The 124,810-nt window shown below is 46.0% G+C and overlaps 4 protein-coding genes and 1 long non-coding RNA gene across 7 annotated transcripts; all 5 read right to left on the bottom strand.

Moving 5' to 3' along the window:
• Positions 1-15,688: 15,688 nt before the first annotated feature.
• Positions 15,689-74,585, bottom strand: LOC126537923 (uncharacterized). 2 transcript variants are annotated; one of them, XR_008613866.2, is made up of 3 exons: positions 74,345-74,585; positions 53,972-54,127; positions 15,689-16,246 (listed from the first exon to the last, which is right to left on the bottom strand). It is a non-coding gene; the product is annotated as an uncharacterized lncRNA (long non-coding RNA). The 2 variants fall into 2 exon arrangements; XR_008613867.2 differs by having other exon boundaries at positions 53,972-54,061.
• Positions 36,854-37,847, bottom strand: LOC126537926 (gamma-interferon-inducible lysosomal thiol reductase-like). Its single transcript, XM_050185045.3, has one exon. The coding sequence runs from the start codon at positions 37,773-37,775 to the stop codon at positions 37,077-37,079; it is 699 nt and encodes a 232-aa protein (XP_050041002.2). The 5' UTR covers positions 37,776-37,847; the 3' UTR covers positions 36,854-37,076.
• On the bottom strand, positions 61,649-63,004 carry LOC126537925 (gamma-interferon-inducible lysosomal thiol reductase-like). The gene has a single exon (XM_050185044.3). It carries the CDS (start codon positions 62,882-62,884, stop codon positions 62,222-62,224), a length of 663 nt encoding a protein of 220 aa, XP_050041001.1. The 5' UTR covers positions 62,885-63,004; the 3' UTR covers positions 61,649-62,221.
• Positions 74,586-85,792: 11,207 nt separating the features above from the next.
• Positions 85,793-94,328, bottom strand: LOC126537761 (phospholipid-transporting ATPase ABCA3-like). 2 transcript variants are annotated; one of them, XM_050184849.3, is made up of 4 exons: positions 94,038-94,328; positions 92,006-92,179; positions 88,559-88,781; positions 85,793-86,074 (listed from the first exon to the last, which is right to left on the bottom strand). In XM_050184849.3, exons 1-4 carry the CDS (start codon positions 94,169-94,171, stop codon positions 85,832-85,834), a joined length of 774 nt encoding a protein of 257 aa, XP_050040806.3. In that variant the 5' UTR covers positions 94,172-94,328; the 3' UTR covers positions 85,793-85,831. The 2 variants fall into 2 exon arrangements, with proteins under 2 accessions (XP_050040806.3, XP_072144048.1); XM_072287947.1 differs by lacking the exon at positions 92,006-92,179.
• A 218-nt stretch (positions 94,329-94,546) lies between these two features.
• LOC140217251 (uncharacterized) lies at positions 94,547-100,978 on the bottom strand. The gene is made up of 4 exons (XM_072287652.1): positions 100,384-100,978; positions 97,025-97,378; positions 95,900-96,058; positions 94,547-94,555 (listed from the first exon to the last, which is right to left on the bottom strand). Exons 1-4 carry the CDS (start codon positions 100,618-100,620, stop codon positions 94,547-94,549), a joined length of 759 nt encoding a protein of 252 aa, XP_072143753.1. The 5' UTR covers positions 100,621-100,978.
• Between the last annotated feature and the right edge of the window lie 23,832 nt (positions 100,979-124,810).

Genomic DNA, 124,810 nt, shown 5'->3' with positions numbered 1-124,810 from the left:
AAGCAGCTGCGCCCGTAACAAACACCGACTTGGCCCAGCTTGCTTCGGACGTTAAAGCACTGACAAACTAGTGCGACGACGCTGAAAACCGCTTGCGACGCACAAACATATTGTTCCTCGGACTTCAGGACGAACTCGGCGAAAGCTGGGATCAGTCTGAGGCCCACATTACTTCCTTCTGTTCCGAACACCGAGGTATTTCAATTGGTAGCCAAGATATTGAACGTGCACACCGCCTAGGTCGTTTCCAGTTAGATAAAAACCACCCAATAATAGTTAAGCTTGCACACTTCAAAGATAAATCAAGAATTCTTGTTGCAGGACAGAAACTTAAAGGAACCCCATTCTCAGTTCGTGAGGATTACTCGGCTAAAGTTCGGCTAGCCCGGAAAAAGCTTTTTTCTTATGGCCAACAAACTAACGCTTCATTTAAGATCCGCTTTGATAAGTTGTTATCGGCAGAAAACTTTTCACTTACAACGCCGAAACAGATGCCGTTGTAGAACTTCATTCATAGCGGTTAACGCGGGTGCCGTGCGACACTTCCCTGCAGCAGGTCCAGCTGTCAGAATGCCTGCGCACAGCTAAAACTAACAAAATTTCTGTCCTACTGACAAATATAAGAAGCTACCTGCCAAAAAAAGAAACAGTTGAGGCCGTCATCGAAGACCATAGAACTGACATCGCTTTATTTACTGAATCTTGGCTAACACCTGATATTAACGATTCAGAATTGCTCCACAGCAACCGTTCCTTTCATATCTACAGGCGAGATCGAGTAGATCGCCGGGGAGGCGGCATTCTTGCTCTTGTGAATTCAACATATTCATCCACTTTACTATATATACCAATATACTAATTCTATGTTATCGAGCACCTGACACGGATCATTCTTTTATTACGGACCTTCACTCTGTAGTTCAAGACTTGCAATCCCGATTTCCTCATGCCAATCTAATACTTGGCGGTGATTTTAACTACCCGGACATCGACTGGGAGGCTCTTACTGCGTCATCTCGCCAATCTAAAGATTTCCTTGAAATGGTCCTCACTTCAAACCTTTCCCAAGCAGTAAACAAGCCAACACGAGGCTCGAATATTCTTGACCTCATTCTTGTTTCTAGTCCTGAGCTAATCCAATCCTTTTCATGTTGCAGTGGGCTGAGTGACCACAATCTCTTGTTCTTTAACCTGATGATTGAAGTCTTCCCCCGTCAACCGTCATCAAATACATCCGTGATTACAGTAAGGCTGACTTCGCGAGCATAAACTCCGACCTCGAACACTTTTTCACCACCTTTCAAGCATCCATGGCTACCAGATCCGTGAACGAAAATTGGTGCCTTCTTAAGCACAAAATCTTATCGCTCATAGACGCCTACGTCCCACTCATCTGCATTCGCGGAGATTCCACAAAGCCATGGTATTCTAACTCGCTGCGTAAGCTATCACGAAAAAAGAAGCGCCTCTTTCGTAATGCCAATAACTCCGGATCACCTGTAAAATGGGAAAAATACTTCGGCATCCTTCGCGAATACACTAGATTACTGCGGTCATCCAAAAGAAAATTCTACAGTCACGATCTTCTAGAAATATTGCGTGTTAACCCCAAGAAATTTTGGAATTTGCTACAGCCCAACAAAAACAGCTCCTATAACATATCTTTAAAAAGACAAGACGGCACAGACCTTCCGCTTTGCGAGCGATCGGACGCGATGAATTCCTACGTCACCTCAGATTTCACCCACGAGCCAGCGGATAAGAGCATCATTTTACCGAGCGTAAATTTTATTCCAATGCTACCCGTAACCATCACATCTGAGGGAATTTCAAAGCTCATTGATAACCTCAAGCCGTCCACTTCACCCGGACCTGATAACATTCCTGCTAAAATACTTAAAGGCACGAAACATTTCACAAGCCAAATCCTGCAACTCACCTTCACCCAGTCCCTCAATACCAGTCGAATTCCGGATGACTGGAAATCAAGCAAGGTTGTGCCAATGTTTAAGAGCGGCGACCATGCTGACCCCTCTAATTATCGTCCCATTTCACTAACATGCATCTCATGTAAGCTCTTCGAACATATACTCTACTCCCATATTGCTAATCACCTCGATCACAATTCTTTCTTCTTCCCCAAGCAGCATGGTTTCAGGGCAGGCTTCTCGTGCGAAACCCAACTTTTCGAATTTACAACCGATCTTCACCTTAATTTAGATTCTTCATTCCAAACAGACGTCATCTACTTAGATTTTTCAAAAGCATTTGACCGCGTTCCTCACCAACGTCTATTGTGTAAACTTGCATGCTTATCACTCGACCCTCTTATCTTATCCTGGATTCGCTGCTTTTTAACTAACCGATCACAGTTCACAGTCATCGCCAGCCATGCGTCTAAACCTACTGACGTTATCTCTGGAGTTCCCCAGGGGTCCGTCCTTGCTCCGCTTCTCTTCCTAATTTTCATCAACGACCTGCCATCTGGGATTTCGTCATCCGTCCGTGTTTTTGCGGACGACTGCGTCATTTATCGCCGCATCTCCGATAATACCGGCCAGGAATCATTACAAGACGACCTAAACAAAATCCAGAAATCGTGTTCTGACTGGCTTATGCAGCTCAATATTTCAAAATGTAAATGCATGCACATTTCACGTAAACTTTCCACTACCGTTTTCCCGTACTCGCTGAACTCCACGGCGCTATCAGTAACAAACTCATACAGGTACCTAGGAGTCGAAATAACTAACAAGCTAACTTGGGTGGACCATATCACGAAACTCTGTGCTAACACTTCCAGAACACTTGGTTTCAACCGAAGATCTCTGGCTATGTCCCCTCCATCCATCAGGCAACTAGCATACGAAACATACGTCCGCTCTAAAATGGAGTATGCCTCACCCATATGGAACCCTAACCAGGCTTACTTGATTCAGTCGCTCGAAGCCATTCAGAACCGGGCAGCCCGCTTCATAACTTCCCAGTACTCACCTTGGCACAGCGTTACTGACATGAAATTGACTCTCGGACTCGAACCGCTAGCACTCCGCCGAAAACTGGCAATGCTCTGTCTTTTTCGTAAATTATACTTTAACTTTCCTGCACTGCGCGAGAACTTATTACATGCTCCGATACGCTCATTTCACCGTTTGTTTAACTCCCTTAGTATACAGCGTTTGCATGGTTCTTCCAACGCCTTCAACAAATCCTTCCTCCCCATCGCCATAAAAGAATGGAACAATCTTCCTGAAACCGTGGTTTTAGAGTCAAATCCCTCCAAATTTAGAGTTACAATCAGACCATTTCAACCCAAAATAGCCACTTTTCCTCACGTTTCCTCTCCCAGCAATCCGTCTTGCTTGTGTCATCGCCTATTTTTCCTTTTCTTCTTTTTTGCCACTTATGTTTAGCATGTTTCACATTTACGTGTACACTTTTCTTTTAATTTATTGCTACTCAGTTTGAGATATTTTCATTGTTCTGTTTATACCTGATGTTTTCTACATTTTGTTATTTATTTTTCTGTTGCCTTTGTTTGCATTTTTTTTCTTTTGAGCTGATGTATGGTACTTTCACATCGCTGTTTCCCCCCCCCCTTATGTAATGTCCCCGAAGGGACCCTTAAGGGAATAACAAATGATGATGATGATGATGATGATGATGATGATGATGATGATGATGATAAAGGAATAAAGATAGGTAGGTCATGTGATGCGTAGAGCAGCCATTCAGGTTAAAGGTCAACCATTCGGGTTAAAGAATGAGTGCCAAGGGAAGGGAAGCGCAGTTAGGGCGGTAGAAATTCAGGTGGGGCGATGAAATTGGAAACAGCTAGCGCAAAGAGGGGGTAATTGGAAATTTGGAGAATTACACCTACCGGTGGGAACAGTGGCAAATGGAAATAAATGTGTCCAAAACTAAAGCTATAGCTTTCGCTAGAGCTGCTGATCTTCTCATTGCTCCATGACCGATAGTGTTATTGCTAATTCCCACCGAATAAAATACTTGGAAGTTAATTTATGTTCAGGCCTCTCACATAGAATCAACACATCGATGCGATTGTTAGCATAGCGTGCTACATCAGGCGCAACTTATAATCTGCAAATAAGTGTGATACGTTATTAGCTTGTGCTACCCTGGTCCTTTCGAAAATGAAGTGCGCATGTATTATTTGGAGCCCACATCACTCGTACCTCGTCAAGAATCTCGAGTCAGTCCGCAAGAAATCAGCCCGCTGAATTAAGAAAATTTGTTCTCGAACGTCTAACGTAACTAACGTTAAAATATCTTTACGTCTGTTCCCACTAGAAAATCTAAAACTGGTAGGACTTCATTCCCATTTTCACAAACTTTATCGTGGCAGGTCGACCGCCATCTTTCAGAGTTTGGCACAACGCAACCACGCATCGTCGCTTCCCCTGAATAGATCTTCACTTCTAAGTGGAGCCCTTCCTTGCGCGCCACTAACTTCTTGAGTCCTCCACCCCTCTTTCTCAAAGTTTATCACTGGAATATGTCACCAAATGAAATCATACCTGCTCTAAGTCACGTTGGATTCGTAACAAAACTAGAAAAAATTTTTAAACGCACACACCTAGGGTTCTTTTCTCATGCGTTCAAGATTTCAATGTATTCATGTGCTCCATTTCTCGCGTTTCTTTACCATATTTTGATGTTCTTTGTGCACATGACTTTGTTTTAGGTTAGCGCATTGCTTCATGTACCGCTTTAATGTTTTTCTAGCTCTGTTCTTCCTTTCTCTTAACATGCAGCAACTGTTTGAGTGTGCAGTTATTGAAACATGCGTTTTGTGTTTGAATTATGCATTGTAATGATCTATTCCACACCCCTTAAGGGGTGCGGGGAAGGTTGTTAAGGCCATATGCGTATTCAGGGTATCGCGTTATTTTGGTGTTGTAATACTTTCTTTTACTTTTTTACATTCCTTGTGCACATGGCTTCCTTTGGTTAGTACCGGATTCCGTTTACTGCTTTTGATATTTTTCTAGTTTGTGTTCGTGTTTTTTTCCAACATGATTACCTGTTTCAATATGTACCGTATTTATGCTTCATACATTGAACACGCCTGCGTAATGCCCATACGGTGTTTTAGGCTATTTTTAACCAATTTTATTTGAAAGTTATGACTTTTCTGTTTTTGGAATTGCAACGAACGATGTTTGGACTTTTTGCAGTATTATATTCTGATTATTTAGTAGGCAGCACATTTATAAGTTTAGGGCTCGCAAAATAATTAGGGAGTCATTTTTTTTTTTCTGAATGAGTCAGATCCACTTAACCAGAATTTGAGAAAAACGAAGAAAAGTTGTTATCGGACCGTCTGGTGAGTGGACCGTAAAAGTTAAAATGCGCGGCAGCAGCACGACCTCAAGAAAGAAGTGTGCGCGATGCTGCGTCCTGGAGTGGCCCGCTGCAGAAAGAGAGAAATGGCTCAGGATTCAATTTTGGACGGCTCGGCAGAAGGAGCTCGGACCGGCGAGGACCTGGTGGGACGTGTTCCAGTCAAGGTCGATACAGCTACCGGTCCGCCTCGGCACCTGTCTGTTCATGGAACACAGCAGGGCCAGCCCGCATACTAGCGGCTAACGGTCAACTCGGGCAGCCGTCCGGGAATCATCGGGACCAGGGAACGCCTCCGGTGGCTGATGGTCCGCCCTGTCGGCCGTGCCTGCGGTCCCGCCTTAGGCTCGCCGCCGCAAGCAGATGGCGCTGCAGTTCGCGAGGCCGCCCGCAGTGCTGACGACGAGCACATCATAAATGGATTTCTCCGCTCTTTGTGCTCATGCGTGAGGAGCAGTAATTGCGAGGGAGAAATGTGGGGACTTCCGGCCCTTGAGATTTCGCCTAGGTACTACGGGGAAGAAAGTTGTTAGCTCCGTTTGTCCCTATCGAGCTGGCAGACAGAATGCGTGGCCGGCAAGGCGAAGAAGCCGTGTCCGAGGCGAGTTTGTTGCTATTTTGTTGCGACGGTAGCATATTACATTTTTATAGTCCCAGGGGGTACGTTTGGAAGTGAGGTGTCTTCTCGGATCACTTTAGTGGCAAAGCATTACAGCGTGCCGATGCATTGTTCATTAGTGTCGTAGAGCAAGGTCAGCATACCGCGCACTTCAGGAGATTCGCGGGAGCGGAAATAGTTTATGAATTCGACTGTCGTGCCGATGCGAGGTTGTTGCTCCTTTTTTTTTTTTATGGCGGTAGCATAAGATGCCCTCTCGGTGAGCGCATATTCCCCCCCCCCTCATCTTTTAAGAGGTTCAATACATACAAGCATTTGTCTCGCAAACCAGATTTTTTTTCAAGGGAATTTTCCACGTCTCAGTAATTTCTCTCGTCGTATTCGAGTGCTGATTGCCGTGTTATAGTTTGTTAACGAAGCTTTCCCCTCAAGTCTAAATATTTTAAGGCAGTTTGTCGTGTGCGTATCATGGCCACGCACGCTTATATCGCCTTCCGTTTCTCTACCACGGTTGCGCTTTAAAACCACGACGCTGCAAGTTTGCTTCAGAGACTATCCTTTCCTTCCCACTTCTCCGCCCTTAAACTGGCTCTCTCAACTACTACACGCAGAGACAAAGCAACAGCGCGCGCATTAGATCCCATAGATGAGATGAATATTTACAATTATTATTAGGGTTATAATTATATTCGAGTGCTGATTGCCTTGCTATCGTTTGCTAACGAAACTTTCCCTCAAGTCTAAATATTTTAAGGCAGTTTGTCGTATGCGTATCATGGCCACGCACGCTTATATCGCCTTCCGTTTCTCTACCACGGTTGCGCTTTAAAACCACGACGCTGCAAGTTTGCTTCAGAGACTATCCTTTCCTTCCCACTTCTCCGCCCTTAAACTGGCTCTCTCAACTACTACACGCAGAGACAAAGCAACAGCGCGCGCATTAGATCCCATAGATGAGATGGATATTTACAATTATTATTAGGGTTATAATTATATTCGAGTGCTGACTGCCGTGCTATCGTTTGCTAACGAAGCTTTCCCTCAAGTCTAAATATTTTAAGGCAGTTTGTCGTGTGCGTATCATGGCCACGCACGCTTATATCGCCTTCCGTTTCTCTACCACGGGATGCGCTTTAAAACCACGGCGCTGTAATTTTGCTTCAGAGACTTTCCTTCCCTCCCTTCTTCTCCGCCCTTAAACTGGCTCTCTTAACTACTACACACAGAACAAAGCAACAGCGCGCGCATTAGATCCCATAGATGAGATGAATATTTACAATTAGTATTAGGGTTATAATTATATTCGAGTGCTGATTGCTGTGCTATCGTTTGTTACCGAAGCTTTCCCTCAAGTCTAAATATTTTAAGGCAGTTTGTCGTGTGCGTATCATGGCTACGCACGCTTATATCGCATTCCGTTTCTCTACCACGGGTGCGCTTTAAAACCACGGCGCTGCAGTTTTTGCTTTTCTTTTCTTTCTTCTTCTCCGCCCTTAAACTGGCTTTCTTAACTATACTACACGCAGAGACAAAGCAACAGCGCGCGCATGCGATCCCATAGATGAGATGAATATATATATATATATATATATATATATATAGAAAACTATCAGTCATAGCTCTCGTAGTATAGCCCTCTGGGCCGTTTCCTTTTTTTTTTTTTTTTCGAGAGTAGTCCTATTAGGGTTATTATAATTACACGAAGGTATTTCGCCCTCATCAGCAGCAGTCCTTGGTATAGTTATTCTGGCGGCTAGCTTCCCACGCTATGCGTGCCGCCATCGCACCTGGTTAAGCTTTTCCTAGACGCTAGAGTTATGCTTTGTCCGCGCAACCTTGAGCGATCGGAAAGCGCGTTTCCCCCTCTTGGCCGGCGGAGAAGGGAGGCTTCGTTCCGGCCGCGAAGCTCTCCACATCTCTGTAAGGTGCCTTGTGGATGTCTCGTGCTGAAGATGCCCTCTCGGTGAGCGCATATTCCCCCCCCCCCCCCTCATCTTTTAAGAGGTTCAATACATACAAGCATTTGTCTCGCAAACCAGATTTTTTTTCAAGGGAATTTTCCACGTCTCAGTAATTTCTCTCGTCGTATTCGAGTGCTCATTGCCGTGTTATAGTTTGTTAACGAAGCTTTCCCCTCAAGTCTAAATATTTTAAGGCAGTTTTCCTAGCCTCTAAAGCCGCTCGAGTTCGCTCTTCTCCTCGAGCGGCCATTTTTCCTAGAAAGTATGCCTTCCAACTGTTTTTTCCTAGAAAGTATGCCTTCCAAAACCGACTATCGCGGACAACATGAGTCTCTTTCCACATAAGTGTGAGGCTTGGAGCAGGAGCTGTGGCGCTTGAAAGTAGCCATGGGCCTGACGAACCAACCGACTGAGCTATTTTTCCGGGCAACATCGAAGGGTCACGAGTTCAAATCACCTGTTATGTTCCTTTTTTTTTTCGCCCCTTTTTCTTTTTTTTTCTTTCTTTTAATGTCTTTTCCTTTATTTTATCACTGTACGGGAACCCTCCTAAAAAAAAGAAAAAAAAACGATATATATCTTCAAATATGTATGGCACACTCACATGTGCAGGTCATAAATACCAGGTTCTGTAGCCGAGTGCCATCCATGCGGTATAACCGAGCTCAGATTGGTCCACCTTGACTGACCAAATAGGGCACCACTGTAGGTTAAATGAGGCGTACAACTCCTGCGGGACCCGCCGTGGTTGCTCAGTGGTTATGGTGTTAGACTGCTGAGCACGAGGTCGCGGGATCGGACCCCGACCACGGCGGCCGCATTTCGATGGGGGCGAAATGCGAAAACACCCGTGTACTTAGAATTAGGTGCACGTTAAAGAACCCCAGGTGGTCGAAATTTTCGGAGTCCTCCACTACGGCGTGCATAATCAGAAAGTGGTTTTGTCACGTACAACCCCATAAATTAATTTTTAATTTAACTCCTACGGGGACGGTAGAGTATCCGTCTCCAGTGCAAGAGGACCGTGATTCAAATCCCGGTGCCGCGCTATTCTCCACCGGAAAATACAAAAAAAAAACCGTGTGTTGAGAAAATTGCACAAACAGGCCTGGAGTGCGGCCTGATCCCGGTGACCAGAACCGGTAACGCACTCTCTCACCAGAGCAGGATTGGCCACCCTGGTGCAGTACTTGGCCACAACCTCCTATATGAATACAACAATCGAACCCCGGCCCTCAGTCCCCAGCAGCCGCGAAGCAACTGACCACGGCGGCGGTCAGATCTGTGACGCTGCAGAGGGTGCTAAGAATACCTGGCTCCGGACAGGCCGCCATTGGAATCTGAACCTGGCAACGTTTAACGTTAGAACGCTATCTAGTGAGGCGAGTCTAGCAGTGTTATTGGAGGAATTAGAGGGTAGTAAATGGGATATAATAGGGCTCAGTGAGGTTAGGAGGACAAAAGAAGCATATACAGTGCTAAAAAGCGGGCATGTACTGTGTTACCGGGGCTTAGCGGAGAGACGAGAACTAGGAGTCGGATTCCTGATTAATAAGGAAATAGCTGGTAACATACAGGAATTCTATAGCATTAACGAGAGGGTGGCATGTCTTGTTGTGAAACTTAATAAGAGGTACAAAATGAAGGTTGTACAGGTCTACGCTCCTACATCTAGTCATGATGACCAGGAAGTCGAAAGCTTTTATGAAGACGTAGAATCGGCGATGAGTAAAGTCAAAACAAAATACACTATACTGATGGGCGACTTCAATGCCAGGGTAGGCAAGAAGCAGGCTGGAGACAAGTCAGTGGGGGAATATGGCATAGGCTCTAGGAATAGCAGAGGAGAATTATTAGTGAAGTTTGCAGAACAGAATAATATGCGGATAATGAATACCTTTTTCCGCAAGCGGGTTAGCCGAAAGTGGACGTGGAGGAGCCCGAATGGTGAGACTAGAAATGAAATCGACTTCATACTCTGCGCGAACCCTGGCATCATTCAAGATGTAGACGTGCTCGGCAAGGTACGCTGCAGTGACCACAGGATGGTAAGAACTCGAATTAGCCTAGACTTGAGGAGGGAACGAAAGAAACTGGTACACAAGAAGCCAATCAATGAGTTAGCGGTAAGAGGGAAACTAGAGGAATTCCGGATCAAACTACAGAACAGGTATTCGGCTTTAACTCAGGAAGAGGACCTTAGTGTTGAAGCAATGAACGACAACCTCATGGGCATCATTAAGGAGTGCGCAATAGAAGTTGGTGGTAACGCCGTTAGACAGGAAACCAGTAAGCTATCGCAGGAGACGAAAGATCTGATCAAGAAACGCCAATGTATGAAAGCCTCTAATCCTACAGCTAGAATAGAACTGGCAGAACTTTCTAAGTTAATCAACAAGCGTAAGACAGCGGACATCAGGAACTATAATATGGATAGAATTGAACAGGCTCTCAGGAACGGAGGAAGCCTAAAAACAGTGAAGAAGAAACTTGGAATAGGCAAGAATCAGATGTGTGCGTTAAGAGACAAAGCCGGCAATATCGTTACTAATATGGAGGAGATAGTTCAAGTGGCTGAGGAGTTCTATAGAGATTTATACAGTACCAGTGGCACCCACGACGATAGTGGAAGAGAGAATAGCCTAGAGGAATTCGAAATCCCACAGGTAACGCCAGAAGAAGTAAAGAAAGCCTTAGGAGCTATGCAAAGGGGGAAGGCAGCTGGGGAGGATCAGGTAACAGCAGATTTGTTGAAGGATGGTGGTCAGATTGTTCTAGAGAAACTGGCCACCCTGTATACGCAATGCCTCATAACCTCGAGCGTACCGGAATCTTGGAAGAACGCTAACATAATCCTAATCCATAAGAAAGGGGACGCCAAAGACTTGAAAAATTATAGACCGATCAGCTTACTGTCCGTTGCCTACAAAGTATTTACTAAGGTAATCGCAAATAGAATCAGGAACACCTTAGACTTCTGTCAACCAAAGGACCAGGCAGGATTCCGTAAAGGCTACTCAACAATAGACCATATTCACACTATCAATCAAGTGATAGAGAAATGTGCAGAATATAACCAACCCTTATATATAGCTTTCATTGATTACGAGAAAGCGTTTGATTCAGTCGAAACCTCAGCAGTCATGGAGGCATTACGGAATCAGGGTGTAGAGGAGCCATATGTAAAAATACTGGAAGATATCTATAGCGGCTCCACAGCCACCGTAGTCCTGCACAAAGAAAGCAACAAAATCCCTATAAAGAAAAGCGTCAGACAGGGAGATACGATATATCCAATGCTATTCACAGCATGTTTACAGGAGGTATTCAGAGGCCTGGAGTGGGAAGAATTGGGGATAAAAGTTGATGGAGAATACCTTAGCAACTTGCGATTCGCTGATGATATTGCCTTGCTTAGTAACTCAGGAGACCAATTGCAATGCATGCTCACTGACCTGGAGAGGCAAAGCAGAAGGGTGGGTCTGAAAATTAATCTGCAGAAAACTAAAGTACTGTTTAACAGTCTCGGAAGAGAACAGCAGTTTACGATAGGTAGCGAAACACTGGAAGTGGTAAGGGAATACATCTACTTAGGGCAGGTAGTGACCACGGATCCGGATCATGAGACTGAAATAACCAGAAGAATAAGAATGGGTTGGGGTGCGTTTGGCAGGCATTCTCAAATCATGAACAGTAGGTTGCCACTATCCCTCAAAAGGAAAGTGTACAACAGCTGTGTGTTACCAGTACTCACATATGGGGCAGAAACCTGGAGGCTTACGAAAAGGGTTCTGCTGAAATTGAGGACGACGCAACGAGCTATGGAAAGAAGAATGATGGGTGTAACGCTAAGGGATAAGAAAAGAGCAGATTGGGTGAGGCAACAAACGCGGGTAAACGACATCTTAGTTGAAATCAAGAAAAAGAAATGGGCATGGGCCGGACATGTAATGAGGAGGGAAGATAACCGATGGTCACTAAGAGCTACGGACTGGATTCCAAGGGAAGGGAAGCGTAGCAGGGGGCGGCAGAAAGTTAGGTGGGCAGATGACATTAAGACGTTTGCAGGGACAACATGGCCACAATTAGTACATGACCGGGGTAGTTGGAGAAGTATGGGAGAGGCCTTTGCCCTGCAGTGGGCGTAACTAGGCTGATGATGATGATGATGATATTAAATTCTGATAGTCGCAGGGGGATACGTTTGGACGTGAGGCGTTTTCTCGGATGACTTTAATGGCAATTGAAGCATTACGTCGTGCCGATGCATTGTTCATTAGTTTCGTTGAGCATACGACACACTTCAGGGTAATCGCGGGAACGGAAACAGTTTATGAATTCGACTGCCGGGCCGATGCATTAGTTCTTAATGTAACTGAGCATAGAACACACTTAAGAGATTTGTGGGAATGGAACATTTTGTACTCTGTATGTGAAGGTACTAAAACTTGCGTCGCAATGCAATCTGAGCCGTAGATCGTTGTGAGAGCTGTACAGCCACACTGGCAAAACACTCCGCCCTGCTGATGAATACGGAACAATGAAATGCATGCTAAAGAACAATGGTCGTCATGCTTCATAGCAGTAGACCGTTGTGAAAGCTGTTCAGTAACACTGATATTGGCTACGTAGTGCAGATTCGTAGCGATTCTGAGGTGCTTGTGCGCAAGGGTAATTAATGAAGGAGCGCGTATTACTAATTCCGGCTGTTACGATGTCTAGCTCACATACGGGGCGCTCTATGGGGGCGAAACAAGGGCTCAGATCGCTACAACCGCGCGCGAAATAGCTCTGAAGGCCTGCCAGTACACTTGTTCGGCGTCCCCGTGCTTGTACAGGAGACGTGACGGAAGGTGCGCACACTATATCCTCCGACAGTGGCCGCTTTCCACTGGTGGTATACTTATCCGCAATACACTGCGCATGCTTGATTGCGCGACATTGGTGCCTTACGGCAAAGCTGACTTGTCCGTCTCTGCGGATAGAAAACGCATACATGTTCAAGCTATTTGAGCTGCATCATTTTGTCGATGTTTACCCTTCTTTACTAAATGAAGAGGATAACGTACGCCTGTGTGGGTGATTTAAAATTGATAAAAAGCCTGCTAACCTATGTGCAGTCAGTCAAAAACACTATTTATACTGGTGTCCACGCTCCTGTAAAAAAAAAAAATGCAATTCAGTGATGACCCTCTGGAGATGGATCCGCACCTATGTTAGCACAGTCGGCTTATCAGTCACAAAGTAGAAGCCGAAGAGAACTTTTCACTACATGGATGACTTGCTTAGTATGAAAACGTTGTTTTCACCTTTTGCTCTCCTGTTCGCCACATAAGCATTGCGCATTAAGACGAAGTCTCACTGTTTAGTGCAATGCGTTTGTCACTGGCTGACCACAAATTAATCGCTATCAATGTCGTATAATGAGCATTAAAAAGTTATCTTCAGCTCCTACTGTGTGACTGATGAGCCGGCTGTGCTTACATAGGTGCGGATCCACCTCCAAAGGGTCGATCATCACTGAATTGCATTTTTTTACACGAGCGTGGACACCTGCATAAATAGTGTTTTTTGAATGACTGCACATAGGTTACCAGGCCCGTATATGAGCTAGACATCGTAACAGCCGGGATTAGTTATACGTGCTCCTTCATTAATTAGCCTTGCGCACAAGCACCTCAGAATCGCTGCGAATCTGTGCCACGTAGCCAATATCAGTGTTACTGTACAGCTTTCACAAGGGTCTACTGCTATGAAATTGCATGACGACCATTTTTCTTTAGCGTACATTTGATCGGTATTCATCCGCAGGGTGAATAGTGTTTTGCCAGTGTGGCTGTACAGCTCTCACAACGATCTATAGCTCAGTTGCATGGCGACGCAAGTTTTAGTACTTTCACATACAGAGTACAAAATGTTTCATTCTTACGAATCTCCAAGTGTGTTGTATGCTCAGTTACATTAAGAACTAATGCATCGCTACGACATAATGCTTTGCCATTAAAGTAATCCGAGAAAACGCCTCACGTCCAAACGTATCCCCCCTGCGACTATCAGAATTTAATTAGCTACCGCCGCAAAAAAAAAAAAAAGCAACAAACTCGCATCGGCACGGCAGTCGAATTCTTAAACTGTTTCCGTTCCCGCGAATCTCCTGAAGTGTGCGGTATGCTGACCTTGCTCAACGACACTAATGAATAATGCATCGGCACGATGTAATATCTGGCGACTTCCGGAGAAACTCCCAATGTTCGGAGGCGCGCGCGCTGCGTATTTGCGGCCACTTCTGTGCCACAGCCTAAATGCTTTGCCACAAAAGCTATCCGAGAAGACAACTCACTTCCAAACGTATCCCCCTGCGACTATACAAATTTAATATGCTACCGTCGCAACAAAATAGCAAGAAACTCACCTTGGACACGGCTTCTTTGCCTTGCCGGCCACGCATTCTGTCGAGTGTGCTGGCAGCTCGGCTAGGGACGAACGGAGCTAACAACTTTCTTCCCCGTAGTACCTAGGCAAAGAGAAATTTTAAGCACGAGAAGTCCCCACATTTCTCTCTCGCAACCATTGCTTCTCGCGCATGCGCAGAAAGAGCGGAGAAATCCAATTTGATGTGCTCGTGTGCTGACGGCCCTGTACAGGGGCCGGAAGCAGTGGAGCTCGCCGCCAACAGCCAGGCACGATCCTCGAACCCCAGCGGTGAGCTTCTTCCGCACCCCCGGTGCCGGGGCGCGACAGCTTCGCCTGACGTTAGGGCCGCAGTCAGTCGGCATACCGTGGTGACCTCGCCATGGTATTGGGCGTGGATGAGTCGCCCGACGAGCGGAAACGGACGCTTCAAGCCGGCGAACTCTATGGCGTGACCACGGACGATTAGGTGTGCACCGCGAAGACGGTTCTAGGCTTGGTCAAGTGTGTACTTGCAAATGCCATGCGCGCCCTCATGTAATGCGGATAAAGGCAATGTCTGTTCGCCACGTGTTCTTCACTGTGTGTTGAGCCCCTGGACCCACGAACCTCGATCACAACCGAAATGCAATGCTATAAAACCAATTCTATGAAATGTTTTATATAAATGCTAGAGAAACTTTACGGCAAGCAATGAAAAATTATGCAGCACATTTGACCAATATCAGGATGTCAAGTCCGCATTTGACTTTCTTTTTTTTTTTTACAGCGAAGCTGCATATGGCTAGGATACCGGGATTTCTTCGCGCCCGTCAACAGAAAAATATCATCATCAATGGCTCATACTACCGTAAGCACTTACACCGTCGTAAGCAAGCAAAAGAAATGGCTCACAGCCCCGTAAGCAAAAGGCTACAAGCACTCAGCAAAGTAAAGCGAACCGTGCTTAGAGTCTTTGGAATCACGCATACAACATACAGAACAGCATACGTTTCAATAAAGAACAAGCGCAAAACAAGCACGGAAACCACATCATAGAGGATAAGGCGCTCCTGATAACAATGCAAAGCACGCAGCGCTCCCCGCATACGTTTCCCGGTAGAGATTACAGTGGCGCAAGCTGCCGCGGCGACGTCAGCTTGCGGCGTGGGTTGTGACGTCCCTAACCTTTCGCATATCAACATGCATGAATACTATGCATGAGGGATCGACAATGGGCTAGTTGCTGTTGCATATTTCAACGTCTGTCTTTAGAGGTTTCCTTTAGCTGCGCGAAAAAAACGAGGACACGCGAAAGAAAACACACAACACACCACGAACGCAGACTGCCAACTGTTTATTTTTGGTAAGCAAGCAACATACATATATTTCATTGAGGAAGCTGTGCACGTGTCCGCCTTGTCACTCTCACATTGGCCGGTAAACATAAAAACAAAAAAGTTATCTGTGGGTAACGGCGTTGACCAAGATTGCGACAAGCGATCACCAAAATAACCATAAGCCATTTTTACAGTATCATCTAAAAAGAGCGAGAGGAAGAAGGAGAGGAAGAGAACCCAGGAAGAAAAAACAGGAAGAGACCCCACGCACGTGAAGAAAACGGATACGGCACTTAACAAATAACCAGTGTAAAGGCGAATGATGAGGGCATAAAATTGTTTGAAGAAAGCAAAAGGCAAAAATAACAAAAACAGCATAACGACAAACGGGAAATATCATACCGATCAACAAATCTTACAATGACGTCATGAAAGCATGAAGGCTCAAAATAGGGCTTACTAAAATCCGCAGAAGTGAGGGTGATGGCTGCCGAATTTGCAAACGTGGCTATGGAAAGAGTGAAACCTTGCGAAAGAGACTGACGCTCGCCCGCACTCGCAGCACGAAACACCTAGAACAAAGAAAACCAAAATACAATAACCAAAAACCTTAGACCGTCAAAAGAATTTTTTTTAGAAGGCTTACTGCAGAAAATTGGCTTCTTCTGGTAACAACGAGACAGATGGCGTGCTGATACATTTGTCGCCGTTTTTTAATATGTTGAATGCTTCTGCAATCTCCTTTTCAGTCTGATCCCTCGAATCGAACAGGAACGTTGTGTTATTAAAAATTAGCCTACAAGGGTTGTTTCTTCCTCCCTCTTCTTTTCCTCTGCATCTGTCGCAGTGTAGGGCCAAAGTGCCTCCTGACTCGTTCCTTACAAGCCACTGCATGGTGTTCCCGTGCGCTTTAATTGAAACACCTGCCCGTTTGTCCAATATAAATGTTGTCATATGTCAAGGAAATCGAATACACTACCCCACGAACACAATCTGTGTACTGCGTTTCGTGCATGGTTGAACACTGAGGCCTATTTTTTCTCTTGCCTGTCACCATGGGGCACACTCTACTGAGCTTGCATGGGGCCGGAAAAACGACCTTGACCTCGTAGGGGCTTGCCCCTTTTTTGATGTGCGAAACTCCATGAATATAGGGCATGCCCTGCAGTTTTTCTTTCTTAGAACCGCCTTTCTGTTACTTTATACCTTTAAGTTTTTGCAAGAGACTTTCCCAGGCGCCTGTGATTAAACTCTGAAGGCTGTTTCACATGCTGCGACTGCAACGACGAAAATCGGTGCTGTCGCACGCGTCGCAATGCGATTTTTTGAGGGCTCATTTCACATGATTGCGATTTCAACAATGCGACTGGTGCGACGCCCAGGGTTGCTTACTGCCAGGCTTCGTGGCACACGCTGCATAATTCTTTTATTGTAGTGAATAAAACGTTTACACTATAATATTATTGACTTCTCTTTATTAGAAGCAAATAATATGTACGTTTACTAATTTAAAAACGTTCGTTAAGATTTGTCTTGGGGTGCGCGACGGCGGTTTCTGTAGTTCAGTGCGACATCGCGCACGTAAACAGCTGTTCGCAGGTGGTTCAGCGCTGTGTGTTGTCTTATCTACATTCTATGACCGTTTCGTTCTGCCTGCGCTACAACAATCTACAAGATGACCTATCGACAAGTTCATATAGCTACCCTCACCGTATATGCAGTATTCGGAATTCGGCTGCCACGAAGTTGTCGTGTGAGCCCAACAAGATCCTCGCGCTACCCGTGCTCGGCGTCAGCTTCTGGAGAAATGATGCGTGTATATTGCCCGTCATTGCGCATATGTGGTGCCTGCTCCTAGCCATATTCTTACGCCAAACGCAACAAGAAGCACCAACCCGAACGCCCGCGTGTGCCCCTGAAGGAAGCCTCAAACGATCTGTGTGATTGCGACGTGGAATGAAAATCGTGTTGTGAAATTCAACCTTAGCGCTAGCCTGGTTCGTCCATCGCCGTGCTTGCGCTGCGAATATATATGTGGGAGCCCTCTCTAAATATTTCTAAAGGCGCAAAATCTGACGCATCAAATGTTTCGAGCAGTTACCGTCACTTTTGTAGAAACCTGTACGTTGTAACATAGCATTCTAAAAGACACGCATCTCGTCCACTTTGTTGTCTCGTGTCTCGCGCAGGTAGTATACTCGGAACTTCTAACTAGAAGACCATATCAATACGCGCTATTCGTAATGCAGGATCGTAGGCCCACGGCAGGCGCACTTGCCGTAGAATTTTTCAGCTTTCTGCTCAGCCTCGCGCGCCTCTCACGGTTAGCCTGTTTTGTGGAAATAAATATTATTATTATATTATTAATGTTATTAGATATTATAGTTTCTTCACTGTAATATATAGCAATCATCCAGATTTCTTAAGCTAGTCATGCATTTAATCTGTATTAGATCAACATTGTTACGACATGCTTATGGGAGTCATTTCAAACTAGATTGCTCAGCCAGAGAAAGTACAAACGCAAGCCTCAATGTTAATTCCAATTTGGTATTCCTAAACAGATTATATTGGCAGAATTTTATGCCTGCTTGCATTTCCTGCAATTCAATGTTCAGAGCTGGAAAAACTGATTCCTTTTCTAGCTGTCGAAAGGCTGCTTCAATGTCGATAGCAAGCTATAATTATTCATTTCGAAAGTGTGAAGCAATGACTATATGTCAAAGCTTATCAATGCGTTTTTGTTCCACACACAAAATGAATGCATGACGTGCTTATGTACTTATTTATTTATATACTTCGCAGGCTGCAAGGTTGGAGTATTATGCAAGGGGGAATAAAAAAGTTGTTACAAAAGGAAGAAGGGCACAACATTAAGAAAAAAACCAGCAAAAAAAGCAGTACCAATACATTGCACCAACTAGCCAAACGTGTTTTACTGGCACAACATTATACAATACTTAACAAACAACAACAGAAAACGTTACTGCCCATGCACCCTGTAGAGACGGTGAACCAGCAAAGCTGAAATGTGCAGCCCCGGTGTTTATCACTGGGTTAATTCCAATGGTTTATTCAAGTCTTTCTACATTATTGGTTATGTCTGCGTTTCTTAATGAGGTTATGCACATGTTTGGCTTGGGTTTATCACATTCTTTATTTGGAATGCCACACATTGCACTTTGCAAGATCACCATCATAGAAAGTGCAATGGAGTGGTTCATTGTGTTAATCCAGCGGGTCCATCAAAGTCTTTCTGAATTATGTTACGCACTTGTGTTTTGTAATGCGTTAATCATAATGTTTATGACTCAGTTATGCACTGTAGTTACGAAGTGACACACTGGGGCTGCACATTTCATTTAATTAAATACAGGGACACATTTTCGAACCTATTGGGAAGTCGGAGAGACTTCTGCACGCGCGCTCTGCTGTTAGAGAGAAACGACGCCACTATCTGTCTAGCCAATGGCCCACCACACCTTTGCTGTGATAATAATGACATCATGATCTTGTCTTAACCCCATCCCCCTCTGTGTCCCTTCCCTGCAATAATACGCAGATATAATGTATGTTTGAAATGCATAAGCATTTCTATGTCTACCCAACAAGAAATGTCTCCGTCCATCATGCAAGACGAATGCAATGGCTCATACCCCTACACTAGGGTTTTTGGGATCGGACCATGAGTGTTTCGCCTAGGCACATACAGCTTCACTGTAAAAAGAATGAACGCCTTTCTGCTAGAGACCAAGACAATCATGAGGTGTATTAACAAATGAAAGTTTATTGAACATGCCGAGTAAATGCTGCTCGACAAGCAATAAATCGAATTTACACAAAAAGCAGAAGCAAGATCTGATGTGTGTCCATACAGATCCCAACAGGAAACGCATCCATCTCTGAAAGTGTAACAGCGGCCATGCTGACACAAGATTCTCCCAGTGTATTTGCATCTACAGCATCCATAATTTCTCTAGGCAGCCGATCTCCACAGAATGCTAGCTTCTTCCTCTACAATGCACTCTCCACATCTGAGCATGCATTGTAGAGGAAGAAGCTAGCATTCTGTGCAGATCGGCTGCCTAGAGAAATTACGGAAGCTGTAAATTTAAAAATGCTGGGTTAATCTTGTCAGCACGGCCTTCGTTAGAAATGGATGCATTTCCTGTCGGGAAACGCACATGAATTTTTGCTTCTCCTTTTTGTGTATGTTCAGTCTATTGCTTGTCAGCTAGCATTTACTCGGTGTGTACATTAAACTTTTGGTTGTTAGATCATCTCGGTTTTCTTGTTTGTCCTATGTGTTCTCTGGTGCCATTTGCAGCCAGGTTATTCTTTTTTTTTTAGACTGCAACAAGTCACTTTAATGGCCCTCATGATACCTTATGAAATCTTTTATTTGGCCAATGTAGCACGAATGTACAGTGTGAAGCAGTAAGAACAGGCTATGCTAACTTCTAATTAAAAGGTTTATTGTGAAAATGCAGTGATCTATAAAGGTTACCACAAAGTAGTACAGCAATAAAACCTGATAAAGACTAGTGCTTGATGAAACCAAACATAAAAGCAGGAAAGGGAGAAAATACATATAGATATACAAGTCCAGGGGAAAAAGACATTGTGATCACCAGGTGTGCATGTGGCTACCTTCCAGGAAACTCATTTTTTCCCCAATGGCATGGAACTGGAAGAATGTGCTTGCATAAGCAAGCTGTCAGTCTGTCTATTGGAATAACAACAGTGTTTCTTGAAAGTCAGGATTGGCAATTGTAATGATTTTTTCCTGCACTTGGAATTTTCTCTATTTTCTTTCTGTAGCATATTTATTTATGTTTGGCTGCATCAAGCACCAATTTTTATCTATCCTTCAAAGATGTCTTTCTTTTTCTGGGGAAAACTCGGGGAAGGCAGGAGATGGAAATTCAAGACGATGAGCAACACGAGAACAAGGTGAAAGTAGGAGCCAACGTTTCCACATGTGGACCTTGAAGAAGACAAGTCCACTTGTCGAAACGTTATATGGGGTTTAAGTTTATGTAGTGTCATACTACTGTTACACTGCTATTGCCAGATCAGTGTACTATATGTGCCTTATGTTTGCTTGCATCTTCATGATTAGCAACCTCCTCTGTGTGTTTGGCAGTTGCATACAGTCTCCTGGCCCAATTGTTTGCCCCCATATTCCACGGTACGGGCCTGTTATGTTTCAAGTTCAGGTACTCCCGAGGTTGTGTTTCTGAAGGGAGGGGTAGTCGTCTTTGCATCTCATATGCTAGCTGGCATAGTATCTTGGGACGAGGTTCTGAGCTCTTGAGACAAAGAATTTGTGCTGCAGGCTGCAACTCTACTCTGTCTAGGTGCTTGTTCGTTAGCTCTTTCTCATAGAGGTCTTCAAGCATGGTACAATTGGAAAGACCTGTTATTACTACCCGATGCCTGTATTCGATGAGTTGTCTTTTTTGTGTGCTGCTGGTAATGCATACCGTACCACACCTTGGACACAAGCACAGCATCTGCGATTTTCTATAGTATCCACTCGTCCACCCCCATTATTTCGAGATTATTCTCTTCACCAGGTGTGGAAGTTGCGTCCAGGCATTGCATAATTGTTTCACCCACGTGCTGGCTCTGCCGTCATGGGCTTACACTAGCTGAGGATTTGTGGATGTTGACTTGCGGGCATATTTGTCCAGCTATGTAGATCACAATGTGCAATCTAGGGTAGTTCTTGATTCTAGTCTTTCTTTTTTTTCCGACGTCGATATGAGCCGACTTATCAGAAAGCGAGAGGCCAGACTGGCCAAGAAAGTCTGCCGTGTTGTCGAGGGCTTGTTGCATCACTCTTGATTTCTGTACAAGATAGCTTTCCCATAGACTGTAATACACCATAGGCTGTAGTGTTTCTTGTAGTATGCCTGTGTTGTTGGTGTGTGTGGGCCTGATGTACCTCCAACTCTCACCTGGAATTTTCTGTCTTTCAGAAAGTTACTGTTTAAGTGCTCTACCAGAAATGTTTTTGCTCATCATTCCTCTTATTAGAGCAGCATGAGCTACTGCTGTTAAAAGCCTCTTCACTCTCTTCATTCTTTCATAAGCGGTAATACACAATGTCCTGCAATAAAGTTTCTGCTGCTTATGGCCCACTCATATCTGCCAGAAGGGACAACTCTTGAAAAAGGTTTTTTTTGTGCTATGTGTGCGACGTAGTATGAGCATTCACGCCTTGACATTTATACATATGTAGAACCAGCTTCCTGACAGAGTACTTGCTATACCTGATCATGCTTATTTGTGCAGTGCTGTTGAACAATACATATTGATGCAATGTATATTTACACACTCGAATTATCACGAAAGATGGTTGTTTTACAATTCTGCCCTTTGCTTTCTATTGGTGTTAGATTTTGCATAAGCATGCCCCCTATGCAATAGCATTTTGAAGTGTAAGGGTTCAATAAAAGGTGAACTAAACCTAAGTGCAAGAGCTTTTTTTCTCACCTACGACTCCCATCGAAATGCGACTTCCATGGCTGGCAAATCAACCCCTCGCCTTGTGTTAGCAGCAGATTGCTATAGCCACAGTGGCAGGTGAACAAATTGAAGAACAATATTTCTGTCTATAATTTTTTTTCTTCCCTATATGCAAGTAAAGTTTGGAATAAGTTTGTCATTGCAAAAGCAGCCCAGTTTGTAATCTTTTATTGAATAAACAACATATTGTGTATAGTTGAAATGCAGAAATTTGTTCTAAAATCCTCGGGTGATGTATGTTCTTGCAAGTAGCATGGTATTTCATTACTTATAAAGATAGTAATCGCAGCGGATATCGTTATATGGGTTTACACACTAATATATGTGATCACAAACTTATTAGAAACTTGCTAGAAACATGTAAGGCATGAATGTTTCTGCACACTTGATCAGCTGTGAACATGCAAGAACTGCTTGTACTGGCTGACTTCACTGCACAGTTTTGATTTACTTTTCTTCAGCGTGTCGTTTTATACTGGTTTATCCCCACAAGAACAGGCCGTTTGCCTGCTTTTCGCATTGTTGCACGAGCTCTACATAATTGTGCAGGTGGGTACGTCGTCACTTTGCCACTATAGCAAGCAATTTAATTAATCTACTAGCTGTACAGTTAATTACCTTGCAGAGCAAGTGTTCATACAGATGCAGTCAGGATACAAAGTCCGCAACATAGTCTATGTTTATTGGTTTCTGTGCAAGAAAAAAAAATTCTCCAGAGAAGAGGTGCAACTTAACGTGCATGTAATATTTTATTCAAACCACGGATTTAATGCTATCGTAGCAAATTCATTACGATAGCCTACACTTTTGCTCTGTCAAATTTAATAAGAGGCAAGATAAGCTTTCAAGATGTATCGGGAAATTCATGCTTGAAAACCGACAAGAAGATGCAAGGAAAGGTACCGCGTTCAGCGCAACGTTGAAACTTCGGGTACTTTGCTGTCTTGTCATTTGCCCTTGCCGAGGTTGAAATAATTCAAGCTGCTCCGTAAGCGCGATTTTACAAAAGAACATTGTGACGACCTCGTCGTCTGCTGGGGATCGAACACCTCCTAGCACTGACAACTCGCAAAGGCGTACGAAGCAAACGTGAAAATGCACTTCATTTGCTGTGTAGCGTGTCAACAAACGCATAGCAATCGGAGAATGCAATCTGCGGTACAAGTTTTTTTATTCTCCCTTCGCGTACGTACCGAATTCGACGATCCACGTCTCCGCGCATTGCATTTGTCGTACGAGACGCCATTTTCCAAAACAAACCGGCGAAATAGCTCCGTTGACAGCTCTCCGCGCAATTTCGACGGAAAATCGCAGCGATCGGTGCGATGGTGCGACTGTGCGACCAACCGGTTGGTCGCAGCCGAAAATCGGGGGGTCGGCACTGCGACTGCGATTTTCATCGCAAACGACGGAAATCGCACTTCCGGTGCGACGAAAATCGCATCATGTGAAACAGGCTTGAGGGTAGCCAGCAGAGAGGAAGCGCCTAACTTGCTGATTGAAACTGGTTTCTAACTTATGCTCGCATGATTTTTCCAGGGCGGACTTACAAGCTAGGGTTATGTTGGTTCTCTTAAATAGTTTGGAATGTGCACTTTCAAACGGCAGTAGGGCCTTCTTTGTGTGTCCTCGTTGTTTACTTCTTTTTTTTGGGGGGGGGGGGGGGGGGGGGGCAGGTAAAAGACACGTCTAAAGCTATGAATCATCTAGCCCGCCAGAAAGTGCTACTGAAGGACGTCTGTCGGCAGATACCGAGACATAAGCGTCTTTGATTGCCGAAGCACAAGCTATCCACAAAGAAGGCAGTGTATGCGTGTGCATGGCTTTAATAGCTTTAATCAAAAAAGAAATCACTCTCCTAGACCGCACCTGCGCAATAATCATCTTTAAATATTGATCAGTCATCCTTTTTAAATAAAAACCTTTTATCCTTGACGATATACTCGGCGCATGCGAGGAGGCTGTACCTGGTTTCTACATATTGCCTTGTTGGAATAAAAATAACGTTGTTAGTCGCGCTAGTTTTGTCACTCTTTCACTTGCCCTCGTCTTACGGGCATTTTACCCCTTCCAAATAACATACCCATCCTAGCAACTAATTTCAATGTTGTCGCAGCACCACTATGGGCGGCGGTGCCCTGTCGAAATTACGATTACTCCCATTCCTACCAGTACTCTAGAAGAGCACTACTACCATGACTCTAAAGCCATAAAGCATTGCATATCACCGTCAGCAGTTGTAGTGGTGGTTTGTAGCAGCTTCGCAGGGTCGCACTTTCGCAGGGTCAAGATGACGAGTTCATTTTTTTCCTTTTTTTTTTATTTGAAACACTCGATTCGATGTCGTTTTGGCCAGAAAGTATTATGCAAAACGACTTTCAGAACGGCCTAATGTTATTTTAGCAGAAATGTTATTAGAAACCTGGCAGTTAGGGGCAGTGTTACGCTTCATGAACACTGGGAATAATATTTGTAGAGAGAAAATTTGTTTATTTGAAAGCGTAGGGAATCTCAGTTTCAATGTGTCACAGGATCTTGAGCAGCATTGAAGGGTGTAACAAAATCAGGAACACAACTTGCAAACAGACTGTCATAGTGCCCCCACCACATGGTGTGGCAAGCGCTCTCCTTTAAGGCCAGTGGATTTGATTTATTTTGATCTGTACACCAGCAGGATCAGGCTCATTTTAAGCATGAAATGCTTTTAGCTCCCGTTGACAGTGACCTTCAAGTGACATTGAGCCAAAAGCCAGAGCCGTTATCCGGGCACTCAAAAGAGAACATGCGGGCAAATTGCGAGAAAGAAAACGAGATCATCCAGGCAACCATTCAAAACTTAAGAAAATGCGATCTCTGGCCCCCAACCCTTTGTACAGGATCGCATTACATATGCTAGATATATACTGCTTGATATATATCTATATTGCTTCCGAGATCTTCCTAATGTTTGTTAGGAATAGCTCGGGAGGAGCTTCTTTCAGCGTACTACTAGTACGCTGAACTTTGATTTGGCATGTTCAATTGCTACGTTGAAAAGGCAGAGACAGAGCAGAATACACTGCGTTTTCATCTTTTGGCGCTGAGACAGGGTTGCCTGTGCTCTTTTGAACGCCAGCGGTCCGTGAGTTCCACCGCGCGGGTTTTGCGGCGCCTCGAGAGCTGCTGCCCCGCTGCGTGGCGCCTCCTTCTGGTGTATCCACACGACGGACGGCTCCGCGCAAATCTGTGCCGCGGACGCTTATTCCGCCGCCCGTCCGGCTGCGAAGCGCATCCAGACGACGGACGGACTGAGTAGACGACCGCGCCGGAAAAATAAAGATGGCGGCTACGCCCGAAGCGACTCCCATCCGCCTCGAACCTGTCAAGTCGTCGTCGTCCACTGTGTGGCCCGTAACTTTCAAACTGAGGATTGTATTTGGTTTAAATTTGTGTCCAGAAGCTTCGACAGCAATGTATTCGTGATGAGTGGACACCGTTTCCGAAAGCGATACTCAGATTCTCGGCGTGTAGGCTTAGAGTGGCTGTATTGGCTGAACATGGCCTCGAAGATGTTGCGGCGGCCCGGGCGGATCTCAGTGGCCGTAAGTTAATATAATTGCTTGTTTTTACTCACTCTAGATGGCGCCATCGGTGTAACAAAGACTTTGTCATAGGTGTTTACACTCTGAATGAAAATGGAGATCGAAAGGAAACGACGGTTGGCCGCAGTGGCTGTTGTTTTGTCCGAATTGGACACGAATGGTGTCAGCAGCGATGAAGCTGTTTCAGAAAGATCCCAAAGACGCGCTTGTTGCCAGACTGTAGAGCATGCTAGGCTAAATGCATTCGACCCCCAAAATCCGGATGCGAAAAATAGCTCGGCATTTTCCGTCCGTGGGGGTCGCGGACGACGCGCGGACGGCACAAATCCGTGACGCGTAGTCACGTGATGCGCAGTCCGTCGCGAAAAAGACGGATTTCGTCCGTCGTGTGGATCCACCATTCAGGCGCCTTGCTTCTTCTAGCTGAGCAGTGCGCTCTGTCCCACTGGTGTCTTTCGCTGCCTGTCGTGCCGCCTTCAGCCGGCTTTCTCCTTCGAGTCGGGCAGCATCAATATGGACCAGTGCACTATATGATGTGGTGTGGTGTGATGTGGTGGGGTGTGTCGTCGCCAAGATGCAGTACACTAATTTAAAATAGCTGCTATTATCATCTCCAACCAATCTGCTTTACCGGTTGCCATTTCGTGCTTACATCTACTCTCGATTACGGGAGAGCCAGCAATTTTTTTATTCAAAATACGATTTTCGCACATGGTTCGTTTGCTCTATATGACCCGTTCCGTTGTGAAACGTTGCCAAGTTTTTCTTGTCATTATGGCTCTATCTCACATTGTTTCGGCTTGAGGATTTGCTCCATTTTGAAAAAAGAAAACTATTCAACTGATTTTAATAGAGTATCTTAGTATTTCGATTTAGCGGTGCTTAACAGTATAGTTTCTTTTACGTGAAAAGTGCTTTCGACCTAACAAAAACCTCCGCTTCTTTGTGTATAGGCTTGAAGAAAAAGCCTGTGCCAAAGTACATGCTCTCGGGAAAGTATCTTCGCTTTCTTTAAAATGCAGCTTTGGCTATATAAAAAAGGACCCTCCCCTCCTCACCCCCCTAGGCGTTAGCTCAGTGGCCATGGCGCCGCCCTGTCGAGCTAGGGGTCGTGTGTTCGATCTCTTCACCACCGGCCCCATTTCCATGGGTGTGGATTGCAAAAGCGTTCATTTACCGTGCAACGGTTGCACGTTCAAGAACCCCAGTGTTCATATTCATATTGTGGTGTTGTTACATAACACCCTATTTTTTTTTTCATAGGATCCATTAAGCTACCCATTTCTGAAGCTTCATTAAACATTAAAGCATTGTATTGGACGTGCTACCCCTTACCAGCAGGGGCGTAGCCAGGGGGGGGGGGCTTATGGGGCTTGAGTCCCCCCCGAAATTTTTTCGTGCTGTCATGCGCCGCCGACAAAAACAACTCTCGGCGCCGGAAATCATGCTCGATTTTGTCTAGAACGTCCTGAATTCACGCTCGAAAAAACATTTTAGCGCGAACATTGCGAAATCGGGCTGGATTTCGCGGAAACGCTGATGCATGGGGAGTCACATATCGTAACGCAAGGAGCCCCACCGAGCACAAAATTTCAAGGGCGTTTTGATGGCGAGCGGGCTCGTTTCGGCATCTCGTGGAGGCCGCGGAATCTACGGAGCGCTTGGAGTTCAATTCTGAAACTTTGTGGCTATAAAGTTCCAATAACATTTTGATGCGAAAGGTGCATTGACATTTCCAAAGTCGCGCTTTAGATGTTCGATTCCGGAACTTTGTGGGTTTAATGCTGTTGTAAACATTTGACGCCAAAGGTGCATCGACCTTTCTAAAGTCGTACATTGGGATACAAGTTGACAAAGCACGCAGCGAGGTCCGATGAGACAAAGCATTGTGGTGGTTCATTTGTGCCATCAGGTCACAGAAAAGAATATGAATCTTTTTCACCTGCGCCAAAGCATCCATGTCAAGACATTAAAGCCACCATTGTAACTAAGTTCTTATTGATTTTTCTATCTAAACTATTATTTTGCCTCTTTCTCATCTTTCTTTTTTTTGTTCTCGCAACCCGCGGGCTGCCGATCCAGCCAGAGCGCATGCGTTTTTCTCGTGCTGCATCGACAACCGCGCGGCGCACTTGGATGCGCGTTCGTTTTTCTCTTGACATAAAAATTGTGACAGCGCAAACACATGCAACCACAATGTAGCAAAGACGAGACACAAGCGCTTGTGTCACAGCGCTTGTGTCTCGTCTTTGCTACTTAGTGGTTGCATGTGTTTGCGCTGTTACAATTTTTATGCCAAGTATGCACCAACTCGCCCAGAAAGAAGTTTTAATGAAGTACGTTTTTCTCTGGCAGACTGCAATTTCACCTGGCAGAGTTTTGGACGCTTTCTGGCTAGCAGACGAGAAAAAGAAACAATGCATAATCGCTCGCCACCAGCACTGCGGGGACTCGACGGATTGCAACGCGTTCGCTTGTGTGCGCAAGGGAGAAAAGCGGGGATGAAGCGCGCCGCCTTCTGCCGCACGCGATACATTTTGGGAGTGGAGGGAGGGGGGGGGTGCTGTGATCTGTGAATCTGTGGTTGCGCAACCTGTTTATTTGCCTTGTTTGACGCATTATATTTAGTGACTTTTTCTTAGGTACGTAGATTTATTGGAGACTTATACGCATATTTAAACATCTTGTTGCGAGGTTTTCTGTATATGCGCAGTGAACTTAGTTTCCATTTCCAATTTTTGCCCTGTATCACGCTGTGTCTTCACATTTGTATATTCCATTGTATCTTCGAATTTCTAATGTACGAAGGCGAGTCAAATGAAAGTGAGACAAGCCGCCCCGCGCAATAATGGTTCGGTTCATTATTTTCGAGGCATGCGCGTAGCACATACGCATCTCATTTACAAGTGACATGCAGAGGTGAGGTTAAATGTTCTTTAATGTTCTCATACACTGGGTTGAACAAGGTTACGTGACATAATGGGAACTCCAAAAGTTGAACAGCTTGGTGTCGTGAGGTTTTTGACAAATGAAGATGTTTCCCAAAAAGAAATTATTCGCCATATGGCTGCCGTATGCGTTGAACATTGCGTTTCATTGGCCACTGTGAAGCATTGTAGCAAACTGTTCAAAGAAGGACATGAAAGTTACAAAGACTATCCATGGCCGGGCCAAAGCCACCGTGCAATCATCCCCAACACAACTGAAAAGGCCGTGGTTGCTCAGTGGCTATGGTGTTGGGCTGCTGAGCACGGAGGTCGCGGGATCGTATCCCGGTCACGGCGGCTGCATTTCCGTGGAGGCGAAATGCGAAAACACCCGTGTACTTACAGTTAAGTGCACGTCAAAGAACCCCAGATGAGGGTGACGACATTCTGTCTGCAATTGTGACCGGGGATGACTCATGGTGCCGCTACTACTAGCCTGAAACACTACGGCAAAGCTTACAGTGGAAGCATTTGAATTCACCCCTCCCAATGAAAACCAAGGCCGTCATTTCTGCCGGAAAAGTGTGGACTTCTTTTTAGATCGTTAGGGGCCATTATTGATCGAATTTTCTAAACCTCGAGAGACTCTAAATCATTTCAGATATTGTGAAAGGTCCGATCGGCTGCGTGTCGCAATCAAGAACAAACGACATGGAAAATTGAGCATTGGAAACATCTTGCTTCACAACATTGCCCGTTCCTACGTCGCTGATGTGGTTAATACGAAACTGGCAAAGTTCAAGTGGGAAACGTTGCAACATTCCTCATGCAGCCCAGACCTGTTGCCTTGCGTCTTCCACATTTGGTAAAATTTGAAAAAACTGCTCAAGGGAACCAGATTCGTGTCGGAAGATGAGGTGTAGTCATTTACAGATTTTTGAGGCAGCAATCCAAGGAGTTTTATGAGACGGGAATTACGCGACTCGATAAAGTACCCCGTTTATCATATATTCGCATTGGCTCACTTTCATTTGACTCGCCCTCGTATATTTTGCAGAACTCCTGCTTTTTTACATGTGCTCGCAATACACGAGCGGTGACAGCTGCTCCTGCGCAATACATTTTAACAAAGGGCAGCGTCATTGAGATTTTCCCCTGGCCGTTGCATATGTACGAAAATGTAAACAAGGTTGTTGAATGACAGATATATAGATATATATATATATATATATATATATATATATATATATATATACATATATATATATATATATATATATGTCCCTCGACTAATTCTATAAGGAGGAGGCCGAGCTGCAAAGTCAGCCCCCCACGAACGAAATGTCTGGCTACGCCACTGCTTACCAGGAAACAGTAGCCCAGTATCAGATAATGAAATTGATAATAAACCTAGTTTATGACATCAGCTAAAGCATGATACCTTAACAAATTGATTGCTCCAGTTTCTCTACTGTTGCTCGTGGCAACATGATAAAGTTAGGTCTTCATGAAAAAATAGAAGAGCAATTTTACGGTTCTGGTATAGTCAAGTGCGCGTTCTTGCAATGTTAGCTCGCAACAATAGTTTAGCAGAAGTTCTTAACTTCGGCCAAACACTATCTATCTTTTAATGTTCAATTCACGACTTGTTTACACTTAACCAGAATTATAAATCTTCAGCCACACGTTTAAGAAATAAAAAGAAACATGAGGAACGTTCTATTTTCTAAAGACGATTGACGGGTCATCGTATTACATTACCATGTTAAGTGCGTCTGCATCGATACAAAATCAATAGAAAATCAACAACAGTATAAGTCCTGAAATGAATCCTTGACGAACGTTATACAGGTTTAAGTCACTATGTACATGGAAAGTGTAAATCACTGTCACCTATCGACATTAACTTTCTCGTGAAGTAATAATTATTTAGCAGATTCCTTGAAGCTCTTCTTGTGCCCATATTTCTGAGAAGTACACCAGCTTTCACGGAATGAAATGCCTTCCAGAGGTCAAGAATATTAACTATAGTATGTACGTTTCCCTTTCTCTGTTTTATAATATTATGTCTAAAGCTTGTAAAATCGCTCATCCTGTTAATTTTTCTGCGTGACTGCTTATCGCTTTATTAGCTAGGAAATGCTCTACCAACGTTTTGTTTACTACATGTTGAATTAAAATATGTGGCAGGGCCCGCACTGCTCGATAAGCCTTGGAGTCATTTATTGACCCGCGCTTACTCACAACTGCAATTCTGGCAACATTGATCAGCTCAGAAAATTCACTGGCGCATAAAATCAGTTTCCAGATGGGGGCTTTTGGCTTACAGGTGACATGTGCGATATTTTCAATAGTATGTTTTTTAACCCGTCAAAGCCATATGAGAAATCTCTCTATAATAATGCAATTAATTCTTAACCCTTGGTGTGACGTATGGGCGAAACAAAACGTTTTCCCATGATGTCTCACTGCTGAGTAACAAGTACTTTTCCTCTCCTGAGCTTGTGTTTACGAAAATTTGTACAGTAATATTGTGGCTGATGGCTGAGTCCATTTGCTACTTTATTGGAAAAAAATGAGGTCCACTTCAGTGGTCTTGTGATGTCCGCACTCCTGTCTTCGTCTGTACTAGCCATTCTAAGCATTGTTCACCAACAAGAGAAAAAATATGTACTACTGAAGGATAAACGCACCTTAAAGCAAGCTATTTCTTTCAAACCATTCCATTTGCTCTGATGAATAGACAGGTGGTTCCCAGACGAATGGTCTGCCACTTGTTTGCACGGGTCTCAACGCTCTCACGCGTATCTGTAATGCTTAACAATCGAGCATGTGTCGTCTGATGACCTCCGCTATCTCCATGAGCGACTCGCTGCGGAAAGACATGTTTTCGAAAGTACATAAGCCTTACTATCGTATGCTTCAGCCTCGTGCGGATGTCTTGTGATATTGCTTTGTGATAGCACTTCAGACATGTGAGCGCGCTGAACTATCACACATATCAGTGCATACAAGCTATTGGGCATTTCAGCGTTGTGCTTTCCATTTTACGACAACTCGTCTAGACAACGTGAGAGCAGCGAAATCCCATTATCGGCGCGATAAGTCAGGGCATGCACGAACAAGCTACCGTCGAAGAATTGGCCTACCCTGTATCTCTCGTATGATCTCGCTAAGAAATGATACTCTATGCAGCATTGTAGAGCTAATTCAAAAACGTGAGCTTATACTGCGGTGTCGAATTCGAAAATTAGTAGTATTTCAGCGCAGAATGTACAAAAAAGCACACGGTGACACGAACGAAGCACGCACTAACTTCCGAATATCGTTTAATGCCAGATGTAGTGTATATATACCGCAAAACAGACAAATGGAATAGAAAGAACACAACTGATCACTTCATGGTAACATCACATGTGCGTTACTAAGCGCTTCTTACCAGCCGCCCTCAAGAAAACTTATTTCTTTGGCAGATAACAAAAGAGACAGTGAGTAGACGCACTCGTACTCATCACTGTTCATTACTTCTTTTTGTCCATTTTGCAGTATATATACAGAAAATCTGACATTAAACGTTAATTGGAGGTTAGCGCCTATTCCGTTTGTGTCTCTGTATGCTTTTTGTAAATTTTGCGCAAGAGCACTAATGAGTGTGGATAATCAACTAGCCCGAACGAACGCTTTACTCGAATACCACTTTTTAATATGCACTTGTTTTTAAAGCGAATTTCAGCACATTTTTTGTCAGACACATCAAGTGAGAAATTTTCCTGCTGAAGAGTATTGGTTAAATCATGTTCTTACTATTCCTTTTTGGCTAGTGGTTGACCCGGAAAAAGAAAGAACGTTTCACATCAAAATTAAAACAGACAAGGTACACTTGAAGATTCAGATTGAACACATTCATTTGTGCACTGGTTGCGTATGAAGTTTCATAACAACAGTACCTTCCACCGTTTCGAGCTTTATTACACTGCTTCGCTGTAAACGTGTTCTGCAACCACTAGTCAGCAAGAAGCGCCGAATAACATGTGCAACTCTTGCGATGAAGCATCTAAAGAAACTTGTTGGGAAAGGGAACTTTATAGATACATGGGCATTTCGTAACCAAACACATCGATTTTATTTCACCAATAAAAGTGCCGCGACCCAATCCAACAGTTCTTAAGAAATGTTGTCATTCTCAAGTTCAAATAACTCCTTAATCCCATAACATCAAACGAACAGCAATTATCAGCCTCACGCAAGTCGGTACCGCACCGCTCTGCACCTGCGACAACTTCAGAGTCTCCAAGTCTCGGTCAACACCGTTGCTTTGCACTTGCGGAATGCATTCAACGACAGTGTTCAAGCACCATTCTGTGTCAAATCTAAGCAGTCATGCGACGTCTCGTCAAAACTGGTTAAACGCTTTCAAAGTTATATGTATATTATGAGCGCGACCCGTGACTGACTCTTCATCTCTACACATCATCATCACTTGAACAAATTCCACATCTGTAATTATCATCATCAGCCGACAGCTTGTTCTTCGCCGTAGCTCGAGCTCGGCTGGATTAAACGGCTCCTTATAAGTGGTGGAGGTGCTTTTCGTTCCCCGTGAGCTCTCGCTCTTCTCACTGGAGCTCCGTTCGGGTCGCTGCATACCCCGTTGCCACGTTTGCGCAAGACAATCCGCGTTACTACCACTCCGGCACAGCCTTCGCCATCCGTCGCGGCGATCCACCACCGCCACCGTGACCCACCAGTCTTCGCTGGTCTGCGAGGAGATGACGTCGAGGAATGACTCCAAAACTACAACTTGGCAAGCGACTTCAATAAGTGGGATAACTCACAGAACTTGCACAATGTCTTCTTCTACCTCACCGATCTCGAGAAAACCTGGTATTGGAACCAATCAGCCTGATCTCCCCGACTGGGAACAGTTAAGCAGCAACTTCGTCAGATCTTCGGCGCTTCCGCTGTCTGCACTGAGGTCGTGAAGAAGCTCGGTGAGCGCGTCCACTTCCCCGGGAAATCGTACACATCCTACATTGAGGGTGTGCTAGCTTAGTGCAAGTGTGTCAACGCCACCCTGTCCTAGACCGACCGCATACGGCATATTATTAAAGGTATAAACACCGTCGCCTTTAGCGCACTCGCCACACAAAATTCTGCCACTATCCAAGGTGTAATAGCCACTTGCCAGCGTCTCGAGGAACGTCAATCTCTACGGTTATGCACGAATGACCCAGACCTTCGTTTGCCTTCAGCAGTAGAACTGCGCACGGTCATACGTGATATCGTTCGGGAGGAACTTCACGGGCGGTGCTCTTACTGCGCGCCGGAACCTCGCGTCGCCCCGTCTTCGACCGGCCTACACGAGATAATCAAGCAAGAGATCGCCTCTTCGTCGCGTCTAACGTGCCCCGACGGCCCCTGCGCTCGACAGGTGCCTACATATGCCGATGTCGCGGCGCTCCCTCTGATCGCTGCGGCCCCTCTACAGTACTGTACTGTCCTGTACAATACTGTCCCTATGGCTTCATTGTCGCCACCAGTGCGTGTATAGCCTTACCGCTCCGCTCCGCTTCCTGCTCGACCAATGTGCTACTACTGTGACTACTGCAGGCATATCTCCTCGTTCTCTGGACGGCGTCAACAGGATGAGCAACGTGCTTACACATCCGAAGAGCGAACAGGCGTTCGTCCAGCAACGGTCTACCAGAGACCCTCCTACCGCTCTTCATTTCACCGATCCGCCACTCCTCCGTACCCTACCAACACGCCTCTGAATTCTCGAGAATCTCGCCGCAGGTCGCCTTCTCCATGCTGTCGTTCCGTATCACCTCTCCGACCGGTTCTCATGTTTCATGTCATCGACAGCTCAACAACATTGCGAAGAGAGACGTTAATCGCTTGTCCCGTCTATACGACCCACTCGACCGTCTCTACGGCGCCCAGTGTTTCTCGTCTATTGACCTTCACTCATGTTATTGGTAGATTGCTGTTGATCCACTGGGCCGAGAAAAAGAACGCATTTGTAACTCCGGATAGCCTGTATCATATTAAAGTCATGCCTTTCACAATGCGCCGGCCACATTCGAGCGCATGATGAATTCGTTTCTTCGTGGCTTCAAATGGTCAACCTGCTCTTGCTAGCTTGATGATGTCATCGCTTTTTTTCACGAGCATTTAACAGCCACCTTGAGCGTTTTTCTGCCATTCTCATGTTATTCCGCAATGCCACCCTCCAGATGGACTCCTCAAAATGACGTTTCGGACGCCCTGAAATAATCGTAATCGGGCATCTCGTCAACGTGGCGGGTCTCGAGCCCAATCCTGAAAAAGTTCGCGCCGTGAAGAATTTTCCCGTACCTTGTTCGGATAAAGATGTGCGAAGCTTCATATGATTGTGCTTCTATTTTTGCCGTTTCATCCGCAATTTCGCCGACATTGTGCTGCCCCTTACGGCGCTCCTCAAAAAAAGACGTTGCTTTTACCAGGGGCTCGGCCAAAGCTTCCGGTTTTTCGGCGGTTGTTCTCCTAATAACGCGATAGCCTTAAGGGCCCCGCGTCGCAGAAAATCCGTTGTCAGCGTCCGCCGCCGGCGTCCCCATGCGCGAATATTCCTATCTATATTTACGTATATGTATACGCAACGCCTTGCCATATGACATGCGGTATATGCGGGTTATGTTACCACTCCATTCTGTCACTAAAGTTGCTGATACCTTCTGTTACATTCTTGACAAAGTTATTCCTCGGAATTTTGAGTATGACAGCCCACAAACAAATGTCGTCAAACAAAACTCCGACAGCGCATGCCTTTTATGTTAAATCTTCTCGGACGGAAATATTAAAAGCACGAAACAATAACCGAAACCTGCAAGTGATACAATTTGTTTGCGCTGCTGTCTGTGCACTACTTCCGGGATCGGCCCACGCGAGAGGCGGCGTTTCTGCCAGAAAGCTCGCCTTCGAGCATAGCGTTCGCCGCCAGTGTTTCGTAGAAGACATTGCGGTCACGTAAGCTGCAGTTGCCGGTAAGCGTGAGAAAAGTCAGGGACCTTTGAATGCTATCGCGTTCCACTCTTAAAGGCGCAACTTAAGCGTCCTCCAAGTTTGTTTAGCGAATTTTGATCCCACTGCGCCGATGTAAGTCCGCACAGCTGACAGCGGCCATGGAATCGGCGCCGTCCTCGCTCACAGTCAGTGCGGACACCACTGCGTTATTCAGTACGCTAGCCACCTGCTGTCATGTTGCATCATGGCGCAGCTCGACAGCTTCTGACCGACGTACAAGGCCGGTACCATCTGTGTCGCGTCATCGCAGACATCCTTCGTTCACGCTCTACCTGCCATGAGCTCACAACCACTTATCGCCCGCAAACAAATGAACTCACAGGGCCCGTGAGCCGAACTCTCACTGATATGATTTCAATGTACGTTTCAGCCGACCACAGCGATTGGGACGCTACTTTTGTGTTACGTTCGCCTACAACTCGTCCAGGCATGACAACACTGGCTACCAGCCATTTTATCGTCTCTATGGACGCGAACCAACTCGGTCTTTTACTTACCGCTACTATAAGTTCATTCACAACGTACGTTCGCGATGCCATAGCGCGCGCCGATACAGCTCACCAGGTTGCTCCTGAGGGGACAAAGACACCATGGACAACGCATGGGAAATTACTTGTGCTTACTAACTGAAATAAAGAAATTATAAATAATTGAATTGAAAGTGGTTGGAATAACTGGCAGAGCATTGCGCGCGTAATGCAAAAGACGTGGGATCGTTCCCCACCTGCGGCAAGTTGTTTGTTCAACCACTTTCAATTTCATTATTTATCATTGCTTTATTTCAATTAGTAAGTACAAGTAAATTCCCCTGTGTTGTCCTTGGTGTCTTTGTTCGTTGGCTTCTGATGATATGAATAATAAAAATGGGTCCCTCGGTTAACGCTCTTTCGTGTCGTTCTTATATATATATATATATATATATATATATATATATATATATATATTTATTTATTTATTTATTTATTTATACTGACTCATGCAACACGAATTTAATATATACACATTCTTGTTCGCGATCATCACAAGAGCAGAAAAAAAAACATTCTCGTTTTCTCGCGAAATAAACTACGAGTTTTTTAGAGGGTGAAAGAGACAGGAATGTTTATTTAGCCTACACAGAGAAGGATCCTTCCGCCTTTAGAGACACTAGTTTGGTTCCACAGCTCCTTTTACTGCGTGTACTTTTTTTCTTGTGCGGCCCTAAATTCAAAAATTTGAGACCTACAGATGAATACGCTATAGTGGTATTTGTGCCGCGGGAAACATGTCATGATGTTATAACTTGCATAGGAAAATCATGCTCTTCGGGAAGGAAAGTGAAAAGCGGCACTTCTAAAACAGCGACCTCCGGTTGCCCCATTCATGCAGACTTTAGGTGGTGCTGGTTCCAAGAGCTTGCAGACGAAGTGAAAAAGGTCTTCCTGCACCTGTTCTTGCATAGTCTCGTTGTGATAGCCGTTAATCTCCACGTAGGGCACATATTCGATTGGAGGCTGGTGCCCCCGCGTCCTCTTGCCCATTTCGTAGAGGAGCTGAGTAGCCTCGGGTCCCCGGCTGCACCTGTCCAGGACAGCCCAGTCCGTGCCCACTTTCCGTGCGCACGACGCACCTGCTTGGGTCGGGTCGGGCTGGCGGAGCATGCAGGCGACGAAATCTAGCAGTTTCCTGGTCGGGTGCACATACTTGACGGCGCACGTTTGCACTTCGTTGACGAGGCACTCGTCAGGACCGTGCTGGCACCGGAAGGTGATCGTTCCGTTGGCGACTTTCATGTCAGCATTGCCGAATGGTAGGAGATCCAAGTCGAGGTATTCTTCTAGCTTTCCGAACGTTGGCCACAACTGGCCAAGAATGAAATCCTGGCTGTCGGGACACAACCCTTCGTAGTAAAGGGCAAGGTTCACCGGCTCACCAGTAGTGGGCGAACTTGACAGTGCTGCAATGATGAATATACATGAAATGTATCGGGCACTTAGCAACCCTGTCGCTTTCATGGCTGCAGCGAGCACCTGAATCCTTTTCGGCTGTCCTCTCCCGTCTGCCTAGGTGTTGTTGACGGCGACCTTTGTATCGTAGTGCGCGGCACTTGAACATAAGCCGCGTACAGATAGTGGCTATCGCCGAGTGGCCTGCCGCTCGGAGGAATTCACTAGAAAGCTGAGTCAATGTCTGAGTGTCCCCGGATGTGCAGGCGCGCACATGCGCGTGGCGTGTTTTCTGATATCGCTTGGTAATCACTTGCAGCCTGGGCCTGACTGTGTCCATATAACATGATACTGAGAATTCATCTTTGCTGCCTAGCCTCGCACCTTGCTGTCGCATTTTGCTTTACCTCACTCAGTTGTAACTTGGAAGTTTCCCTGTCTTGATTCGTTTAGATTGAGCTTTAGTATTTGCATTAGTTTACTCGACGTTTTCTCAACCAAAAAATTAAATTAAGAATTAAATTATGGGGTGTTACGTGCCAAAACCACTTTATGATTATGAGGCACGCCGTAGTGGAGGACTCCAGAAATTTCGACCACCTGGGGTTCTTTAACGTGCACCTAAATCTAAGTACACGGGTGTTTTCGCATTTCGCCCCCATCGAAATGCGGCCGCCGTGGCCGGGATTCGATCCCGCGACCTCGTGCTCAGCAGCCTAACACCATAGCCACTGAGCAACCACAGCGGGTGTTTTTTTTTTTCCCAACCTGAAGACATACTTCAATTGCAGATATAGTCATGACGTTTGTATTAAGTGGACAATTTTGCTACCTACTTGTACTCATGAAAGTTCCAGCCACGGAACTGTATCTAATTCTCATACAGAAAGCATGAAATTGCTCTGGGCGAAGTATCTAATGTGCCTGCTGCGAACACGTTCAAGTAATAACTCAGTTCTCGCAGCGAGCGCATGAGCGCGCCTTTGTAATACTGAATATCATGGTCTTGAGAATCGTGTTTAATTAGTGTTCCGCGCGACTGCCTACTCGAGGCACTTCGCGTCTATTCGCTGGCTTCTTTCACGCTCGGAAAAACACTTTCCTGAAGCACGTATAGAGTAAACAGAACGCTGTATCGGGAGCTTATTATGTTGCTCTACAATTTTCTCATTGACACTTTTCATCAAGTTCTAATATTTCAGAAGTTCATTACTTATATAAAACTAATTACGTAATTAGGCGGGATGCAAAATCATTTCGCGCCACCACCACTTCGCCTGTCCTGCAACCTCATGAAAGCCGCGATAGCTCCCAATCTGATATGACGTGTACACACTGATCAGGCATGAATTGACCCAACAAAAGGAAAACTCACAGGCCTACGCGGCACACGCAGCACAGTCACAGCGTAAGTTGGGGGAGCGGCTGCACAGGAGCTCCATTTTTGGCACCACGCACTACAGGTCTTCGCGGCGAAGTACCTTCGCGTACTTTTCACGAGAACGATCCGAACTGTTCCACCGGGGTCGACGGCGAGCTGCGACTTCTCCTGTTCTCTGCATAGCGGTCTGCTAAGCCCGATGTTGCCTGGCTGGAGCAGGGCGCATAGCTCTACGAATCGCTTCTTCGGGTTCGTCTCTTGCGAGGAGAGGCCATAACGTGTACCGAAACGGTATCCAAACTACGCGGCGCACATGTCGCATCCTTTGACTCGTGGCATGGTACGTCGCTGTTGGTGATGGTGATGACAATGATGGCATCCCCTTCCAAACGGGAAGGTGACCAGTAATCACCTAGCCTGCTACATCCAGGGCCAGCTACATGCAGCATGCAACTGCTATATTCAACTGCTACATGTCGGGACACCTTGTGGAATATAACGGAAATGCAATGCAAACTTTATAGGTATCGATGCTACGCGGCGCGCATGTCAAATGGCGCAATACGGTGGTAATAATGATGATGCCGATGCAGTGAAATTACCTTTGAAACGGGGCGGTGAAAAACAGTCACCTAGCGTGCTTGAATTAATCAGGTATGTCGCATGTTTAATCATTATATCAATGTTCATATATCTCCATAATATTCTTTTCCTTCCTCAAGATTTCCCTATCTACCTTGCACATCTGCCTATGGAGCCGCTACATGGCGTGCCACCTGCTGTAACAATATGCAACGGCAACGCAAAGGGCGCACGTATAGGCGCTACGTGGCGCGAATCTCACATTTTCAGGCAAGGATCTTCGTGATGGTGATGATTTATTGGCATCCACATTCAAACGCGGCAGTGACATAGTCACCTAGCCAGCTTCATTTATTTAGGTACAAAATGTATTTTTTCGAGCATTCTTGCATACATCTCCTTAAACTTCTTTTTCTCCCTGAAACCTTCTTTAACTGCTTTGTGCCGCTACGCGGGCATCTGCTACATGGCGCTCTAACTGGTATAATAATATGCATATGCAGCGCTAAACGTGCACATGTCGACGCTACGCTGCGCGCATGTCACACCGCGTGTCTCCTCGCGCGCTTTCCCGGTCGGAGGGGGGGGGGGGGGGGGGGGGCACTTTTCCGCTGCATCCTCGCAAGCGCTGGTGTGACTCGGTGTTCCATGGAAAACCGAACCTTCAGCAGCTGAAAAGCCCAGACTACCACTTTTAGGAAATCACGCACTCTGCATTGACTGCACCGACAAGACGATACAATCAATTCGGGTATAGCTCCACTCAGACTTTCTTCGAAACATAGTTCACAAAAAATGGGTCCCTAGTAGACAACGCTCGACACAATCTGCCTTATGAGCAAATGTGCAAGACCTAGTCCTCCACTTTTAACGGAACGTAACGGAACGAAAGAGTTAAGTCTGGTACCACGACAGCGCTTATATAAAGTCTTGACAGACGCAATGTTGCCGGCACCAGTGTATCGCACGATATTCTGCATTGGACCTGTAAAGAACGTGCTAAAAAGAGTAAAACGAATGCCAGTACGACCGTCGCTAAAGCCCTTCTTTTTTCAGCTCCGCGCTAGTAATTTCCTCTCAAACCATGGCTCGATGAAAAATGACTTTTTGCGCCTTGGAGCGTCAACTGTTTACTATGCCGGAAGCCCGAAACCGTCTAACACATATTACTTCACTGCTGGGATGCGGTATTCCATTGGGCTATCTTACAGAGAACCCAAAAGAAGGTCTTACCGATTGCGCCATACGGGATTCGTTTCTTGCTTATTCTAAATGAAGACACTCTACCATATGACATGTTCATGCGGTTGCATGTCCTTGCGTAGTTTATGGAAAACTAGGATCGCCGTGAGACATGCTGAAATAAACGCTGGGCCTGCTACAGAATACTTCATCGAAAGCATTTGTTACATTAGGGAAACGTATAATTTGCAAAAAGAAAAGTCAACATGGCTCAGTTTGATGACTGAGCTTGCGAACTTCAAGCGTTTTTAGCCCCCGTATCAGCCAACCAATGGCAAAGACCTTTATCGTGACTGTCATGCATCGTCAAAATGCCTTGTTTTGTAACCACGTCGGTAACAAAGAAAAAAAGCTCGCGTGGCTCACTAGCAGAGTAGTTGATTCCCACGCAAAAGCCCCGAGTTCCATACCGGCGGCAACTGGGCCCTTTCTTTTTCCTCATTCCCGGCGATAGATGCCACGGACGGTGGACACTGGCGGCGGCGGACACCATCGCCACCAGAAACGGCTGTTGGTATGAGTCCATAACAGCTTACGCTGTCAAATAATCTTAGTATCTCCATGCGAAGGAAAACAACATTACCTTGGTTCTGCCCAGCTACGTGGTATTTGCATATTTGTAAACCTTAATGCTTAGTAGTTGGGAAAGCCTGTATATAGATATGTCGGGAGTTAAGCAAGGTGTTGTTTCGACCACGCAAATGTGTATATATATATATATATATATATATATATATATATATATATATATATATATATATATATATATATATATATATATATACATTTGCGTGGTCGAAACCACGATTTTATTAGTCATATCATAAGAAGCCAACAAACATTGACACCAAGGACAACATAGGGGAAATTACTTGTGCTTAATAAATGAAATAAAGAAACGAAGAATTAATGGAAATTAAAGTGGATGAAAAAACAACTTGCCGCAGGTGGGAACCGAACCCACAACCTTCGCATTTCGCGTGCGATGCTCTACCAATTGAGCTACCGCGGCGCTGTTTTCCCATCCACTTTCTTGGGTATTTATGTGTCCTAGTAGAACCCTGGGAGTGTTAGCCAGCGCCACCACACACAGACCTTGGCGGCGGACGTGGGACGTCCTTTTTGCCGTAGGCGTCACGAGAATGTGATCTTTTTGGGTGAAGGCAACTGGTCAATAAACCCACATATGCTACCTGAAGGCATCAATGTAGCCGGATTCGAGACCCTCGTTAAGTAATAGGTTGTGGGTTCGGTTCCCACCTGCGGCAAGTTGTTTTTTCATCCACTTTAATTTCCATTAATTCTTCGTTTCTTTATTTCATTTATTAAGCACAAGTAATTTCCCCTATGTTGTCCTTGGTGTCAATGTTTGTTGGCTTCTTATGATATGACTAATAAAATCGGGACCCTCGGTTAACCCCCTTTCTTCTCGTTTATTACTTAACGAGGGTCTCGAATCCGGCTACATTGATGACTTCAGGTAGCATATGTGGGTTTATTGACCAGTTGCCTTCACCCAAAAAGATCACGTTCTCGTGACGCCTGCGGCAAAAAGGACGTCCCACGTCCGCCGCCAAGGTCTGTGTGTGGTGGCGCTGGCTTGAGGACAACAAATTTGCTTCGAAATTGTAAAACCTTTGAGGTCGCGCTCCTCCCCCCGACACACCGCACTTAGAGGGAGGAATAGAGTCTGTGGAGAAGAGCTAAAATCCCTGGAGGGAGTGGCAGTATGTGTGAAGCAAATAAAATAAATAAAGCGCCAAACAGCCAGGAAAGACAGCAAAGTTGGATATTTACAAATGGTCCTTAAAAATCCGCCGCCTATCCGTTTTTCGTGAACCGAAAGGTACTGGCGTTCCCTTAAGTTATTAATTGACGCAGATATAGGAAGAAGAACGATAAGCACTGAAAAGAAAGTCAAAGAACAAGAAATATGCAGATCCCAGGCACTGTGGGAATCGAAGTAAGCGAAGCTTTAATTGTTTACTGTTTGCGTTCATTGACGTTATTTGGGTGTGATATATTGACTACATACGATAGTCGTGACGGAATGTGAAATGTTACCTTGCCTGCTTCGCTTGTGTTTGTCGCTCTGCTCGTCACTTTATGCGAGCCTTCGTCTCGTCGGCACTAAGTACACGCTTCGACGCCATTCTGGGTTGTAGCTCACGAAACTGCGTCCTCTCTCTTCCCTCGTTAACATTCTCCCCACCTCCTCCCTCTACTGTCGTTGCTGTTGCGGTTGAGCACGGAGACAAGCGCAGCAGCTCCTGCACAGCATTTGTGAGGGCTCACGCCAAGTTAGGCGTCCAGAGAGCATTGTGCAGATGCGACGCGGCGTAAATCTTGACACGAGCTTCTCCTGTCATGTGCTAACGCGATAGCGTTAAGGGCCCCGCGTCGCAGACAATGCGTTGTCGTCGCCGCATGGCAAATAATCATTCTGAATCACAACCTCGCCCGCCCTCCACGTGGCGCAAACCTTGCCTCCCATTCTTGACAAAGCTATTCCTCGGAATTTTGAGGATGACAACTCATAAACAAACATCATGAAACAAAACACTGACAGCGCATGCCTCTTATGTTTTTCTGACACGGCCACGTCTGGACCACGTCCCCCCGCGGCTGGCATTAGTGGCGTGCGTCTCAACTACGTCCTGACGTGGCCGGCGTTCGCGGGGTGCCGGAAAGCAGTAGTCGCCGCAGCCCACAGCAGCAGCAGCAGTGGGAAAGTCGAGGGAAGAGGCAAAGAAAGCTTCGCTTCAAAAGAGACTTGTTGTAGACGAGATAACGGCGGAGATAAGTGTTCTTTTCCAGCCAGATCTTCTAGTGAGTGGTTCGGCTGCGTCTACGCACGAAAGAAGGCGGGCACTATTCTGCAGGTCACCTATTGCTCAATCGGCATTCCGGCTTTGCAGGCCGGCTATATTCTTCTACATTTAAGAAACAGGAACGAAGCTTGATACCTTCGACATTATCATGTGTTGCAATCTAGCACACTCCCGTTGACCTGCTGTCCGACTTGTTTGAAATGATGTTTGGAGGGCACTTGCCATCATGGCATTGCAGTCATCCTTACGCGACATATGTCCTAATTCGATTGCACTCGGCAACCGACGAGGCAGACAATCCGAACCAGGAATGCTTTCTGTGTTGGAAGCATTTGTCAAAATTGCGGTATCCTTAGTTCGGAGTAAAAGAAGGGATAACAGCGCCGATACATTTGAAAAGGCCATGTCTCCTGACACCCGGCAGTTCTGAAGAATGCAGAGACACTTTGTTATAATGGGCTCTCAGCAGCACATGTTACGACAGGGTAGGTGAACTTCAGCAAGGTGACTGGCCACGACCGTCTGGTGTCGAAGGATCGGGCAGTGACGGGACGCTCTGCCGGTGTTCGTAATTTTTCGCCACCTTCGTTCTCGGCGCCTTTTATGCGCGCTGTAGCTCCACCCCCCTCCTCGTATCCGTCATCCCCCTCTCCTCCTTAAAGCTCTTTTCCGTCAGTCACTGTCACACTCGGCCTGGCGGCCACTAAATTTCCATACAAACACAATCTCATCATTCTTTCAACAAGGAAAAATGTGCAGTGCTGCTTGTCGATTTTCTTTTCTTTCTCTCCGCTCGAGTAATCGCTTTGTGCATTTCATAGGCATACGCGCCGGTGGGGTATAGCGACGTGGATGAACTTGCGGGTTCACTTAGAAAACGCTTCGCTACCAACGGTGAACGAAGCTAACGCGCCTGAAAATTTCTGCAATTATACTAGATGCAATAGCGCCTCTTGAAATGGGCTAGCCTAATTGTCTGCTCGCCCTATGCATGCCCACTAACCAGTGGGTCCCCTGCATGGGAGATGAAATGTCTGAGTAAATTGCACTAATGCTCAGTATTGTAAATGCTGTAATTCTTGTGAATAGGCCCGTCTCTACTTCTTGTCTTCCCACTATTATGTGCTTTCTCCAATTCTCTTGCCTCTTCATTGCACCAATCTCTTATCTGGCAAACGTTCAGGTGTCAGCCATATCCCGTGCGGTTAGCAAAATTCTTTTCCTTTCTGCCAACAAATGTAGTCACTTTTTCCACAATCTGACGCGAGCTGACGGGGACGCGTAATAAGCCGCCCCTTTCGTTCATTTGTTGTTGGCGCGACGGCGAATACTTTTATTGTGCGTGTGCATGGTAGAGGTGATCGTCCCATAAAACGTTCTCCCCCCCTCCCTTCGGAAAGCCGCTAGCCCTCTACTTGCTTTCACATTCAACCTTTTTCTTTCATCCACGCCGCTCCTTCTGAACCTTCCTCCTGAAACTTTGTGTTCCGTGAGAAAGGGGAGAAGGGGAGGGGGTATTTTATCAGAAAATTTCAGGAGGCGGGTGTATTCCGCCCCTCAAACCCCTTCCCCCTGGCTACGCCAAATTGGACGAGTGGTAATGAAGTTACTTTAAAAGACTGGGGGCGAGCAGCAGAAATAAAGGCTGTAGAACAACACAACACGTTCAAAAATGGCCTGTCGTGGTCACCTGTCGAACATTCTGCTGCACTTTTTTCTTATTTCACGTAAAAATCACTGCCACCTAGCAGTGTCCATTCATGGGCATGAATGTTAACCGTCTGTTCATACCATTTATTGTCGACAGGCTTACAGGGTGGCGAAATGTACTGAATTGCTGAAGGTCGCTCAAGAGAAAAAAAACAATACGCCGTTTTAGAGCGAAGCTGTTTATGGCTAGGCTTCCGTACATTTCTGTTCTGCGTCAACAAAAACTATCGCCATATGCAATGGTTCATACCCTCTTGAGCAAGCAAAAACTGCAATGGATCATTCCCAGAAACATGCATCCTGAGTACGACAAGGAAAGGAGGCAGGCGAGAATACAGGCGCTCAAGCATATACTCGTACGCACCAACAGCAAAGAAGAAAATGTGTGATATACGGACGCAGCTGCGTACAGAACAAACGACCGATTTGCAATTAGCGTGGTTGACGAGAAAGGCGAACAACTTACAGCCACATCCATACGTACCAAGGACGCGAGCACAGCGGAAAAGCTGGGCATAGCCCTGGCCATCGCAACGTGCAAGAAGACACACCCTTGAACAAAACCGAGATTGAAGCAGCACAAATCCTCTGGACGCCGGGACACGAGTCTCTCCCGGGGAACCAGGCGGCACACGCCGCGGCTCGAGATCATGCACGCCGAGCCATCTCCGACACGTAGAGAACACGGACCAACGACTGTGACGAGGTTGATGAACGGATATCCAAGAAGTACTCGGATATCTTGGCGCACTACAGGAAGCAGAGGCATCGCTATCCGCCCGCGCATAAGACGATGAGACAAGCGGTAACCTGGAGAAGACTCCAGGCTGGAACCTACCCACATGGAACACTGCTGCACGCCATGTATCCGGGCACCTACGGGCGAGACTGCAAGCTCTGCCCGCCGGACACGCCCAACACCTTGTGCCATATGGTGCTGGGGTGCAGGAATAATCGAGAAGCACAACCGTCATCATCACCACCAGGCGATAACATGCCGAAAGAAACTGATTCAGAGGAAGTATTGGAAGACCAGTGGGAGGCTCTGCTGGTGACGCAAGACTCTGACACCCAGCTACGGTTGGTGAACAGCGCTCGGGTGGCGGCAGCGAGCCATGGCTACCTGGACTGAGGAGGCCACCCACCTTTGGGCTATATATATATATGGTCGTCCACGCAAATGTGTATAAATCAATGTGTGTGCGTACCTTTCGCCACTATGTCTACCGATCAAGACAATAAATGAGCTCGTACCTTTGTTCAAAATTCTGTGTCACCTCTGTGTCGTGTGCTAAATAGCCTCGCTTGTCATCCACCTTCACGGAGTGGAATGGCTCATGTCTTTTATTACATTTTTCAAAGCAAGCTTGCGACCATCGCTTTCACGCAAGAATGATCCTGATAATGAACTTGTCCTCGGCAAGTGTTGTCAGCAAACTGTACGCATACGCTTGTGGTCCTTATTGGGGCAATGTCGAACGAACGTACTTTACAGAATGATTCACCTGACTTTTTTTCTATGGTTGCTATTAACCCATTAGCGGCCAGCGTACTTTTGAAGGCACAGTACGACTTTGAATAGTTAGTATTTAACCAAAAAACAGCGTGTTCCTTAGTACTGCGGTTTGCTAGGAAGGGGTCTTGCCAAGACGACCGCATTGTAGTATTCTGTCTGCTGCATAATGTATCTGACCTGTTCATCGCCATAGAGAAAGAAGTGCTGCTAAACACAGTAGGTGCTGCTACACATACACCTTCTTTATTCTTTTGTCAAGCACTGCATATGCTTCTCGAAGCTGCAGTTTGTGTGTATGTTTTAGAAAAGACTGGCGCAGACAATGAATGCATGACATTCCGTATACAATCCATATTTATAGCCTCGCAAGAAAATGAATGCAGGTGTACTTTGTAAAGTACGCTGGGCCTATAGGTATGGTAGAGGGGCGTGCTTCTTTTCGAAGCAAATGCGATGTTGTTGTTTTTACCTTTTTACCATAAAAATATTTTTTTTCAGGGCTACGAAACCTTCAGAAATGGTATCAGGTAATAAAATAACAAGAATAACATCAGCATTGCTATTATTCCTGTTGGTTCCTTTCTTGCTGCCGACAAAGTTGACGATGTTCTTGTCTTCTCAGTCAATGAAATAGCGAATGGTGTTACATTAAGTTGAGATAAATAAATCATCAATTTCAATATAATATGAAGATTACATAAGAAGACAGATAAGTTATGCGTGATTTCATTGCAAATTGGAAAATAGGTGAGAGGAAACAGAAAACAAAAACGTCCACGTACATTCCCCGGCCAATCGAGATGAGTTCTGCAATAAATGTAGGGCAACCCAGATTGGGGTACTAGACGCAGACCCCATCTCTTGAAAGGTTATAAAATTGTACGAAAATGTCACCCAGCAGGCCATAGAAGGCGATTGTATTGCAAGAATCCACTCATTGGAGAAGATGCCACCAGTCTGTTCAGTGTTTTAATTACCACTGAAACAAATGCGGAATGTGTTAACATTGAATGCCTGTATTCGTCATAAAGTATCATGTCTAGATCTGCATCAATAATATATTTGCATCGCGCACGCCTCTGAAAGCAACAATAAAGCCTTTTCGCTTTACTCCGATGAAGTCATGCTATACACTTGAATAGCAAGAACGCCTAATTTTCCCACTAAAGAACTAGTTTTTCTACCAGAAGGTTATCCAAACTTGCGTAAAGTTTCGTTTGAGTCTTTTCTGCAAGCGTTTCGGTTTTAGAAAGCTCAAAAGTATAGCATATACATTTGATGACCTGCATCATGTTTTGCTCCCATGAAGGCCCAGCGTAATTTAGGAAGTATGGAATTGTAGCGTTTCAAAAAATAAATCGCAGCTCATGGAACTTTGAGAATGCATTTACAGTGCAAAAATATCATCTGGTACTAAATGTGAACAGAGTTTGCCTGGTAGATATTTTGAGAGCTTTCATGGGCTAAAAATCCACTTTTTCTTTTTGTGTTATCAGTGTTTACAGGAGCTTTACGATACATCCGCGCTTCAGTAAGACTTGACATAGTTGTGCATAGTAAACTAAAGGATTTCTGAGATTTTTACGACCAGTGATATTTTTATGCAGTTGTTGAAGCTCGAACCACTCAAAGCCCAAGTAAATATACTGGCAAGCATTAGAGCACCCTTCGCAACTAATATAGTTGCTTCTACGATATAGTTGATGTGATATAGTTGCTTCTATAAAGCAGTTTCGCTTTCCCCGTTCATGCTGTGGAGGTGTTATGTGGTGCATCCATGCGGTGTCAGTTCGAAACAAGGTCATCCCGCTTCATTAGGAAAAAATCGAACATCAGGCATTATTAAAATATCTCGACCATTGCCCTCACTAGAAAATCGAAGACCGATAGGGCTTCTTTCCCTTTGTCAGAAACTTTATCGCTGCAGGTCGTCTTTCAGCGCAGGCCTTCGCAGACACTCCCATCCTATGCTCCCGCCCCTGAATCACCACATAAAGTGCAGCCCTTTCTGGCGCGCACTAACTTCTTGCATCACTCGCCCCGCTTTCTCGAAATATATCATTAGAATATGTGATCAAATGAAATCGCATTAGCTATAAATTATGATGAATTCCAAGCAAAAATAAAACAGTGTCTTGACGTACACGCCTATGATTCTTCTGCTCATTCGTTCAAGAAGTCAACCTGTTCTTGTACTCCATTTATTGTTTTACTTCGTGTTTCACCATATTTTCATGTTGCATGTGCAAATGGCTTTGATTTAGGCTAGCACCGAGTTTCACTTACTGCTTTCATTTTTTCTAGTTGTGATCTTCCCTCACATTAACGTACAGTATCTCTTTGGACGTGCAATTATTTTAATGAGCATTATCTGTTTGAATGACGAATTGTAGGTATCCTTCATTTATTTTAACACCAATTGGTGGGGCGGGAGGTGTTCGTTGTGCACATGGTAGTTAACATCGAGTTCGATGTACTGCTGTTCTAAATTTTTTTGCTTGTGTAATTTTCTATTCTAACATGAAATATCTGTTTTAATGTGCGCTGTATCTGTCATCGGTCTATTGTAACATCGCTGTGTAATGCCCGTATGGTTATCCTAATTACGTGTTTGTCTTGCTTCGTTCCTGTGGTTGCTGTGGCTGCCAAGCACAAGCGCATCCAGAACAAACGCTCACAGCATTTTTGTTTATTTATTCGTGGTCATTGTTATACCTCCTAGCTTTATTGCAGCATCACGTAAAAAAATTGGGCTATCTCCTCACATTACACAAAGATAGTTTTAGCATGTCCGGTCTTCCGGTGTTTCATTAGAGACTTTTAGCGTGTCCGCTATTCCGGCAAACGGGGGCGGTTTGGGCGGATTACCGGATTGTCGGGGGCGCAAACGTGAGCGGCCGGAGCGGTGCAGCCGCCTGGTGTTGTAGAGCTCAACCAGACAAACACAGAGCTAAAATTGCAGTAACCCACTTTATTCTGCTTCGCTGCTGGTGCAAATTTTCGGCAGCGGCGTAATTGTGTTCGCAATCACGCCACTGTCGAAAACTTACACCCCAGCTGAGAAGAATATAGTAATTGGCTCTGTGTTTAGGTGGTTGAGCTTTGCACCACCAGCTGGCACCACCAATCTGGCCGCTCACGTTTACGCTCCCGCTCATCCGGCAAACCGCCCGCGCTTGCCGGAATATCGGACGCACTAAAATTCTAGAGAGGTTTAGCTTGTCCGGTATTCCGGTAAAACGCAGGCGGACGGGGTGTTGGGACGGAGGTGTAAACGTGAGTGGTCTGCATGGTGCAGCCACATGGTGGCGCAGTGCTCAAACAGACAGAAACAGCTAATATTGCATTAACCGAGCGTATTCTTTGCTGCTAGTGTAAATTTTCGGCACTGGCGTAATCGTGTTGCTGACAATAATTTACACCCGCAACAAAGTAAAATACACTTGGTTACGGCAATATTAGCGGTTTCTGTCTGTTTATGCACTGCGCCACCAGGTGGCAGCACCATGCAGACCGCTCACGTTTACGCCTCCGCTCCAATGCCCCAACCCATCCGCCTGCGTTTTACCAAAATACCGGACAAGCTTAACCTATCTAATACTCGATTACCGGACACTGGTTCTTACCAGCGTACGGTAATCCTGTGAACGACATCTTCTGAATCTTTGTGTAACCACCACACTTTATAGACACGTTTTCGTGTTCCATGAGTGTTTCTGTCGAAAAAAAAAAGATCTAAAGAGCCAACCCGTCCACGATTACGTCACTACCAAAAATTTCCACTAGAAGAGAAGTACAATAACACACTTAGCTTGGAATAGTAGCTGGGTGTTTGTATGGTTGAACTCTGCGGCCCCAGGTGGCGCCACCAAACCGGACGCTCACGTTTACGCTTCCGGTACCCCAGCAAGAAATTTGCGGGCAAACTAAACGGTCCTAATGTCCATGACATGTAGTCCACCGTTTCATAATAAGTTTCATATAAAATTAAAATGTCCCATGTTTCACAGCCCTATGATTTGCTAGAGAGAGAGAGAGAATAGAGAGAATAAGGCCTGCAGCGGGTGACACACTCCATTTAGGAGTCCACCATCCTTGGGTGCCCTGATCGCTCGGTCAACCAGTGCGTGCAGGTCCATCGAGTCGGAGATGGACAGCACTTCCTCCGATTGCCGCTTGTTCGAATGTATGTGTTGCGGGTTTGAGCTCTGGTGTGCTTCTGCATTCCCATACTATGTAGTAGAACATCATTCTGTCTGCGAGAAGCAGGCGGTGTCGTTCCAGTGACATCGAATATGTCTATCAGCAGTCCCCAATCAACAATCTAAACGTAGATATTCCAACGTAACGAACTGGGGTACTCCGCATAATGGAAACACTGTATCTTTTGGTTTTACTAAAGGCCCATTGTAGTACTTATAAACAGTGAAGGTATGATTGTTCCATCACGGTGGAAAGGCGCGAGCACAAATACAAGGCGGACACAGGATTAACCTGTGTCCTGTGCCCACTCTCTAATTGGGTTCATGTTTATCACCCGTTGGTGGAACTATGATACCTTCAATACAGGCACAACCTCACCACTAAACCATCGTACCTAATCCTATTAAGAGTCCTGCAGTAATTTTACGTGTGAGCGAGCAATTTCGCTTCGGTCTTCAAAAAAATTACTGCAGAGCACCATTCAGGAATGACACCAAAGCTGGCTGAAAGATTGTGGCGTTTGCTCTCCGGCTAACCGCGCAAGCAGTATTTACGCTTGGGATTCAGTGTCGTTTACTATCTTTTGCTGAAGAGTTGCTGCGGCGAAGTCCGTGGCGTTCACAAATTATAGCAATTAAGGAAAGACTGAGAGGTGAAGAACAATGAGATTTTTAAAATGAAAGTGTGCTTGATTTGTCTCGATGCATGACTTCTGCGCTTCCATCATAGTGCAGACCTTAAATTAGGAATTCGTATGCAGAATGGGTACTGTTGCACTACTATGTAAATGTAACAGCCTGATCGCGTGCGTACAAGTGTTGACCAAACCGATGTCACATTTATCTCTAAGGACGAAGGATATACACCGAGCTTTTGATTTTGGCGTCGTGTATGACTGGTGATCGTTGTAATGATGTAGTGTGCTTCTCAGTAGTATGAAAGGATCATTTTCATTCGCAGGTGATGTGGCCAGAGGTATACGTAAGGTGCTATATGTCACCCCAACGCCATTATCCATCAAAGAAAGCACGACACTTGGGTGTTAAAAGTACATCACATAAAACGCACAACTTCTGCCATAAAAAAACGCGGAATGAATTTCATTAAATATGCGGCATTTTATGAAAATGTCTGTAGAAAAGCATGGTCACCGTGTTTATCTTTAATTTAGGACTTGAAGATATTCTGAGTAACTGGCGAAACTAGCAAAATTAAAACAATATAGAATAGCGAGGAAGCCAGAACTTTGCTCTGCAGTAAAAACGTAGAAAACTCCATTTTTAAGCTTAATCTTGGATCGCAACTAAAGCGAAAAAAGAAACAGGCTTCCTAAAATTTCGCTTATTTTTTTGAACGGCAATATATACAGATTTGTAAATATTAACTTAACCAGAGGTGAACATCTTTCATATTCATATATATAATGACGGTTCTTCCTGCTGGGCAAGCTTTAACAATACAGTTGACGAGAAGCTAACATGTATGAAATATTTTGCACAGAAATAGCAATTTTAGCAAGATACGACTGATGAGTGTGATAAAAGATCAGCTTGGAACTGTTAAAATTCAGAAAATCTTTCTCAGATTACTTCAGCAAGGGTCTAAATACGAAACGTGTACGGAAACCTACGTATATCGGCATAAGGTGGAGCCCAGATATTGCTCTCTCAGCTTCTTGGTCAAGGTTGGACAATAAAGTTTTCTCGTCGATTTCAGAGAGCTGAGAGCAATTGGCAACATATTTTTTTCTTGCGCTATGAATTGTGCGGTATGTAAAAATTCGGCTCTATACATGAGCCTCTTTAACAGGAATGTAACAAAACACTCAAATAGTTTTCGAAAATATTTTTAAACATGTATAACAAAACTCCCAGCGAATATACAAACAATGACTTAAGAATGTGCGACTGTAATAATATTAAGAACCTTAGCTATGGGATTTTATGTTATTTTTTATTCGTGGGTGTAATAATCGGGTGTTATATTTAAAGAGTAAAACCAAGGAGAAATCGCGTGACATTCTTGTATGGCAGGAAAATCGGGGAGAAATATGGGTTTCGGTCTTTGGTAGCCCAAAGTTCGGGATCGCTCTCGTAACATTTCCAAACGATTAAAACAATCAAAGGTGTCTCTTTGGACAAAACATTCTGTGAAGCAAGCGAACTGCCAAACAAGATCGTGTAATGGCAAATAGAGCTGTTCGCAGATCATGTGGTGCACTAATCTTGACAAATCCTTGTTGGCAGGCATTATTGACACATTCAAAGGAAAAGAACGTTCACAAAAACAACGAATAGGAACAGCTCTGCCAGTCGATCCCTCCTTCATTTTGTTCTCTAATTATTTTTGTAACACAGAAAAAAAAATACGAGAACTAGAACCCGCGCACATGCTTTGCTGAACGGGTGGTGCCTTTCATTAAAAGACTTGCCGTTATAATTGTTGACCTACATTATGATATGCATTGGAAGCATTTCTTTTCTATTTTATTTTACGAAAGGGCAGACTTCGCGGAAAAAATGGGGTATAGTGCGATTTCTGTGAAATTTGTTCGGGATGCGAAAACCGAGAAATATGAGATTTCACCCGAAGCCGAAGGACCTCATACATAATGCGCTGAAGAAGTGAGTAATGTGAAGTGTGCAGAACGACCTACCAGGCTTACGGTGCATGCATACATTCTTTATGGAACACTAGGAATAATCCTGCGAGCTTCCAGCGCCAGTAGAGCAATGGACGCAAAAATGGACGCGGTTGTAAGACGTGAATTATATTGACACAAGGGGTAGCACAAACTTACCTACGAACTTTATTTTGGGGACTGTGTTCCCCCTTAAGCAGCGGACTCCACTCTCTTCTTGCCGTCCAGACTTGCGTAGGTTGTGATCACCTGCGGTAGAAATTTCTCCTACGATGACAAGGTCCTCTCGTGACACAGACCGTCGATGCATGCGGCCTGCACACCTTTACACAAGGGACACAGGAAGGAAATTAACGAGAAAGTGCTCAGCAAAAAGACTGGCCTGGACACATCAGTTATCACAGGGACCGTGAGAATATGCAAACAAAGGCAGCTCCTGCGTCAGCCTGCCTTCGATCACCCTACCCACAAAAAGGAAATCGGTTATCTTTCTCCTGTAGCAGTCTCATTTAGAGTCAAAATTAGTTGTTGTTTTTTCTATTTTTAGAGCCTCTTTCTTTCCTTTGCATCCCTATACGGGATGTTTGTACGACTACTTTAAGTAGTATTTAAAAATAGCCGTCTTGAAGCAAGTGGACGGTACAATCAGAGACATGCCGGCAGCCGTCAGTGGTGGCGACCACGGGGGGACGGGCGATACCGGGTAATCAGTGCCTAATTAAGAAAATCTAATAATCAACGTTTATAACTTTATTTTCAATGGGCTCATCGTAATTGCGAAATTGAAGTGGGATCTCGGTACAAGCCATGTCAACTTCTGGATCTGGAAGAATGCGCTAACGCGCAGAATTCTGGGAAGACAATAGAGAGAGAGAGAAGTAAACGTTATTTGCGGCGTAAATTAGCAGTTGAGACCCTAGCAGAGGAGCTAGCGTGGAGGCCATGAGGCCGCGACGCGGTTAGCCCAATCTGCAAGAATGACTTGGCATTCTTGGTCATCCGTCTTGATCGCACACTCCCAGGCCTCAAGCATGGGGGCTTGCCGAAGAATCGTCTTTGGCGGGATTGGATTCTTGGTTGGATTCACTAGGGTTGAGGATTGGGCGAGTTGGTATTGAATTCTAAAACGCTCTGTTCATTTATCTGGCCGGCTCGGCTTGTTTCTTCCTTTCTACGTTGCGCTGTACGAGTTTTAGCTTGGTTGGATTCTCTCCGGGGATCCAGGCCACGGCTCTTCGGCGGGGACAAACTCGATCCGTGCTAAGCCCCAAAAGTGTGGCTGGAATTTCCAAGCATGAGTTCAAACCTATCTACAGGCTCTGCGAAGTACTAACCGCAGACCAAGATCACATACTTGGGGGTGTGGCACGACCAATTTCGGCTACTGGAGCATGCGCAACCGAAACAGGAAGGCCGCAACGAGCGCAAAGAAAGGCCGCAACGACCGCAGCGACAGCCAACGCGCTGCGACAGCGAAAAGAGAGAGAGAGGATAAACTTCATACAAAACCGCACACGAGCATAGGTAGCTCGCCTCTCTGCAAAGGGTAGTCGCATCAGTCCAGGAGTCCAGCGGCTTTAGCTGCCCTTCTCGTTCGGTTGACGAGGTTCAGCTGGTCCGTCGAGACAGGGCTGGACAGCACTGCCTCCTATTACCACGTGGTGGGGTGTGCTATAAGTGTTAGCATTGCTGTGCTTGCGCAAGCTCATACGATGTGCTAAAGCATTGCGCAGTGATGGTAGTGTGGGCATTCATAGCAACAGAGCGCAAGACGTGTAGCGTGGTAGAGACTCAAGTGCGTATAAGTGTTTGTTTGGATTTTCCACCGTATTACGGCTATCCTCTCGCGTCGGAGTATTATGAGGCGGCGGTAGTGTTCTTACTGAAAGATGACAGGGTGGTAGGATGTGCGTGTAGGTTAATGGAATGGGCTCGGGGTGGAACCGCTCGGCGCATCCTTCTGGCGGCTCCTGTTGGCAACAGCGAGAAGCGCGAAGCCGCAGCGTGCTGGCTACCCGGTGATGGGTGACGTAAGCAGAACGTTGCCTCAAGGGCTGCGGCATTGCGTTTCCCTGCAGCCCCCTGGTTTCGGTTGCGCGTGCTCTGATAGCCGTAATTCTTCGTGCCACGGTCCGCGGGCAATCGCATCTTTCCAGATCCAAACGCCGATGTGCCTTGTATGTAGAGCTCGTTCCAATTTCCCAATTAAGATGAGCCTACTGAAACTAGAAGTACAAGAGTTATTTATTACACTTTTGTTGATTAGCAGCGAATTATGCCACAACGGCATGTATCCGAAGGAACTGTCGTTTTAACGCTTATGTTTAAATGTTGCTTAAAGCCTTCGTAGAAATGCCCAGCATAGTCCCACTTCCATTCAATGAAATTAAGTTGATTGCGTTGTTATCGTTCTTTTCTTTACGGTCGTCCTCTTCCGAAGTTGGCCGCACCAACTAAGTAGTCGAAGAAAATCCCGTCTCAGACCGTACCATTACCGAGTGCTCGTAGGTGCGGTAGAAGTTCTGTAGCTTGCACTCCTGCTTCCAACAGTTGCGCAGATTCTGTCATAGATGTTTGACTAAAAATTCCTTTATGGCTCTGTGAGGCACCTCTTTTCTCAAAATACAATTGCTAGCAGGAATGTTTCCATGATGGTACAAAAAATGTAACCCTATCCCATCTTCAAATTTGGCTCATTGTTACGAAACAGAAAATAAATAGCACAACATTAGCTCTAATACCTGGTAAAAGTGACAGCATTACGAGGAGGCACTGAAACGTTGCTTGAACATTTGTGGTCTCCAACGCCAGTTTGTTTTGGGGTAAATGCAAAAGTGCGCGTAGCTAGTATAATGGCCTCACGCATCACTGTGAGAAATACCTCAGCTTTAAATACAAATGTATTATTAGTGTTGCACCCTCATTCAAATCATGTAAGTCCCATCCGGCAATCATATTATTAATCTCCACAGGTTTAGACAGTCGGCACTGCTGTAGAAGTGTGCCCCCTATGGCAAAGTGTACTTTCATTGGCCAAGACTATGAGAATGCTTTGCGCCTCTTGCCCTCTATAAATATTTTGTGCACTATTTAAAAGAAGCTAAAATACAGGCTCAAAGCAACCCATGTAGTTATTGAGAAAATTCGGGCTAGAGCGAGACTATCTGGCGGTGAGATATTCTGAGGAATCTACTAATATCACCCAAATAGCATGGGGGCGAAATCGAGAGGCGCGACACAGTTGTGGAAATCAAACCTAGAAGTATAGACAAAATTCAGTTCCGAACAGTCTGCTCTAGTTTATTGGGCAACCGCTACTCCAGAAAATGGTGTTCGTTCTGCCACAACACCACAGTTGATGTAGATTTATTAGGTGGAGTTACCTTAAAATTTTCATAGTGCAAGAAAAAATTGAAAGTGGAGGACATAATGTGGTCGGAGTGGTCGCGGCCATTTATAGGCAATACCTCACGACTTCAAGTGTACCAGAGAGCTCGAATAATGCCAGTGTTATGCCAATGCATCAGAAGGTGGCCTTTAAAGAATTGAATAATTATGGGCTCATTAGCTTGCTTTGGGCATTGTATAAAATATGCACCACGATAATTTTCAATATAATCAGGGGAGCACTCTAGTTCGATCAACCAAGAGAACACACTCGCTTCAGGGAGGGATATCCTACAATGGACCACGTCCATGTCAACCATCAGGTAATTGAGAAACCTGTGGCGTACAAGCAACCTCTATATATGGCTCTCATAGATTATGAAAAGGCATTTCATACAGCAGAGATACCAGCAGCCATGGAGTCATTGCGTAATCGAGATGTACAGGAGGCCTACGGGAATATCCCACCAGTAGCCTACAACAACTCAACTCAACAACTCAACTATGCTTAGAAGTATCTACGCAGATTAAATAGCAATTTGTTTCTCCTCAAAAAAGTTGAACATTAGAAAGTAGAAAGCAGAAAAGTAGAAGGACAAAATCCATCCAATGCTTGTCACTGCATGCTTAGAAGTATTCAAGCGGTTGCTGGGAATGTTTAGGAGTGAGAATCAACAGTGAATATCTCCACCTTCAATTTGCAGATGACATTGCCCTGTTCACCAGCGCTAGGGAGGAATTGCAACAATTTATTGAGATCCTTAACCGAGAAAGGACCTTCACCGTCGCATGAGTGTGCGTGATTGTGTTCTGGTGCATTCTGTGAGTGCACTGTGTGTTGTGTTATTACGCAACTGGCCCCATGAAAGAACCTGCTGAGTTGGTAAGAATCAACATTGCCTCTTTCGCCACTTGCGTTGTTTAACTATAGTACCTATTTTCCTTTTTTCCACTTTCTTGCTTTTTTGTCTTCTCGCTTGTAGCATAACTTAGTAGCTTTTCTTCGAAGCTTTGTTTTGAATGCCGTAACCTCTACTGCGTCCCTAATTTTTGCATCGATACCACCGCAAGTTCCCACTCGCTCGCAAGCCATCCCCAACGACCAGCGACGATACTGACATCGACTCCCCCTTATCAGGCACTACTAGGACATCAGCGCCCTCGAAGGAGCCCACTCCTGCATCAAAACCGGAAGCTTCCCTCATCGGTGCAGCCTCCTTGCAGCCAGAAGCAGCGGAACCCGAGCCACTAAAATCGACAGAAAAAAGCAGCCGTAGTGGCGCAGTCTCCCACGCAACAACTGCGCGATCCATGCGAGGGCAGTAAGCGTTGAAGACAACGCCAATGCTTCACAGGATGAGCCCCCTGATCAAATCTTTCTGTCAGGACCAATCGACGACACGTGCTTGCTGACTGGGTACACGAAGAAACCGCGGGACCTGCCTCGAGAACTTGTTTCTGCTGATCGTTGGTGTGGTTTTCTATCCATTCTGTTCGATGTCCTTTCGGCAGTTGCTAAAGAGGTTCAACTGCCACCGGCGCCCGCTGCTGGCAAACCAAAGCGCAAGACCAACCAAGACAACGCTCAGCAGATGCAAAGGTTCTACCTTCGCAACCACAGCCGGACGTTTCGCCTCATCGTGGCAGGCGAGTCAAAGCGGGGCTTGATCGCCCTCGACAAGCTGGAGGAAATTTCTCCGCATCGCGGGCACCCAGGAAAGTGGACACCAGTGTGCTCCTGAACAAACCCCGTTACAATGACTTGACAGAACCCTGTCCAGCTAAACTCACTGACAGAGAAGTGGCGACGCGCCTTCGCAGATGCGAAAACACGGCCTCTCAGCAGCGACCACTTTACGCACCAGCGCTGGCGCTCAAGTGACCCTGATGCCTTTTTCTTACAGCAGTGTTTGATGTCTGCCTCAGGTACCAGCGCGTGCCCACTGTCTGGAAGGAGACAAGGACGCTCCTTATCCAGAAGAAGGGTGAGCCTAAAGACGTCGCGAACTGGAGACCCATCGCCCTTGGAAGCACAATCACCAGGCAGTACGCAGGGTGCCTCGCATCCCGTCTAATGCAGTGGTTGTGCGATCCAGAAGTGCTCTCGCGGTGTCTGAAGGGGTTCCTGTCGCACGACGGCGTGTTTGAACACAACTCGGTGCTGCAGGAACGCCTCGATGCAGCGTGGGCCGGTGGTGGGAAAATGTGGCATGGCGTTCCTCGACTTTGCCAACGAATTCGGCTCTGACCCGCCCAACGCTCTCGTTGACGCACTCCGCGGAGTAGATGCCGGAGAGGACTTCTGCGCCACTGTTACAGACCTCTACCGCGACAAATCCAGCATCGTGGCTGAGGCCAGCGCGACCGCCCCAATCAACATCCCAGCCGGGATTCGCCAGGGTTGCGCACTGAGTGGCCTGTTGTTTTACCTGGTGATCAACCCCGTCATGCGGGCAGTTCAGGGAGGCGACAAGCAGCACAACGTGCTTTCCTACGCCGACGATCTGACGCCGCTGGCGGGCGACCCAGGTGAACTCCAGAGCCGCATTAATGTAGTGGCAAACCTCACCTCTCGGTTGGGACTCCAGCTCAGCTCAGGGAAATCCAAAAGTCTGCACATCTCTGGCGAAACCCCTGCAGGCACCGGGCCAGACTACCAATGAGGCGATCGACGTCGGACGCAGCCTGCTGCACTCCATGTTCGTCCCTTGGCAGAAGATTGATGCGGTCAAAACTTCCGTCATTCCTGCACTCAACTTCGCCATACGGTGTGGGGTTGTGGGAAAAGCAGATTGGGCACGCCTCGACGAAGCCCTGCGGCCGCTAATCAAAAGGACACTTTTTCTGTCAGCAAACTCGGCAAACGGGTACAGAGACAGAGAACGACTTCCGAGCGCTAGCAAGCCAGCTGCAGCTGGTATAGACCGAAGCACAGGCCTCCCGCCGTCTGGGTGCCTCTTGCCAGATGCAGGAACATGGTGGCATCATCGCGTGTGGCAAGGACACCCTGACTTACAAAACACTGCACTAATGTAGTGAGAACGCTCCGGAATAGCATGACGGGAGCACGGGACTACGAGAAACCTAACCAAGCAAAGGTGACGGAGTATGCCGCCGCTCCCACTTTATGCGGTCTGGCCGCTTCACCCAGTTGAGCGACTGGCGTTCCGTTCACAGGGCACGCCTCAACCTACTGCCCGTGAACGCAGCCAGGCCCTGGGAACGTGCCTCGGACCAGCGCTGCAGGGTATGCAGGTACACACAGGAAACGCTTCCGCAGGTCCTGTGTCACTGCATGAGTCACAGCTCTGCATACACCAGCAGCCACAACAAAAAGGGTACAGACTGTCACCGCAAAAAAGTTCACGGTGACTCAGGATAACCGACCTGTCGGTGACAAGACGCCCCGCCCCTATCTGGTCCTTACCAATGGAGAGGAGGCGATGCTCATCGGCGTGACCTGTCCGTTCGAGAACCGACTCGAGGTTCTGGAGGCAGCTCGACAAGCAAAGGTGGAGAAGTACAAACCCATCCGGCCCAGTACCTCTTCGCCGCGACCAGCGAGTCAGCATCGAGGCAATCGTCGTCGGTACGCTCGGATCCAGGGACCTAGGTAACGACCGAGTCCTGAAATGACTCTGCAGCAAGAGCTACCGCCGGCTGTTCAAGCTCGCAATCAGTGAAAGCAGTGTGTCTTCACGCGAAGTCTACTCTAGGTACGTGGCATCCAGGTGAGGGGAACACGTTCCCCAGTGGACTTCGCCTGCCACGTTGTAAGAAGACTTCAACAAACAAACATAAATCTACACAGAAACACGCACACACAGGTTCGTCTTGAATAAAGGAAGGTTACAAATAATGCACACAGTTATTTTCATCACGTATAAAATGTGCACAGCATTTTAGAAAACCTATGTTCTTACCATTTTGTACCCGCCGCGATTGCTTATTGGCTACGCTGCTTCGCTTAGATTCTAAGCACGAGGTCGGGGAATTGAAACCCGGGCACGGCAGCCACATTTCGATGGGGGTACAATGCGAAAACACCGGTGTACTTAGATTTAGGTGCACGTTAAAGAACCCCAGGAGGTGCGAATCTTCGTAGTCCTCCCCCACGGCGTGCCTCATACTCAGATAGTGGTTTTGGCACGTAAAACCCCACAATTTAATTTTTGTACCCTTTTGCCTGGGACCTCTTCGGGTTCCAAGTGTGACAAGGGTAGTTCGAGGACTCGTTACAGCTCCTGCAGTCCACTACCCAGAGCCTGATGGGGTATGTGCCCTTGTACTCTTTTTGCACAATCACCAGGAACGGCCCACATTTTTGTTGACGCAGAGCGAAAATTCACGGAACCTGAGCCATAAACAGCTTCGCTGTAGAAGAACATACACACAAGAAAAAAAAACGATGCCGCGTACGTCGGTTTGATCAATAAGCGAAACCAGGAATCTTTTGTAGAAACACAAAATTCCTTATTACGGAAAACATCGGGGCACCGCACTACTGCTGTTGACCATAAACAGTGTTGACCATGAACAGTGCAATCATCATGCTTCAGACGAATAATTCGAATCAAAATCGTCCAGTGATCAGAAAAATGCGGGATGAAGATTCGTCCTTTGCAGCGTGCACGCAATCACTTACAACAACACTTCAACGCCTATGCTTAAAATGGTTGCCTGGTTAACTCCCACATTCTCGACCACTCCTTTTAGCGTAAACAAGGAACACACATTTGATTCTTGCAACCTTATTACAAATTTCACCGTTATTGATGCAAGCACGTGGCTAAATTCTACCAGTGAAATCACTACATATATTTCTTGATGACCTAGCTTCCACTTCGTTTGGATTTCACAGAATGTTTAAGAAGACAAGGTGGCGTTTTTTTTTTCTTTGCTGTATACTGTTTCCAATTTATTCCAGCAGCAGGTTAAGTAAAACAATCATTGCTGTGATGTGTCTTCAGAGCAGCAACGTACAAGATTAACTGTGCGGTGACGGGTGTATATCGGTCACTGTCATGCGGCACAATAGTACGAATGCGGCTTCTTGCAGATCCTAGGGGCATCTGGCTCGAGAAGCTCGCAGGCGAAGCCAAACAGATCTCGCTGCGCCTTCTCCTGAATTGTGCGGTTGTGTGCTCCGTTGACCTCTATCCACGGCACGTACCCGATTGGTGGCTTATGGTTCCGCGTCCTCATTCCCATGTCGTACAGAAGCTGGGTACCTTCGGGCCCACTGCTGCATCTGTCCAAGACACCCCAGTCGGTACCCACCTTCACGGCACACGGCTCCCCAGCTTTGGTGGGAACGTTCTGGCTTAGCATGCATGCAACGAAGTCTAGAAGCCTTCTGGTCGGGTGGACATACTTCACAGCGCACGTCTGCACTTCGTTGATGTAGCACTCGTCAGGTCCGTGCTGGCACTGAAATTTGACGGTACCGTTGGCGACTTGCATATGGGCGTTGCCGAAAGGTAAGATATCAACGTTGAGGTAGTCTTCGAGCTTGCCGTATGTGGGGTGGAGTTGGTGCAGGATGAAATCGTGGCAGCCAGGACAAAGTCCTTCGTAGTAGAGCGTGATATTCACGACTTTCTCGGAGGATGCGGAGCATAACAGAAATGCGACAGCAAAAGTCACCACAAGAAGTTCATCTCGATGCACACGGGATGACGGCATTTTCAGCAAGAACTCGTTTTCTAGGTGACACCGGGCGGGCAATTTTCTCTATGGCGGCAGCGGGGTATAGTCGAGCCCGCATCAAATGCGACGAACAAGTACCTGCACGGGAAAAGGTGCCTCTCGTCGAGAGTACCTTGTCATGTATCTTATCTAGAGGAGCGATGACCATGCATTGTGTCCTTCACCGTTATCGTTCCTTTGTGCTCGCCATCGAGAAGAAACGTCCTCGTGAGTACAAAATTCAAGTGGCATGTGCTCCCGCAAATGCGTAGTAGACTTTTCTCTTCACCTGGTGGGCAATTTCCCAGGTGTTTCTTGTGCGCCTAAAAAAATATAACACTGAATGGCCTGCGGCCTTTCCGCTGTAGAAACAGCGATGGCGCAGCACACCAGGGTCGCAACATTTCTTGCCCCGATTTCCTCGTTTCATGAAAAAAGTAACCAAGCCTGGCAGGAGATCTATTCACTAGAATAACCTTAGCGTAAACCTACGTGGGATTATAAATATCGTGCACGCAGCAGCGATTATCTATATGAACTATTTTAGACCAAGCGTTTTCTATTACTCAGCTGACACAGTACTTGGTATGAAGGGATAGCTGCATGCACATGACACCATACCCGGCCACATTTATTCGCTTCGCCTAGAAGAATGTGACGGCACCAATACAGTCGCAGCCACGCCACTAAAGTGCTGCATTTTAGTAGAATTCCATTAAGAAGGAAGGTCTATTGGTCTCCTATAAAGCAGAGATAACACTCGTACACTCAGAAACGAAGTCCAACGAAGAGAGACAGCACGCAAATCACATTATGTTAACCAACAAATATTTTTTTTTTAATGACGAAGTCTTTCGCGGCGAGCTAACACCACTTTTCCGGATCGCGTATGTTTCTAACACCTCTTTCATGAGGCGATCCCAGAGATACCGCAGCCTAAAGATGCGTGCCGATATATTACAATTACTGTTACTATTAGCTATTTTGTTACTGCGAGGGCGAATCACAGAGTTTTTCCCTTGTATTTTTTTAACCTAAATTACGTCTGTACATGTCAACATATCGATTCCAAACGTGGGATCTTTCTTGGACCGGCCAAGGCTTATCTGCCTGCAACTCCGTGGCACGCGGCTGCTGTCACTTGTTGAAAATGGAGGTCGTGCTTCACACGTCCACGGCGAACGAGCAACGAAGTGCGATTCGTTTTCTATGGAGCCAGGAACGAACGCTGTGATGTGCGAGATGTGTGAGGTGGTGTTGTGAGCTCGGCAAATGTACGTGAAGGCTTGCACGACAATGAGCGTTCGGGGAGGCCGCGTGCGTCACGGACTGACATTTCCGGCGTGGATGCAATGGTGAAAGCAGATAGGCATGTGTGCCTCAAGGACATTTCCAGGCAGCTTGGCATATCGCATGGGGGCGTTCCTGGTAGCACAGCGATTCACGTGCAACGAGGAAGCCAAGGCAGCAGTCCGACGGTAGTTCCACAGGCAGTCGGACAAATCCTACCACTTAGAGCTGCGATGGAATAAATTTGTGAACCGTTGTGGGGAATATGTGGGAAAATAGTGCAAGGTGCGTAAAATAGTACGTGTATTTTTAATTACCTGTATGCACCTAATTTTGGCTAATAAAAATTTGGGCAAATACTTTCTGATTCGCCCTCATACTACTGTTAATGTTCCCATGCAGGCATGTCCGCAAAATTACCTTTACATGAAACATCTACACAAAAACATAACTTAAAACATAACTCCTTGCCCATTGACATGTTTGTATTTGCGTGTGTATTGATTGATTTCGGGTAAGCGTGTAACATGAAAGCCACAATGTATCAAAAAAGGAAAAGAAAGACAGCCATGAAAAAAGAACAGAAAAAGAAAGAAAACGGCTGAAAATGGAAAAGAAAGGGAAAGGAAAGGAGGAAAAGGAAAATAACAGTGAAAAAAAATGAAGAACAAGGAAAGATATATAAAAGAAGATTATTCAAGGAAGCAAAAACCACCGTTCACTTAAATGGCCCTTATATTCTATTGTTCAAAATAGGTCTCATTCTATCTGTCCAAGTAGACAGTTCTTCAAAACATTCGATGGTGAACAAATGTGTTCAAATACCATAAATAAATTCACTAACAACTATGAGATACCCCTAGTTTTAGACAGCACATCTGTAAACGAGAAAATGTTCATGGACAGCAATGTTCATAGAAAAACAAGAATATAAAAACAATAAATACTGTAGAACAAAGAAAAAAACACAAATTTCCGCACCTTCCTTGGATGAAAATAAATTAGTATAATAGCAAATTAAAGAGCGGGAAATAAAGGATAAGAATGTAGGACACATCTGAGAATGATAAATCATGTACAAGTGACACTAAGTAAAGTATATGAAAAAAGTAAGCAATCACTAAAAAATTAGAAAAGAAAACAAAGTCTCCACACATCTACAAGACCACTCCGATAGTTTAAACCAATGCACAGTTATAAAAGAAAGGAATACCGATGGCCAACATTAATTAATTTGGCTCCATGGATGAAAAATAAATAGATAATCAATAACATAATCCATTTTAATCGTGACAGGGTGGGGTTCCAACAATTTCTCGTGTTTTTTTATTCCTGTAATAAAGTAAAATGGTCAAGCTAGAAGAACACCACAAAAAGATATCAGCAAGAACGTCAAGTCAAGATGAACAGAGCAAGAAAATACAGACAATTTCAAGAAGCCCAAGATAAACAGTGCAAAAAATAAAGTTTAAACCACAGAGTCTGTTAGTCAGCAGGAAATGTAATTTAAAACAAAGGTTCTAAAAAATCCTGCTGATCAAGCTCATTGCCGAGGCCTGCTTGCGCTGATGGTGATGGTACACTCTTTTCCTCCTAAATTCCGTTTGCCCACTTCCATATCATTTATTTCGTAATTGGTGTTTACCTGCTATGTTTCTATGGTCGGGCCGAGGCTTTTATTTATATTAATTTACTCGCCTCACAATAAAGCATGTCATTGTTACTACTAATGTTATTATTAGTACTTTGTCATTATTTAGCTGGAAATTGTAACAGGATAAAAAAAAATGGCAGTCACTTTAGCAAGCGCCAAAGAGGGTCAAGGCGAAAGCTTGCGAGCTCAAGAGACATTCATTAAATTACTTGATATTCTCATTCGAATGCGCTGTTACTTCTTACTACTTGATTTCTTCTACCAAAGGTCGTGGGTTGGAGTGCCTCAATTAAATCTATCCTAATTCACGTTGCCTTTTGACATGATGAGCGGCATCGGAACAAGACGTGAAAAAAGACGACGACTAACGCGAGAGCAGTGACACGAGAGCGAGGGACACTTCGGGAACGCTGACATGATGAGCGACATCGGAGCCAGCTGTGGAAGAAGATGACGAACGCGCCAGCGGTGCTTTTTTGGTTTGTCGACGATACAAATTGTTAAGAAAAAGACACCTAGAACTTCCATTCGCAAAATTAGGGTTAATATTATCACCTGAAATCATACTATCTTTCGGTGCGTCAGTTATAGGGGTCAGCCACAGGGACGTATTTGATGCCGTTTGCAGTTACATTCATTCAACAAAACGTATAACTCTTTAACTTTTGTCTTGTATTTTGTTTGTTCTTGTACGTTTTTTTTTTTTTTTTTTTTTTATCTCTCTTTCGTTATATTTTTTCTCATCGAATAAGTAGCACTTCAAAAGATTAGGTGAACGTTTCAGCACGCAATTCTTGGCCAATCCCCCAGCGTGGGTATGAGCCATAACATGAGGCCATCATCATCATCATCATCGGTGCCACGGGCGCGCCTCTGCACAAGGCGAGCTCACGTGACTTTGTGCGCCGAACGCTGCGTTTTCAAGGGCACCGCCTGATGAGGCATTCAAGGCTTTCGCCTTAAAAAATGTTGAGCATATCTTGCCGCGGAATTTTGTATCGTGACAGCAAATGCTTGTACTCTTCGCCAGCAGCCAACGTCCGAGAGTAAACAAACTCAACCCCACTCCGCGATGCCGGTACGCCTAGGGACAAACGCATACAACACGCGTTAAGAAACCTCCTCCGTAGTGCCTAGGCAGAGTCATATATTCAAGGAGCAAAAGCCCCCAGATTTTCTCTGTCGAGCCCGCTCTTAATCGCGCCTGCGCATAAACGGCTGGCGATCCCTCAAATAAACGTCTCGTGGGGAGCCCGTCTTGCACGGAACTATGCTTTACATATCACGTTTTAGCCATACCCTCCTCCTCCGCTTTCTTCCTCGTGCTCGCCGTCTCTCATTTCCCTCTGCGCTCCGCGTTCGCTCTTTCATTCTTCGCTGTGCTCGTTCGCTCGGTTACGCCGACGCTCAACGCAAGAACGGACGCTCTGAAAGCCGTTGAGTAAAACCAGCGATATCCCGGCCACGGCGGCCGAATTTCGATGGGGGCGAAATGCGAAAACACCTGTGTACTTAGATTTAGGTGCACGTTAAAGAACCCCAGGTGGTCCAAATTTCCGGAGTCCTCCACTACGGTGTGCCTCATAATCAGAAAGTGGTTTCGGCACGTAAGACCCCATAATTTAGTTTTTAAAACCAGCGAAGCTGAAACGTGCGTCCCCAGTGTTTACCACTGGGTTAATCCCTACAATTCATTAAACGACGGCTTAGTAGGCTGCCGGATTCTCGGTACGCAGTTGTGGCTTGCACTCGGCTGCACGAGTTCTTGGGCCCGGGCTGCAGCATCGGCACGGCGCAGACGAGCTCGTTCCCGGTTCTGCTCGCGGCGTCGCTTCGCAAGCTGCCTGCTTCTCAGGAGTACGTATGACGCGTGGCCTACCCATTTCGGAGTCAGAGAGAAACTGCTGCGCGCGTGCCTGGCTGCGACAGAGAGCAATGACGTCACTACTAGCGCCGCCAATCGCGTGCCTCTCTTCGTCTTTTATTTTTCGGTGTTTTCATAGTTTTCGTTGCACAGACGACAGACTGACGGACGCATAAATTGGCTAGCCACATACAGCTTTGCTGTAATAGCACTCCCTATTTCTTCTGAGAGGTGTGTGTGCTTTAGAGACACCTGTAAGTCCACAGATAAGTAGAGGTTCCACGTCATCGAGGATTGTTTTATCACGCAAAACAGTAGTTCATTCACTTATGAAACACTGTCGGTCCCGTAACGTTACTTGCGCCCCTATGAATGTTAACTGACGACAGAATGATGTCCAATGAACGAAAACCTGCGCCAAACTCCGGGGTGGCAGCCAAAGAAAGTTTCGAAGTTCACAAGGGTGCCAGTTTAGGTGAGTTGGTGTTCTAAAACGCTTTCATGAGTCAGCACAGTTCCAAAAGAGTGAAAGAAACAAGACGAAAATTTCGAAACGGGAACTGGACCATACAAATGTCTTACTGGTAACGGCGTGCGCGTATCATTACTTTCTCCGCGTGTACCTGCCGCATAACCACATTGCGGCAAGCGGGCAGTGCAGGATTACCGAGCCTTATTTTTGATTGTCATAGGTGGGGGATGGGGCCCGGTTCGGCCGGTGTCCCCGATCCCCCGCTACCAAAAATTCTGTGCCCCACTGACCCTGATTTGGGCAGTGGCGAGAGTCAGCACGAGGCCTCTTCTCTGGGTGCGCCCTGCATGATCAGCGTCAACCCGACACAAGGTACGTATACCTACATGGCAAACGCAGCCTGCACCCCTTCCGGTGCGGCCCTTCAATTAGCTCACGTAGTGTGAGTCACCCCGTACAGATACCACAGCACAACATGGGACTTAGAACAAAACGAGGTACTGGATATGTTAGCGTGCAACAGCGTGCACAGAAGCGCTTGTTCAGAGACACGTTTTTTCGCACATTCTGTTCGCTCGCGCGTAAAACGAGCCCAGAATATTAGCGATTCCGTGGCGACAAAACGAGAACCATTTTCGAAGCGCGCTTTCAGAGGTGCGCATGCATCGAGAAAGACGAAGTGGTAGGGCGGTTGTACATGTACTGTCTTAAACCTCCTTGTTTCTGTTTGATGATGATGATGCTGATCAAGGGCATCATCATCGTCAAACCTCCTTGGTTGTTCCACGCGAAGTAGCGCAAATGACCGCGGAGGTTCGGCCAAGAAATGGACGTCGTAAATGTAAAGGCATAAAATTTAGGGACTAATTCAAAAGTTTCTCTGTTTGTGAAATTTATCTGCAATTTTGGGGGATCAACCAATCATATGGCTCTATTATCTCTGACTGTGATCTACAGGGGCGCTGCGAGCGCCGCTCGCGTGGCGTCAGGGTCAGGACTCTCGCTTGTCGTCTGCTAGAGCCCTGGCGGTGTACGCGGGCCTCCTGCAGTGTTTCCGTTTGTTCTCTCTAGTTATCTATACAAACACACTTCTGGCGGTCATTTCGAAGAACAGTTTCCGTTGTTTTCGTCATGTAAAATATTTATGAAAATGTCTGAGCAGTCTCTTTACCAAAGGCAGCTTTTACGCGCTGCGAACTTTCATGCGTGATTATTACACTTTCAGCGTCAGTTTAGGTGGGTAATCAAAGTATAACCATAAAAACTAAGATCAAACATCTCAATAAAAAACGATGTATTTTCGTCGCATTTTAAAAAGCAGGTAACACAATGCCTGCCACATATAACTTCTACATTTGGCTTGATTTAACTCGTTAACACAGCCAGTTCAAGGTAAAACACCCAATTTTTCCATTTGATAACTGAAACGTCAGGCAGTAGCAGGAGAACTTAACTAGCACTGTAATCCAGATTCTGGCACCGTCGTCGACTGTTTGAAGTGCTTAATTAAAGTAGGTTGTTCGATGCCCGTTATGAGAGGAAGTAACTGAAAGAAACGAATTGCGACTGTCAGAAAGCTATCAGTACGCGGAGAGGCACTAAGGACATTGAATCCCTTTGAAGGCTACACGTTCACCTCGGGTCAGTGGTTGACAAATTTATAGTGCTTCAGGAAAAGTTATGACAATTTGTTTTGCAAAACCGAGACAGCTGCTCGGCCCAATCCAATGGGATACATATATGCCTTTGAGATCATACGGTTGTAGCCATCAAGAAGTCTAATCCTCATTAGTTGTTTGGGACATACTGGAAATTTAATAATTCGTTCAGCTGTGTGGTCAACATTTAGCACACTCAAAGAAGGATTGTGGGGTCCTTATTCGGTGGGAATTCGCAGGCTTACGAAGTGTACAGTCTTGCTTGTACCTAAACCAGGACGGTTCAAAACAAGGCGCTGCACAAGGTAGAACTAGTTTTCCTCTTTTAAGCAACACAAGGTCGGTTCTACTGCCAAGACCATAACGAAGGCACTCCAAGTGGCGCTGTAAAGTACTGATTCATGGCTTAAATTCGAAGTTGTAATGAACGGATAGATTTCGTCAGCTAGGTAACCGTGTCACAACCACGCCCAGTTGGCGCCGCAGTGAGATGAGTGTGCCGTATCGTCCAATGAAGGCAGCTGTAGGCCACTATGAAAGATTCCATCGCCTCTAAGGTATGTCGCAAAGTTGAAACAAGCATTGTAGGTGAACAAGCATTGTAGCCCAGATTATTAGTCTACTTAGAGACCACTTTACTAGGCAGATGAAAGTGTTATATAAAGAGTAAGAAATTATATTTTTGTATTGATGAAATGCCTTACAAATGCGTGTGTTACGCCAGCACTCTTAACTTAAATTTAACTTGCCATAACAAAACAATTTTCGCAGCCACATAGGAGACGCATTTATCTGTGCAGTGAACGAGAACCAACGAGATATGAGGAATCCTGAGAGCGTTGTAATGAAATAACCAACAAGAAAAAACAACAACTGGCTCTTCTTATAGGTATCCCTTGTATAAAATGAAGCTATATCAGAAGTTCTCGTGCAATTTTATTTCTGAAGGCTCATTGAAATAAGAAATATGTGTGCAATGTGTCATTGAAGAATCCTGTTTAGAAAAGTACTGATTGAGGGGATGTGAAAGAAATGCAGTGAAATGGGTTCTCAGAAAATCAACAAAAGAAGAACGATTTAAACACCTCAAGCACTTAGAAAAAAGCACTCATGAGAACTGAAATTCACCAACTTCATAGCTAATTGTGTCCTTCTGATTCTTGTTTTTCTCAAATTTTGGACATGAAACACAATCATATTTACTTTTCCAGTTTGAACTCTTAATACTGTAGCGGGAGGCCTTCACATTTAACGGCCTGAGACCTTAAACAATTCAGATGCGATAACTGCAGGAAGTCAATCTTCAATTTAAGCCACCAATTTTCCGGAACAAAATTAATGAATATTACAAAATTTAAAAAATTCAACTGTTAGGTTTATTACTATAACTTCACAAAAAAGAAGGATACACTTTTGTGAACTTCACTTAATATTACATCTAAAGCGTACAAAGGTTACGTGATATATATACAATGCTTTCATTTATACCGCTAATTTGTAAGATTTTTGTTCAACCCTCGTAAACACTATAATAATTTCATACAAGCCCTAAATTTAAGTATGTGTTTGGCGCAGCATAGCCTTAGCCGCTTTTGCGTCACTAAACCACATTTAACTAACTAACCAAAATTACATATAAAATCTGTCTGCTTGAGCCACACTCTAACAAATGCAATATATAGAATCGCGATAGTTTTTATTGGCGCAGCGTTATGGATTTGTAAGCTTCCTGCTTCTATTTCTCTAGCTTGCCGTTTTCCGGCAAGTTTTGCAAAAACAACGTTGAGGTCTGAAATTGCAATTGTGCTTTCTATAGTTGTGGGGTTCATCTCTCGAGTGCAGCGAATTTCATTGAATATGTGTACCGGTTGTCTCATGAAAGCACTTCTTCATTTTAGATTCATTTGCATAGGGTAATCAAACTTAGCCTCGAGCTAACGCTTCTTCTTAAGCAGAAAGCGTTTATATGAAGTGATCGGGGTTCAGGCATTCGTGAAGTATTTATTGCATGTGACACGCGCGCGTGTAAGAAGAGCCATAATAACGCCCTTTTCTTTTTTTTTTTGTTTTTTTGAGCGGCAGTTAGCAAGAGCGATGACATTGCTAGAAAGTTATTTCGTGCAATTATTCATGTCCAACTCTTCCTTTTACACATTACTATGGGGCCTACATTCGACTAGAGCTCACAAAACCAACGGAAGCTGGATTGAAGATTTCAGACCGCAGCCACCTTATAGGAGCGCTAACAATGTTCACATCAAATGGCAAGGTAGCTGTTCCGTACAAAGTGCAATGTGTGTCCTAAATAATAAAGGGAATCTTCCCGCTTTGAGCAAGACATTGTAGAAATTTTTACGCACCGAACGTGCGGAAATTGCAGCTTGAAAGCAGCAAACATCCGAAACGCCCTTGTGCCTTCTTGTTGAGTTCCGTTTTTAGCCCTGTTTGTTTTCCAAGTTATGTGCCCTCTAGCTCACCAACGCGTGTTGTTGCAACTCAGTTCCTAGCATGCACGAAGTAAGCGAGCGCGCGCAGCAGCCGAGCGCGCTAGGAGCGAGCGGCGTCCTGACCGTGACATCACTCGGAAGAGGGCGCCACACCAACTTCTCGCCGTGGAAGGGGCGGGTCATTAATGGAAAAATAATAATAATCGAGGTGCCGACTTCACAAAGCTTTGAATTATAGTAAGAGCTGTTTGTCACTGGCCGATCGCCTTCGCTAAGGGGCCATGCCGAAAATGTGTTTTCTCTTACCTGCTCTTGCTAACGCTTCCAGCGAAATAGCGTTTTTGGTGAATGCATGGCTTGGAATATGCCGTGAGAGAATATATTTAAACTGCGATTTGTATTTTACTGCGACAGTTGTTAAGTGCTCGAAATCGGGTTTGCCTTTTCCTTTCGTCTGTCCATTCCGTTAGACTGACAGCGACCGTCGTTGTCATCGATGGCACGCACGGAAAATTGTTGTCGTCGTTATGCCATGCCTCCATCCATGGTTTCGCCATTGCCCACAACGTGAAGGAACAGAGAATTCTTCACAACCACTCTCAGTAGGGTTCCAAACCATGTCATTTAACCAACGCGCATTTGGAAGTGGAACCCGCTAGTCACTCAACTATCACGCAACATTTTTTTTTCTTTTTTCTTTAATACATGGAAGACCACAAATGCAAACAGAACACACAAAAATTCAAAAGCACTGCCGTCCTGACTAGAAAGTACGTGAAAATCAGGTAAGTATGCAAATGGATTCAGCATCGCCTTCAAATCTGTTGGCTGCGTCTAAGCGGCATCCACACTCCTTGCACGGGCTGCAGACTCCCGGTAAAACAGTCTAGTAGATGTAGGGCTTTCAGCACGCCTATCACACATCCTGCTCGGCCAGATGCTGTGCAAAGGCCACGGAGCCCAATCATATCGTAATTTCTATCCCCTTTGTTTTTAAAGCAACACTTTTTTTCGCCTACGATTCCGTGGTTAGAAATGAACACGGCAGCGCCGGTGCTGCAAGCACGGCGGCGCATAGAAGCAAGCCTGCGAAGGCGAAGTGATGCTTAAAGACGTGGTCTGCTGCTGCGTGATTTCGGCCGGCGAGCCAGTACTTTTCATGAGCTCTGGCGTCACTGCGGCTGCGCAGGTTTGCTAACGATGCGTGGCCGCGTTCGCAGCACTGACTCAGCACGGACAGGGGCCACGCGCTGCCGTACGTGTTCCCGCTGTGATTAAGATAGTACTAATGCAAAGTCTCTCACGTTTACACGTAGGCATGATTCACACAGCCGTCATCCGCTCAGTGCCGTCATCGCCACGGCACCGGCGTACGTCTGGAAAGAGCGCTTCCTGCCTGTCTCTTCCTTAAAAACGGGACGCCAGCGACGTCAACAGCATCGGCCAGTGTTGACGGCGTCTTCTCCTAACGCGAAAGCGTGAAAGGTTCCCTAAACCACCCAGAGGTCGAAATTTAGTTGCGGTGTTACAGCTGTGCACGAGTCTGCAACGAACACGCATCCGCGATAATTTTTCGAAATGGTGCCGCAATGGCGGAGTTACACGCGTTTGATGGTCGAAACGGGGCCGCCGCTAGTTTCGCTCTTTCCTTCGCTGCTCTCCGTTCATCGGCTGGTCTCCTCCTCAGCAAGTGCCCCTCCAAATGTGACATGTCATACGTAATGGCCAACCAACGCGCTTTTCCAACGCTGTCCACTTCCCGTTACCGCGATTCCGCACTTCTCGGCCTTCTCGGCTACCCGCGGTGCCGGCCCGTGCTCCTGCGAAGCCTGCCCTTGTGGACTCTGTGTCGTCCGCACATCTAGAAATCCGTACGGTGACACGCTGTGCTCAAGTACCTGCGCTGGAGATGAACAGCCGCCGTCGCCGCCTTCCCCAGATCGCGGTGACGACGTGGGTTGGTACGTTGAGGCGGCGTGCTACGCTTTCCGCGAGCATGGCAACCAAACAGAAGGAGAGTTATACAAGTGAGCAAAATATGCGTTCAGTACAACATTACTACGTTAACTCACTGAAACAGCTCCAAGGCGCTCGAGCCAGCCATTGCGCAGGACGTCATCATGAGGCATCCGGTGCTGCGTCGTTTTGTTTTTCCCATCGGAGCTCTTGCAGCCAAACACCGCACACGGATGCTTTCTAGCCATCGCAAAACAATGTCGAACCCTCTCCGCATGGCTAATCAGACCGCTAAGCGCAACTGTGTTGGAACGCGAGCGATTCGACTCTTGCGTTGCGGGCCGTAGTTACCGCTTCGCAAAGTGCGCACATTTGAGCAGCACGACGAAGAAAAGCAGGGATCCCGCGTACCTGCTGGCAGACTAACCGGAAGCCGTAGATTCTAGTTCGACCAATCGACAGAGTCTGCTCCTGGTGACATCACCAGATGCACCCTGGTGACGTCACGACAAGCGCTGGTTATACCGGAAAGGCCCAGAAAGCAGCGCAAGATTCTTTTTTGTTTGTTTCCTTTTTTTTGTGCCGAGCCCGCAACGCGTAGCGCTGTAGCGTATGGCGTCGTTGATCGTGATGGCATTCTGAACTCGATGCTCGTGTTTACTTGAAATGTTTAAAAAATATCGGAGGTTGTTTAGGTACCCTCTAAGGGCACTGTGTTGCAGAAAATATGGAGTTGAAGAGAAGTATATTTCAACAAACTTCATCAAAAAATATACATGTGCACTTGATTTGTGTTTAGAAAAAGTTTATTTCAACAAGAGACGATACGAACACTGAGTCACAATCATGGCACAGTTCCACCAGGACGATAACATATGAAAAAACGAAGCATTGCTACACGGCACGTTTTCAAAGTAGTGTCCGAGTCCTCACTCACTAGCATATAATCACATAGACCCACGGAAAGGCATAGGTAAATGACGCTTCATGTATACAGTCAATCGAAGTATACACAGACAATCACGCATACCGAACCAAGCAGGCCCTCCGTGTAGCGCAGAGACGTTGCTGAACTAATTGAATTTCTCAAAGTAAAATGCGTAAGAAAAATCGTGAAGTACGACTTACACGCAACCTACCGACATGATAGCACCGGACTGTAATTTGAATATACGAGAAAAGATATTTCTGTTACATGGACACTCAAACACAAACTTCTTGATTCGCACAAAACCTATCATTCATAAAGCGGCACGCACGATTCCTTGCAACACCATCCAAATGCGCTCGCCTCCGCGTATACGCGTTCCACGTAAGAGGACGCGTTTCTACCAGAAATCTATCAGATATCGCTAACAGTCTCCGTTTTTGCTGGGTGGCACTGTCTTGCATTAGATGCGTACAACTCTTTTCCACCGCATTCGACAAGCACAAGGAGGCTATGCCACGCTTGACCAGTTTCGAGTGAGAGGATTGGTACGGTAGCAACGTCTTTTTAGTTCTTGGACTATATGCCCAGCAAATGTGACCTTGAGTGTGAAAGGTTAGAGTCAAATTTAAACACCTGATGGAATTTTCTTGCGGTGCCTCGTGGGTGAAACTAAGATGTCGAGAGCAATGCTGAAAAGCTGATAAAATACTGTAAATTATATCAGTGAGGCAATCACTTCGCCTGATATTTTAGAGAACCAGGAAATCGTCAACATACCTAAACACCCGGGAAAGACGGTAATCGGTAATGGCGTCTAACATAGACTTTATTACAAACACGGCGCCGAATAAAACAACACACGAAGAAGGGGGGCACGAGACAGCACGTAGCACGACCTTCTTCGTGTGTTGTTTTATTCGGCGCCGTCTTTGTAATCATGCTTAACCAACTAGCCCACCAACACATGCTCAGTGACATAGACTTGTCGAATTTCACTAAGAAAATACCGCACAGTACCGGCGCAACACTTGACCCTATACATATACCATTCTTCTGTATAAACATCTTGCCATCTAATTTAACAAAAGTTGCCGACAAGAAAAAAGATAACAGTTCCATAAAATTCTAAGTCTAGAGGCCACAACTACCTTGAAAAGAAGTGTCTCCTTAGCATTCAATAGCTTCCCGCACTGCCACAAAAAGTTCACCGTGCGGCATAGAATAATACGACGACAGCTGTGTCGTGCGACAGCTGTGTAGTGTACAGTATTCCTTTGAAATGTGGTAGAGATTACATAGGACAAACCGGTCGCTATGTGAATGATCGCATGCGTGAGCATGCAAATCTAATACCCACAGGCACAGGAGGTAATCTTCCGCTGCATTATAAAGAGTGCGGTTGTAACCCTATCTTCAGTTACGTTTCAATCTTGGCGAAGGCTAAGACTCAGCAGGAAAGAGAGCTGATTGAAGCCTATCGCATCTATAAACTTGGCCCCGGGAAGTGTGTAAGCGCGCCATCTGTGTTCCTAACCAACAAAGAGCTTTTATTTCTTGATAACTGTAGACGTGTATAGATAAGGTGTTGACCGTGTTTTTGCTGTGCCTGCGTATGTTCAGTAGGGACTTGGGGGACGTCGTTTTCATAAATGAAGTTCAGTTGTTAGTCCAGCCACCTTCCTGTCTCTTTGTCTATTTCTTCCTCCTGATTTTTTTCTGCTCTCAAGTTTGCTGGCATTCTCCTAGTATAACCATGTACCAACTAGCCCGACAAGCCACTCTCATGAACTCATTTTCTTGTTCCTTGGGCTCTTTCCTACATCGTTTTCCTTCTTCAGTCCGTACTAACGTGTGTGTGGACGGCATAGTTTACTACACTATCAAAGCACGACACATTTCCAAGTGCATCAAGAATGGTGTTCCACCCGGTGATGTGATCGCGCTATTCGGAATACTTCCGCCATCGGAGGGACACTGGAAGAGGATTTCAAAGATTCTAATTTCGGAGACACGGAGACAAGTCAGGCACTGGCAAGATTGGCTCAGGTTGACGTGCCTTCAAGGTCAAGATTGCCGTCTGCGACCAGCTCTGTTGCGTCAACACATCCACCGAGCTGGATTATTGGTTGAAGCCTTCTGGCGTGACGTGATTCGTCATGTTCCCAAGCGGAGCAAGTTAAACCCGGGTACTGGACGCGTGATCTATCTCGACAACGCTTCGGTTCCAGCTGGAGTGCACGACCTGCTGGTCAAAGGACCCAAGTTCGCCTTGGCACCGAGCTTGCGTGGTCACCAGCTTCTAGCCACTGTCCGGGAAATATCATGAAAAGCACATTCCGAGGAGAAGGAAAGGTGCTTATCAGAGGGTATAAAGCAACTCCAGAATTCAGGACCTTCTCGTGGTCCCTCGGAAAAGCTCATGCGGCCTGTTGTACGTTTCTTCGTTGACAATGACCTTGGAATTCTGCAGTCTGATAAGGAAGGTGGGTTTGCTGCCCTGCCGAATAATTCGTTCACTAAGAAAGCCAAAGAAGCTTTGAACAAAAACTTCAATGCTGTGTGCTCAAAACCAGAAAAAGTGAAAAGAAGTGCTTTGGAGCTGCTAAAGAGGCTTAACCTGGAGTTGTTAGAAAAGGCTGTTAAGAAGAGCAAAGGTGAAGTACTTTCCGCGTTTTTCACTGTAAAAACGCACAAGCCTGACTACCCTATGAGAACCATAGTGAGAGAAGAAGGCTCATGGCAGAAGCCTGTTGGAAGGTTCTTGCAACGCTTCTTGAATACCCTTGCCACTGAGGACCCATTCGGCATTGACAGTTCAAACGTAGTGATCTACGCCTTGCGATCGGGAGTGTTAACAGCGAACACGGCATTTTCTGTGGACATTGAAGAACTGTATTATTCTATCCCGCATGGTGAACATTTTGTGGCAGTGCGGGAAGCTATTGAACGCCAAGGAGAGACTTCTTTTCAGAGGTAGTTGTGGCCTCTCGACTGAGAATTATATGGAACGGTTATCTTTTTACTTGTCGGCATCTTTTGCTAAATTAGATGGCAAGATGTTTCAGGTCAAGTATTGCGCCGGTACTGTGCGGTATTTTCTTAGTGAAATTCGACAAGTCTATGTCAGACGCCATTACCGATTACTGTGTTGCCCTGGTGTTTAGGTAAGTTGACGATTTCCTGGTTCTCTTAAATATCAGACGAAGTGATTGCCTCACTGATATAATTTGCAGTATTTTATCAGCTTTTCAGCATTGCTCTCGACATCTTAGTTTCACCCATGAGGCACTGCAAGAAAATTCCATCAGGTGTTTAAATTTGACTCTAACCTTTCACACTCAAGGTCACATTTGCTGGGCGTATAGTCCAAGAAATAAAAAGACGTTGCTACCGTACCAATCCGCTCACTCGAAACTGGTCAAGCGTGGCATAGCCTCTTTGTGCTTGTCGAATGCGGTGGAAAAGAGTTGTACGCATCTAATGCAAGACAGTGCCGCCCAGCAAAAACGGAGACTGTTAGCGGCAGGCTATCCAAAGACTGTGATCACTGCAGTGGCTGAATCTGTGTACAAGTATTTGAAAATGAAAAACAGGGGGGATCGCGAAGTGCGAGACAAAATAAAAAAGAACTTGGTGGTTACGCCGTATGTAAATGGCATTTCACATAGATTGAAAAAGGTTGCGGCAAAAAACGACGTCAGTTTGGTTTGTTCTGCGCCGTGTAAGCTTGCAAAACTTTGCATGAGGGTCTCGCAGCACAGTTCGCGAAAGAGTACGTGCAATACCAAGCATGTCGTGAAGCACCGCACGTGCGACACATGTGTAGTGTACAGTATTCCTTTGAAATGTGGTAGAGATTACATAGGACACACCGGTCGCTGTTTGAATGATCGCATGCGTGAGCATGCAAATCTAATACCCACAGGCACAGGAGGTAATCTTCCGCTGCATTATAAAGAGTGCGGTTGTAACCCTATCTTCAGTTACGTTTCAATCTTGGCGAAGGCTAAGACTCAGCAGGAAAGAGAGCTGATTGAAGCCTATCGCATCTATTAACTTGGCCCCGAGAAGTGTGTAAGCGCGCCATCTGTGTTCCTAACCAACAAAGAGCTTTTATTTCTTGATAACTGTAGACGTGTGTAGATAAGGTGTTGACCGTGTTTTTGTTTTGTTGTGCCTGCGCATGTTCAGTACGGACTTGGGGGACGTCGTTTTCATAAATGAATTTCAGTTGTTATTCCAGCCACCTTCCTCTTTTTCTCTTTCTGCCTCCTGATTTTTTTCTACTCTCAAGTTTGCGAAGAAGAAGAAGAAGCCGTGGAGTGCGGATGCACATCGCGTCAGCTCCGCATTTTCTTATGATTCTCGGCGGAAAATCGCATTTTGTGGAGAAATCCATTGATCATAAAAAGAACAGGTGCCAAGGAGTCCAAGGACACCATTCTCTACCAGGTGGGCCCGTTTTCGGCCGTCAATCGTTCCTTCCTCTCGCTACGCGTGGCGGGAGATCTACACCTAACTAGAACGCCTCGACACCTCGAACGGCTCCGCCGCAGCGGTGGCTGAGAGAGCTCGGCATACCGACGGAGATACCATGATGGAAGTCGTGAGCGTGGAAGGCGAAGAAATGCAACCGGAGGAGTTCGGAAAAGAATCAGGTTGGTGCGAAGTTAGAAGAGGCACAAAGAAGCGATGCAGCGGTGGGGACGGATTGGCGGGACACGAGCAGCCGGGAAGAACCTTCGTCGGGGAAGCAAGAAATAGAAACAAATGGAAGAACGAACGCAAGGTGCGACAAATCATCAAAGCAAGTAGGCTGCCTAACCTGTAGGGTTATCGTGCGTCCACGTGGCAGACTTAAGGTATCAGACTACAAGCTGGATCGCATTTACTACTGTCTGCGCAACGCTGCCGGGATCGGCCGAGAGACAGCGGAGGAAGACAGCATATGCATAAACAGCAAACAAAACATAGTGGTGGTCAGCACGCCTTCCGAGGACCGGCCCACGAGATATGGGGCTATCAATAAGCTACGCATTGGAGAACAAGAATTTGAAGCAAGTGCTTACAGAGCAGCTCCTGATAATACATCCAAGGGTCTCATCAGAGGAATATCCAGGAGGAGAGTCCGGAGGACATAGTGACCAGTCTGGTCACGCCACGCAATCCTGGAGTCTTGCACGCCAAGAGAATGGGTAACACAGACAACGAGATCATTTTATTTGAAGGTTTTCACGTCCCAAGATATGTGAGGTATGGACTGGTGCTTATCCAATGCTCCTTGTATAAAAAACACATCGACATATCCTATGGATGCGGAAGAACAGGGCACAGGGCTGATGTGTGCCCCAACCCTGAAGACAAGATTTGCCGGGGGTGTGGGTGCAAGAATCCACAGCAGGATCACAACTGCGACGCGGAGTGCCAACTGTGCGGCAAAGACCACCTCACGGGAGACAAGAAGTGCCAAGCAAGATACAAGATACCGTACCTGGTCAGGAGACGCCGCTGGGAGCGACGGAGGAGGGAAGAAGAAGAGGCCGAAGAGGAACACCACAACTACAAAGAAAACAGAGGGAGCAACAACAATAATCATAAGATTGTAGCGAGCAAGCAGCCCTCAACCGACAGAGAAGAAACAAGCAGGAAAAACTACGGAAGACACCGCTCCGGTTCCTTCCCGAGACTGCCAGGGGAAGCCGGTCGCGAACGCTCTAGGTTCAGGTCCAGGACCAGATCGTGGACGAGATCAAGGTCGAGGTCCGGTTCGAGAACTAATCGAGGGGGAGACGGGAGCAAAGCACAGGTGAGCTGGGCAAGCGCGGTCTCCGGCACTGCTACTCAATCGCCTAAAGTTAAAGGGTCCGCCCTAGAACAGGAAATAACACAGATTAGAAACATGTTACAACAGATTACCCGAGAGAATGCAACGCCTAAAGATGAGATCAAGCAGCTTAGGGCAGAAAACGCGAAGCTTCAGCAACAAAAGAATGGCAACGCACCCTCCGCCAGTACGACGTCGACGCGTAGTCGGGCTCCAACGCCTGTTCCCACGCAAGCGAACGGAGAAGCACCACCACACAAAAGGAGGGCGCAAGAAACGGTTGAAGAAAAGAGTGTCTTTGCAATCAGCGAGGTTATGGGAACGTTTAAAGGAATGTGCGATGGGTTACAGCAACAAATCACAAACATGTATGTAGAGATTAAACAACGATTCGATGGATTAGAGAATAGAGTAGCGGCACTAGAAAGCACACCAAAGGATATTAGGCCGGCAGGCGCAAGACCGGTTAACAGCAAGCCGTATAGCAGGCCGAATGCGGTAGAAAATAGCAAGGCCACCGGGGAAGAACAGATAAATCAACATGGCACCGCGTAACCAATACGCGATTTGGCAATGGGACTGCCGCGGGTATCGTCGCAAGCGAGGAAACCTGCAGCAGTTCGTAACAAGTAAGGAGGCGCCAGATGTCATCGCCCTGCAGGAAACCGGGGGGATCGCAAAATTATCGGGGTATAAATCGTACAGTGCTTCCGGCGAGAAGGCAACCGTCACGACGCTGATACACAGAAACCTCTCGGCTGTCGAGCACGATACCGGTGTGCACGGCATAGACCACGTCCTAATTGAAATAATTCCCTCCCGTAAAGAAGAGGGAAGTCTATTTATTCTGAACATATATAGTCCACCCCGGCACAAGCCCAAATTCGGCCCACTCTTCCGCAAAGTGTTGAGCGTAGCGCACAAGCAGGCACTAGTCATGGTCGGCGACTTTAACGCGCCACACGCGGCTTGGGGATGCAGCATAGAGAACATTAAGGGCCGAAGCCTATGGGCAGACGCTCAGCATGAAGGACTAACGCTCATAACTGACCCTCAGGCACCAACCAGAACAGGAAACAGCGTAACCAACGACACGACACCAGATCTCACATTTACGAAGAATGTTGCAGTTCCTCAATGGACAAACATGCAGGAAAGCTTAGGTAGTGACCACTACATCGTCGTCACAACGGTACAAGCAGGCCCAAGGAAATAGAGGGAGAGAGAACTGAAGCTAGTAGAATGGTACTCTTTCCGCAAAATCCGACAAGATGATGCGGAAGACACTATAACGGACATTGAGAAATGGGCAGAGAAACTGCAAGAAAACATTAAACGAGCTACCAAAACTGTTCCAGAGGAGGCAGGTATACAGGAGATGGATAGCAGATTATTGCACATGTGGGAAGCGAAAGGTAGCATGCTGAAAAGATGGAAAAAGCAAAAACATAATCGGAAATTAAGGAAGAGAATTGTGGAATTAAACAAGGAAATCGAGATAGATGCAAGTAGGTTAACCCAACAGAAGTGGGAAGCCACGTGCGACTTGATGGAAAGGCAGATAGGAATGTCCAAGACCTGGAACATTCTCCGATGCCTCTTGGACCCCGGAAGTACAAAAACCATCCAAAGACACAATCTACAGAAGGTTATACACAGCAACAACGGTACAGAAGAAGAGCTCTTTCGAGAGCTCCAAAAGATGTACGTTGGAGAGGCGGATAGAGAACTACTTCCGGATTACCTAGGTAACGAGAATCCTGATCTTCATACCCCTATTACGGAGGCAGAAGTCAGATATGAACTTACCAGGCTCAACTCGAAATCTGCACCAGGACCTGATGGGATAAGCAACAAAACACTCAGGAACCTCGACGATGTATCCATCCGAGCTCTCACGGACTACATGAATAACTGCTGGGAGCAAGGCAGCATTCCAAGTCAATGGAAATCAGCCCAAATCATTTTTATACCAAAGCCTGGAAAGAAACCACAACTGACGAACTTAAGGCCCATATCACTGACATCCTGCGTCGGTAAACTCATGGAACATGTGGTTCTCACACGTCTCACGAGATACATGGATGATGGAGGACTTTACCCACATACCATGGTTGGATTTCGACCAAAGTTATCGACGCAGGATATTATGCTCAACTAAAACATCAGATCATAGATGCTGGTGAGAAAAGTCTAGACACTAAGGCAATACTAGGTCTCGATCTAACTAAGGCCTTTGACACCGTCATGCACAAGGCCATACTACAAAATCTCCAAAAGCTGGATGTAGGACGTAAAACATACGCGTACATCAAAGACTTCTTGACAGATCGTACCGCAAAGACTTCAATTGGAGAATCCAAATCGGACGCGCTCAAGCCAGGTAATAGGGGTACTCCGCAGGGTTCAGTCCTATCTCCCTTTCTATTCAACGTGGCAATGATCGGTCTTCCTGCGAGACTCGAAAAGACAGAAGGACCCGGACACAGCCTCTACGCGGACGACATCACCCTTTGGGTGGCGGGTGGAAGCGATGGGCATGTGGAAGAGATCCTTCAAACAGCAGTAAACACGGTGGAAGACTACATCAAAGACAAGGAACTGAGATGCTCCTCGCAAAAATCAGAACTTCTGCTCTATAGGCCCACATGCCGGAGTCGAAAAAGCATTAGGGAAAGGCCGGGCATTGTAGTCACAGTAGAAGGCACCACGATACCGATAGTGGAGAGCCTGAGAATACTGGGACTCCACATATCCGAAAACGGCCATAACGGAGAAACCATTGGACTACTTGACAATAGTGTTCAACAAACAGACTAATAAAGCGGATATCCAACAGGCACTATGGCATGAAAGAGCACAATCTCATCCGATTAATAGAAACATTCGTAATCAGTCGTATTGTATATGTGGTTCCTTACCTCAAGCTCTACGCTGCGGAGAAAGCCAAGATAGACTGCATTATTAGAAGGGCGTATAAGCAAGCCTTGGGACTTCCGGCAAATACGTCAAACGAGAAATTCTTGGCGCTCGGCGTGCACAACACATTAGACGAACTTATTGAGGCCCAGAGAGTAGCGCAGTATGAAAGGCTTACACAGAGTTTGACGGGGAGACACATCTTAGATGACATCGGAATAACCTACGAAGCACAGCACGGAGTGCGGGAAGACATCCCAAGGAAAATAAGGGAACATCTATCAATAGCCCCAATCCCCAGAAACATGCACCCGGAGTTTCACCAAGATCGAAGAAACGCACGAGCGAGAGCTCTCCACAAAAGATTCCGTAGTGCCAGGGACATGGTCTATGAGGACGCGGCGGAGTACGCAAATGGACAGAGTATGTCGATAGTTGCTACGAGTCTAGAGGGTGACTGCAGAGTTAGTGGGACGGTAAAAACATGGAAGGCAGAGGTGGCGGAGGAAGCTGCCTTAGCACTGGCAATAGCCTCCACGGAAGCTAACATTGTAGTAAGCGACTGCAAGACAGCCGTCAAGAACTATGCAAAAGAAAGAATCTCGCCGGAAGCACTGAGAATTTTAAACAACTTTCGTGAAGATCACGACATTCACATTATATGGGCACCCGCACACTCCTCCCTTCCCGGGAACGAAATAGCGCACAACCTGGCTCGAGAACTGACAGGCCGAGCAGGTGACACGCAAGAAATACTGGGAACGGAGAGAGATAGGATGACCAGCTTTAACGAGCTCACCAAACACTATAAATTGGGAAGGGCCCATTTCCCCCCGGCACACTCCTCGTTAAATAGACGGCAAGCGACGGCATGGCGCCTCTTAGAAACAGATACATATCCGAACCCGGTGGCCTACCACCGCTACTACCCGGACCTTTACACGGATAGAAGTAGATTCTGTGAAGAAAGGGCGGACCTACAACATATGGTTTGGGCTTGTCCTCGTACACCCATACAGAATAAAATAAGACCAGAGAGCAGTGGGAAACCGCGTCGCTCAGCTGTGCACCGGAAGACCAACTCAAGGCAATCCAGCAGGCCGAAGATGCCTAGGTAAAGAGGCCTAGGTCTCAAATCTTCTGTGCACAAATAAAGTTTATTCCTCCTCCTCCTCCTCTCAAGTTTGCTGGCATTCTCATAGTAAAACCATAAGTAGGGAAAAGTGGAAATACCGGTGGTGGCAGTCATCAAGGGCAAGCAAAAATTCGTTGGGGCGCAAACATTCACATGGGGACGGATTGTTAGCGTATAGCTGTCTAGGCTGCATACGTGGGCTGGTACCACTAGTTGTACCACATGGGCTGCATACGTTATTAAATATGGCAACACACTATGCAGATATTCCTTAATTTTGGAAGTTGTCGCAGTGCTAGAAGCCTGCTTCACCTCTGCCGCGCGTCGCCCCGGTATTGCGCTATCTCCGGGACCGGAACCACGCAATCCTGTCCACGCGCCACGACACGGACGTAAGCCGGCCCAAGTGTCGCCCTCTCCTACCACCCCGGGCAAGGGGGGAAGCATACGGGGCTAAAGGTAAACAGCTTCGCTGCAAAAATTATTCTGCTTTAAAGAACATTAGAAATATGAGAGATTTCAGCACCTCCGGAGTGACACTTGGCTGCACTTCGTTCCGAAAAAGCGCGATTTTCCAGACGTTTTGTCACCGACGTTAGAGTATGGCCGTGGCCACATATAGCCATTTTCGTACGTGTGTGGGGTGGTAATGGCTCCAACCAACGTAGTGTATTACTATATTGTATACAAATGGGTGTGTTTCATATGTGGCTTACGAATGAATGAATGAATGAATGAATGAATACACCGTGTGGATTTATTAGCGGTGCGAATTACGCACTACGATTAGCGCGCTAGATGCCCAACGTCGCGGCCATGGTGTGTCCCACCACTGGAGCTTGCTGCTGTTGTGCGGCGGCTGCTGCGGCAGCCGCCTCACTGGCCTCCTTGCGAATCACGCTGAGGAAGAGTTGCTCCAGTGATGTGTCCGAGATGTAGAAGTCCTGGAGCTTGAAACGCTTCTTGATGCGCGCCATGCGGGCGAACATCTCGCTCCAAGGAATTTCCACACGGGACATGCGGAACTCCAGTACGCCCTGAAAAATTCAGTGGCAGAAACAGGTGCCAAGTGTATTTGTTGTAGACTCGCCGCGAATAGGCGTAATAAAAAAAATGGTTCATAGCTAAGCACGTTCGAGCACTTGTCGCCCTTTGTATCTAAATGACTTAATCCCAATGTTCCCTGTGTGCATTGTTGACCACGTACGGAGAAAAACCTAGAAGACGATTCAACAAACTGCTACCAATAAAATTAAATTCTAGAATTTCGTGTGCCAAAACCACGATATAATTGTGCCTGATTTAACGTCCATCAGTGCAAGGTACAATGGCGTTTTTTCTGCAAACCACTTCTGCGAGGCGAAATTTATTACACATGTCACAGGTGCCACGAGAGTTCGGAATGACGTGTTCCCGAAGAGCAATCGCTGCAAACTCATTCGCTTCAAGTGAGATCACTTGAGATGAGTTTAGAAGGCCAGTCTCAAAAACAAAACACCGAGGACAGGGCTCTGGGCTCAAGTGAAACGGGTTCATATTCGACCATACTGCACCCCGATACGTTAAGGTGTCGTGGCTAGGTCGTTCAACATTGCCCAAAGCGCTGAATTAAGACTCGTAAAAAATTGCAAAACCGGTTGCTGTCATGACAGAACTCCCGAAGTATGTACCATACCATTCTTGAGGATGCGAATAAACTCAACAGGGCAAAGCCTTAGAAAGTGATGCAGTGCAATTCAAATTTCGAAGTCCTATAGGCTCAGTTGCCCGTATGAATAAAATGCAACAAATGTTCCCGTGTCAGCACCTCTTTCATTGAGAATACATGAGTGGGGCTAAAACATTAAATATTTTATGGGAATTCAGCACTTGGTCGTTCCTACAGAATCTTTATTTCAGTCGTATATCGCATCGGCGATTTCTTCTTCATATTAACGCGATAGCGTGAAGGGCCCCGTGTCGGAGAAAATCCGGTGTCGGCGTCGGACGTCGCTTCCACGAAAAGAATTTCGAACCAAATTCCGACACACGCGTACCCAACCGCTCTTCTACCACCAAAGATGCGCATTCATTGTCTCTCATTCTTCACAAAGTTATTCCGCGGAATTCTGAGAACGGCAGCCCACAAATAAATCTAATTAAAAATTAGCTCTTCTCAGACTGAAATATTTAAAGTGCGAAACCATAACAGGAGATCGAGCCGTACAAAAAGTCGCGTTTCTAAAAAAAAAAAAAAAGCTTGTCTTCGTGCATAGCGTTCGCCGCCAGCCTTTCCCGGTATAAGCGTTACGGTTACATAGGCTGCAGCTGCCGGGACGCATGAAAAGTAGTAAGGGGTCATTGAATGGGAAAGGGGGGGGGGGGGGGGGCTATCGCATTTCACTCTTAAAGGCGAAACTTGAACGTCTTCCTTTTTTTTTACCGATGCATCAAGCAGTCATCAAGACCAATGTGTCCCGCAGGGTTGGTATATGGCGACAAAACTAAAATATTGGTACGGAGTGCTCTCATATCCCTCTATGTTTCCTATATACAGTGCACTCTTTTGTTTCGGGCACATTTTTTTTAAAGCCTACAGTATTTACCCCAGCAACGTCGCTACATATACAGTATCTACCCGTTCGGACGTCATTTTCACGAAAAGACAACGCAATCTTCTCTTAAAATAAACTAATTAGATTAATTGTTTCCAGTAAATACTTTAAGGCACATATGTTTAAATCGGAAAGTTGAAGCGAATCATCAATGAAGTAAAATTCCGTGTTTACACATTTCAAAACGGTCACGTAGAACGAAATAACTGGCGATATACAGGGTGGTCTCTTCTTTCTTAACTGCACCAAATTTTTAAAATTACAGAAATATCAATCATGGTAATGTTATGTTTGCCATTCAATTGTACAGATTGGCGGCCTCTAGATACAGAGAAATTATCGAACCTACGTGCATAATCAGCGAAGTTACGGTAATTAACTTTCTAATTATCAATAATAGACGGCTGCAGCAAATTAGTACATTGGGGCCCGTCCTCCACACTACCTATCCCAACGATTAAATTTTGAATAGCGGATTTCATGTGGGAGATACGCGAACAATTAGTCCCCCTTGGCAGGCTCCTTGAAACCGAAACTGGCTGGAAAAAGATACTTTTACGCGTCAGTTTTCGCGGTTTTGGGACGTTACGCGACATACAGGCGAAGTGGGCGCAACCCAAAATGTTTTGACCTATAGCAGAGGGTTAATGACGAACAGGCGTTGAATCAGAAATATATTTTTTTTTTTTTGTCTAATCGTGCAGAATGAGTGTGCACACGATGCATCAGATGGGGAGCGATTGCGGTTTTCATGACGCCGCGTGACAGACAAGCGAAGTGGGGATGGCCAAAAAAGTTTTGGGCCTATCGTGAAGGGCTTATTGTAGAATTGGAACAGACAAGTTTGGAATCGCTTCATGTTACGGCACCCTGGTTTAGATTTAGCCAGAGAGCACCTGCCAGCCATCACTCCCCCAATGCACACACCTCGTACGTGTACACCAGCTCCGCTTGAGAGAAGGCCTTAGTGACTGCTTTGCTGACGTCCCGCTGGTAGACCAAGTCCTGCTTCCGGTCCGGTAACGTCTTCACCAAGATGGTGTAGCCTTTGCCGAACTTCTCCTTGAGGTGAGACAGCGATCCCAGGCACTGCAACTTGCCCTCGCCCAGAATGGCGATCCGGTTGCACAGAAACTCCACGTCAGACAGGCTGCGTTGTGTGCAATACAAGCTTTTTCCCACTAGATCCCCGCCGCTTAAAGTAGGCAGCGCTGCCTGATATAACTCCGTGATGTTTTGACAAACACGCAGGTTTTCCGAGTGAGGTTTAGCAGAGTAACTAGAGTTGGTTGAACACAGCGGAAGGCGGAACACAGCGCGGGATCCGACGGAGACAAAGGAGGCATGCAAAGTACACAGTCACAGCAGTGACTGAAAGTCAGCGCTATGTCTTTGTACTTTGTAAGCCTCTTTTGTCTCCGTTGGTTCCCGCGCCTTCTACTATTTCCCAGTGAATCGAAAACGCGCCATGCTGCGCAGTGGAGATTGGGCGGGAACAATCGTTCTTTTTTTGTTGTTAATGCGTAAACATTATATGGCTCTTAAGCGGAAAATCCGGCAGCGCTCCCTCATATGGTACAAGAAGTCACGTGCTCACAGCCGATCAATGGCAGGCGTCCGCTGCGTAGGGGCTGGGTTCTTTGAAATCATCATAACATTTCAAAGTTTACCACAAAAAACATTTACCGGGAAAAAATCAGAAGAAAATGTCCCTAATAACACCGCCGCAGGACCCGATGAAAGCCCAACACAGGTAATCCAAAAGGTCTGTCCGAAGAGCAAGGCGCTGCTGACCAGTGTCATTGAACAAGTGATTAAGACGAAGAAAATTCCAGTTCGATGGCGTGAAAGCAAGATGAACCTCATCTACAAAGGCAACGATGGTAAGGAAAGGGCAAGCTCTACAGGCCAGTAACAGTAACATCGGTGCTATATAGAATTACAATGAACGCAATAAAATTACAACGTTCGGAATGGCCGGAAACCATTAATGTACTGGGGAAACTACAGAATGGGTTCAGGCCCGCGGTAGACGATTAGAAGATAATACTTTTGTTCTAACTCAGTGCACAGAGATTTCAATAGCTCAATTGCTTTATGGATAGCATTTCTAGATAAGGGAGCCTACGACAACGCAAAGAGGGATCTTTTATGGGATATTCTCAAGCACGAACGCAGAGATGGCGATTTCGTTGAGCTGCTACAGAAAGAGCCAAGTAAAAGTAGTTGCGTGGGAAGGACGAAATTGTAACGAAACGGTGGAAATTCACCAAGGACTGAAGCAAGATTGTCCTCTGTGTCCATTGTTGCTCACGCTTTATGCTAACATAGACAACTGCAAAACAGTTAATTAGGATTTATCATACACGCGTAATGGACAAATGGCGAAACAGAATGTCCCCACACTGATGTATGCGCACGACATAATGCTAGTGGCGGACAACGCAAGATATTTAGAGAGAGAGGGTAATATGTTTGTCAACGCAACGACAAATCTAAGCCTTAAGTTTAGCACAGAGAAATTGCGAATTATGATCTTAATAAAGAAACTAGTAACTACGCTGTGCCGATTGAACGGTAAGTCATACCCATAGTCAAGCAATATAAATACATCGGCGTATACATAAATGAAAGAGAGACTTACTCAAGCACTCACCAAGATATTCTCTAAATAAGAGGGAAGCGGAATGCAGCAATAATGAAACCTAGGGCACTTTGGGGACACACAAAATATGAAGTGGTGCGTGGAATCTGGAAATGCATCATGGTGCCAGTGCTGACGTTCGAGAATGCCATTCTGTGCCTGAAATCGGATATACTGTGGGGTTTGAAGTTAACCAAAAATCAGTGGACTGGGTGGCTTCCGGAGCCCACGGTAAACCCACAAACGAGGCAGTGCAAAGGGCTATTGGTTGATCTAGTTTGAAATCAGAGAAGCGCCGAGCAAAATTTGTTTTGAAGACACACTCAGGAACATGGATCAAAATGACTGGGCTGCTAAAGTATACTGCTATCTGTGCCTGAAAATCGTGTGCACAGAACAAGGGAAGAAGCCAAGAAAGTTGCCAACCAAGTACAGGGCAATTGAAAGTGTAGATAGACAACCAGGAGTAGTCGGAAAGAAAGTGAGAGAAGCGGACACAGCGAATTAGATGCAAATAATGGAGACAAAAAAGACCATGGAAATTTACGAGAATGAGAAAAAAGAACTTACGGCCTAGAAAGGAAAGTCTGTACGATAACACGAAGGGAAGTGCTTTGCTCTTTGAGGCTCGAGCTGATTGCCTAAGGATAATAACATGGCGGATCAAATATTCGAAATTAGATGAGGCCTGTGTATGCTGCAGCAAGAACCCGGATACCATTGAACACATTTTAAACGAATGCGAAGGGATTCACCAGCGAGACCAGTACGTAAAGTGCAACTTCCAGAAGCGCTTGCATTTAAAGCAGACGGAAGTCTCAACCGGTCAGCAGTTCAGATACGCAAGACACGTTTACAGTATTGCTGGAAAAAAGATTACCGATGATTACGGTACTCCCTAATGCGAAATTCGACCGCCGCTCTACACGCGTTTCCATTTTGCAATACTTTGAGGCAAATAATTTGAGGGAGGCATGTAGCAAAGTCGGCAGTCGTCGAAAATCTGATCTGCGCTTCAAGCGCGTCGGCTCTTACGCGCAACTTGTCGAATGTTCCAGTGTAATCGCTGGTGCCGCTTGACTTCTAGAAAAGACTACGCGATTCGAGTCGCACATACAATAAATTTACAAGACAGTTGCAAACCATTACAATCGAAACGAGTGCGAAAGAGACTAAACCAAACAAACCAAACAAGCGCAAGCGAGAGATGACGGGAGCAGACGATATTACGAAACGAGCGGTCCGGCTGAATGCGTAAAAAAAAAAAAAGAAAACAGTGCGTTGAAAGAACGAGCAGGTTGAAGATGGGAGCAGACGATATTACGAAACGAGCGGTCCGGCTGAATGCGTTAAAAAAACAAAAAAAAAACATTGCGTTGAAAGAACGAGCAGGTTGAAGATGGGTTTCGACCTTGCCATGGACAATATAAGTTACTCAACATCAGTTTATCATGCATGCTCGCGTCTCTAAACGTAAAATCTCATTCCCACTCTACGCCTTTGATGGCGCTCTGTCACGCTTAACTGTACAGGTTGAGAACGGCACATCAGCACAGATTTGCCGACACCGTTCGCGCTGATATCATGTACGAGATGCGCTTTGCATCAACGGTTGAAAATGCTGGTTAGTTTTTGTTTTTTTGTTTTTTTTAACCGTTCTTGTATTTGGTACAGCAAACTAACGCGTGCTCTTAAGTGATACCGCGTTCCGTTTGCAGAGCTCGTCGTACTTATGCGAGCTGAGAACGATGGAGATCTTGGCAAGACGCTGCAGCTCGACCATGCAGCTGACAATCCGCCGGCGGGCCGTTGCGCCCACCCCCGCGTAAGGCTCGTCGAGAAGCAGCAGAGGTGGCATGCCGATCATGGAGACACACAGCGACAGCTTGCGACGGTTACCGCCACTGCAAGATGAGCGAACGAATGGAAGTCTGATTCGGGTGGAGTATGCGTACAGCGTAACTCAGCATCTTATCCGAGCAACCGGTGCTCTGGTACTAACTAAAACACGCGTACATGTTATCTACACATAAATATACAGAACAGGCCTGTGCTCCGTGGGATGAGCACTCGACTAAAGACGTAGAAAACAACAAACTCCAGCCTTCCCAAGTGTCTGGGTGACAACAGCGTGAGTACTACTTCTCAGAGTAAATGAACTGGTAACACTAAGTTTTATAGAAGTGCACCTTTATACGTTCTCTTAGACAACCGACATTCTTTCCATCAGTTATGACTTTCTACTCTAAATATTGGTCTTCCCTTTGAATAATCATTCCACTAGGCAAAAATCAATTTGCGGCTTAAAACTTATCAAGCAGATGTTGAATTTTACTCGAGCAAGCAATATAAAACTGTTGGCTCAGGGCAGTAAAATGTAAGGATTCCTGCCGCTTGTCTCAATTATTTTCTTATTATCCACCGTTCACCTCCGACCGATCACAGTGATACATACCCGTGGGCAGAGCTCGGTTGTCACCACTGAGAATAAAAGTAATTGCACTGAAATAAAATTTTCACGTTAACAAGACACACGTGGCATGTTACAGCTTGTATAACATGACGCCTTGTATTGAAGGATATTGTCCTTGAAAATTCAATAACATCAATGCCATCTTCAACGAAACGTAACCAAAATGTCCAAGCCCTCGCAGCCCCCTTGCGTTATTCAGGGTTAACACCGTGCTTGACTATGAAATATGAATATGTGCACTTTTGTGAAATTCAGCGTGTTTGAGCAGCACACGACTGGTGAATTTATTAATAAAAGCTTGGAAAATAATGATCAATATTCTCGTAAGCAACCCTTAAATAAACTTCTGGTGGCACCGCAGTTGTACATCTGATCTGAGACTGCTTCGTCTGTCGGTTGCCTTCAATGAGGGAGCAATTCACTTCGTAAAGTGACAGCGCATACTTAAGTGGACTATTTGCATAAGCTACGAGTACTTGGCGCAACAAAAACTAATATTCCATTAGCCGATCAACATTTCTTCGCGGTATAACCACATTATTATTTACCTTAGAGTACTCCTCGCTCATGTGGAATTGAGGCCCGCGCAGGTAAAAAGTTCATTAACCAGAAAGTGTTTGTAGAGACAGCTTCAAGACACCCGTCCCCAAAATGTGCTATGAGATGCATTGGCATTCCAAATGCTAGTCTTCTAGAAGCCTTCATAGCGCAGTGCAGGTCAGAACTAAGCTGATGACACGTGACTGCAAAGGGAAAAATCGAGGCACTGAGTGATTCGATGGTTCTTCTACGCAAATACACCTCATTTTCATCAATAACTGCTCTGCACCGGCCAATATGGGCTATAAATAAATGGGAGTCAGCATTTTTAACAGTTTATCGCACACATAAAGGCGCAGAAAAAGTCGCTGGGGGTGTTACAGACGTCGTCTGTAAACGTTGTGCACTGTCTGCAGATGGAAGCCATTTTTACCTTTCCGCACGTTAGACCAAGGTTTGAGTCAGGCTAATGAGTGATGAGAAATGTTCGCCTGAATTATCTTGTGCTAGATTAATACGCTTTTACATTACCTGGTGATGCCTATGTTCAAGGGCGTTTTGTTCAAATCGCCAAAACCTGCAGAGCAGATGACAGGTCCACTACTAGGCGCGAAAAAGCGAAGAATTGTAGCGCCGTGATTAGAGTATTCTTTCGCGGGCCTAACCGGAGAACCAGTGAGATACGTCGATTCATGGGAAAAGAAGCAAAAAAATAAAATAAAACGCCAACGCATTTATCCGGTATATACCTCATTGTGCTGACCAGCTGGTTGGCGGTCTCCTCCAGGCGGAAGATGTCCAGCAACGTGTCCAGGTACTGCTGCGTGAGCTGAACGCCCTTTAGACGCGCAAAGAGCACCAGGGTCTCCACACCCGTCAGCATGTCCAGTAGGCCGTCCTTCTGGGGGCAGTAGCCAATGTACCGTTGAAACTGTCCGAGAGATGCAATAAGTGCAAAGTTAACTTTTTTAGCGAGGCTTGTGGTACTTCAGAACGCGAAACTACCCGCAGTCGTAACAGCTGGCCTTGGTTTTCTCGACTTTCACCGCCGTCAACAAACGTTCCATTGTAATGACAAGAGAAGCTTCAGTTCAGGTTTCGGAGTTAAAAAGGCATTAAGTTTACATGTACCTTTTTAAAATTTTTCACTATACATTGTGCACTTAATAAAGCTTTTGTAAAGTCTCTGATAAATGCTTTACGATCTTCAGGCAGAACAATGCAGTTTTGCCTATCAATATGCCTCAACATTACTCGGCTACGCGCCCTGCGCATGTATTAAAATGGAGGCGGCCCATGGTTGCACTTTTCTCTGAAGTGTTTAGATTATTGGCGTAGTAGAATAAAGGTAACGCAAAAGGTGCCAGATGTCAATCCGTTACGCGATTCGCGATTACGGCGGCAAAAAGGAGCTTATTTTCCAACCGCCTCCTTCTCAGCATTATCTGCGACCCTCGAGTGACAACTCTTTACAGAAAATGTTCTATTGCTTTACATGCATTTTCACAGCGCAGAATAGTGAAGTCAATTAGTAAACGTACAATTTGTCAGGATAGCACATTCGCCTGAGTTTAGAATGGGGCGGCGGGTGCATTTAGGAAATAAATAGATGAATAGGGATCACCGTGTAGATGGGAGGAGACAATGAAAGTAAGGAGGGTGGTGGTTTGAACCGGCCATATGAGGTGTTAAAAAATGGTCTCCAATGCACAATGTGAAGATGGTTGGCCAGCGAAGCTGTGGTATCACTTCATCTGATATACCAATATGACGTTGCCTTGAACGGCGTCCTGCCGAGCCTGAGCACGACGCCTTGGTGCATATCGACGCTGGTGTTCCTTTCGTCGCTCATCGTATTCGCGCTGCCCTTCAGGCGTCCTAACTGTGCGTGGCTTGCTTTGGACCGGAACCGCTGCCTCCTACCTAGCCTAAGCACGACGCCGTTGTGCATATTGACGTCGCTGTTACCGTCGCTCCTCATAGTGTTCAGGCTACTCCTAACTACGCGCATTCTTTCCATGGCGCTATCAGAATACAAAGGAATTAAGTTATTATGCGGGATCTTTTTACATATGAAATTGTAGTTACGTCACTCCTTGCTTCGTATGCTACATGTGCCACTTTCCGTGAAATGCAGCTTATGCAGCTTTAATATTGCCGGTAAACACTTGCGGTGAACGCTGTGCGCCAAGGCGAGCTTTCTGGACCTTATTATTTCCTTCCCCCCCCGGCCGGCACTGCTGCAGCCGCGGATGCGCGCGCCATCTGGTGGTGCTGCAAAGAACTCAGCGGCGTATTAGTGCGCACGCGGCGCGTGCCTCTCGATGTGATTGGTCGACATTTTGCCCGCGGACACGACAAATGCATTGGTGAGTAGAGGTATACAGCTTCTCTGTAAAATTATTCATGGATGCACGTCTCGTTCGCGAGTTCGTAGCGGGAGAGGAAATGTCAAATACTAGCGATATTTGCAGACTTTGTAGTCAACTTACAAAAGTATTAATCGACGCAGTGCACTCACTACAGCTCGGTAGTCAGCGATGACAACTCCTGATTATATTGAAATACACGTAACAAAGTATTGTTGTGTTGTATAAAAGTGCACTCTTGCCTCTCTCATGTTGTGCACGAGTGACAAAGGGCCGATATAGGCATCGCCATAGTGCGGCAAAATGTCGCCGGTCAGGATGCGGAACGTCGTGGTCTTGCCCACGCCGTTGACGCCAAGCAGACCAAAACATTCGCCTGGGGCCACCGTGAAGCTGAGGCCCTGCACACGCGATCGCACACAGCAGAAGACAGTCGGTTCACGTGAGGCATAAATTTAAAAGAGGGCCCTTTGGTCAATATGGTAGAGCGCAAAGCACGGTGTTCTCAACCGTTATGAGGTGGTCTTAAGGTTGAAACCACATCAGCCAAGTAAAAAAGAAACAAGACAGGTAAGGCAAATTGATGCAGTGTGAAATGAATACGTGGTGATTTGTATATTTTTAGGCTGCGCCTTTAGGCAATTACCAAAGAGCTGCTATTAACGCAGATGCAACTTCCCAGGAGCCATTCAACAATTAGTTCAGATACAACTTCACCCGACTTTTTACTTCTTTGTTTTGAATGTTTAACGTCTCATATGAACACATTTGCATTCTGGACGCCCACCGAAGTCGCCGCGAGGGGACGCTAAGGTCGGCGCTCTCGGCCGGCACCTCGGTGCGGGCCTCGAAAGACGACGAAAACAAAGTTGGGCGGCGCCTGCTCGAAGAGCAAGCAGGGAACTGCGCAGCGCTGTTGAGAAGCCTGCTATGCTGGTCCTCTTGTTCTGGCGTACCGCTGCAACACCTCGGTTCCCGACAGTGGTGACCCAGACGTTTCTTAGTGTAAAAGCGTCCTATTATGATTTTGACAAGCTTTTGGCAACCTGTAAACATTTACCACGCCCCAAAAGCACGGTAGACAAGCGCACTTAGGAAGTAAGCAGTCATTCTCTAGCAGTCCAGCTGAAGCTGGCTTGCAGCCATGCTTCTATATGCGTCAGCGAAGTACGCCCCAGGGACAATGGCCCATTGTCCCCGTCCGCAAGGTGCTCATAGTGTACAGCTGCTCGTTCTTTTCATTAGACAAATGGCACTTCCCTGAAAGCGCGGCACGCGAGTGTTCCGACTCATGCGACAATTTGTTCAATTATACACTTCAAGCCGTACACTCGTCCGTCACACACAGTCACTACGTGAATACTCACCTGCAGCACCGGATTGGGTTCGAGGTACCCGTACGTCTTGTGCAGGCGCTGCACAATTAACATTCGCTTTGTGTCGGCGACTGGCGCTTGCGCTTTGGCTAAGCCGGCGGCCGCCGCTGCCCTTTTGTCAGCGACTGGCACCTGCGTGTTGGCTAAGCTGGCCGTCGGTGATCTTGTGCGAATCAGTGGCGCCGGCCCGTCGGACGGCACCGGTCTCTCGTCGGCGACCGGAGCCTGTTTGTCCGGTAAGCCGGCTGCCGCCAGTTTTGTGTCACCGCCTCGCGCCCGTTCCTTGACCAAGGCGGCCACCAAGCGCTCTTCCTCCACAACGTCCTGGTCCGCATCCTTGAAGGACTGCAAACGGCGATGCCGCTCGTCAGCACGCAATTCCCATCAGTGAGCAAACCACGCGTGAAAACTTTCTAAAACGCTTTGGCCTTCCTACAACAGTACAGGTGAACATTGTTTTCGGCAATGTTCATTTTCAGGGATAGCCACAGCTTGGCCGGCTGGGCTCGCTTTCATTCTAAATCGCGAGCGTTTCGAAAGTTCTATTAGGTGCCCCAGATAATGTTAGTCAAGCTGTTGCTTGTTTCACTATGTTCTTCATTCCTTTTTTGTAGTTAGCCAATGAATTGGTACACAAGAATCACCTTGGTGGTGGAAGATGACCGAGCACCGCACAGGTTTCAAAACCGTATAGTGTACCAGTTCTTTTTTTTTTCGAAGCTTCAAGCTTCGCTAATGCTAGCTAGGACACCCAAAGATAACATCAGCCAAGGGCTACGCTGAAAAAGTTCTGCATCGTCGGTTATTTATAGATTCCCTGTTCGTGATTGTGGCTTCGAAAAAGAACAACCAGCAGAGGATCTCCGAGGTTGACTCGTAGACTACAAGAGCGATAGCAAGCAATTTCACTGCCTCGCAGACGATCTACTACGTCGGCTGCGCAGTGATGTTCCCAAAGCTAATACAGCCATCTCCACACAATTACGCATCGGCAGCATAGCACAGCCCTGACATTTTGTGTAAAAAATTCTGCACTCCTCCATGCCTTCTTACAATTCGTGCCGATGGTCTGCCACTTAGCAGGCTGCAAATGGTGTGCACACCCAAGAAAGCTTTTATGAATCTAAACGACATTCTATCGACTGTCTCTGAGCCTTCAAAACGGTCTCAATAAAACATTCCGAAAGACATTCTTCTGCAATTCTAGGAATATATTAGAAAGACATTCTATTTATGGCGTCTTTCATGATTTTAAATAAATAAAGGAAGTTCCGAAAAAGAAAGTTCAGACATATTATACTGACCGCCTTTGTAGAGCCTCAAAAGCAACCTAAATAAAGTTTCTATAGAATTTGATATCTTATGTTTCTATATGCGAACGCGCTGGCCGAATAGCTATATGGACACTGAAGACGACAGAGTTCTATTGAACCACTTAGGAATACTTCCAAAATCATCACAATAAATTTCGTCCAAAATCAAGCGGCGGTTTCACCTAACAGAAAGGCTGATCAGACTTCAGTACTAGAAAGGGCACTTCTAAGAACAACAAATCAAGAACTTGGAAAAAAGTTCGAGTGTGCCCACATGTATAAACACTCCTTTTTTTTTACATAAAATGCTAAACATTCTCAGCAGCCCTCGAACACCATAATTTCGGGCGTAGCGTTACCGTTCTAGGGATATTGTCACCATTGCCGTCTTCCGCGCACAGCACATGCGCCACGGGACGGAGGGTAACGGTAGAACACCTAACGCTATAGTAAAATATACGCACTAGCACCCACGTCCACAGTAATTCGCTGTAGCACTCAGTGGTGACGTAATCGTGAGCATACCATGTGGCTCCTTACAAGTAGTGTGGAATTTGCAGAATTACTTTTTGTTCCTAGCGCAGTGTGTTTCTAGGGTGGAGTGAGACGGAGCTGCATTTCACTCTGCGATGCCAAAGTGAATGGTTATTCAAAGAAACATTCTCAGCAGCCCTCGAACACTATAATTTCGGGCGTAGCGTTACCGTTCTAGGGATATTGTCACCATTGCCGCCTTCCGCGCACAGCATCTGCGCCACGGGGCTCGGGTAGCACTCAACAAAGGAATTTCTGTTGCTTCTGTGTGACATGGCTATCGTCGAGACATTCCTTACAGTTATCATTGTAGAAGCTCCAGCCACGTCTGAGAACGCTCTAAGTATAAAAACGTTTGGCCGGTCATAATGTCGGTTAGAGGGGGGGGGGGGGGGGGGGGGCGTAGAACCATATAATAAACAACGTTGGGATCCACACTTCGAAGACTATAGAGACACTTAAAATGAAGCTGCCGACGATGCAACAAAACGATGTGCAGTAATATGATGAGGAAATTGCGAGACTTGAAGACGGCAGCATGGTTTAGAGAGCGAACGCAGGCAGACGGCGCTCTTGCCGAGATAGAAATAAGAAAGACCACGGCGATTTACAAAAAAGGCAAGAGAGAAAGTAGAAGTGAAAACCTCTGCACTAACACAAATGGTGGTGTCTTGCTATTTGAGGCTCGAGCTTGTTGCCTAAGGACAAAAAGCTTACGGGGCTATATATTCACAGCAGGATGCGGCATTTGTCCGCCTGAAAAATTGGGAGACGACTCAGCACATCCTAATGGAACACGAAGGTATTGGTCCAGCGAAACCCATAGGTAACGTACACATTCAAGAATATGGCAAGTCAGCTCTGCGGAACACGGCAAGGTGGAGCAGACTATAATCCCTAACCTTCCATAAGCGCTGTGATTTGAAGTGAATGGAATTATTAACTGGTCAGCAGTCGAGATAAGCTAGAGACGTTTAGAGTATAGGTGAAAAAAAGATCGGGGACATAGATAGGACCGGATCCGTTACAGACATAGGAAATGATACAGGTTGATATTGTCACGCAGTTTTATATATAGTTGTAGAGTTGCAATGTGGAAGTTGCCAGGAAAACGAAAGTTATTAACAAAATGTAGACAAAAGGCTAGACAAAAAAGAATGTATCGCATACCTGATTAGCTTAAGCTAGCTATGTGACTGTTTGTCAAAGCCCCGATTCAAAGTGGATAAAGCAAAAAAATAATAATCACCAACATCACCGATAAACAAGAGTGCAGGCCGCGCACTGTAATAAAAGAGATTAGAAGTTTACCAATGGAGTAACAGCTTGGTGCTAAGGGAAAGGGTAGTCAAGGCGGCCGAGGATCGAGTACAATGATAAGGGGTTATGCCTTTCTCTAGATTCGGGCACGAAATTGCGCTGCGTGATGACGATTATCATGATGATGATGACTGTGGTGGTCGTGGTTGTACACTTTCGTTACCATTCAAATTATGAACTTACCTTCGCACTCTTCGGAGGGGCGATGTGCGGCAGCGTGGCCGGCTTCAACGAGAAGGGTACCAGATCTTCAGCGTAGACCTCCGGTTCCAGCGCGCTGAACGCCTGATCAATCTTTGCTATATAGTACTCGAGCAATATCAGCAGCGCCAACAGAGCGGCGCCCTCTACGGACAGGGTGACGACCTCATAGAAGGCCGAGTAAGGATGTACGTCGAATGGGTATATCACGTACTCCATCCGGTCTGGGCTGGTGGCGTCTGCAAAACCATCGTCAAAACGTTTTCTATATTTGTCACCTTCTCCCCCCCCCTCACCAAAAAAAAAAAACTATAACAATGCACTCGGCTGCACATTTCGTAAAAACAGTTACGGGCACGATGCGTGTATTGCAACTAAGATTGCAGGCTGCAGCTCTCGACGTAGTGCTAGGGCCATGGGCAGTATCGAAGATACAACTATTTTGGATATTGCTACGGACCAGTAGTTACAATGAAGAATAGTACGGCGGTGGGAACACGACGACGACTGTTAAAGGCTAGCGCGGGCCTTTTGACCAAGTGCAGCGTGTTCACTTGCAGATATACTTGTACATAGCTTCCCGTCTGCGTCTTCCCACATGTAACGATAGCTTAAGATCTTCAGATACTCTTGGAGTACCTTTTGTCTGTATCATGATATCTACAGAACGACGTGTATCAGTATCTGTACTTCCTATACATCCTTTAAGGACAGAAAATGACCCACGAGACACCTTGCTATTCCGGTTAAGTTTCCGGTATTACATTTTCCCATCTTCAACAGGAATAGGTTTCGCAGCAGACATCAGGTACTTTGAATGCCCTTAACGAGCAGAGACGCAGTCACGCTGACCACCCCTGCAGACGCTCCGCAATGGCGTTCGAAGCAGCAAAAGCAGGTGCCACACGCACGAGAACATTTATTGCGCTCGCCGCAGTCGAGTGGTCCCGCCGTCTTACCACTTTCGCATAAACCCCTTGCGCACCGACGTGCTGTTTGAAGCCACGTGATACAAAAAACATCTTGCCTAATTATTTCGCGGTAGCTGCGCCTAATTTAGACAGCAGCTCGACAGCTGAAAGGATCTGGATGCCACGAGCCAGACGCACATGGCTGCCGTCCCGATTAGCCAACAACGCCAAAGGGCGTACGAGGAAATGGGGAGCCCGCTTTTGCTTCGGGGTCTGTGCATCAAGTAATTGAGCCCGGCTGTCCTCTATGATTCAGCGCTGCAGGTTTCAAAGTTTCAAAGTTTGTTGCTACACAGTGGTTACAAGTTATCGTGGATATGAAATGCAAAAGCAGGTCCCATACACAAAAATTGTATTGCGGCCTCCAGTTCATTCGCTTTTATGTCGCTGTCTGTATTGCCGAAAATCTTGGACGGAGTGGTTGCGTCTCAGCCCTCATTTAGCTCTGAATGGATACTGACCAGTTTAAAAAAAATGTTCGAGCAAGTTACCCCAGTGTTTCCACAGGCTACGGATGAAAAGCTGTCATCGGGAAATTTTCTCATATAAACTGCGTTTTCTAAATCATATTAATGATGAGCTGGATTTTATAGCAGTGCTCAGCTCTTAGTTATCATGAAGCTTATTTTCATTTCATTCGTCACGGCTCGATTTGTTTGGCAGCCGGGATTCCTGTATTTCGTGCCCATCCATGCTGTCTCGCCATCCGTGGATTAACACCCTTTCCACTGATGAGAAGTTTCTTGAAAGTCATCAAGGTTTTTTGCTTCAACGATCTCTCAATGGAACGCAAGGAAGCACCACAGCACTACACTGAATGCTACTGCCAAATGCCGAGTATTGACGAGAACGGCTCCACTGTTTGCGAGCCTATTTCTTGAAATTTCTACCTGAAAACTCAGCTTTTCTAATGATAGCCGGCGTGCCATCTTATATGGAACATTACGTGACGTTGCATAATCTGCCGTTTCATCGGACAGCGATAAAGTGAAAGCTACATGAGTGTTCTGAGAAGCCATCGGTCAGTGGCACACGAAACTGCACATCAAGCTTTATTGCTCACGTGAAGTTGCGAGCACTTTGAACAATGTTGCAAACCTGCTCTGCCATTGTCAATTAGGCCCGTTGACTGCCACCTTAAAAACTAATATTATAAAGTTAAACGTGTTGCTTACAAAAAAAACTGTCTATCGACAACGTGCCAACCTACTCCGTACGTATTCTGAAGCCTGATGTGGGATTACAAAACCTCATCAAGAAACACACAATAAGCAGTAGACAAACCAGTGCCTCGTATTGATTAAAAGCGGTACAGAAAAATCACTGATTACGCAGCACGCACGCGTTCATGTGATAACAAGTCCTACTGACCCGTTATGCTGTTGGAAAATTTTATCCTGGGAGCTCGCATCTAAATATTCCCTAGGGAACTCCGCGCCCTCTGCGCAGGTTTGATAAGGCTTGTTGCATTTAAAAGAAAACGCTAAAATGTACTGATTGCAGGGAGATACCCTTTATTTAGGCCCCACCGTTCCTTTACCAAAAGTATCAAAATTCTGCAAATTAAAAAAAATGTTAGCATAGTGTTTACACCTTTGTAAAGCAGCAATAAAAATATATCAGATTTCTCTAGACTGCACAGTTTGGGGACAAATAATGTGTTATACTGTACACCGCTTCGAATTATGCCACTAATTTAGTAAAACATTAGCGCAACCCATGCAAGCATTGTAAGAATTTCACGTAAACCATAATATAAATCACCTCTGCCCGTATAATGTTATCTAACAGATGCGGCTTACAAAACTGTGGTATAATTTTTTGTAAATATTGTTTCAAGTTTAAACTCAATCTTCGACAATTAAGAAATTACTAGGCTCTGAATCAAAATTCTTCTTCCAGCAATTGACGTAGAACTTAGTTTTCCCTCCGAAATGCTGTATAATGTGGAAATAATGTTACCTGGTAATTGGGGAAATTTGAAAGAAACGCGATCTGTCGGCAAGAGTTACGAAATTCGCAAGCCAAAGGTTGAGAGGCGGCGGCCCCTATACCGTAGAGTTATGATGACAAATTTACTTAGATATCAAAGTGTCTTAAGATAGAAATGACAAGTATCGTATCGGAAACAATTATTGCTCCAGTATGTTGCTCCTGTATCTCAAACACTTATCGCCCCAGTATCTCGCATCTGTATCATGATACAAATATTAAGTATAATTTTCCAGCCCTGCTGAATGCTATGAGAACAATGGAGCGTTGGGTCGCAGCTTTCTTTGCGAACGCTCCAGGACTTTTGCGACTGCGGCTGCGTGGGCTATTTATTTAATTGTGGTTGCACGAGGGCGAAGGTGAGCTACAGCAGCAGCGCCCAGCAGCCATGGTCAGCAAAGTCTGGAAGGATTCGCGAAAAGAAGCTTAGCTTAAAGAAAGCTGCTGAAGGACTTGTGTGTCGTACACATATGTAAAAAGAAAAAGGACCCGTTGCAAGGAAGACATCACTGGTTCTAGCGCAAAAGATCAAAAGTGCTAGTGACGAAATTTCGAGAGAAAAAGAAACTCTGAATGTGACACTACGAGCTGACACTGGCTGTCAGGTAGATTTCCGCCGCGAAACGGGAAAGAAAGCTTACATTACCAACTTTTTTTGCATTGTTTCGACAGTCTTTTTCGTTATTCAACGTTTGATAATTTGCGATACTTTGTTTTCCGCAGACGGAAGACGGTAACCAGATTTTGAGTCGGTTGTTCCGAAATGTTGGTTAGTTTCGAACATGTGAAAAGGACCAATAGATTTTCCTTTTCAATTTATGTTATTTTCAACCTACTATGCTCATACTTGAAAAATCATAATAAAGCGAACATATAGAAAAAACCACAATCAATATTAAAGAAATAACAAATACAGCATCAAAAATTTTAGTGCTTGACTTCAAGATAATGACACAGTACACGTAGTTAATAAATTTAACGAACACAACAGTTCAACATAAAATGAGAACATTTTTAGCTTTTGCTTATATACATCAATACGCATTATTTCTTTCATTTTAAAACTTAAATCTACAGCATAATGAATTTGATGAAACATCTATGCTCATTTTTTTTCTAATTAGTATGTATTTTGTGCAATAGACAGATACTGCGCATCTAAAATCTAGTTCTATTGGGATATGATAACATGAAACCTGAACAATGTTGAATATATGTATGCGGCAATAGATCTTAAAAGAAAGCACAAATACTGTAGATATATAGGTCATAGGGAAAATACTTAGTTGGACGAATATGATATGAGTCTGCTATAGTCACGTAGCGGCAGTAGTAATGCGCACTCTGATTTTAGAGTTTCTTTAAAGGCCAAATATAAACATAATTGCTAATTGACACAAGATATCATGAAGTAACTTAAGTGAATATGTATAAATGCATAATGCAGCGCAATGACGCTGTGTATGGCAAAACACATTCGAGGTTTTAAGAGCACCGTGATGCCATGTGAGATTTTTTTTTCACAAATTGAAGTGATTGGGTGGGGAAACTTCAAATGGGTGTTAGCTGTAACTCCTTGAAAGGATGTCTACTCATTTAAACAAATTTGTTTAGAGTTTACATAAAGGCAGGGAATAGTGTACGTTGTTTTATTTATTTCTATTTCTCGCATATTTTGGCCGGGGTGTAAGGTGTGAGTAGAAAAGCACGAATCTAGTTTTGAATGCATAAATAGATACTCTATTTAAATTTTCCTTACTCATCGAGACAGGTCAAGTCAGTTTACAGATTAGAAATTAGAGTGGCGAAATAGGAATGATGGGAAAAGATAGTCGTGTTATCTGCGTAAAGTATCAGGGGGAATGCTTAAGGCAAATTGGGAAGTGATCCATGTATATCGAAAAAAGTAACGGGGCTGACATCGAACCTTCTGGAACACCTCGTTTAACACAGGCATGATTAAATGTACGTGTATATATTAATATTAACGTCATGAATCCTATTGAGGAAAAAGCTCTGCAAAAGTGTCAATGGCGGAGTAGTTAGTTTACGGTTCTCTAATTTAGAAAAAGAAAGGATTAGGCGATCAATGTTGCCGAATGCTTTTGAGAAATCAACAAGAGACACTACGTAGTTGCCAGTATCAAAGAATGATCCGCAAACAGATACTGCGAAGTAACCACTATCAATGAATGATCAATGAATAGTTCCTTTTCGAATACGAGAAGTATTGCGCAATATTCGATTTCTACTCGGTTTGTTACGTTAGCAATTTTGCGCATCCAATGTGACAATGCGTCACTGAGGCTAAGCCACCAGCCAAGACATCATGAAATGCAGCAAACTTATTAGAGTAGCCCCAGTACTCAAAGTTTCTAGTACGAATCGCAACAGCTCTGCGTGTTGTGAACTTGGGAATATTTGCCGCACCCCTAATTTCGTTGGCCGCCCTTCAGGACGTCTCGGCTGGTGGCCCAGCCTCCGCGACGCACATTGTTTCGCGCTAGTATCGCTCCCGCAGGCGACGAAGAGAGCGCAGCGAATGCGGAGGTATAGTGCCTAGAATATACTAGACAGATATTCTAGGCACTATAGCAGAGGGGAGCATGCTCACAGCGGCAGCACTTCTGCAGCGAGAGCTTGGACTCGGCGGCCTTGCTGTTGCACTGGCTGTCGAGCTCGGCGCCCCCGACGTGGCAGACGTAGTTCTCGGAGGCCAGCTGCAAGATCTTGGTCATGCCACGCGAGTAGGAGCAGGACGGCAGCAGGCGCACCACCTGGCGGGCGGTGCCGACGACTGCAGAGAGGAAGGCGCTGTCCACCTCGCTCGCGTAGTGCTCCATGAACACCTCGCCCAGGCATCCCATCGACGCTGCGAGCGGAGACCGTTTTAACGCGACAGCCTTAAGGAGCTCGTGTCGCAGAAAAGCCGGTGTCGTCGGCGTTGGCCGTGAGTGAAAAATGGCGGAAGGCAATTAAATAATAACAACTTGCAAGATGTTTCCATATTTCCCACCGACAGTGGCGATTATATTTTCAGCTTGGCGCGCCGCAATAAACTAGCACCGCTCGCCTCCTACTGTCGGTAGCAAACAGAGTTTCGTGCAGCAGATTAATACGGACCATGCTCCTGGCCATGACGCCTCATAGGTAGCTGCCTACCGTGGACCTGCTGGTACTGGAAGGCACGCGTGATTCCATTGGTCCTGAGCCTCTTAGTTGTAAAGTAAAACAAGCTAGGCCGCGGATTACTGCAGTCATTAATTAAAGTGGCCCGACGAGAAATCGCAAGAAGTGTCTCGTTTTTATCCTGCCCACATGCGTCCGTGCTAGCGACGTCATATATTCCTTATTTAGAAACGTGAAGCTTCTTTATACCATGCCGCCTGCTTTCTTTTCTAGTTCTAAAGGATTTTTCTTTTTGAAATGTCCTCTGTGACATGCTGAAGTACGATTTCTTGAGGTCGCTTAACTTTACAGGCGGGCGATACTAGCGCGAGAAATGGCATTGTCCAGATGGCTAACTACAACAATTCGCTACATTTACTTTATTATTTATTCACAAGAGTGCACATGTCGCAATTGCACAATTGAAGTCTAGCAGTATTGAAGTCATGTTTCCTTAGCAGAAATCTCAAGACAAGCAGCGGTTATGTTGTTCTTTTCTTTTTTACGTGTACTGAGAAGTACATTAGCGTTCCAGTAAAGAGTTTCTCAAAAGCATGTATTGGGCAATTCAGAATAATCTCAACTAGAACCACATTGCATTTTCTAGCAGACTACTTTACTACAGCTCGACTTGGTATTGGATAATGTGTCTTAAAGTAGTGATTAAAAACTTAATTAACCACTCCTTTTAGCTACATAACTGCACATCGTTATGTACCCTGCATGTAACGCCCGTCTCTAGACGTAATCCATCTGAACAGCCCGAAATTCTGCCATGATGTGTTCCACACGATTTTTAAGAATTCTGTTCGAACTAGAAAAAAAATTGACAGTTTCACCCAAAAGGTACGAGATGTCATCGAAGGATTGCACAAATTTAGCTCGACGTTTATTGTTCCTTCCGTTCAGAGAGTGCATGTACCAGGGTGTGATATGTAAGTAGCTGCTCTGCAGGAACATTAATGTGTATGAGCACAACGCTCATGTCACAAGTGGAACGAGAACAGTGCCTGCTGCCAAGCTGACTGAGCGGAGCGCGACGATGCGTCCACTTTGCTTCGTCGCTTTTTGGATCCAAACGCGTCTCCGCGTGTCTGGGGTACCTCCTAATCCTCCACGCGCGGGACTCGCGCATGCGCCGTCGACAGCAGGACATTACAACAAGGGCGACGGCGCAAACGCGCCTCGAGCGTCTGTTTAATTGCTATCGCAATGAAAAAAAAGTACGCATACTCGACGCAATTATTGAAATCTATATGAAACGAAGTTTTCGTCATGCGGTTAATTAAGTGCTACATACGTCCATATGCTGCGCAGCGTCTTCCAGGATAGCGATAACCTGCCCACACGGCAAGGTGGCTAGACACTGAGGCCCTCACAGCGCGGCCTACGCGACTGTGTATTACGCTGGCTGCAGTAGGGCACACCCGGTGTCCACATCCCTGCATCAGCTACGGTTACCTCTGGTGACAGAAACCGATCTCGAAGGTCATGCTTTCGCGGGCTGCATACGGCGGAAATATTTGTCGAGCCAGAAACGCGTCATTGTTGCCACGTTTTTGACACAACCTGTTAATCAATCTCCAGGATCGGCCCACGTTCTACTCGGCGAGAAACCAAACCCGCTAATGGAAACATGCCAAACCGCGGGAAAGAAACGTAGTACGCTTAGCTTTAACAGAACAATTGTGCCGTCGAAGGTACGTACTTATAACACCGAGGGTGTGTGTGCTTAGGTACCGTTGTTTCGCTGCGTAATTCCATATACAGAATTAACAGAGCCGGTCGCTTCGTTAAATACGATGGCTGCCTCGTGTTTGAGCTATTCGCCAAGACAGCCGCGCAAGAAGCCACGGTGCAGGAAGTCCGCGAATGTCCACAACGAAAGAAATCGTCTAATACCGGTGTCTCACGGGCAAGTTTAGTGTCACTCCGAGCAAGTGCACCTCAGCGCACTGAGTGCAGCTTTTGCGGCGCGCTGCTATAGGGTGGCTACACAGGAGCAGTGGTGCCGACCGAGCGTCGTAGCGCTGCTGTGCGGAACGGTGCAGCTGCGCGCGTCGCTGTTGGTACGCAGAGAAGAGTGTGCTGTAGACAAAAGACGTGTTTGAGAATATCTCTGCAGCTGATTTCAATTATGATGTGCGCTATGAAATATCGTGTTGAGAAGCGCTAGGAGCGCTGTGTGGGAAATTTTGCTATTGTCAGAAAACACGAAAGGATGGAATTACTTTTATAGCTTCCATACAAGATACTCGCACTGCAGTTTTAGTTGCTTTTGAACAAATACGGAGTTATCTTGGAGTTTTAAGCTGCGAACTAGTGAGTAAATCTTTGTAGATTTGGTGCAGCCAAGTATTGGTTGAATAAGATAAACTAAGAGGTTCAACGTCCAGAAGCAATTAGCACTCGGGCTTTGAGAGACGCTGTAGTGGGGCAAACCCGGTTACTTTCTGACCACCTGAGGATTTTAACGTGCGCTTTAACCACCTTAACCTAAGTAGACGAGAATTTTGCATTCCGATCCAATCTGAATGCGGCCGCCGTGGCAGGTAAATGAGCCCACGACCTCATCATCAGCAACGCAACGACAACCACCGAGCCATCAAGGCAGCTAAGAATTTCATTTGGAGGATGGGTGTTTCACTAGGTGCTGAATTTACAGCTCCCATGTAATGAAGTCTTGTTTTCATTCACATCTCCTCAAGCTTAGAGAAAATCTTAAACCGCCGACGCTTTATTGAGGGTGATGCAACAAACTAATTTCGCACAAAGAGAAAACGCGGCAGCCGTGGGACTTTCCACTGCCAGATCTTGTGGCCAAGGATGAGGCAACAAGCGTACGCGATGAGTAGCTCAGGATTCGCAGCTTGTTGCTGTGATCTATCCGAGTGCTTGTGGTATAACCACATTGTGGACTCACATTCCCAAATGTTCTCTGTTCTTTTCCCGGGCATTATCACATAAATTGGGGCGGAAGCACACCTAATATTGCATATTTGGTAAACCATTCTTAGTCGACCACATTCTTGAAATCTCGCTTGAGGGACTGTTCCTGTAGGCGTCATTCGCCCATAAGTTGTGTCCACTGCTGCTCTTGTCGGCGCTGAATGCTGCTTTAGGCTCCTTTGGCTTACACGTCAGAGCGAAGAAATAAGTGCGCATGTTGATCAGCGTCGAGGCAAAGTACCGTCACCATTTATTGCTGACTCCGCTTTTTCGGCCTCGGAGGTGAGCTTTCGCTAACCATGCCGCTCACCTTTTCGTCGTAAAAGCCTTGAAACATTTTAGCAACTTGCAAACACGCAATAACAGAGACCCGTATCTCCTCATTGCATGAACTGACGGCGACAGATGACAGTTTTTCACTCTGCGTGCTTTATTTATTGCGCGCCATCTGCCACAAGTACCAGACGACGTGCGCCGCTCAGCACCGTTGTACTGAGCGCAGCGCCACTTTTGCGTTATGATGCGGAGAATTGGCGAACTACACTCCAGTCGGGTCGGTCGGTACACCTGTTCATCTAGCCATCACAAGGCTGTTACACGAGGAAGTTTCCTTTGGAATTGACGATACTGGTGATGGGTGAATCAGTAGGCATCATATCTGTGTTATTTCAAGCATGGTGTTCAAAATAGCAGTGTTATAGTTAAAATAGCGTTTAAAAAAAAATTAGTGCGAATGAAGGCGTTCATTGCAACCGCAATAACATTACCGATCATCACGAGCCACGACAAAGCGAGCGTCGCATCCAAGGCGAGAAGAGGAAAAATGTCAGATTCCATCGCAGGTGGCACAAGAATGCATCTGAGAATTTCGAGCGTGTAATTGCAACACTTATTTGTCGTTTACTCACCACTCCAAGACTTCGCTCACCTTCGACGGGCTTACACAATACAGAGGATTACATAAATTTTACTATAAAATCGCGCGTGTGCTAAAGACACAACCAACGCCCAGTGACCTTGGCTGTAAAACGAACAAGTTCAATGGACACGCAGTCGTGCTCTGCTCGATTAAATCGACAGCTGAGCAAAACCATCGTCCCACTTTTAAGCGCTCAAGATTGCGCCGTTTGAGAGTCTCTACGGCGTTTGTACTCCAGCGACGTACGTGTCACCGTATTAACGGCGAGAGGCGCCACTATCAGGGTACACCACGTATGAGTGCCTTGGTGTTCTCGTCCTACCATGTCATCATTAATGCACTACATCCGTCTAATAAACTCGGAACAGATGACGACGGCTGCACCGATACAGTGGCTAGCACAGGCTTGGAACAAGAAAAGAGTTAGGAGGGAGCGTCGCGCAACTCGATTGAAGCCAAACCTGTCGGCCCAGGTCGTGATCGTACGTCGAAGTGCGCGGTCGGTTTTAGTGTTCACGCTCTGCAGGCAGAGCTATGGCAAGGCAGCGGAACAAACGCACACCGAATAGAAACTACTGGCATAGCTACTGGGAACCAAACGTCAAAGCGAATCTCTATTCTTGCTCCCTGATCACGATGCAAGAGGTCACGTGTCGGGCCGCTACTGAGCAAAGGGGCTGGCTTCACGGAGCGTTCGCTTGTGAATGCTGGCAGCGTGACATAACGCTCTCTTCTAAATTTATCCTTGCTACATTAGCACAGGCATACACAGACAAACAACTGTGCGGCCATTACACATAAGATGCCTGAGATCGAGAATACTACAGTAGCTTGTTTCTTGATAAGTATATCACAGTTTATTAGCTTATAACATTTCTAATAACAAAAAATATGGTTTAAAATTACTACAAAATCTGCTTTTAATATGAGTTTATGTATCTTTTAAGCACTGCTGCCGAGGCTACACCCTTCAAAGCCGCTTTAAGTGAATTCGCCGAACACACTCGCTGCCAAGTGCGTTTTTCATGGATGGATGTAATGAGCGTCCCCTTTGAAACGGGGCAGTGGGTTGTGCGCCACCAATTTCTTGCTATTGTACTGCCTAATGTCCGACCTCGGTTAAACAGGAAAAAAAAACACTATGAACTCCCACAACCAAATTTTCTGATCCCCTATGGCGAACTGTGCCTTTGTACGTCTCCGTTTTTTATCGTTTCCCTACTTTTCTTCTGCCAATCCCCCAATCGCCTCTTACTAATGCATATGGCGGACCTGTTTGCTTTACCACTGCTCCCGCTGAAACCAAGAGCTTCAAGGAGGCCAGTGGTGCCTAAATCGACCGCTGGGTAGACGTCTTCACATTCTATTAAAGCATGCTCCGTCGTTTCCCTAGCTTTACCGCATCAAGCACATGCTTTTTATTCCTTCTTTTATCTCGCTTTATAGGTGCGTGTTCTAAGGCATCCTGATCTCCCTTCGAAAAGTAATGAGCTTCCCTTTGAGTTATCATAAATTGTTTCTTTCCTGATTTCGTTTTTTCCTCTTAAGTAGTTACTCATGGCAGGTTTCTTTTCCATTTCCTCCAACCACGAGATTATTTCAGCCTCTCTGACTTTCCGCTTGACGTTCTTTGTTGCCGTGTTGCCCACCCCACAGGCCGCATACTTGCTGGTAAGCTTCCTAGTTCTTTTCCTCCACTGTGAATCAATGTTTTTCCTGTACAGATACCTGAACACTCTCCCAGCCCATATACTTTCTTCCATATTCCTCAGCCATTCTTCATACTCAATTCATACTTCATACTTCAGCCCATATCACCCTGCACAACTTCATTTGTAGTTTCCCGTGAGCGCCCAATGCGAGGCGACCCACTGACCTTTGGTTCACATCGAGTCCTGACTGCAGCCCTGATTTAAAGCAAACAACCGCATTTCCAATAGTAAGTCCTGGAACCATTACACCTTTTCACATACCTCGGATGTGGAAAGGTGTCACTAAGCGCCCCCGTGTGACAGCCTGCGAATGACACTGGCGACGAAGTGCACTCGCTCAAAACGACACTACATTTGCCCGTGTGAGAGGGTTAAGAAACACTAGGTATAGCTCCTGAACTACCGTACAGCAGATTGAACTTACAGACGACGAACATGAGGATAGAAAGCGTAGTGAAGCCGAATCCAGGGTTGTCGAAGAAAAAGGAGGTGATGTATATGAGCGGCAGCGCCGCGTATCCGTGTAGAAGGTTCAGCACAAATATCAGACCTGTCACAAAGAAGAAGAGGCTTTTTGTTATGAGAAGGCAAGACATCTTTTTCGCGACTAAACATTCCGTATAATTTTGACAAGGAACCAGAGGGACGATGGACACGCGTTGTTATTTTTCGACGTTGTGCTCGATATTCCAAGTATAGAAGCGCATGTCATAAACACAGCAACAAGAGTTTAGATTTTATAGTTACCGGACCGATAAGTTTTTCATTCCGACAGCAGAGCCAGATCACACAGCTTAGTGAGCGGATGAATCATCTTGTAAGAGACGTTGTCCGTATTCTATAGTGGCTGCAAACAGCCTTGTGGCTTTGGCGACCCCCCCCCCCCTCGCTACGTCGTATACATAATATTTTTTCACAATGGGAGGAGAATAATGCAAGAAAAGCAAACATTTCTCAAATGAGTTTTAGTACAGCGGACAAGCAAAAGCGCGATGACAAATGTGACCATGAATAATACGATTACGAAAATACAAGAATACGTGATAACTTTCACGTGAATCCAAAGAAATATATCACTGTTCAAAAACAAGGAATCGTATGTTTCATGTAGCCGTGAGATCGGGCACGGTAAAAGAACGTCAGGATAAAATAAAACCGGGGCAGACGCGCTTCAGATCGACCGTTACCGTATGTCGACCACTGCCGTAGCCCAATCGGCTATCTCGGCAAATCTTCAGTCTTAAGCACAATTACACCCTTTGGGTCACATCTTGCCACACAACAATAATCGCTATCTGTCTTGTCCGCATTTCCTTTCTTTAACGCTGCGAGCCCGCAAGACACGAACGACATGCGCGTTGTCAGCACGACAGAGCATTCTCGACAGGAAAGTAGCGAGTGCGGCGTTTTCAAGAAAGGAAACGCAAGCAAGACAGATGACGATTATCGTTGTGTGACCAATATACACCCCAAAGGGTGTATATTTGTTTAAGAGTGTTGTACACTCTTAGGCAAAGTTACACCCTTTGGAGTGCCCCTTCTGCCACACAACGATAATCGTCATCTGCCTTGATGCGTTTCCTTTCTTGAAAACGCCGCACCCGCTACTCTCCTGTCGGGAATGCTATCATGCTGATAACGCGCATGCCGTTCGTTACTGCAAAGTACCGGGCTCGCAGCGTTAAAGAAAGGAAACGCATCGAGGTAGATAACGATTATCGTCGTGTGGCAGAAGGGGCACTCCAAAGGGTGTAAATTGTTCTTAGAGCGCAAGAGTGTACGAAGCTGATAAAATCGTCGCGCCTCCTAGCCAGTGACCAGTGTCCCATTAATTTAAAGTTCATGAACAAGGGAAGCTTCGGCCTAAAGCGAACGATTTGACAAAGAGACTTGTCTTTATGAGCCCTAAGAAAGTGAAGTAGCTTGCGAAAACATTGTATTCTGGCTGGATTGAGCTTCCCTTATTGGCTCGTGTTGATCAATTCATGCCTCCCGATTGCTGGCAAAATGGAAATTATTATTGCCATTTTCCATGCACCTCGCTTGCCCAAACGGGGGCTGACGTGACCCTATACTCACTTATGTCTGTGCTGGACAGCGCTCCTTCCTCGAAGAAGGCCAGTGGTATCAGCACGAAGACAGCGGTGCCCATGTAGAACATGAAGTCGAAGATAAAATTCAGCACCCAGTAGAGCGCTGGGCTAAGCCCCGTCAGCAGATGGAGGTGCTTCACCTGTGGTACATGATCAAGCTCTCCGTTAGTATGCATTACCATGCATTTCCAAGGCTATGCCTTTTATGACTGCATGCACCGGAAGTGACTGCAGATCTGGAAGCACGTACTGGCCACCATGTTATAGACATCACATTTTGTTGTAGCAATTTTTCTCTCATCTACGTACTGATGTATCTCCCTCTTGAAGAAGGACTAAATAAGAAGGCTTCCATAACTCCGAAGTGTCTAGAGCTTAACAGCTCTGAGAAAACAGCTTTAGTAAGTGATCTTATATAGGTTTTTTTCAGCTGCACGTTTTTTTATTAACTTTGTAGTTAATTGTTGTACGGCGCACATTTTAATCTATGAATTTTACCTAGTGAGTTCCCAATGCACACCCACTTGGAAGGAATTTTCTTAACTGCATCAGTTTCGAGATACTAATGTTAAAAGTGTACAAAGAAATGCACTGGCGATCACTGCGTAAAACAGCCTTTGAATAAAAAACTAATTCGAACGCCAATACATTTCGTCGAACACTTTGAAAAGTTTATCCCGATATTGTTGCAGTCTAGAGAAATCGTTTCAAGTGGAAGCACCTTCCGAGTTCACTAGCTACATTTGATAGATTAAAATATGCGCCGCAAAGTAATTATTTAAGGTTAATTAACACAACTGTGCTGATTATTCATTAAAGCATTTTGATTTCTCATAGAAGTAATTGCCTCCTCATCGACTAATTTAGATCAAAGCTTAGGTTAGGTTAGGCTACGTTAGCATAGGTTAGGATCTGCAACAGGCAATTTATTAAAAAAAAATATGTGCTGCTAGAGAAACACAGTGTATAGCGCTCAGGATGGGACCTCCGGCGTTAGAGTGAAAATGCGTTACCAGGGCTCATTACGTGACGTGCTCGCTTTATCATCGCCGGTGATCTTAGTTGAGGAAGGATTAACTCGCGATTTTCTTTGCAGCTGACCAAATCTCCCGGGATGAAGAGAACGTTCAGGCGTTCCTGAAACAACAATCTTACAATCCATGCTAATTTATTGCTCGTTTTTTTTTGTCTCATAAACTATCCTTAATATCTTTGTTGTGAATGCGCAGTGCTGAATATAGATATATTTCCATAAGATGAAACAGTGACGCCGACCATGGTAAATGGAACACATACAACGTTTTTACTATGCGTCACGAGAGCCTCGTTCACAATGAAAATAATCTTCAAGCCACTCATCCGCATGGAACACTAACTAAAAGAGGAACCGAAAGCCACGCATGGATGGATGGATGCTATTAGCGCCCCCTTTAGAACGGGGCGGTAGCTTGTGCCGCGAAACTCGGTTTTTCTTATTTTGCCTAGTGTCTTACCTATTTTTCTTAACAGAGAAAAACTGCCCAACGCCAAACTTTCATTATTGGAAACTCCGCTTTTGTACTCCTCGGTCGTTTGTGGTCTCCCTACTTTTCTGCCAGCAAGCTACCAACCGCCTTTTACTAATCTTTGTTGCGGACTTGTTTACGTTTCCCAGCTGTCCCTGAACCCCAGGCGTTGAAGGAGGCCAGCGAAGCCTAAACCAACCACCAGGCAGATATATTCACATTCTCACAAAAAAATGTGCCATCATTTCCCTAGCCTTACCGCAGCACGCACAAGGTACTTCCTTGTGTACTTCTCTCTATAACTACGCGTTCAAAGAGATCCTGCTCTCGCTTCGAAAAATAAACTTCCCTTTGAGTTGTCATCATTTGCTTTTATCCCCATCACTGATGTTGGATTTCGCACTCGAAACGCAGCGTTGGAAAGTTAATGTGGCTCCATAGGTTTGTTGAAGTATCTTCCGCCTACGCAAGCATCGGCGGTGACTCGCAGCGTTGTTTGGACAGACCAATAAAACGCTTTCCTGTCTATCATCATCATCATCATCATCATCGTCGTCATCATCATCATCAGCCTGATTACGCCCACTGCAGGGCAAAGGCCTCTCCCATACTTCTCCAACTACCCCGGTCATGTACTAATTGTGGCCATGTTGTCCCTCCAAACTTCCTAATCTCATCTGCCCACCTAACTTTCTGTCACCCCCTGCTACGCTTCCCTTGCCTCGGAATCCAGTCCGCAACCCTTAATGACCATCGGTTATCTTCCCTCCTCATTACATGTCCTGCCCATGCCCATTTCTTTTTCTTGATTTCAACTAAGATGTCATTAACGCGCGTTTGCTCCCTCACCCAATCTGCTTTTTTCTTATCCCTTAACGTTACACCTATCATTCTTCTTTCCATGGCTCGATGCGTCGTCCTCAATTTAAGTAGAACCCTTTTCGTAAGCCTCCAGGTTTCTGCCCCGTACGTGTGTACTGGTAAGACACAGCTGTTATACACTTTTCTCTTGAGGGATAATGGCAACCTGCTGTTCATAATCTGCGAATGCCTGCCAAACGCACCCCAGCCCATTCTTATTCTTCTGATTATTTCACTCTCATGATCCGGATCAGCAGTCACTACCTGTCCTAAGCAGATGTATTCTCTTACCACTTCCAGTGCCTCGCTACCTATCGTAAACTGCTGTTCCCTTCCGAGACTGTTAAACATTACTTTAGTTTTCTGCAGATTAATTTTAGTCCCACCCTTCTGCTCTGCCTCTCCAGATCAGTGAGCATGCATTGCAGTTAGTCCCCTGAGTTACTAAGCAAGGCAATATCAGCGAAGCGCAAGTTACTAAGGTATTCTCCATTTACTCTTATCCCCAATTCTTCCCAATCCAGGTCTCTGAATACCTCCTGTAAACACGCTGTGAATAGCATTGGAGAGATCGTACCTCCCTGCTTGACGCCTTTCTTTATTGGGATTTTGTTGCTTTCTTTATGGAGGACTACAGTGGCTGTGGAGCCGCTATAGATATCTTTCAGTATTTTTACATACGGCTCGTCTACACCGTGATTCCGCAATGCCTCCATGACTGCTGCGGTTTCGACTGAACCAAACGCCTTCTCGTAATCAATGAAAGCTATATATAATTGTTGGTTATATTCCGCACATGTCTCTATCACCTGATTAATAGTGTGAATATGATCTATTGTTGAGTAGCCTTTACGGAATCCTGCCTGGTCCTTTGGTTGACGGAAGTCTAAGGTGTTCCGGATTCTATTTGCAATTACCTTAGTAAATACTTTGTAGGCAACGGACAGTAAGCTGATCGGTCTATAATTTTTCAAGTCTTTGGCGTCGCCTTTCTTATGGATTAGGATTATGTAAGCGTTCTTCCAAGATTCCGGTACGCTTGAGGTCTTGAGGCATTGTGTATACAGGGTGGCCAGTTTTTCTAGAACAATCTGCCCACCATCCTTCAACAAATCTGCTGTTACCTGATCCTCCCCAGCTGCCTTCCCCCTTTGCATAGCTCCCAAGGCTTTCTTTACTTCTTCCGGCGTTACTTGTGGGATATCGAATTCCTCTAGACTATTCTCTCTTCCATTATTATCGTGGGTGCCACTCGTACTGTATAAATCTCTATAGAACTCCTCAGCCACTTGAACTATCTCATCCATATTAGTAGTGATATTGCCGGCTTTGTCTCTTAACGCATACATCTGATTCTTGCCAATTCCTAGTTTCTTCATCACTGCTTTTAGGCTTCCTCCGTTCCTGAGAGCTTGTTCAATTCTATCCATATTATACTTCCTTATGTCAGCTGTCTTACGCTTGTTGATTAACTTCGAAAGTTCTGCCAGTTCTATTCTAGCTGTAGGGTTGGAGGCTCTCATACATTGGCGTTTCTTGATCAGATCTTTCGTCTCCTGCGATAGCTTACTGGTATCCTGTCTAACGGAGTTACCCCCGACTTCTATTGCACACTCCTTAATGATGCCCACGAGATTGTCGTTCATTGCTTCAACACTAAGGTCCTCTTCGTGACTTATAGCCGAATACCTGTTCTGTAGCTTGATCTGGAATTCCTCTATTTTCCCTCTTGCCGCTAACTCATTGATCGGCTTCTTATGTACCAGTTTCTTCCGTTCCCTCCTCAGGTCTAGGCTAATTCGAGCTCTTACCATCCTGTGGTCACTGCAGCGCACCTTACCGAGCACGTCCACATCTTGTATAATGCCAGGGTTAACGGAGAGTATGAGGTCTATTTCATTTCTAGTCTCGCCGTTCGGGCTCCTCCACGTCCACTTTCGGCTATTCCGCTTGCGGAAGAAGGTATTTATTATCCGCATATTATTCTGTTCCGGAAACTCTACTAATAACTCTCCCCTGCTATTCCTAGGGCCTATGCCATACTCCCCCACTGCCTTGTCTCCAGCCTGCTTCTTGCCTACCTTGGCATTGAAATCGCCCATCAGTATAGTGTATTTTGTTTTCACTCTAACCATCGCCGATTCTACGTCTTCATAAAAGCTTTCGACTTCCTGGTCATCATGACTTGATGTAGGGGCGTAGACCTGTACAACCTTCATTTTGTACCTCTTATTAAGTTTCACAACAAGACATGCCACCCTCTCGTCAATGCTATAGAGTTCCTGTATGTTGCCCGCTATATTCTTATTAATCAGGAATCCGACTCCTAGTTCTCGTCTCTCCGTTAAGCCCCGGTAGCACAGGACGTGCCCGCTTCTTAACACTGTATATGCTTCTTTTGGCCTCCTAACTTCACTGAGCCCTATTATATCCCATTTACTGCCCTCTAATTCTTCCAATAGCACTGCTTGACTCGCCTCACTAGATAATGTTCTAGCGTTAAACGTTGCCAGGTTCATAGTCCAATGGCGGCCTGTCTGGAGCCAGGGATTCTTAGCACCCTCTGCAGCGTCGCAGGTCTGACCGCCGCCGTGGTCAGTTGCTTCGCAGCTGCTGGGGACTGAGGGGCCGGGGTTTGATTGTTGTGTTCATATAGGAGGTTGTGGCCAAGTACTGCACCAGGGTGGCCAATCCTGCTGTGGTGAGGGAGTGCGTTACCGGTTCTGGTCACCGGGATCAGGCCACACTCCAGGCCTGTTTATGCAATTTTATCAACACGCGGATTTTTTTTTAATCCGGTGGAAAATTGCGCGGCACCGGGATTCGAACCACGGACCTCTTGCACGCGAGGCGGGTGTTCTACCTCTACCCCACCGCTGCGTTTGCGTTCAAATCGAATGGCATTGCCTACCTTACCAGATTTTTCTTATCTAATTGGCTGACAAGAGGTGAGGAGGCGCAGAAGTGGAGAAGGTATCTCTGGGGCTGGGCTAGCGCAGCCGAAAGTCGATAACCGGATGAGGAGGATAGTACCGGCGTCGGCGATTGTCCCGCTTCCCCTTGTTTTATAGCTTCCCGTGGCTCACAGAAAACTGCGGCGGTGTGCGATGGAGCGCTAGAAATGCTGCTAAAATGGATCCTCAGCGAAGAAAATTTGCATAATGACGTCGTGTACGTGCTGAAAGGACTTTGCTACGTTATGCTGCCACGCAAGCTTAATTTTTTTTATAAGCAAATAATTTCTTTTTTTACCTAGTAGCTCCAAGTAGCCATTGCCAGAGCGATCGGCGGGCAGCCATATTCTATTCATTTCGTAACGGGGCAATTTCTGGCTATGAGAAAAAGATTCAGTCTTGATCGGCATATTATTGGATCTCTAATACATACAGGTCCCTTTAGCGTGGTGAGACTTCACGTTTTGTGACGTCAAATGACAGACAGAGAGACGAGGACGCCACCGGAAACCTTTTAACCAATACCGGAGGGCTGATGGCGAAAAAGGCGTAGAATCGTAAATAATTATGTTTGTTTTGTTCGGTCTAATCATGCATATTCAGCTGACGCATAATCTGTTTACACGCGTCATAATCAGATTAGTAGCGCTCGCGGATTTCCTAACCTAACGTGTCAGACAAACGAAGTGGGGGCACCCAGAAAATTTTTTTATCAATCGTGGGGGTTCCATTGCTGAATTGGAATAAAAAAGCTTTAAGTACGTTCAGGTTATAGCGCCTCAAGTGTTACGATTTATGAGTAACTCGTAGTGCTGGTGACAACCATTACGAGCTGATGATCTATAGGCCCTCGCTTTCTCTCATCTCACGCATATGTCCATAGTGCACGATATTTCACCGCTCTTCGCGAGGTTGTGTCAATGCGAGATCCCGTAAGCCTAAAGTGTAAAGATTTTGGCTGGCGTACCCTTGATCAGTTAAGTAAGTGCAAATGTCTCAAAAGCTATTCAGCTCAGCCCCACCTTTTGACACTTGTTACCTTTCAGCTGGAGTTCTAAACGTGCAAGCGCCGCGTACTGCTATACTTAGCGATGCTTAATTTTTTAAATTACTTCATTATGCCATTGCAACCGTTCGGCAAACACGAAACGCTAACACAAGCGTGTCCACTCCGGATACACCTGTAACGCGAAGCGATCGCCGGTGGCAACGTAGGCTGGGGCCCGTATTGTAAACCTCCGAATCGTAAGTGGATAAATGAGTATAAGCATCCCTTCAACACAAACCAAAGGTGCTGCTACTCTGGGCACCGTGGCATATTTATTTGAATATACTGCCGATCCCAAGGGCATAATAGCAGGTGGGCATATAGAGTGGGCAAATACTATTACGAATAACGCAAGTTGTAGTGCAATACTGTTTAAAATTGAATTACAATGACAACAAAAGTAAAATGAGTGACAAAACTTTTAGTAATACAGACATATGGATAGAGGAGAAAAAAACGAACAATAATTCAGCGGGCTAAGAAGTTCAACAGGGGGGAAAAACTAGCATAAGAAAATTGTACTATCAATGCCACAGTAGTGCTAGAACACGAGAAAAAAATACATTACGGCACTTCAAATTTGTGAAGGTAGAAAGGAAAAAAAAATAGTATAGTTTCGTAGATCAGTTACATGTAAAGATAACACAATCTTGCAGGTTTAGTATTTCGGTTGCAATTGCTGATAAATACTGGGTCATTGACACACTTTCAATAATGTGCAGAGGAAGGTGATTCCAATCTCATATTTATTAAAGAATTTAGAATATTAATTTAGAATCTTATTAAAGAATTTAGAATTAAAGAATCTCATATTTATTAAAGAATACCGGTTTCTTCCATTATTAAATGGAAGAAACCGGTATGGAAAGGGTATTCTGCATGCATTTTGGAATGCTTACGTCTGGTTGGACCTGTTTGTAAGCTGGAGATGTAGTCTGGGGCGTGAATACTTATTTGGTTATGCATAAGTTCATATTGCCGGATCCTCCATCTTGTCAGCCATGATTGGCTAACAGATCTGCTACGGCCTCTGCGATTGGTTCAATACGGCCAACTTGGCGGAATGTGACAACGTGGCAGAATGGCGGCGAACGGTCACATGTAGCCTGCTTAAACTGATCAGGTTTTACGTCTGCTAGTATACCATTTTGCCGATCTCGACTTTGTAAGCAGCGTTTACATGAATGCCACAAGTGCCGCGTCGCATCGCAGTTTTGGTGCGTCGCATCCACGTAAACGGCGATAATGCTCTAGGAAAGCTAATGACGTCATTGCGACCGGAGAGGGCAGTTCGAGATGGGGAAAGACGTCTCACGCGGCGCAAGCAAACGCAGGCGTGCCGCATTGATGGAGACAGCAAAATATATGTTTCCATCGCTTTGCTTTTCTCTCGCTGGCAGGACGCAATGCGTGGGGAACAGGTGCCGGCTTCTTTCTTCTTTTCTTTTGGGAGGGGGGGGGAGCAAGGAAAATGCGCCGTACATAAACCGTGATGCACTAATAAAGTACAATATGCTTCTGTCGCATTCATGTAAACGGAGCCGTATTCTTTCTCTTGGAAAACCTCTATTTTGGTATCTTAAAGCTGCCTACGCGAGTAAAGACCCTGGCTCCCATCTTAATTTTTTCCCCGCCGATACTCCCTAAACGTGTTTCGGCAATCTCGACCGCCGACAGGTCAAATGCGCCAGCCTCACCTGCTGCGCCCTCTCGGCGATCGGGAAGAGGACGAAATTGCTGCACATGAGGCTCGAGACGAGCGGGAAGAAAATGGAGCGCAGCACCTTGGGCAGGAGCACGCGGTACGTGTTCTGGCTGCGGATGTGCTCGCTCTCGTCGCTCGACACGCCCAGTCTGACCACGGTCTCGTTCTTCGCCGGTCGCGGCGAGGTCACGTCGCAGCTGAACGTGGCACCGGCGTCGCCGGTCACGTTGCGAAGCCGGGCGTTGTTGTACGCGGTCGTGATCAGCAGCGCCGTGTGCTGAATCTGCCCGTTGTACCACAGCGCGGTGCTGCGACAAGGAGGCAATGCGCTGCGCCTCAAGATACGGGCGGGCTGCACTGCCGATGATGGCGCCTTTTTGTTCGCGGTTTTTCGATTTATGTGGCGGCTCTTTCCGCAGAACCGACAGTCCAAGACGAAAATATCGCTCCCTCTCGTTACCAAAAAAAGCGCGAAGTGAGACCTTTGTGCAGACACAGCCATGCAGGAGGGAAAGGAATAGGAGGGCATTGCGCCACACCGCTGAATTAAAATGAGTCGGTCCAACACGTCACTGTCGCGTTAGAGCACGGGGTTGGTCTTAGTGCACCTATTCTGCCGCCAGGCAGAATAGGTGCACATTTGTTTGGCAGCGCCGCCGAACAAATGCGCATCAATTAAAGACTACCTGGAACCAAACACTTTCACTACAGAGTCTCGGAGGGCATGTGCTGGGCCCCCACTTCCAGGTAAAAAGCAGAAAGCAGGGAGAGTTCGCTTGCCGAGCTTGGCGGCGTGGCGTTCTTTCCTCTTTATGGACGCAATTATAGGGAAAAGCTGGTGAACGGGTGGTGTTGCGAGGCGCCCTTCTGCTAATAAAAAATATAGTAATGAAAATTCAGTTTCGCCCGACAGGCGAAGCATTTCTTACGATAGCCAATAATTAGGCAGCTATAGAAAGCAAGGTTAGTTCTTTTATTAGCTACATAAACCGCTGTAAACATTCGCTATGCTATATAAGTTAACGAACAAGTTCTCATGCACACGCAGGCAAACATGTACGAACACATCCCACTCAATGACCGCGGACACTCGCTATCAGAACGCTGGCGAGAGGAACAACGGCAGCAGCGGCGAGCGAATTCGCCTTCGTGCTGCTCCTCGCTTCAACACCAGCTAGGCGAGCGAGAACATAGCGCACACGAAGCCATCAGCTATCTCAAATCGGCTAGCCTTCGAACCCGGTGCAGGTTGCCTCCAAGATAAGAGGCGCTCGGCCACACTCCGGTGCCGCAGTCGGAGTACAAGAGACGCGCACAAAACCGCCCCCCTCCCCCCTCCTAGCGCGCACAGATATCCCGCTCCCCCTCCCCCTTGCGCGCGTGAGACAACGGTGCGCACCCACCCCGCCTTCCTCCCTTGCCAGCGCAGGAAGCCACTGCCGCATCAAGCCACCATCCTTCACGGCTCAACCTCGCATGCTTACGCTCGCACATACAGCGCACGGTGCGCGGGCTCTGTGTTATTGCACTTGGAGTTTATACAGAACATCAGGGCGGTGGCGACGCCGGTGACGGATATACAACAGCAAAGTCCATCTAATTGCTACCTCAAAAAACAAGAAGCTTGCGGTGAATGATTTAATGTTAGAAGTGTTTGCCGTTTTCTTTAGTAGGGCAGCTTTTCTTCCGCTATGTAATCTCGAACTAAATAACTTGCATTATCGTGCATAAATTTTAAGTTCAAATAACATTTCTCCTAGCAAGTATACCTACCGTAACAGGAAATGAGAGCGGTATAATTACGGTTCTTCCAGCCCCGATGAGTCCCGTATAAAAATGACGCAGACATGACAAACGCTACACCCAAAACAAAAGTTTCTTCGTATGGGCTAAAAAGAAACGATTCGCTAGACTTAACACGGCATGAACTTCATTGGAAGAGCGTTCTCGTGGCCATTTGAAAAGAGGAAGGTCGACAGTAACACAAAGTACAGCGACACAAAGTATTGCCACCCTCGAAACACCGTATGTATACAGCGTGAGGAGGCGTGTACTGTAAAGGAACTTCTCTGTATGGCTCCCTATGAACACTGTGTGCCATCTATAGCATCGCCACTTCGGAGCCTGCCCGTGACCTCCAAAATACACGACAAGTCGGTGGTGCATGCTCTGGGAAATGCATCATGCGGCAGCTGGGCTCCATTCTCGTTCTTTTCTGTTGCCACGCTGCACCATCTAGCGGCGCCGCCGAGAAGTCCGAGCGCCGGTGCGTGCGAACTCAGAACGTTTGTTCGCTCTCTGGCCGCACGCCTTGTAGCACATGCTCAGTGACCCAAGTTGGCGACAGGTTTATCGAAGAACGGCAAATACCCCCTTGCATGCATGGGGCGGCACGCTAAAGCGTTGATGCGAAAGACGCTTATTGAAAAGCGGCACATGCCCAGTGCATTTGTGGCGCGGCTTGCGTGCTAAAGCGTCAGGCTGCTGTCCTTGAAGAACCCGTGTGAAGTGGGTACGATTCAGCCTAGCGTG

Source organism: Dermacentor andersoni, chromosome 4, assembly GCF_023375885.2.
Source record: "Dermacentor andersoni chromosome 4, qqDerAnde1_hic_scaffold, whole genome shotgun sequence".
Lineage (NCBI taxonomy): Eukaryota > Metazoa > Arthropoda > Arachnida > Ixodida > Ixodidae > Dermacentor > Dermacentor andersoni.
Note: the sequence above shows the minus strand (reverse complement) of the source record. Positions and strands in the feature narration are given on the sequence as shown.

Coding starts and splice junctions, on each gene's coding strand:
- LOC126537925 (XM_050185044.3), bottom strand. CDS start 62,884: ATGCCGTCATCCCGTGTGCATCGAGATGAACTTCTTGTGGTGACTTTT.
- LOC140217251 (XM_072287652.1), bottom strand. CDS start 100,620: ATGGAGTACGTGATATACCCATTCGACGTACATCCTTACTCGGCCTTC. Junction 97,379..100,383: donor CCCCTCCGAAGAGTGCGAAG/GTAAGTTCATAA, acceptor CGCCGTTTGCAG/TCCTTCAAGGATGCGGACCA. Junction 96,059..97,024: donor AACCCAATCCGGTGCTGCAG/GTGAGTATTCAC, acceptor TCGCGTGTGCAG/GGCCTCAGCTTCACGGTGGC.
- LOC126537761 (XM_050184849.3), bottom strand. CDS start 94,171: ATGCTGACGGGTGTGGAGACCCTGGTGCTCTTTGCGCGTCTAAAGGGC. Junction 92,180..94,037: donor CAGCTGGTCAGCACAATGAG/GTATATACCGGA, acceptor CTCATCTTGCAG/TGGCGGTAACCGTCGCAAGC. Junction 86,075..88,558: donor AGCTGGTGTACACGTACGAG/GTGTGTGCATTG, acceptor TGAATTTTTCAG/GGCGTACTGGAGTTCCGCAT.
- LOC126537926 (XM_050185045.3), bottom strand. CDS start 37,775: ATGAAAGCGACAGGGTTGCTAAGTGCCCGATACATTTCATGTATATTC.